General features: G+C 43.4%; 1 protein-coding gene across 1 annotated transcript; it reads right to left on the bottom strand.

Moving 5' to 3' along the window:
• Positions 1 to 3573: 3573 nt before the first annotated feature.
• ST3GAL1 (ST3 beta-galactoside alpha-2,3-sialyltransferase 1) lies at positions 3574 to 82054 on the bottom strand. Its single transcript, XM_032133886.1, has 7 exons — positions 81907 to 82054; positions 29329 to 30125; positions 18903 to 19099; positions 15526 to 15705; positions 10832 to 10877; positions 8487 to 8606; positions 3574 to 7028 (listed from the first exon to the last, which is right to left on the bottom strand). Exons 2-7 carry the CDS (start codon positions 29695 to 29697, stop codon positions 6855 to 6857), a joined length of 1086 nt encoding a protein of 361 aa, XP_031989777.1. The 5' UTR covers positions 29698 to 30125; positions 81907 to 82054; the 3' UTR covers positions 3574 to 6854.
• Positions 82055 to 144179: the final 62125 nt, after the last annotated feature.

Genomic DNA, 144179 nt, shown 5'->3' on the forward strand with positions numbered 1-144179 from the left:
CATTAATCTGCGTGCATGCTGATGTTTTCCATTCCTTTGCTTATTATAGGAAATAAAAATATTGTTCCAGCTTCATTTGTGTGCATCTGCTGGATCTCTCTGCTGTGCTGTAAAGCCGCGTTGCAAAACCTGCAACTGGTGACAAGCAGTGACATTCCCTTGGCTCACAGGAAGCCATCACAGAGAGGTGGAATGGCACCAACCTTCAAGGAAGAAAGCAAATACCATGCCCATAGCTACATAAAAGAGTGACTTCTCATTGTTCCTGGCTGTTGGTCTAAAATGTTATTCCAGCCCCTACAAGTAACAAGAACTGAAGAGCCGCCAGTGTCCCAGGTGCATTCCTCCTGAAGCAGCTTGTATTTTTTTCAGCTGGTTTCCTGTCTTTACTGCTAATAGTGAGTATTAATCTCACCTGATTCAAGTGGGATATCTGTGGGATGGATGAGTAATTAGAAGCATCCAGCAACTGAGGTAGTTTGGTGTAGATTTCACCTAGATTTATTTCCAGCATTGTTGGCAATATGTGCTATCAGACTTCAGGAGATCCCCTGGAATCCACGGGATTCTTTAAGTATCTGGTTTATTCTAATCTGCCTGGAATGGAGCTGGTTTTATCCCTAGCACCCATATAGTGCTGTGTTTTGGATTGGTGGCTGTGGCAAGTGAATGAGTGGCTGTGTGGGTGCTTGGCTGCTGGCCAGGTTAAAATCACACTATGTGTGCCCTAAAACATCACCAGCTTAATTCACTCCTGGCCCACCTACTTCTATGGACCAGACAAATAGATAAAACTCTACTTCTCTTCAAAAGGTTTTCTAGAAGACACATTTGCTTTATTTTTATGCATCCTGTTTTCACTTTTAAATCTGTTCATTTCTATGTCCTTACTTACCCATTCAAATCAAACCCTGAAATGACAGAGCCTATCAGCTGGCAGAATTTCTCCCTGCAGCCAACTCTTTGGTGACCCCAGTGAAGGACCATCAGTCATTGGTCTCTCCCATGACTCTTTCCTGTGACTCCATCACAGCAGACAGGAGCTCTCTGCCTCATCAGCCTCTTGGGGAGCTTGCTCACACTTACCCACCATCTGATATCTGAATCCTTCAACATTTAAAGGAGAAAGAGGAGTTAAAATAGTGATGGGACAAAGGGAACAGTTTTAAATTAAAAGACCAGCGATTTAGATTAGATGCCATTAAGAAATTCTTTACTGTGAGGGTGGTGAGGCCGTAGCACAGGTTGCCCAGAGAAGTTGTGGATGCCCCGTCCCTGGAAGCATTCAAGGCCAGGCTGGATGGGGCTCTGAGCAACCTGGTCTACTGGAAGGTGTCCCTGCCAACAGCAGGGTTGGAACTGGATGATCTCCCTTCCAACCCAACCATTCTATGATTCCATGATTGATTCTATGAAATAACTCTTTCCACTATTTTCTACCGTTTGAAACCCACTCTGGTATCTGCACAGGCTGAACACGGAAGTGGCCGCAAACTGGACACGCTTCAAAGCAGAGCTCAGGTATGGCCAGTCCGTTCACACCCCCAGCCCCAGACAGGGTTTGAGCTGGAGGAGCAATGTGCAGCTCCCCCAGATGGTGGCACGTCTTTGGGGCCAGCTCCAGGAAAGCAAGGAGTGGAACACAAAAATCCACATGGGGAGAAAGGGCCATAGAGGGCTCCTTGATGTAACACTTGATTTGGGGCATCCTTGGAGGAACACCAAGGTGCTGCAGGATGCAGTGTTTGTGGCACAGGATGCTTCCTCACTGATTTGGCCTCTGGGTGGACAGGGAGACCAGCTGGTAGTTTCTGTGTAACTCCAGAGTCTCTGACTATGTGGAAACAGTAACTCTTGTGGAAAATGTCCTGTCTTAGTAGGAGTGTTAATGTCACAGGGACAGACAAACTCCCACATGGATATATTTATATTCTGCCAGCCAAATGTTACCTTAGAAACTACAAACTAAGGAGTAGAGCAACATGGTGAATTTCCTACAGAATATTTAACTGAAAACACAGAGCTTTCCCTCTGCATAAAAGTACCTGACCATGAAGAACTTTTTACTGTGTGAACCCTATTTTATTTTATATTGCCTGAAGACAATAAATGTAATGAGATTGACTCCCTCAAATTCTATAGGAAAGACAAGGGAAAACAGATTTTTAAGGGTGGCAAGGGACTCCTTTGCCTTTTCATTCACTGGGTTTAATTGCTATTCTGACTGTGAGCCGTCAAAGGAACCCATACCATGAACTGAAGCCATGCAATTCCCCTGTGGGTACTTCCTTTCTTCATTTGATGGAATAAGCAAAGTCCTTTGTCCAAGTCCTGTGGTCAGTCCATCTGTCTGCATGTTGCTGTTATTGTTGCTGCATGTCTTACTAGTCTCAAGTGGTTTCCAGATTGTAATATTATGCAAATTACTTTCCTGACAAAATCATTTCAGACCTGAAAGCTGCATTGCATTGCACCTCTTGTGAGTGGACATGAAGCAAAATAATTTCCAAGAAAGCTGTTCCTTGGTGTTAGTTTGCTTTGCTGAAGAAAAAAGAGGAGCAAATGCTTTGCATGTCCTCTGTGAGACATGTAGCTCCTCAGACCCATGTACCTCTATTTCCCACTCATTTTTGACAAGCGTGATTCTGGCTGGGCTGTATCCATTAATGGTGGTTAATATCTCACTGATGCAGCACATCTAGAGCCTGGGTTGAAAAGCAAAGTGTGAAGTAGCTTCTGAGAACTGATCTTCTGAACCTGATCCTCTGAAGGTCACACTGGACAGCAGCTCTTACTGTGACCATCTGACCTCTGCCTGCATCTGAACAGGAGCTCCCTGAGCTGACCTCTGACAACTCCTTAAGCTCCTACCACCAAGCCACCAGGATGGTTGCATTTGAAAGGGCAGCTTGCATCACTGCCCGACCATCTACCCTACTCAGTCCCTTAAACAATGAAAGGAAAGAGCACATAAGGAAACTGAGCAGTAGATGAGGTCCATGAGAAATAGCCAAGACAGGTTGTCCACATACAAAGCCAGGGTGATGCAGATGTGGGTGTGACCTGCTAAAGTGATACCTGAGCAAAGGGATCCATCTCCTGGATGGGGTTCTTCTAATGGACAGCTAAGTCATCCATGACTGAAGTGTTTGTGTGATCATAGCAGGCCCTTAAAACAGGGACCTAGGGTATATCCTCAGATCTCAGCCAGGTCAGATAAGTTGAATCTTTTCTCAAGTCACTGATTTATAAGTCTGCCTTAATTTCCCTTTTATATCTCCTAAACAGAGCACAGATCCATCAGGAGACCACAGCCATATTAAGTTCAATTTCTTTTCTCTAGAGAGGCCTAGAGGTGCCAGCTGAGCAGTGTGATGCCCATGACCACAAGCAGCCTGAAACATGGCAATGTCACTCATAGGACTGCAGAATCATAAGGGTTGGAAAAGACATCTAAGATCACTGATTGGATAGGTGTGAGGAAGTGGAATAAGCCTCTTTACACTGTTATGTGACAGAGGAGGTTCTAGGAGCTAATGAAAGTACTGTGGAAAAAAGAAGTGTACACAGAAATGCTTTGATTACAATAAAAATTTTATTTTGATTCATATCATACTGAAAAATTAAATAAATAAAAGGTCAATGAATGATTGTGTCAGACTCCCCTCCATTAGAGAAAAAACCCATAATTGATTGTGTAGTCAGAGAAAAATACAAAGAAAATCTGGTCATGGGAGGGAAAAAGTGCTCAAGAGATTTGGCTTTGGTAAAAAACATAAAAAGCACTCAAGGAGTGCTTCAGAGATTTTGCAGTGGTGGTAAATACAGTCCAAGAGTTTGAAGCCTTGACAAGTTGTTAAATGTTTTCCTTGGTTCTTTTAAACCAAATAAACCCAAAAAGTTTCTAGCAGGAAAAGAGTCTTCAATAATGGCAGTGGGAATTAATTCTTCCCTCAGCATCACTTGTTGGTATCTCCTGATTCTGAAGGCAATTGAAAGAGCAGCAAAGTTGTGGGGAACTGAGACAAGGATCTAACACAAGTCAGCTGACTATAAGGACTCTAGAAAAAGTTTCCCTGGAATAGAAATGTGATGGCACAGACTATTCCTCATCCTACATCTGGAGAGATCCACTCTCTTCTCTCCTTACACTCTGAAAAATGGACATCAGTGGTTCACAGTTACTGCTTGCTGTTGGCAACAAAATTAAATGGGAATTGCAGCTTGTTCCATGATGAAGACACTAAATATATCTGCATGTATGAGCCATGAGGTTTTATATGTGCTGTCAGAGGCAAAATGTTCAGGGGAAAATGGAATTTTTATTAGAAAAGCAAAAGGAAACTTTCAGAACAACACAGACTAGAATATATCTGGCTTCTTTTTCTACTATTTTTGATTCCAAACTGACCCCTGTGATAAAAAAAAAATCATTAAGGGGATAAACCACCATGAGTTTTCTTCCAAGTCTTTCTAAAAATGACTGAAAGAGCAGACAATGTTTCTGAATTACTAATATTTGTCCATGAGAAAAAAGAAAAAATTAAGTACTTGAAGCTCCAAAATCCAGCCACACTGTGGAGTTATCACTGGCATTTTCCAAGTAGTCTTTTGCCTCTTAAACTTGCTTTGTTTGTATTACTGCAGCACCTCACCAGAAGCATATTGATTAACAGCAATTTAAACAAGCAGGAATGCTTAAACCAAACGAGCAAACATGGTTCAGGTAGTAATGCTTCATTCTTTTGCAAAGGACATGGAGCAGACAGTAAGCCCATCAAATCTGCTGTGCCTGTGACATGCAGGTGAGTTCTGCTGGCCACCATGCTGGGAAATGGCTTCTTGACATGAGGATCATGAACAGGTCTCATCTTGAGAGAAATCATGATGAGATTTGAAAATCCTGCCCTTTCCATATTGCTGAACTGAAAGGTCACACCAGGTGAGGGAGCTTGATGCCCCACACAGACATTTGGCATCCTTGGCTCTTTACGTGCCGCGAGTTCAGTAGTACTCACGTGGGTAAAGCAGTTCATGTTGGTGAGCGGTGCTGTGGCCCAAAATTCCAGCTGACCATGACATTGTGCCATGTATTGCTGCCTTGGAGGGCACTTCACTGGCACCAGCTGGTGCAGAAAGACAAGGGGATAAACCCTGCATGAAGCACATCAGTACTGAAGGGCTTTCACCAACCTCAAATACTCATCTGCTTGGCCATTCTGCCACAACTGGTGCATAGAGAGGAGACGTTTAGATGATTTGGCATAAACTCCAACCAATGTGATACATTAAAAATTAAATATGCCATTTTTCCCAAGCCTGATCAAAACTCCCTTGAAGTCTGTGGCAAGAACTCCTCTGGCTTCCCCAAGGCTGAAAGTGGGTCAATAATCCATGAGTACTGTTTTCATGATATCAGGAAAAAAAGACCACTGTTTTCCATTGTTCCCTGCCTTACTTGGATTTGTACTTTATCTGTCCTTGAGGCTTTAATGTGTTGATTCCAGCAAAAATCTGTGGATATAAAATCTCCAGTGTAACTTCCCTCCTCTCACTGCCTAGAGGTACTGACATCCATATACTCATTCCTCCAGAGATGCACATGATTTTGAAGTCTGTCTTATGCTCTAAGATCAGCTTGTGCAGATTGTGTCTTTGTAGGTGCTGCTACAAAACAAAGATTGTTAATGTATTACTAGTTGATATCCCAACCCATGATTTCTTTTCCATTTCAAATAGAGACCTTGTAAAGAGATACCACATTTTAATTGTTTAAAAACTTAAGAAGAAAATTTTCTTGGGACTTTTGAATATTTTCCCTTAAAAAAGGTAAAAGCTACCTTTAAAAATTGTCTTGTTTGCATTTGTTCAAATGCAATATAGGAGTTGTTATTATAGGTTTCTACTACAAAAGCATACCAGACAGAGGCTAAACTTTGGTTAATTTTCCCTCCTTTTATAAAAAAGTTTAATTTAGGGTTTGTCACCTTAAAAACAAAAATCACATCTGTTGCACAATTATAAAAGGCACATGTAAATGACTTGAAAAAAGTCCACTTTCCAATCTTAAACTGATTAAACAAAAAAAAAAATCCAGAGTATTTTCCACCAAAAGAGAACCAAAATTACATATAACCAAACGAGATAGACAAGTGGCTAAAAAGGCCATTTTTTCCCCTGGAGTTTTCAGTATTATTTTCTCCATCATTATGGCTGTGTAGGAAGCAATATTAAATAATACATGAGACGATTTCATATTTTCTAGACACTATCAATGCAAAATGAGGCAATGGTTGAAACAGTTACTACTCCAGGCAACTTCATCATGTTTTTCCTTAATACAGCATGAAAACAGAAGTAATAGAGAATAGAGAAGAGACGGTTCAAAAAGAAGATCAACAGCAGAAGTGAATTCATTTCTTTGAGGTAATCCTTAGTATGATGTTCACAGCTGCCTTAGTGGGTCTTAAGTCCCAAAAGTCTTTTTCACTCTTCTTCAAGGATTTCCTGCCTTGCTCGCAGAGAGAACGGACACACAGACAGCGGTTCCTGTGCCCAGGTTTCCCCTAATTGCAACAGGCAGATCTTTCATCAGTAATTCAAGAATCAAGGTGTAGAGCTTAAGTAGAGATTAGTTCATTCCCACAACTGATTGATAGCTCCCAGCTATCCATAGACAGGAAATCATGTGCAGTTGGAAGCCGGTCTTTGGCCTCATTCCCTGCAGTGTGAGATGCTCCAAATCCACCGCAGATCCACGCATTCAAACCTGGCTGGTGCCTAGATCATCTTCACTGAGCTTTGTTCTGCTGCATGCTGGAAATTGCAGCCCCCACTTGTTCCCATGGCCAGGGTCATCTGCCCTTGAAAAACTTTATTTTTTCAATGGAGGCAAGAGTCAAAGTTATATTGAACTCAAAATCCCCATCATGGACTCCTGTCTTGCGGAAAGCCCCACCTGAAGTGTTGTTTTCCCAGTAATGGTGCCAGTGTCCTTTGCTGTCTGCTCCAAAGCCGTACACATCCACCTAGGATGCAAGGGAGAACTACTGTTATTGGCTGGAAAGCAATTACTCTTCATCTGAAGTGCTGAAGAAACTTTACTCTCAGTGTATTTACAGGCAGCAGCACCTGAGGTCCTCAGTGGTGTCCCAAGCTCTTCTGGTGCATGACATGACCACAGAGAAACAGCCCAAGGCCTGTCCAAAGAACGTGACATCCTAAGCTATGCCAAGACACCACCAGACCTGAACTCAGAGGGAAAAGGAGATTTCTATCCATTAATTCTGGTTTATTTACAATATGAAAATGCATTCCTATCCCTTAAGCATGATTGACCTCAACAGATCAGTGGCTTGGGATGGGAATTGCCTCTTTAGCTGATGTGGGCCACAAAGAGTGAAAAAAATTTGGTTTGGTCCTGGTCTTCCAAATAATGTCCCATGTTTACCACACTTACATCCTTGATTATATGATATTTGCAGTCACTTCAGAGACAGATGGATTTTATGTTCTTTGCACATGTATACACCTACAGCCTCTCCTCTCCCAAAGGCTCGTTTGTTGATGGCTGTGTCTGTGTCCTCTAATGGTGAAAGTCCAAACATCACAGCTGATTTATTTAAACTGTGAGTGGTGATATGTCTGGCTGTATTTGAATGGGTCATAGCTAAAAAACAAGCTCCCTAAACCACTCACACCCAGGCCCACTCAAATATGAGCTGTTTTTAAGTTGATTTTGGTAATGTCAGAGCCCTGGTTTTTGCCTGCTTACCATAAAACAGGCTCCACCCAATCTGCTGTGACTATGATAAGAGTTTCTTCCAGTATCTTTAGGAGTATTTGCACCACCTCTCCAAGCAACACAGGCCTGGGTGACCAAAACTCTTTCATCAGCAGATGTGTGTCCAGGACAGGGATTTTGCCAGCAAAGTGAGATTTATCCCCCATGCTGACAAGCTCAGGTTTGCAGGACTTTGTAGAATTAACCTGGCCTTAGAGCTAACCTCTAACTAGATGAGTCTCCAGTCACCTTGGAGCACCTCACATCACTCAAATTGGGGAATTTCCCCAAGTAACTGCTGGAACAAAGGCATTTATTATAACCTACTGTAAAAACCCAGAAGCCTGAGTTTGAAAATACAGCGAGGCAAAACCTAATTGAAACTTTCACTAACAAGATGGGCAAAGATGCCATTCATGTTTAGATGTGTTTTGATACCAGTTGGAATCTCTGTTTATGTTTAATTATATTCTCCCAGAGTGCCTCGTAAACCCTACGACTTGATGACATTAAAAAAATCCGTCACTGTCAGTTGAGTGTGTCTGCATGTTTCTGAAGAGTCTGCATATGTTTGAAGAGGCAAATGGCAGAGAAGGTGGAGAGGGGGAAATAGACTGAGTGAGTGGCCAGGGGTTGTTCCTGGCTCTTCAGTGTGAAATGCCCTGATTTTTTATCCATATATCCAAACACAGACAGACTTTACCTCATCGCACACATGGAGAGCAAACATCAAAGACAGAAGGCCTGTGGAGGGGTATCTGCCATGATGCTCGAGCCAGTTTTCATAGATGTATTTCATAAAAGATGGATTATAAACCAGGATCTAGGCAAAATTGGAGAGAAAAACTCATTAGTAAAATACCCTGGGAAAAAACAATGGTAGCGCATAATTCCTAAAGGACACTGGGGTAGGGGAGTGGGTAAGAAAGGAATAATAGTTATTCCTTGAGGGCAAGTGAAAGGGAAAAATAAGTCTCATATTAAGTGCATTCAGGAATATTCCCCATGTGCAGTTACACATGAATAGCCCTTCCTTGGTCTTGATATTCCTCCTGCTTACAGTAATGTGAATCCTGGAGATTCCTACTGAAACCAATGGGTATGAAACAGCACAAGTGAGATGGAAATCAGGCATTAGCCATTCAACTCTCCCTTCAGCACCCTGCAGGTGAGCTCTGGGGAGTTGGAGTCCTGAAAAAGGCAAGCATGAGATGCCATGACACGTTCCATAGAACCATAGATTAATTTAGGTTGGAAAAGACCCCTAAGATCATCAGTCCAGCTGTAATTTGAGTGGGAACATAGGAGCAATTCCCTCTTCCACACAATACACCAGCCATGTCTTGGTATCTCTGTAAGTACAGATCTAAGGAAACCAAGGGCCAAATGTAAACTATCAGGAAGCCTATCAGGTCATGTAAGCTTCTTTTATCCTGTTTCCTAAACATGCTATTTTTCTATGCTGTATACTTTTTTCTTACAAGACATAAAATGCATTTTTTTATCTCACAGAGGTCATCTCACAGAGACAGAGCACTTAAGAACTGAGAGTACAGTAAATCCAAGGACTGGTGGAGGCCCTTGCTTTCAACCCCCTCCCCTGAACGAGGCAGAGGCTTTTCCCTCCATACTGTGTTTGTAATTAGAGTGCTGGCATTTCAGTGCTACTGGTTAGCTGCCAGGCTTTTCCTTTTACAAAGTCAGAGGTTAATTGCTGATATTGCATCTGTGTGTAATCTCTTCTTGCAGGGTGTTTTCAATTGCACAGTGTGGGAAGAAATACAGGCTTCTCCTCTCGTGCTCAGGAAGCTGCTACAAATCACCACATCCTGGGCTGCTGCCACTCAGCTGTGATGCGAGTTTAACCACCTGCCCTGGTGCTTCTCACAGGGGTTTTGCAGAGGTTGTCATGTACCTCACAACAGGTAAGAATGAGCTTAGGGATTATTTAATGCACCCTAGAGGTCCATGGCTTGAAGCAAAGAAAAATAAAGTGATACTAGTTCAGGGTCTCACCTGAAGCCTTTGGCAAAACCTGGCCTCTTGAATGAAAGATGTGTGCTTTAATTTGTAATTTTAATGTTCTGGAGCTAATGTCATACTTTAACAGCCCTTGATACACCAGATGCCTGTACTTTTTAAATCCGTCTTTCCAAAGACTGAGAGAATGAGACCTTTATTTTTCTGGAAGTTCCATGGAAGAGGTTCTTCCTCTCCCACACAGCCTGCCTCAGTTATATCCTCAAACCATGCAGCTACAACAACAGAAGTCTTTGTACAGTGGCTAAAGTTCCAACATTCGAATTAACATCTTTCCCTGTGGGAAATCCTGCCTCCAGCCTGTCCCTGTGCAAAGCAGGGAGTGTTCCCTGGTCTGTGCTCTCATGCAAACTGTGCTTGAACATTGCCTGTGAGACCTGTAACATACCTAGAGCAAAACCTTCCTGCACTTGGCCTGAGCTCAGCCTCCAAGCTTGTTTAATTGGGTACAGGTAATTATTGCAGCTGTGGGTCAAGAGCCTACCACGAGGAATTCTCCACTGACTTGGAAACAGCTTTATTTGTTCAGAGTTCACTTAGCTCCTTATTACAAGGAACTGACTGGGGAGTGAGAAACATCCTTGGTGTTCAAATATTAAAATTATTTTTAAAAACCTCTAAAGTCTCTCCTCAGTGTCATTACATACAAATGACTGCAACAGGTGGGAAGAGAGTAATTGCTGTGGAGGACAATGCTGCACTTTTAATGTCCCTGAGCAGCACCAGAGGAAGTGATACAACCTTCAGAACAGTGTTCATGCAATGGCATAGCCCAAAGAGCAATTTCTTTCCAACCACAATTATTTAGTAGTTGATCTATGGCCTAAACGGCACACAGGAGCCAAATTTTTAGCTTAGCTGAGCCTTGTAAAGCGTCTGTATTTTGGTTTTTTTATGAATATATTTTTATGAATGTCAAAGGCTTGCTTGGATTCTTGCTGTCTCCCAGAGAAGCAAAAGGCCTACAAATAAATAAGCAGAACAAATCCACAAACCAGCATTTCTCACCTTTTCTTTTTTGACTTTGATTTTCCGTGGAACTGGAACATATGTGCTGTTAAAGAAAAAAGAAAGACAGCACCATGATAAATAAAACTCCAAATGTAATTCCAAAGAAAGAATATTCTTCACGAACAGTAATAAATTCAAATTATTTGAAAGTAGTAAATTCAAGAAATTGTTGTAAAATGAGGCTGCAATTAAGTAACACAGCAGGAAAAGAACTGAGCTGTCACTGAAGCAATTTTACAGGAAACCACTACATTCTTAAATATTCAAGTTAATTATTGGCAGTAGGACACCAAAGATTTAGTTGAGAACACACTGTAGAGTCAATACTATGTGGAGCTCGAGACTTGTAATTCTTGGATCATTACAGTTGCAGTCTTTGCTCTTTGATGATGGGAAAGATTTTCCATTTAATTTCTTGGCAGAAAAAACCTTCTCCCACCAGGGGGAGACTTTTCCTCTCCTAATACTCGGCGTTACCTCATGATTTTCAGAGTTGGTGGCAGCAGAGTTCACCAGTTCTACGGTTATATGAAAGTCAGGCATTCCCAAGTACACAGCCCCTCATCAGAAAGCTATTTCCCTCCTCCCCAGGGCGATGCTGAAGGCTTCCTGCAGTTTCCAGCATAAATTTTCCAAGTTACACCTTATGACTGGGTTGAAATCACGAGTCTTGTCTTGCAAATGAAAAAAACTTTTATTCCCCATATCTCATGCACAGGGTGTGCTGGCATTGCACAGCTTATCACGAGTGCAGTAAGAAGAAAATCTTCCTGAATTTGTTTCACATGAAAAAATTCTGGTGAGCTGGCCTTGTAATTGGAGTATATCCCAAAATACATCCTGCATACTTCTTAGATGGGTTGTGATAAATCACCAAAGCCTTCCATTAGTTCAGTCTCAGTGTTTTCACTTGGGTTTTGGTAATGACAAGGTTCCTGTCATTAAGGTTTTATTTTCTTTGAACCTTGGAACATCATCACTTTTAAAACTTAGTCTAAATCTTCCCAAACTAGTGGCCACTTGGCAATGTTCTCCTGACCTGCAATCCCGGCTCTGGGATGGAGGCAGTGAGAGAGGTGATGGGAGGTTCCAACCCTTCTAAGAGGTGATGCTATTGGGGAAAGGGCCACTCATGCAGGCTTCTCAATCTGATCTCAGCAAATATGCCCTTGCAGCTGTAGCCCATGCCTGACCTTGACCAGCAAATCAGTAAACAGTCTTGGTGATCCCATATCCTTTTCATGCTTATGAAGACAAAAAGGGCTTCTTTGCTGGTAGAATCTCCTCAATATAATAAATAAACAGTCAATCTTTTCCCACAAGGTGATGTGGAGGAAACAAGAGGGCTGTATTTCATGGATAGATACAGTAGAAGACCAAAGAGATGGGCATGCAGTGTTCGAGACAATACTGGTGGACATCTCTGGTCTAACCAGGAGACTGCTGTAGCTCTTGTCAGATGTTATATTAGTAATTTTAACCAAGGGCTATTTCATTCTTTCAGAAGAAATACCCAAGCCCTGCTGTCACATGGCTGCAGAATTTCATAAAATCACACAGAAGATATTGGCACACTGATTAAGACCTCTGCTCTTATGATCATGTAAAACCTGGGCTGCAGGGCAGCCAGGGAGTGAGAGACCCTGGAAGTTGGAAGTACCACACAGGAGTGGGACAGAGTGATATCTGTGATGAAGGTAACACATTGCCTGGGAAACATCTTCCATGAGCCACTGTGCAGCACTCTACTGAACTCTGTCATTGGCCACCTTGTACAAGACATTTACTGAAACCTCGACCTAGAATGTGCAACATTTTAAGGAATACAGTAATTATCTTTGCCAAACTAAGTGGAGTTTTTTTCAGCATGCAGATTCCTGAAAGACTTGCAAGTGAAGGCAACCAGGGTAAATATATGGCTGATGAGGGCCTGAAAGTTTCCTATCCTAGAAAAGGCATTTCTTATTCTTTTCTGGAACAATGCTTAGTTTTAGAGAGACATTTTCAGATGGAAATACATCAGTTAAATGGGACTGAGAATGTCTGAGAGATTCAATCAGCTATCAATTGAAGCGAATATTAAGGCAATCTGCAGTTTGGCTTTTGTTTTGAAATGTAAAAATTGCAAGAATTATGATAATACTAAGAGGAGAATATGTTTAACTCACAGGTTTTGTGTTTTAGGAAATTCTTTCATTTGGATGAAATACAGAAAATTAAACACTGTGTAAAGGTCTAACCAATGCAGGATGCTTATCTTTTTTAGCTATGAGTACACTCGGGTTCTTGTTAGCCTAAACTCAGCTGACACTATGCAGCCTGTGCACACAGAACAATGACCAAGCAGACTGGGGTAAGGAGATAAGTACTTCTTCTTTCTAAAATACTGACTTTCAAATGTGTTTTATTTTTATTTCATGCCTTTTTCTCTTTAAAATTGTGCACTCAACAATTTCCTTATACGCATTATCTGACACTGTGTGTTTAATGCATGCTCATAGGTTAATTCTACAAGGCTAAAATTATGCTACATACATTGCTATGATTTATATGCTTATGATTTTCTGCTTTTATTATTCCAGCTTATTAATTATGCAATTTCCCTGCTTTGAGTCTGGCAAAAATCTTAAAATAGTGGTATTTCTTTCATATGGTTAAATACTCACATGCTAATTTATACCAGATGCTTACCAAGCCCATGTATACAATCTAATTATAAATATATAATATATTCTGTAATTTATTAAGCAAAGATGTTTTCCCTTTCATGTGCTGTGACTGCATTGTGGTCAACCAGCCTTCCTAATAGGCTAAGAGATCACCTGAAATCAGAGCAGACCTCAGAGTTCAGTAAGTACCAAGAGCTTTCTCCTGGGGCAGGAACAGGCAGTGGACCTGCCTGCAAAAGGTGTGTCCATGTAAACTATAGAACACTAGAATCATTTCGTTTGGAAAGACCTACAAAATCATTGAGTTCAACAGTTAACCCCGCACTGCCAAGTCATCACTAAACCATGTCCCTGAGTGCCACACCTACACATCTTTTAATTCCCTTCAGGAATGGTGACTTCCACCACTCCCATGGACAGCCTGTTCCAGTGCTTGACAACTCTTTTGGTGAAAAAAATGTCTTTAACGTTCAGTCTAAACTCCCCTGGTGAAACTTGAGGCCATTTCCTCTTTTCCTGTTGCTTGTTACTTGAGAGAAGAGACCAACCTCCACCTGGCTACAGCCTCCCTTCTGGGAGTTGTAGAGATCAATAAGGTCCCCCCTGAGCCTCCTTTTCTCCAGGCTGAACATCCTCAGCTGCTCCTCATCAGACATGTGCTCCAGACCCTTCCACAGATCCACAGCTTTTATCTGGACATGCTCCTGCACCTCAATGACTTTCCTGTAGTGATTGGTACAGTTTTCTGAGTGTGCTGATTTTTCCCAGTTATGAGTGTGTCTTGAAGATGGTTTTTTTTAAGACAATTTATGACTGTGTGTATTAAATGCTGGTGATGAAAAAGGTAAAAGGAAGCTAACAGAGATTTGTTACAAGTTAAGGGAATCTTAATAAGAAAATGAAAGAATCTAAAATGCATCTACAAAGAGAGAAAAGAAAATGAAGAGAAAATAAAACTTTATTTGCTTTTCCATCAAAGAGTTCCAGTTAAAATCGCAAAGTAGGTCTTATGCCCAGTCAACACACTCAAGACACGCTTTTCCAAGTTTAAACCTTCTGAGACCTTGAAACTGGGAAAAAAGTTCAAATGTCTTGAAATATTTCTCCCTGGAATAAATCAATCTGATCTGCTCTTGCTGTCTATGTGTAGCAGAGTGTCACCAGGCAATCCCACAAGGCTGTGGTTTTACACCCAGCAGACAACCTCACACACAGTACAAATGTCACATATTTCATTCTCTGGATTAGGAAAAGCCAGCTTACAGGAAGGAAGAGAATCTGCTTGCAGGCTTCCAGAAGAAACATGCATTTTGATCACATTTCTAATTCTGGTGCTGCCATAAATCAACCAGGAGACAACCTTTACTTCTGACAGCACTCAAAAAAGAACTGGAGAATAAATTCCAGTGTGTCACATTATTGCCAAGTAGAACTCTTGAATTTAAGGCTAAGACATGCAGGTGACACACAAAACATTGTTTCCTCTGCACAGTTCTCAATCATGTTCCACCGGGAAAGACAGACAAAACTCCTGACGAACCTGTCCAGGGGTGCCCGTCCTGTGGATGGGGCACTAAGTGCTGTGGTCTGCATCTGCTCTCTCTGCCTCAGGTGAGCAACCTGCACACCCCTCTCTGCCTCCTTGTCCTCTTCTGCAAGTGTACTGACTCACAATGAACCAGAGAGGAGAACAGATGAGCAGAAGCCCAAAATGAGGCACTGAACCCCAAAGCTCAGGAGACTTTAGATCAAACTGGTCAACTCCACCAACAAAAACTCGCCTTCTCATTTCTCTCAGAAATGGGGAGGTAAGGGACTGGATCTTGATCTTTCCCTCAACAACCACATCATAACATTAAGTTTTTCCTAGAAATCAAGTGTCAGGGCTGAACTCTGACTTGAGAGGGTCTGTAAAGCATGCCTAGGCCTTATCAGAAGCAGGGATTTACTCCACACAGGCCATTATGTCCTACAGCAACATGAAGTATGGAACTCCCACCCCTTGTCCCTGCCCTTACTCACAAATTGATGGTGCCTGTGGTGAGAGCGGTGACAACCCAGCGCAGGTCCAGGGTTTTGAAGGGGATCAGGATCATGCTCACATTTGCTGCCAGCTCTTTGTAGCTCTCAGGATAAACAAAGTGGTGAGTGGTCTTGCTCCCAACATCTGATTCGTAGCCAGTAGTGGGGGCACGGTTCATTCTGCAGCCCAAAAGCAAGAATTGAGACAGGAGAGGAATTAGGTAAATACAAACACATGGGAACCATCACTAAGTCATTTGCTTGAGGTACAGGAACATGCTCCCATACCTAAGGGAGTGCTCTATGCAGGGTCTTCAGACAGACCTGACAGGGTATAGGGGTCCTCAGGCAAGCTGGAATGATCATAACCCATTCAGTTAAACAGTAAAAGAAAGCTCAGCTTCAGTGTGGAGCTCCTTGGACTGAATAGGAGTGTCCACCAAGCAGATGTATCTCTGAGCACATCCCTGCATTCCCTTTACAGCCAGCAGACAGCTGACCAAAAGAGTGGTGAGTCCATGAGGACACATCTCACTTCATCCTAAAGCTGCATCCCCCAGCTGATGAGAAAAACATTGCCCTGAGGTACATCAGCTAGACTTCTTGCAGTTCCATTTCCCCCTATCTATACAGGTGTATTTGAATGTCTAGGGTCAAGGTAATAAACCACGTTATGTGTGACGAGAAGCAGCAAATCTTCCTTACGGTTCTCCCATGAAAAGACATCACAGCCACAGCGACAAATACAGGACCTGCTGCTGACCCTTCATTTACTCAAACCTTACTTTTACTTTGTAGTATGTCCTCCAAAGTCTGTAGATACTCAGGGTCTCTCTGCACACACAAGGGGGGCTTTAGGTAACCCTGGAGTCAGCACACGAAAATCTGCCCAGGGCCACCAGGGCTCAGTCAAGACATGTTGGCCAAACAGGGCTACCCTACCTTATGCTGGATGTATCACAGAGTCACAGAATCACAGAATATTCAGAGCTGGAAGGGACACACAAAGATTACAGAGCCCAACTCTTAAATGAACGGCCCATACAGGGAACAGAGAGGGGATTTCTGAACTCAGGTCTGCGGAAATGCCTCTATGCCTGTGCTCACTTCTGAAAGCCAATCTGGGAGCTCATCAGCAATTCTCTCCCTGACACTTTAGCTCCTCAATGGCAGAGATTTACATATTTCTGTGGTACAGCACAGTGCACATTAGAGACCCCCAAAGCAACTTGCATGAATCCATGGTGCTGTGCAATACCATGGAGAAACCTCCCAGTTGTCTCTGAGCAAAATGTTTTTTTCTGCAATGATATTAGCTCAGCTCCTGGCAGAAGCGCAGGGAGGACAAGGAAGGATGTAGCTGACGAGGTAATGAGGAGCATCACACATTGCCAGACAACATGCTGCCCTGGTTGCTGATAACAGGAAAGGCAAAATCTGTTTCTCGAGTCTACGCCAGGCTGTGTTATTGCAGTTCTTCCCCAGGTGAACTACTTAAGTTTCTTCTAAGTCCCGTCAAGGGAGTTATTAGCATAGTCAGAATATCCTGCCAGCCTGTGTGGATTTGTTATTGAGTTCCCGGTTATTGGCTTCCCTGCCAGCGACCCACACCATACTGTGCAGAAATACTGGAAAAGCACGGGACTCTCTGTGTTTTATCTTGAGATTAGTCAGTCAAAGATATAAAACACGGGGGTTTCTTTCCATCAAGACAAAGACAAGGGTGACATCTTGGTTATCTTACAACCTACCCTCAGGTCTATGCACCTTTCCTACCACCCAAGGTGGGGCTGCTGTTGCCATATGGCAGAAGGTAGCATTCACACCCAGTCTCAGCAGGAAGGATGGAGCAGGAACTTCCTTCTGTCATGAAAGTAGATAGTTACACAAATAAAAATGGGCTGGGACATGTTGTTTGGAAGGAAAGGTGAGCCCTCAGGCTCCCTGGCTCTCCCCTGCACTTGGCTGTACTGACAGAACATGTGGAAGTGAATTTCAAGTCACCAGAGATTTTGTGTTTAATGCACAGAGGGGTCACCTTCTCTGCACAAATTCCCACAGTGAATCCTAAAACCTTGTGCAATCCTTTCAGATCTGGCTTAAGATTGCTGAAATATAAATCAGAGACTGGAAGATTCACCAAGCCACCAAGAGTTCTGCCCTTGCCAGGGATGGATGGCTATGGGATGGGCAAGGCCTCAGAGCAGAAACATGAACCTGAATGAGTTACTCTTTAGTTACTACTACCAGCTTTTGAGTCTCACTGCATGAGTCCGGAAACGTAGCCCAGGCAATATAAGGAAGTCCACACAGGAACGGGGCTGTCTCCCCAGGGAGGGACACAGAGTTAAGCATAAATGCATCACAGCTTTCCACATTTGCAGCTGCCCTACATTTACAACCTGTAGGAATAATGTTGAGGGCTCTCCCCTTCATGAATCTGAAGGCCAGGCTGGCTGCCTCTGCCTTTGGGGAGAGACTTTTGGCAGGAAGCAAGACATGGAACTGCAGGCAGCAACTCCTGATATGATTTGTGAAGATTTAGATGTCACCTGAAGACTCTATGCCATGTTCAAGCCACATCAGAAGCCAAGGTGGCTTAACAGTTCAGTGTTGATCTTCTGCTGATTTATTCTTGACTTCAGTGCACGCTTCCCACCAAAGGTTTTGTTGCTTCTGAGAGCATAATCCCACATGTGGCATTTTCCATAGCAAGCCCTCCCTTCCTGCCCTTTATTGCTCCCCAAATTGTACTGCGCTGGCAGCTGTGGTGTGAAAGGCAGATGACATGCTGGAGACTAACTTAGTCCAGATATTTTGGCTGCTCTCTGAGTGATGAGCTCTGCTTACCTAGTTCCTGCTTGCCTTTCAGTGGGACAAAGTAGCCAATCTTGTTGCCTCAAAAGGGAGAAGCAATGAGATCCCTTACAAATTACCAGCAGCCAAACAGGGGATTCCTGTCCACAGAAAAGTGGCTTTGGCTTCCCCACCTCACCACTGCTTAAGAATGAACCAGTGCAAGAAAATCAAATCTAATACAGTCAATTAAATGTCTAAAAGATCGCTTGTGAGCACTGGCTGCAGAAATAACTTTTAGTCATAAGTGCAAATCTTTTTTATCCTATATTTTTTAACACAGGCAATTATAGATTGTGCAGAACAAGCTACGGTATCAATACCTATTAATGTTTTTTTTTCAAGCTAAAACATGAGGTCCTATCTCCAATACACACAGTTTATGTCCCTGGAACTTAGACTTGATTTAAGTACCAGATTTCACCAGATAAACCATTAAACTTGTTTACTCACTTGTCCCCTGCAAACACCAGTGAATTTTAGACACAAAGGCATCTGGAGCTGAGGTGGTTTTTACTCACCTGAGCACAAAGTCATGGGAGTCAATATCCTGGCCGTACTGAGACTGCCGGAGGTTCCCAGAGTTGCCCACGACAGCGCAGCGCCTGCAGGTGTAGGATCCCCGCTCCTGCAGCGGGTCCCCGTCCCCGGGGATGACCCCAAACAGCTCTGTGAGAGTGGCGTTCAAACTCTTTGGAGTTTTCTCTCCTTGCAGTTTCTGTTAGGGCGAGAAATCATTCCAGGTTACCAACACAGGCAGCTTTTCTCTGAGCTAGAGGTGGCTTCAAATGTCTCATCAAAGCACATTCCTGAATCTACCTACAGATACTGCCTTCTGCAGTAACAGGCTTTGAGTTGGGAGACAAAGCGTGAAAAAAATCAGGTGGAAAACCCCTTACCTTTTTAAACTTGGCTTCCTTTTTCTCCTCCTTCTCCTCAGATTCACACACTTCCTCAGTCTCTATCTAGCCATGATAGAACAGATCAAACATTTTCCCCAAGGCTGGCCTTAGCAGAATAAATGATTCTCTGGTGTCTATAAGCTTAAACCCACTCTGGGTCAGGTATCTTCTGCTAGGTCATGCGTAAAATTTCTTTTAACTCTCCAAAAAAGGACAGAAAAGTCTCAAGGAAGTTGATGAAAGACAGAAGTGACTGATATCCCTTCCACAAATTTTGGCATATGCCAGGAGTGGGAGAGCGAACTGGGAAGTGAACTGTGGAGAAACCAGCTGCTCATGCTATAAGAAACTCTAGTAGAATTAGCCCTGAGGGCTGGAGACAAAAAATCATCTAAAAAAAAATCTCCAGGATGAAGAAATCCACCCGGACCTTGGTCATTGTGCCTGTTGCCATGGAGGGAAACTGTTCTGTAGCAGCTCTGTGGTGCATGGTGGAAACAATGGCTGGATTGGGAAGGTACAGGCAAGGTGCAGGGCAGGTGATGGTCAGACACTCCCTTTCTGGGGATCAGCTCTCTGAGGTTTCCTGAAGAGGCTGGGAGTGCTGGCAGGCTCACAAACAGCATTGCCCACCCTCCTGGTGCCACTTGCTTCCAAGCTCACAAAGGGAGAACGGCTCCAGCATGAAATGGACCAAAAAGGCTCTGGCTTGCTCTGCCAGCCCAGGGCATGGAAAGACAGGGAGGGAGAGAAGAGAAACACCTTTTCCCACGACTCTCAGGAATGGCCTTGGGTAATTTGGCTTTAGTTTCCCATGAGTTTCCCTTGACAGCACCAGGAACTGTTGTCCTGCTATCTCCCTCTCTCACACAAACACAAACAGGTGCAGCACTGTAATTTTTTTTTAAATTCTGTGCTGCCTTTTCACAGGACCTTATTTGCACTGAAATGAGCAACAGGTCTCTGGAGCTCAGAGCTACAGGATGACATTGAGGCCAAGAACTTGAAACAAAGAAGACAAAGCAACGTTGCATACACAGGCTTAATCTTACTACTGGACTGCACAAGGTGATTAAGATGCAAGGTAATTAGGATGAACAGACAAGCACTGTAATTATGACCATGTGTCTCACTATTCAGTGCAAGGCTCAATTATATAAATAAAAAAGGTAATTTCTAAATTTGTGTGTGATGCAACAAACACATAACCACATATCTAAACTCTTGTGTGTTCTTTATGAATCCAATTTAACCTGTTCTTACTCTGAATATGAGAAAAACAATGTTAGAAAACCTGCAGCCCTCAAAATAATTAGAGACTTCATAGATGTTACAGTGTAGTACAGGTGTATAATGTTGTAAAATACAACTTTTTGAAAAAAGAACTTATTTTGAGTTATTTGAACACATATTTACATACACCCAGGTACATTTACTCTCTGTAAAGATGAGCTGACTCTTAACCGTCCTTAAGAAATGAAAAGGAAAGCCACCAAAATCTTATTCTTGAACTGATTTTGCCTGAGAAAATTCAGAAGAGGAAGGAAATATTCAGAAAATTTTAAGTACCTGGGTGCCCTTTTTAGGTTAAATTTTCTTTTCATCCAGAATGATAGCATCAGAAAAGGACCTGGAGTATTGATGCATTTTTGCTGCATTAAAATGGTAAGAAACATCCTGGATAGGCTCCTCCATCCTGTTATGTTTCTGTCTAGAGTAATTCTACTGCAACCAAATTGAAACATGGGCACCAACCTGGAAGTTGGACACCATTGTCCTACAATCCCTCTGTTGCACACAACTTCCATGGGAAAGACCATTACTAATGTTAGAAATTCTCTCAGTGATCTCAAATAGGGTGATGATCTTATTGCACTGTGTGATGAACACCCATACAATGAGACATCTGTTCTTAACTCATTTTAAGTGCTCTGTTTTAATTTCCCAGTGATTATCTGATTGAACTATACTTTTCAGGCCTAATCTTCTATCAACACTGGCTGGTCTTTGATGTTTCAGCAAAACAGAGAAGATGAGGCAACAAAGCTGGTTAACTCCAAGGCATATTCAGCTTGTAAAAGTTCAGACTTAACATGCAGCCAGTTCTGTATTGCACAATGTTTGCTTGGCTTGACAAAAGACCATTTTAATAGCATTACAATTACAAGCCGATTATAGTTCACTTTCCCACACCAAATTTTTGTCCTATTTTTTTGAGTATTGTTGTCTTTTTCTTTTTTTCTCCTTACCAAGCTCCCACCCATCTGGCCTTTCCCCTAAATCAACAGAAGTACTGAGTGAAAGTCTGTCCATGCTGTGCAAGGCAGAGCCGTAGCAGTGCCATGTGGCTCTCCTAGAAGAGCATCCTCCCTCCAAGTGCTGTGTTGGAACCCTGAGTTCTGAGAATTTCAGCCTTTCAGTGCTGACAGTGATCGCCAGAAGCACACTGCATTTGACCTGAAGCCTTGGGAAAGGCTCCTAAATTGTGTGATAACACTGAGGTTGTTGCTGTGTAATTAAAGTTATATCACTGGGTGGAATATGCAGAGATGTAGAAAAATTAGGCTTATGGGATATATGTAACAACATGGAGGATTTTGGGTGTGGATTTGTTCTTCTTTTCCCCTTCCTTCATCACAAATCTGGGTGTTCTGGTATTGGGTCAAAAAACCTGCAGTGCATCTCATGAATAGTTAGTTATTGGATTATAAGTAAAAATAAATTACTTGGCATTCCATAATTGGGTAAATTGGACCTTAAAAGGCCTTGGAAGTTAGAACTCATGTCCATTTTCCACCTTGTTAACTGAGGCACATCCCGTGCAGCTGTGCTATAGATAAGAAAATATTAAATATCTAAGTCCAAACAACAACCTAGCATCCTCTGCTTTTTAATTCGAACTCTGAGTAAAAGAACTCAAGAAACAGAGGCAAAGAAGAAAAGAAACGAAAACAAGAGAAAATCAACAGTGCTGTAGATGTGTGACACGGATACGTGTATGGATACAGCTGCTAGAAGTGGCCTTAAATACACTGAAATACTTGACCCCTGTGTCCTGAGTGAAGTGGCTGCTTTTCTCAGAAGTCTGTGCAAGTAATATATGCGTCTAAAGAAGCAGTTTAACTCTTTGCCTAAGACCATAAAGCATCTTAACACACCTTGTGTGGGTTATAATCTTATATCATTTATATAAAATATCACTGGATTACTAAACAGTCCAGCTTCCCTCCATAAAATATTTGTGCGTCACTTGAGAGTCAACTCTTCACCTTAGGTTGTTAAAAACTGTACTTGGGAGTTCAGATTGAGAAGTTTCCTGAATCATCTCCCAGCCTTAGAAGCTCCTCATTTCACATACAGAAGTTAACTAGCTGGTTTTGCATCTTCTTATTTTAAAAAAGCAAGCAAAAAAAAAAAGAACCCTCAAAGTTTATGCACTCTCTTTCTTTACCCATGAATGGCTCTCCAAGGAAGAGCCCGTTGTTCCCTCTCTCATCACTGTGCACACCCCCTCTAAGGATGACATGGGATTTGCTGCTTTTATAAACTTCTCAGAAGGCTTCACTGGGCTCTCCAGTGCCGTCACATTGACAGCATTACCAAGCAGCAATACCCAAAACCTGGCTAAGGGGTTGCAAAGGAAGAGGGTGAATTCAGCCAAGGCTGCTCAGAAATAATGGCTTGGAGCTGTGAAGACACAGCAACAGTTATGGAATCACAGAATGGTTTGGGTTGGAAGGGACCTTAAAGATCATCCAGTTCTGATCCCGTGCCATGGGCATTGACACCTTCCACTAGACCAGGTTGCTCCAAACCCCATCCAACCTGGCCTTGAAAACTACCAAGGATGGGGCATCCACTTCTCCGGGCAACCTTTCCCTCAAAGGAAAGAATTTATAACTAATAATACTTAATCTCCAACGTACCAACTTCCAGGTTAAAGCCATTCCCCCTTGTCCTATCAGTACCTGGCCTTGTGAAAAGTCCCTCTCCAGCTCTCTTGTAGCCCCTTTAGATATTGAAAAGATGGAATAAAATCTACCCAGAGCCTTCTTTTCTTCTGGTTCAATAACCCCAATTCTCTCACTTTGTCTTTACAAGAAAGGTGTTCCAGCTCTCTATCTTCCTGGGCTCCTCTGGATTTGTTCCAAGAGACCCACATCCTTCTTATCTTGGGGTCTCAAAGAAGTCAGGAGAACCTCAAAGGAAAGCCCTCCTGCTGCCTGTGCATCTTGCACTCACAGCCAAGTTCGGCAGCATATTAAACGCAATTGCAAAATCCCAAATTATTAGCAGGTAGAATAGATTAGCCTTCAATCACTGGCATGATGGAGTTGCAGACAGAACATGAGATGAGGCAGAACCCTTGTGGTGGACAGACAGGTACAGCTGTGGGTCTGGCAGCAGCCAGCACCAACAAGGCAACCCTGCCAACACACAGCCAGGCAGCCTGGGGGAAGTTGGGGTAGCAACACTAGTGTTTGTGGCTTTTCTAATTAATTTTTTACCTGTTTTCAAAAGATAAAGAGGAAATACAGCCCCATGAGAATCTCTTTTGCACAGCTACTAATTGCCCCACTGCAGCAGTTTGGAAGCATTAACACTCATGCAACACCTTCCAGCTACAAGATTAATCCTAGCAACAGTCTGGTGGGGCAAATCCAGGTAATCTCCATTATACAGACTCAAGGAGAACTGAAAAGGAAACCATCAACTTTAAAAATGCCTCTTTGGTCTGGAAAATATGGCTTTATTCTAGTTACATTTAATGTCTTTTAATTACTATGCATCTAAGAGTTGAAGGGGAAAAATACAGGGGCTTTCAAGAGTTTGGGCTTTGTTTACTGATTTATGTCATTGAAAAATTTACATTCTCAAATATAAATATTAGTTTTATATGTGCATATATATTGTAAATAACACACAATAATATGCTGAGTTGTACAATTTCTGACTTCCATGGCTGGTATGGGTCACCTCTACACTGCACTGCACCACTACTACTACTGATCCTAGTGCTGAGAGAGACACGTGAGCTTGGACCACCTTCTCATCCATCTGTCCTCACCATAGGAGGAGCAGCTCCAGCCCAGCTGGACCTATGTGGGGGTTGCCAGTGAGGGTAAGAGGTAGCCCAGGGTCAGGTTCTTCCAGTATGTCCAAATCTGGCCTAAATGTCACACTTGCAACCAAGCAGCTCAACTGTAGGTGGGACTGGGCATGTGGCAGGCACTGGGACCAGAGCCTGGGACCAGAGCCTGGGTTTGGTACCACCTTCTGCAGTGATCTGGTAGCAACATGCTGCCTTCAAAGTACTGAGGCCTCTCTGCTGCTTTCAAAGTGTCCCCGTCAGTGTCCCAGTTTTGAAGGAAACTTCTTGTGATCAAAGTATTTGGACACATTTTCCTCAGAGAGCATTCAAAATGCATGACTCAGGTGCCAAGCAGCTCTGCTGCTGCCTTAAAGATCAGTGCAGCTGCCCCAACTTCCCCAGCACACGTGTTGGGTGGGATGCCCTTTTATTCACTGACTGGATAGCAAATTTTTAATTTTTATTACATTTTTCCTACAAATATAATGAGTTTAAACTAGTATTTTCTTTTAGATATGCTAGTAACATGGCCCCAAGATCTGAGCTTTCTTCCAAAGAAAAGGCAAAACTCTCAAACATCATAAGACTAGAGATAAAAATTCTTATAACATGATAGTTTATGAAAAATGATCTACAGAGAAGATTGCCAGGAAACTCTGGGTCTAAATTTACTTATCACAACTTCAATCCATCAACCTCAACGTTTGGATTTAGAACAGCAGGTTCTGATCTCGTATTTTTAATACTTTCTGACCACCAAGAACAATGCATCCACCCCTGAGAACTACAAATAAATGCTGTGCTTTGTTACGGCATGTAATTCTTGCCAAGTTTCCTTATATATGGGTTACTAAATTTAGTGAAAACATCCACAGCAGTTGTGTCATGGTAAAACAATGGAAAACTTGCAGGTGAACCAGCTCAGGGAGGTGGGAAAGAAAATATAAACAGAAAGGAATGTATCATGTAACACCAGGTGCCACCTTGCAAAAACACTCTCACAGTCCCTGAGCATAAGATGAGGGAAGGCAGAGGAGAAAGAGAGAGGGAGGAGGTGAGAGACAGGAAGGGTGAGAGGGAGAAAAGGGAGGGAGGGAGGGAGGGAGGGAGGGAGGAATTTCTAACAAAATGTTCACGGCCTGAACTGTTATTAATGCCCAGATCCTCCCTGAGAGTAGAGGATTCCAATTCAACTTTAAGTCACAAAAAGCACAGAGCAGCTGCAGGAGTGTACACAGGAGAAGAATTTGGGCCATTCTTTGCTACCCAACTAAAATAATGAAGGGAGAGTTTATCAGCTGTGTATATTTAAGCAAATGAACGGCAAGGAGCTGTCCTGACGACATCCCCATTGTTTCCATGAGCAAAGAAACAGCCAGGTACATTTTCAGGTGCCTTCTCTGGAGCAGCCCTGCCCCATGCAGCGAGATGAGCCACTGCAGGGATGGTGACACTGACCTTCTCTCCCCTGCTCCATCCCACCTGCACAGCTGGTAGCACTAAATCCAGTATACACAAACAGTTTTATTCAGAGCAGGCAGGAATATTTCCCTCCAAAAGGTCACATCCTACCACACTGAAAATGTTCAAACTGTATATTCTCCAAATAAACCATAAAGCAGCCTGGCAGCCATATGAAGAGCTGTAGGCAAGTGAAACCACCCCATTCTTCCGTCCCAAATGTCACTTTGTCTCCAATTAGTCTCTGAAATTGACTAATGACAATTGGTCATTAGTCTCTGAAATCAGTCCTCACTGTCCTAGTATTAGAGAGACACTAATGCTGCAGGACTGTTTGGATGAATAGCACTTATTCACATCTACAGCGACAGGGTTAAGGGGGAGGGAGGGCAGACTGAGTTTGGCAGCCAGGCAAGGGCTCTGCCTGTGTTTAGCGCAAGCACATCACACGGGTCTCCCCATGACAGGTAAGTCACAGCTGTGCAATAAAAGAGCTCCAGTGCATCTCAGAGTTTCAGTTACAGCTCAATGAAACTACCACGCTGCTGGAAATCAGCTCCTGAGAGTGAACACACAGTCATTCCTCCCCTGAAAAGAAGTTTGAGCAATCTCCGGTTTCCTCATGCCTCATTTTTATGTACAAATATAACAAAATGTCACAAATTACTGAGTTGGCAAGGCATGCAAGAGTGAAACATGGCCATGAGCAATGTTTTCTTAAAGACTGGCTAAAATCTCAGAATTGCTTTGAAGATGAGCCTAAAAGTGAACAGTGAAAAGGGAGTTGCCCTCAGGATGCAACTGGGAATTATTTACTGAAGAAATGATACTGTCTTGGAAAAGCTTACCCAAAGCAACATGTACATAAGCAATTAGTTGCAATGAGGAGGTGAGGCCATGTCATGCCCAGGGTTCACCCAAAACTCCTCTTTCAGGGCACTTTCGCTATCTACTATGCATTAGGGCAAAGACTTTCAGTAAGTAAAACTTCCTATACACAATGCAGTTATGGGGGACATCAAAATATTTCACATATCCTGGTTGAATATTGAAAAAGTCTAGGAATCTTAGAAGATTTATTTTTACCATCTGAAAAAAAATTGCTTTGATTTTGTATTCTGAAATGGTGTATTCCCTTTGAACTTGATCTGAATAAAATTAAAAAAAAAGAATGAAAACACTAAAACATGGTTAGACAGCCCTGAAAATTAATGAACAGCTTTTGTTTGGGATGGGGAGAGGAAACTTTTGACTGTTCTGAAAGTCTATTTTTTTTCATTTTGCTGAAAAAGAAACAAACATCCTCCAAAAGAATCCGTTTCAGGTTGCGCTGAATTTTTAATGCACTGGTGAGGCCACACCTTGGGTGCTGTGTCCAGTTCTGGGCCCCTCACTTCAAGAAGGACACTGAGGAGCTGTAGCAAGTCCACAGAAGGCAACAAAGCTGGTGAAAGGTCTGGAGCACAAGTCCTGTGAGGAGACTGAGGCTGAGGGAGCTGGGGATGTTTAGCTTGGAGAAAAAGAGGCTCAGGAGTGACCTTGTCACTCTCTACAACCACGTGAAAGGAGGCTGTGGCCAGGTGGGGGTCAGCCTCTTTTCCCAGGCAGCTGGCAACAGGACAAGAAGACACAGTCTAAAACTATGGTTGGGGAGGTTTAAGTTGGACATTAGAAGGAATTTCTTCACAGAAAGGGTGATTAGACTTTGGACTGGGCTGCCCAGGGAGGTGGTGGAGTGACCATCCCTAGAGGTGTTTAAGGAAAGACTGAATGTGGCACTCGGTGCCATGGTCTGGTTGACAAAGCAGTGTTCAATCATAGGTTGCACTCAATGATCTCAGAGGTCTTTTCTAGCCGAATCGATTTTGTAAATTGAGGAAACACTGCTTCTTTTTTTCTGTTTCACTACAAGAAGGAGCATCACATATTCAGACTTCTGTACTGAGCCCCAAGCTTTTTCTTCTTATTAGTTTGGGGTTTTTTTTCCCTAAGAGAGAATGCATTCCAACCTCATGCTTAAATCAGTGAGTTCTGAGTGCAGAATGAAGTGTGGCTTTGCTCATGCTGTCCATGAGTAACCTCATCCTCTCATTATTGAGCTCAGTCTGTCCCCTCCTCTGAAAACTGCCAGTTGTTAGATCAGCCCAGTTCCCTGGCGAAACCTCAAGCCAGGGCAAGGGCAAGGACCTGAGCTTGCCATCTTCCCTTCTCAAGGCTCCAGCAAAGCCCAGCTAAGAAGCACAGGTACCAATAGGAAAAGTGTTGGGAAGCTGCAAGAAAAACCACAAGCAATGAGAAATCAAAGTCATGGCCAAAGGGCAGGTGAAAGGATACAGCACCTGGAGTACATATGACTCATTACAAAAAGGAGAGTCTCATCATAAAACAATTATATCATTTACACAACAGTTACAGATGTCAGAGTTAAGTGGCTTTTATTTTTCACCACTAAATGCAACAGTGGAGTGAGAATTGATGAATCCTATACAGCCTCATTCCCACAGTACCTGACAACCCCTCCAAAACCCAAACGTCTCCACTACAATAGTGGGTGCCTGTTGGAGAGGCCCCCTCAGGGTGCCAGAGAAGGCCTGAAAGCCCAGAATTCAACAACAAGGGTTTGCTCTCTGCAAGACACCAAGTTGCAGACTGCTGGTGTGTTCAAAGAAAGGCACAGGGGACTATTTTTCCAGAAGAGGGGCAAAACAAGTGCAATGAAACTGTGATTTCACTGTGATCGCTGCAGTGGAATCTGCACTTTAGCACCTTGGCTACACAGCCATGAGTAAATCAAACAACTGATGACTTGTTTCAAGAGAACATTAAAGGGGCTTTTGTTAGGCTAAACAAAAAGATGCATCTTTTTCCCTTCTGTGCTGTATAAACAAGGCTTCTGCTCACTTTCGTGATGCTTGGATCAGGAGTCAAGGGGCAGCTGGACCACCCTGCTCAAGGATACACTTGGGGTTGCTCCTTCCCAGTGGCCCATAGCCACCTCTGTGCTTTCCAGATCTGTTTTACAACATCAGCCACAACAGAGAATGTTCTCATACACATGGAATTAATAATTTTCCATTTAATCCTGCTAATTATTTACATTTCTTACAGTAGGGAGAGCCCCAGGAGAATTACAGACATCACAATTAGTTTGATTTTCTACCTCAATGGATGCAAAAAGCCCATCTGAAGCAGAAACAGACGGGTTATGAAGCCTGGTCTTTGTAAGAGATGGGAGAAAATGACAGTATTGACATTTGCAAATTCCAAAGCTACCACCCAACTCTGTCAGGGATTTCTCTAGCTTGGAGCAAGTGAAAGTGCACTCCACGCCCCTCTGAGCTAAACAGCAGCACTAACACCCACTTCCTTCCACCTCTGCCTTGTCATCTGAGACAGACAGAAGACATCTCTTTCCATGTGCTCAGCATCACTCAAAGCCTGACACCGCCACCGTCACCCAAACTCTGGGATGTATCCACACCCCCCACTCACCAGCCACCACCTGTAGCTGTCTTCTGGGATCAAGGCATTTTGTGAGGTCAGGAAAGGTTGCATAGTTGAGTTAAATCTCTGATCGAACCAGAGGGAACGTCCCAGCTCTGAAATACACGTGCGACAGCTGCAAGGTCTCCTGGGGTACTTGAAGAGTTTTTGGACGTGCTCTGAAAACTGCACGGCGAGATGTCTGGGGTCCCAGGTGCTCGTGGTCACCTGGTGTGTGTAGTTCAGCACAAACGACGTCACCGTGATGAGCAAAAAGGCGAAGGTGAACATTTTCACATTCCTCCTCCTTACCACAACCATCTTTCCCCCTCGGGTTCTGCCACCACCGCTGGCCAAGAACAATGTAGAGTCCAACATAAGGCAAAAAGGAAAGGCTGCAGCAGGTGTCTGCCAGTCACCACCCCGGGCTTAGGCTGTACAGATTGACTCCACTACCTCCAGCCGTAAGGGAGAAGCTGCATCTTCCCCAAATGGGCTTAAAAAAGGACATTTCCTTTCACCTTCTCACAGTGTTTCAAATTTCCTTCCACCTCTCTGTTTCATGTTGCTAACCTCTCCTGATGAGGATTTACTGAAGACAGACCCTTGTCTTTCTGCATACAGAAATTAAAATTCAGGTTTTGTGTGTGAGACCAAGCCATACATTAAAACAAGCAAATTGTAGAAAGAATTGTATTATTTTCCTTGGAATTTAGTTATTGAAGGACTGGATCATCTGGGTGTGTACATTCCATCAGAGAGACGTGCTCTGATGCCCATTTAAGTCATGGAGAGAAGTTTGCAACCTAGAGACACACAGACAAAAAAAAGAAAGAAAAATTTTTATTAACTTTAGGGTTTTTTCTTTTGTATTCCTCCCAACCTAATTTCTCTGCTTTTCTCTCCCCATCCCAGAACTTCTGATCAGCTCAGAGCCCTCAACACAGCAGCTCTGGCTTCAAGCTCTGCTGCAGTATTTTCGTACTGAGGAGTTTGAGGGTGAAGTTTCAGAAAGGGCAGAGCATCGACCTGTGGACATTGAGTTTCTTTGTATTGAATCAGCCTCCTCACTCTGCTCTGGCCTTATTTGAATTACAGTCTGTAGCTATTTGAATGACAATGACTCACCTCCCTCCTTCAGCCTGACCTTGATAGCCACAAGATAGGAAGCAAAGTATTCATAACTCAGAGCAGCTGAACAAAAAGCAGCAGGCAAAGGAGGGAGGAGCAGGATAGGGAGGAAGATGAATCAGTTCTTTTCTCTTTCTTCCCCCCACCAGCTTAATTTCTTAAGGATCGGGATTAGACTTGTGATTAGAGAAAGCCAAGCAAAAAGAGCTCATATATCCTGGGACAAACAGGGGAAATCAAAGTATTTGAAACAAAGGCCTTTGTTTCACATGGAAAATTGCTCTTTTTTCTGTCAAGGAAAGGTAGGTGATAGCAGCTTTATCCCAGCCTAGGCAGAGAGACAGGGAGCTGCTTTGGAGGTACAGAGAGACCCAGAGCTGCTCTCCCTTCCCCTCCTGGTGTCCCCTGCCTGGCAGCAGTGATTTAAACAAGTTTTTAAAAGTCATAAAATGAATCCCTTCATCCCACAGTGTTTTGTGGGAAAGCCATTGTGGGACAGCCATTGTTTTGTGGGAAGAAAAACACGTTGTTTATAAAACTTCAGATGTTTACCAAAAGCCCCAAAAGTGACATTGCTTAAATAACACTCTGTTTTGTTTTGTTTTGTTTTTTTTTTAAAGGTAGGGAAAAAATTCAGAGAAGTGACTGTGTCAGAATACGTGCAATTTATGAACAAGTGAAAGTCCGGGGAGAGAAGTGTCATTTACTGCTCAGCTGCAGGCTTCAGGCCAGCAAAAAACCAGCAAAATTGCAACTGTTGCATTAAATCCCATCATTTTAACGCATTCTGTGCATGACATTGATGTGGGATCCTCCTCATTGCATCACTCAAATGTGACGTTTATCCAGACAGGAGGGGAGAGCAGCTGCAGCACCCCCAGCTTTGCTGCTGGCTCTTCTCCTGGGGATCTGCAAGGAGCTGCACCAGGCCAAACCGCTTTTCCAAGGGGTTTGACATGGCACCTTGGAAACAACTTGGATTTTAGAGGTGGTGTGCAAATATTTGCAGAGTCCCATAAAGCCAAATCCAAAGACAGGAGCCTCAGACCTCGGTTTTAAGCCTTTGCCCCAGCTTTCTCCTCCTCAGCACGTGACGGGCAGCATGTGCCCTTCAATTAGCTGCTGTTTGCCAAATGCCTCGAGATTTATTTTAAGTCTGGCCCCTCCACATGCATTTATAGGAGCTCAAGGGCTGACAAGTGGGTCAGGCTGGATAACAAAGGGCTTTATTAATCCCATCTGCTTGGGCTCCTTGCACCGGTAAATCAGGGAACCATCCTGCATTCACTTTAATGTTACAGAGGGAAGTTTTTACATTAACCAGAAATCTTCCAAAGTATCCCCGGGTAAAATTCAGGAATCCCAGCCTTGGAGAGGTGATGGGGATGCTGACACTGTGTCTTGGAGAGTTAGAATGGGAGCTCAGGAGAACAGCCCCTATGCACAGCCCCATCCATGCCAGCTGCTCTCTGAGACGCAGAACGGCCCCAAACACATTTACTTTTCTAGCCTGGATGTAGTTGTGAGTCTAAACAAAAACACAGCCTCTAACAACCCCAAAAACATGCTGAATCCCAGAAGCAAATTGATTTTCCATTTATGGAGTGTATAATTCAAGAGCTGTGATGCTGGCAGGTCAACCCCCCACTGCTGTCAGTACTGGGCCAAGTCAGTATTTGTAAACACAGCTCCTGCTCTTCTGTTATACTTTTAAGAGGAGGAGGGAGGGGGATTATCCAGCCTTTCTTGGAAAAGCCTATAGAATGGAGTATTGTTGATAAAACAGTTCTGGCTTCCAAAACAAGCACACATTTCACCAGATGTATTTATTTATTGTAACTCAGATGAGGCTAAATTTATATTTATAACTCAGGGATGAAAAAACCCAAACCTGAACCAGTGTTTCCACAGTGGGCTACAATGTCTTCAAATTCCTAATCATCCTGTCTTTTTCAGCACGTGATGGGAAGGTGAGAAACCGGAGCTCCCAAAGCCCTTTTCCCATGTGGATATAAACACTGTATGCTCTATTTTTATTCTTACTACTTACAGTTTCCTATGAATGTTCATGCTTCCTATGAATAATTATGATGGAAATATATATACAAATATATAGCTGACAGAAATGCTCCAGGGACTATGTATTTGATTTAGGGCCCGAGGAAAAGGAAGACTGAAATGAATGTAAAATCTTTCTTCAAGTTCAAGTGTGACTTGGACCAGGACCCTTTTTTTTTCCTTTCTTAAACCATGTGGAAGACACAACCCAGATATCACTACTTTTACTCTTCACAGCATCTTGCACCACATCTCAGACTGCTCCTGTGCCTCCCTGTGATCGCACGAGATTCATAATTCTTTGCAAAAGTGTTTCCATAGGATTCACCAAGGTGCTGGGTAGTGGAAGGTCAGTGGTGTGGGAAACCATGCAGGGATGCCAACCCCAGCTGTTGGGAATGTTCCACTTCTGGATCCTACTAGTGATAGTTAAATTAAGCCATTACAAGTAAGCAGCATGATACCAGCCACGGTCTTTATCACCATCCCTCGGCATGACCTTGGCATTAGCACATCCATGAACAGGCTATTTTGGCCTCAGACGCAGAAACAATTTTTGGGGACTTAAGGTAGGGAGATTTAGTGCCCAGCCCTCTCCCCAGCTACAGAGAGATAAGCAGAGCTTAATACTGCATGCCTGTGGGCAGAGATCCCAGCTCAGCCCATGCAAGCAGCAGGTTAAGCTACCTTAAGTGATTGGGTGCTTAAGGTCTTATTTTTGGTCTGGATTTTGCCTGCTACCTTCCCACTCCCCCCCTGTCAATGGATGTCATTGTCCCCACGTAAGGCACCTTTGTACACCCTGGGACAGCTTATTTATGCTGATAATACCCAGTGATGTGCAGTGCAGGGAAGATCCAAAAGGTCATGTCCCAGGAAGACCAGAGAAGGCAGGTTCAGAAGAAAGAACAGGTTCCTCCAAACCCTGTCCTGAGAATAGAAGTGGGTCCAGTGTGATTAAATGGTCATAAATGAGAGTCGAGTTTAATCTTCTGCCTACATTTTACATTGTAAAAGATACCAGGATCAATCAATTGTGGTTGTTTGCCTTCATTTTCTTCTCACGTTTTAGAAAAAAGGAATAAAAAGAGCTTTTTTTTTTCTTTTTTTTTCTCCACTGAGGTAAATTTTATGTGCATTGTAAACTCACAATCTGAAGTATGTCCCTGGTCCCTTGCCAATGTGGTGATTAACAAAGATAAAAACACATCGGTTCAATGGACTAATATAAAGCAATTCTTAACACCTTCAGGAAATATTTTTTTACAAATCCACTTACAAACACAATGTATTCTCACTGCACTTGTCAGGTTCTGTGACAAAAGCTCATCTGCACACCCACAAAGGAGCACAGAAAGAATAGCAGAACCTAAATAATGCTCTGCTCCAGCTGCTCCCAGGCCCATCCCAGGAGACATCAACCCATCAAAGTCTTCACCAAAAGAGCCCGGGGCACAAAGGCAGGTGGGAACCTGAAACAAGGACTCAGAAGAAGGGACACCCTGCCTGCATCCCTCCCAGGACTGGCCCTGCACAGCATCACCCTCAGGCATGAAATTCACCCAGGTGAGTCAACTCTGCCTTTGGGACTGAGATGTCTTGCTGTCTGAGGGCATGGGACAGCTTATGGGGTGCAGGGGAAGGGCATTTGGGCATTACACAAGATCTGTGTGGTCAGCCACACAATATTGGCAGAATGGTAATTTTTTGATTTCTTTTAATAGATGCCTTAGACAAAATGCATGAAGAAAATAATAACGAAAAAATACTTAGAAAAAAATCACCATACCACTCTTCATTCCTCCACATTGTAAATGTCCCAGTACATTGGTGTTTGGCCCCTTTTTGATGCCTACTTTCCTAGCAAAGAAGTGCTTTGTACCAGCACCACATTGAGGAGATCTTTGTTAGCTCGCGTTAGATGCTGATGGTTCAGGATCCAGCTTTCCTGGTCTGTAACTCACATTAAAACCCTGGTGTGAAATGCACTCTCTAGTTTGAAGTTGCCAGCATTTTCCAGACACAGAATGTCAGGCAGAAGAGCACAAAAGCAACAGGGAACAGCAGCATCCCAGTACTGAGACACTGCCAGAGTTCCGCTCAGGGCTTGAACAGCTCAAAGGTCCCAAAATACTTTAGACTCAAAACTCACATATCAACCTCCCCTGTCGAAATGTGGAAAAGGACAGTGTGATCTGCTGCAGCTCTCTCATGACTGATGGTGGCCATCATACAACCCTTCGATATCCCATGGTGTTTTACAGCTGGAAACTCTACACTTCAAGGAGTTAAGTTCAAGATTTGCTGCAATTTTGACTTCAAGAGACTGTGCTGTGCTAGAAAGGCCTCATCAGCAGAACTGCAAGTGCCCATTTTCAGAAGCACAGCTCAGATTCCTGCCCTGCAAAACCTACAGAGGTGAAGTAGTTTCTCAGCTTAGCCACTGACAGCTACATTGTTATAAATTTGGCAGCACCAACAGTATGTCCCTAAGCATCATTTCTGCCATTTGAGGACTTTTTTCCTGTCCACACTTCTTGTGAGTAACTACTCAAGCAACCCTTGGTCTCAAAGCCCTGGCCTGGGACAAGGCAGGAGGTTAAATCTTGCCTTACTGTACCCACAAGAGCCCAGAGCAGTCTTGAAAGACGTCGTTCTAAGGCAACAAAAAGCATGTCCCTGGAAAAACACACATAAATTCATGCCCCAGGTCTGTACTAGGCCTGGAGAGGAACAATGGAGGGAATTGTTTCACTCCAAACCACAGGCTTGTCTGCCCTACCCTGGCTCATCACCGGCTGCCTCCCACTGACTGGAGCTGGCTGACATTTAGAAAGAAATAATTCATTGTTCTGACACCTCACCAGAGACCTCTGAGCTTTTGCTACGTGAGACAGTGTGAATTACAGGACAGCCTGGCAGACAGCCAGAGCTGAGCACAGGGCATGAGCATGAATCTTAACCAGATGATGCTGGGACCCCCTGCGAGACCTCTGGTCCGTGGCCTTCAGCTCCAGCAGATCAGTCTCACCAAGCACTGAAGGCCGCATGGAGACACGAGGGGGTGTTGTCTGTGCCCCAGCACAGCCTCTGCCACTTCAGCCTGTTCGATGCTCTGGCAGGTAAAGGTGAGCCCTGCCCTTCTTGGGCACCAAAAATCACTACAGGACACAATTTTGGAAAAGCACAAGCTGCCACGTCCCTTTCCATTTTCCCATCCATCCAGCCATTCATCCCTTAATTACATTATGGATTCCATATAATTCCTCATCCCTGGAAGTGTTCAAGTCCAGTTTGACTGGGGTCCTGAGCAGCCTGGTCTAGTGGAAGGTGTCCCTGCCCACAGAAGAGGGGTGTTGAAACTAGAGGATATCTAAGGTCCCTCTCAACCCAAACAATTCTCTGATTAATTAAAATCAGATTGTGTTTTGTCTCTCAGAGCTCACTGGCTCCTCTCTCCTGTCCGTTGTTACATCCTCACAGAGATGGCATGGGTCCTGCATGCACACAGCCACAGAAAGGCAGACCCAAGTCTCACCTGCCATTTAATCAGGGAGAAAATGATCTGTAACTCTTCTGCCCCATCCCTGACCATGCTGAGAGGCAGAAGTCTGTTTGATTGCCACTGTCAATTGGGGTCACAGCATTGAAATCAGGCAAGGTAGTTGGTATCGTGCTCTCAGATTTATTAAAATGTTCACTCCAAGCAACTCAAACTAATCATATCAGCACTGCCTGGAAAACAAAAGCAGGAACATTTGAGGAACATTTAAGCCATGAGAAAAAGTAGCTTCAAAAAACATTTGAATGCAGCAGCTCCTCTGTGTTTCTTGAATGTGAAGTCAGCTATTGGGCGGTGTTTCATCCATCACAGTGAACAGAAGAAAAACTGGAGATGGTTTATGGAGCGTAGCCTGCACAGCATTTTAGGTGCCAGCGATCTGAAAAAAAATCTTTACCCACTTGTGCCTTTATCAGTGAGCAGTCTGGCAGCAGGCTGGGGCTGGCCAGGTCGATAGGGAATCTCCCTGGTACTCCGACACAGCCTGCCCTGCCAACATGCGTAACAGGGCTGCGTGGTCAGGGTAAGCAAGCACCTTTTTGTGCAAGATGTGTATGAGATCAATAGAAATTTGGGTGGGGAATTTTCATTCTGTTGCTTCAGAATAAATATTTATCTTGGCAGCCTTTATCAGGCTTGTTGCTGAGCAGTCTGGAAATGAAAATTCCCTTGTGGTGTTTGAAGAAAAGGCTGGAGGATCTGGCTTGGAAAAGGTCACGAGTCTGCCCTTATCTTTGGGTGCTGAGAACTGCCATCCCTGCCACCTCCCACCATGGTGAAGACATTTTTTCCTCCACCACATCCTCCTCCCTTGCATACCAAGTGTTCACTCCTGCAAAGGCTGGAGAAATCGCAGTGTTAATACCCAGGATTAATTGTGCTGCCCTCCATGGGCTACAGTCTGTACTTGTGTCTTCGGGCCAAGTGGGAAATTTGAATGGGACTGCAAATGCCATGAAAGATTGGCTCCAAAATCTCCTTCATGAGCTTCAACAAGGGCAACCCCAGGTATCAATACAGGCAAGAGGATGAAGAACAGGTCTGAGGAGAAGGACCTGTCCTATGAAGAACAGTCTGAGAGAGCTGGGTTTGTTCAGCCTGGAAAAGAGAAGGTTGTGGGGAGACCTCAGAGCAGTTTCCCAGTGCTTAAAGGGGGCTTTTAAGAAAGGTAGGGTGAGATTCTTTAGCAGAGCCTGTAGTGACAAGACAAGGCAAAATGGTTTTAAACCAAAAGATGGTAGATTTATACCAGATACAAGGTAGAAATTTTTTACAGCGAGAGTGGTGGAACGCTAGGACAGGTTCCCCAGAGAGGTGGTAGATGCCTACCCCTGAAAGTGTTGGAGGCCAGGTTGGATGGGATTCTAAGCAAAATGATCTAGCTGAAGATGTTCCTGCCTATGGCAGAGGGACCCCATAAGGGTCCTTTCCAACCCAAACTCCAATTCTATGATTCTATGATTCTGTAATTCTGTGATTCTATCATTCTAAGAATAAAAAATGCTGATGATCCATTCTATTGTCCCAATAAAATTTCTTATTTGATAAATGTCGTGTTCCCTACCACCATCTCTTTACACAGCACCTGACTTCCAGCCTTGAGAGAGGCGTGAAACTGCGTTTGGGGTGAATAGAAAGGGTGGGGGGAGCCCAGCTCTCTCCACTGGTGGCACCAGCTGTGCAAGGATGACATTCACCTGGGTATCACGTTTCATTCGGAAACACATGAGTGTCTGGGACTGTGGAGATAAACTCATGATCAATTTATTTCCACTGGGAACTATAATGTGAGTAAGTCACTGTTTATATAATGGCCCTTTGTTACTGCAGCCAGGCTCGGTATCATGCCAGGCTCAGTGAAAAAAACCACACTGGTAATGCTCCTCAGCTTGCCAGTGAGAGCTTGGTCTTAAGTTTTCCAGGCCATTATGGTGCCAAGGAAGCACTCAGCATCATCTTTATACCAGGAAACAACCATGAGATAAACTGGGAGAGGCCAGAGAAAAGGGTGATGAATTCAAACTCAACGAGCAGCTCCACTGCTGACCTGTTTATGGTCCATTCCTTTGGCTCAACCCTCAGCTCAAATATTTTCAGGACAAAATAGGAGCACTGGAATGGCAGAACTGTCCAGCCAAGTCGTGAACAGTAGCATTTATGGCCAAGAGGCTGGAGTCTGGCAGATCAACCAGGGGTGTGCTGAAAAACAACAGTGGAAAAATAAGCTCCTGGTCAGAATGTCTTCCACAGCCCCTGTCTTGCTAGAAAGTGATTTTGGAGGAATCCTACCTCTTTGCACACACTCCATTAACCAGACAATGGCACCTCTGCCTCCCTGGTGGTGCTTCATTTTCTTTTATATATTCCAAATCCCCTTTCCCACATATACATTGATGTTTTAAATAGCAGATATATTGTTACAAGTTCTTAAAAAATACTCTTTTCCTTCCTTATTCTGTAGTTTGCAATGCTATACAGACACATAGGTTTAACCTGTTGGATGAGAGCTTTTCTGTCATGGGCCAATATCCACCATGGGTTGGGATGGGACTTTTTTGGGCTGCACGCCCAGAGTCCAAAGCTGGGACAATGAAAATAATAATTTAGGATTTTCTGTGGTGAAAATCCTAAACTAAAATTCACTCACTCACTAAAATTTCTTCACTCTGTCTCTGTGAATTGCTCTACTTCAAAGAGTTCTTTAAAACTATCAAAGCAGACAACTGGACACATAAAAATTGCTGTTTGATTCCTGTTGACAAACTTTGATGGCAATGTACTTGGTGGACAGACTGCCCCTGTACTTTCACATCCTTCCCATGCCATTATGAGATTTGTAAGCTGTGATCAAAGCTCTGCTACTCTTTGCTTGGAAAAGAAGAGTTATCAAAGGGATTTCCAGGACACCTATATGCGTTTGCACCTAGAAGAATTTTTAAGTGGTTCATGATAGGACAAGTGTAGAATTGGAGCTGGTAACTCAAGCACAATTTATTTTTATTTCTGTCTTGTTTCAGATCAGTTTGTCAAAAATGAATCTATTTTTCATCTTGATTTTTTGTATTAAGACATTTTCAAAAAGTATCTTTGACATTTTGAATGAAGAAATCTAGTTTCATTTTGAAAAAGCTTTTTCTAGAAGAGGTGTAACTTTTGGTAATTAAAGAAAAGCAAAACATGTAGAAATTCAAAATAAAAAAAAACCCAACACCTCCCGCTTCCCCTAAAATAAAAAGCATCCCTATAAGAAAAAGGAAAAATACTGTCACCTCTTCTTTTTGGTTTTAGCTTCATGTTGGGACGACTATGGATTGTTTTTAAAGTCTTGCTAATTCACCAGAGACAGTAAGAAAGCTACTTTCATGTAATTCAAATACACAGTGACAAATTAACGATGGCAGCAGCAGTAGTAGAAACAGATGCAAACTAAAACTACTGAAAAGCAAATTCCTGTACCTGCATTTGTTTTAATTTTATAGGATAACAGGTGAGGATACAGGATTATTTCAGACTGTAGAATACTCTGAACTAAAGGTGTGTAGTGGGTTGACCTTGGCTGGATACCAGATGCCCATGCTGGGCATGGGGGCAGCTTCTGGCAGCTTCTCACAAAAGCCAATCCTGTCGCCCCAACCCTGTCCCCACTACCAAAACCTGGCCATACAAACCCAGAACAAGGTGGAACCCAACCACACGTGTTTTGCTGTACTCTCTGTGAATATCCAGCTCAACAATATTCACCTATTCCTTGGTTAAAGCTGGAACTTGTATTTATATGTGGCCATAAATACAGTTGTTCGTGATTTCAAAGAATGTGTTGTGAGGAACATTAATTTCTGATATTAAGAAAGTGATTAATGCACTGCAGGGGATCTCATGGCATTACAATTCTTAATGCCAAGGAAGATTAGATGGCAGTGATGATAATACTGATGATATTGTCAATAATCCTGAAACTCTAGGAAAACCTAGGAAAAATGTTTCCATGCCCATGTGAGCATCTCTGACTCTCTTTGCTGGGGTTCCTGCCCTGAAGCAATACCAAGCAGTTGCTGGCACTGTGAGGCTGTTAACGGAGCTCAGCTGATGGGATCCTCATTAAACCAACAGCGTTTCTCTCACAATCGATGGCACCACCTGACACAGCACTGCATTAAACATTTATTCATCAGGCAGAGCGAATTCACTCTGAGGAAGATTTAATGACACCACAGGGATTTCCTCATTCATTAACTTGGGATTTACATTTAGTCTTTATGGTGCTACAAAGGTGTAAAACTACCCACAGTTAAATTCAGAGGTGTTTTAGCATCTGTGCATAGTCTGGACCTGGCAGCCACTGCAAACCTTGCAAGTACAAAACAATACTTCCAAGTTTTCCATCTACTGTGCACACTACTCTGTTTGGCAGCCATAGAAAGTTTACAAGAAGTCTATAAATAATACAATAAAATATATTAGAGATATAAGTAACACATTTGAAAAATTAATATACTGTGTTGCAAGTCAGAATTAAAAAGCCATTAGGCAACCACTTTAATTGATTGATCATTTATGTCCCTAATAGGTGTACTTGGCCTATTTGGATCCAACTGCACTGTGTGCTCTTGCTATCAGCCTAGGCATCACCCAGCTTCTGTGTGGATGGTGACATTCCCATTCCAGCTTTTGTCCTACATTGACAACAGAGGTGACAGTCAAGAAGGAAATGAGTGATTCAGGCTTCCTTTTATCCAGAGGACTGATAGCTCTCAGGTTGTCTCTGATACCTGATGGATACAAGCAGCTGCCCAGAGCGGGGCACATGAATACAGCCCTTCAGTGCACCACTGGTGGAAGCTTTGCTCTGGACTACATGGGAGCCTGGGTACAGAAAAAACACAGGGTTTCAGTGACGAAGAAATGCTGTCTACTTGTCTGGACTTTAGAAGTGTTTTTAGAGAAACAAAGATTTGCATACATCAAAGTGGCACACAAAAATCTTCCCATAATCCTGAATATGAAAATATGTCAAGAGCTGCATGCAAAATGGATTTGCATACATCAGAGCTGCACATAAAGCACTCAGCTGGGCATCCTGAAATGCATTAAAAATGGTAATATTGAGTTTTGTGGATGCTGATAATAGAATGCTGGAGAAACACACACAGACATGCATACAACTATGGCATCTTCTCCACTTGTCTTACTTAGATGGCTAAAACCTGAACAGGGAGGCTGCTAAGGTAGCCAGCAATCCCTGAATGTTTAAGGACTTCCTGATTCAAAGAGAAATTCAAAGTATCACTTAGCCATACAGAAGTAATTAGCAGAGGAAGATTCAATTAATTTAGTACTTAAATTTTCAATTTTAAAATGGTATCATTGATGTTGTAAAAGCAGAAATTTTAGCACAAGAAAGTGGTGATCAATTCAATACTGTTTTGGTCTCGACCTCTGCAGTGCTGCCAGCATCCTACCTAGAAATCAAGCTGTAGCAGGCCAGATGCCAGAAACATCAGCCTGAATTTACCCTTTTGCCTATGACGAGTGGCAGAGGGAGATCTCTGTCCTTTGGGCTCCTGATTATTGAATTAGAATGGGGAAGCCCCAGCTGCTTACTTTTCCCCAATAAAAATTCCCAGCGTTTTCCCAGCTAGTGACACTTTAGGAAATCAAGAACTTTTTCTTGCACATCAACAATAGATAAACACCAGTCCTACACGGGCTGATTTGGTGCCGGTCAGAATCCTCAGCTTCAGCCTTGGTGTTACTGTCCTGAAGTGACCATAACTGTAAGAGCACTTTGTCAGCACAAAACCCACAGCAGGGCAACATCTAAAGCTGAATTCTGTCCCTGGGTTCAAGATAGCACCTCCCATTCAAGCACTGAGAACAGGATCCCAGACTCACTGCAATATCCTTTCCCCACCTAAGACATCCCTCCATTTTCAGTGGGACAGGGAAGCTTTCCTTTGGGATTACAAGGTTTTGTGCATATGACTATTGCAATGAATGTGGGATCCTGCTCTCACTCCCATGAAAAATTTCATGGTAACTTTTAAAATGGAGTTTATGAAAATGTCACCACTTGCTCTAGAAATAAAGCTCCTGGCAAGCTGTAATGGGCACACTGTTAAAAACTAACAGTCCCCAGAGACCACAGACAGCAGAGCCCCGGGGTTTTGTGCTTTCTCTTAAATGAGCCACCAATTTGTGTCCAAAAGTTTGCATTAAAAGTGGCAGCTACAAGATTTTTATTTGTGTTTTGCCTTTATTAAGGAAAGAAAAAAGAAACCTTTAATTAAAATCTCTCAAAGATTTGCAGGGAAATGTATACCAAGAGCCTGGGAAATGGGCTGTTCTGCTTGGCTTGGTTTTAAACAGGATAATATGAGTTTTTAATCTTTTTATACTATGCGTCTCTTGCTCAAAAATAAAAAGTGAATACTGAAAAATAATGACTGCATCCAAAGGGAAGTCATTATAAACAGAACTCAGACATTCCCAGAGGAGAACTGACCTATGACTTCTTATGGAGGAGATACATTGGCTGAAGGGCACCATTGTTTTTAATTTCCTCTAAAATGAGATGTGAGTTTCCAGCCCCAGAAGTGTCACACTCAGCTACAGGGGGATGATCCAGTACTTGGTAATTGCTGCTGCTGGGGAGTTTCCATCCTTAGGAAAAGAGAATGGATACCAGAGGTTCCTGTCCCTCAGTGGATTGCTAGATCTTTGTTTGAAAGATGAAGTTTCCAAGTTTCCAGTTCCCAGCATCACTGCTGCCAAGATGTTTCCAAACTTGCAGCTGATGGAAATTGTTCTCATTTTGCAGCCTCCTGTATTTCTTGCTTGTGAATTTCATTGCCCCTGCTCTGGTTTATGTGCATGGCAGATTTGGTGCATCTTTCATTTCCTCAGTGAGGAAAGTGTGAGAGGTGCACAGCAATGAGGCTCAGAGTGACAGCACACAGCAGACAGAGGTAATGTGATCTTTCCTGAGTTTTACAAATATCTGGAGTCATTTCTGTTCATGGAGCTACCAGTCGGAAAGTGGCCAAGGAGGAGACTGCTCACCCCTCAGAGCCACTCAGCGAGGTGCAGTTCCTGACTGACATCCAAAACTGAGACAGTTTGGCTTCAATCCTGCACATTTGTTCATAGACTCGTGGGAGGCTCAGCTGGGTGAGGTGCTGAGAAGTTTCCTCCCATGCAGAGGCAGTACCAACCAGTCCCGCATAACTAATAGATGACTTTTTAACTCCTTCTCTGCAAACAACCAGTCAAGGAAGTTTTCTTGCCTCTCTTGAGCAATTTGTTATCAGTACAAGATCATAAAACAACAGCAAAAAATGTGCTTCCCCAAACTCCTATTTGATTAAGAGTCTTAAAGGACTGAAGGAAGAAACTGAAACAAGCCCAGCCTTCAGACGAAACACTGTGCTGCAATCCCCTCAGTCCTGAATAAACACCAAACTCTTTGGGGTCACCTCAGAGCATTCCCCTGCAAAGCCTACGAGCTGAAGCTGCACCCTGGCTTGCACAGCAGTGCAGGGGCAAGAATCACAGAATCACTCACGTTGGAAAACACCTCTGAAATCACCAAGCCCAACTGTTAACCCAGCACTTCCAAGCTGTCACTAAATCATGTCCCCAAGTGCCACATCCACATGTTTGAACCCTTTCAGGGATGGTGATTTCATTACTTCTCTGGGCAGCCTGCTGCAATGCTTGACCGCCTTTGTGGTGAAGAAAATTTTCTTAATATCCAGTCTAAACATGTCTCTAAACATGCCCTGGCACAATTTGAGGCTGCTCCTTCTCATTCTATCCCATGTTACTTGGGCAAAGAGACTGACCCCCACCAGGTTACCACCTCCTTTCAGGGAGTTGTAGAGAAAGTCTCCCCTCAGCCTCCTTTTCTCCACACTAAATGAACCCAAAAGGAAAAGTCCCCCTGATTTTAGATACAGGCAGCCTGGGAAATAGGCCCAGCCTGTGATCCCATCTGTTATTTACAGGACATGACTTTATGCTGGGAAAGATAGGGAAAGTCCTGGGATGCCATTGTCCAGGCAGTCACAGGGGGAGAAGCAGGTAGAGTGGGCAGACTGCACAAAGACATCTGCACAGAGCCCACAGGGACAGCAGGGGCCACACTGCACGTCAAAGACACTGATTTTACTCTCAAGCGCCTACCAAAATGGTTAAAGTGTGTTTCCATAGCTTCCCTTCCATTCCTTCAGCCTCACCTTTTTACTCCAAGGTAATGGAAGAAACAGGAGAAGGTACAAGGAAAGAGGATTTGCCTGGATTAGCAAGGAGCAGGAAGGGCCTGGGAGCAGGTTTACTGACCTGCTGACAGGGCTTACTGTTGGAATTAACCCTTATATGGGTCATGCTGCTGCGTGCAAGGAGGGTGGGAGGCACACAGGGATGTCCAAACTTCTGCTGGTCTGAACCAAACCAAGCTGCCACTGAGATAAAACACCTCTTCTAGAGCAAAGGACAAAAAATAAGAGAGAGTGCCCCTCTTCCTCCCCATAGCTTTTATTAGAATCACGGAATGGTTTGGGTTCAAAAGGACCTTTAAAGGTCATCTAGTCCTACCCCCCTGCAATGAGCAGGGACATTTTCAACAAGATCACTTTCCTCAGAGCCCCATCCAACCTGACCTTGAAAGTTTCCAGGGATGGGGCACCTACAACCTCTCTTGACAACCTGTGCCAGTGTTTCACCACCCTCCTCATAAAAATTTCTTCCTTAAGTCTAGTCTGAATCTAAACACTATTAATTTAAAACCATTACCCCTTGTCCCATTCCTACAGGTCTTTGGGTGTTTTTGGTGCCATCTCCAACTCAAAAAAGTAGGGCAGGGTCTGCAATAGCATCCATGGGGTGAAACATGATTTACAGCTCAACTTGTTCAGCACAGGCAGAATAGAAACAGGATTTGCTTTCAGAAACAACTTTACAAAACCCATGGAGGTGAGCTGCGCATTTGGTGGCCAGGCTCCCCAGCACTGTCATAGCAGAGAGAGCAAATGAAGTTTTTGCAGCCCTACCAGTGCTACTGGGCAGGAATAAAGCACCTTTATGCCCAGATGCCTGTCAGCAACATCCCTCCCGTGCAGGTGAGGTTCCTGTGGGTGATATCTGCCCCAAGCCCAGACAATACAGCTCTGTGAGAGCACACGTTCTCTTGTCTCCAGGCTATCTAGTCCTGATGTGTAAAGCCTTTGGCTTGCCAGGTGTTGCACGTTAATTCAAGTTGGCCAGACATCTTTGAACGAGTGTAGAAATACCAAGCTAATTGAGAAATTAAAATAGAGCTGTCTTCCTGATGAGCAAGCAAAGAAAGAAAATCCCTAATAGTCCTAGACAAAAAAAAAAAAAGGAAAAAAAAGAAGCCAGACTTTAAGTGACAAAATCCAGGTGTCATTTGTGGCTGTGCAATGACAAACAAGTAACAGCCAAAGCACTTACTGCTTCCATTTGTGGTAGTGCACATGAGATGTTTGAGGTATGAGTTTCCAGAGAGGCTGAGCATCCACCCCTCACTGTTTTCCACAACTTTTGCCACTCAGTGCTCCCAGGAAGGCAGAGCAGAATCCTTCAGGATTGGTTTGCTGTTCCTCAAACTGAATCACACAGTTCACCCTTGTTTTCAGCAACATACAGCTTTGCTCTGACAGCATCTCTCGCCACATCCATGCACACACACCACACCCCTCCCAGCTGACACAGGACTTTGTTACTGTTTTTGAAGCTCTTTGGGAAGGTGTCACAGAAATGGACTGATCGCCTCTGTTTGCATTTCCTGACCCACTGAGGCTTGTTTGCTGTGGAAGGAGAGCCCCTTGAAGGGGAAGGTGGCACAAAATAAGTGGGTTATTCACCCTCCCATGACAAGTGTACATGACACTTGTCCAAATACCACCATGCACAAGACATGCTGTTGCCAGCACTGCTTCACAGATGTGCAAGGGGTGAGTGAGCCTTCATGCAACCATTTCATTCTCACCATTAGAGAGCCATCCCTGGCTCCCAACTCTGCTCCTGACTCCACCTCTTCCCTTTCCCGCAGTCGCTCAGCATTTTGACAGTAAATCATCAGGAACGGGAAGCTGGTGCAGTAGCAGACACATTACTTTGCCCTCTTCACACCCCTTCACACCTCCAACCTGCAGCTTTTTCAGGGCTATGTTGCAGCCTCCAAACACTTGTTAGGCAACCATCCCTGGCAGGGGTAAAAATTAGTCTAAGATGGAGTTGGCTGGTGTTCCCATCACTCTTTGCCAAGTCTGATGCCTCCCTCAGCAGATTTCCTGGCATAGTTGGACTGAAGGAGAAGCACAAGCTGTGCAAGGGCTACTGGTAAGGACCATTGAGTTTGCAAATGCATGGATAGCTATATTAGCACTAAGCAGGTAATGGGAGATTCAAGCCATAAAAATATGTTTCAAGGCTTCTTTGGTCCAGTTCACAGCCTTGTGCACGTGACTGTGGCAGCTGGAGCGGAGTTTCATGTACGATCATCATGTGGGAAGTGGGCACTGCTGGCAGTGCAAACCTGCAGGCACAGCAGTCACTCTTCAATCACAGCAGTGGGACTTTGGGGATCCACCCAAGACCCTGAGTGCCCCCAGCCCCAGCTGCACTGGGACACTGAGCCCTCTTGCCACTTCCAAAGGCTCTTATTTTGCAGTGGTTGCAATGGCTCCTGCTGTAGATCTTTCCCATTCCCACATGCCTCTGCTGACACCAGCAGAGCTGCTAATTTGAATTACTGTCCCCTGCCCCCCCCACAATAATCTCCATCTATACAAACTCCAGAGTTAAGGGGTCGCAGGACGCTTTTTATAACTTTACCACCAAATCAGTTTTCAAGAGCCTTTTCTTCCACTGTTGTGGACAAGATTAGCCTCTGCAATTTGATTGTGCTGCTATGGCAGTAATGAGAAAAAAGTAATTTCTTTCTCTTAAAAAAATTAAAAAATCAATAATTGGCATTCCTGTGTAAAGTCTCTGACATTAATTATAAATAAATGTTAGAACTACTAAAATAAGAAAGTGAATTTATGGCAGCAGGCTGCATGCTGCTGCTGAAACCTGTGCAGCTGCCATGATACAGATGCAAAATATAAAGTCTTGAGGACTGCAGTTTGTATTTTATTGCCTTGGAAAATAAATGTGTAAATAGCAATAAAATGCACAATTATTTAGCACAAAGCCAAAAGACTCTGCAGCATTTATAGGCTGATGGATGGCTTGCCTGCCCGCTCTAATTTTCCATAAAACAAGGAAGACAAGGATGGAGGAAAATAAACAATGGCTCCTGTCACTGTGATTAGCTGCGAGGCGCCAGGTGAGAGCAGCTGGTCTCTGGAGAGGGTAACACTGAGCTGCTTCAGCTGCGTTTTGCTTCAGGAATTGAGCCCAGATTGCAGCGCTGCTTGGCACAGGCAGCTGAGCAGGGAGGCAGCGTGGCTGTTCCCAGGGCCTGGATGTGCCCCATCCCTGATGCCTGCGGCAGAAGAGCAGAGCAGACACTTAGGGAGGGGTGAGGGCTTAGTGCCTACGGTGGAAGGAGGGGGTTTGAGGCAGCCCTGCCACAGACTGGTTTCTGGACAAGAAAAAAGACATCTGGCCTTGATAATCTTAGAAGTCTTTTCCAACCTTAATGCCTCCGCGATTCCATGAAAATCTTGCTGGTGCAGAAGTCAGTGGTCAGGTGTTAGGGGCATACCCATGACATGATGAGAGGCAGGAAGAGCCTTAAAAAAAAACTGGGGGAAAAAAAGCAGAAGTCCTTCAATGTCGTCTGTTAAAAACCAAGGAGCAGGGGGAAGCATTTGAAACACTTTATGGGATAAAGCAAGCTGTAGACAGAGAGCTACCAGCTGGCTCCCTGGCTGTGATTCCATGACCTGTGGCGATGCCTGCAAAGGAGCTGCAGGGCTCCATGCTGGGCCTGGAAGGAGGAGCTGGTTTGCCTGGCACCAGTCACCACAGTTATCTGCTGCCTCCACCTGCATCTAGAAGACACCATGCTATGTCACCCACCCTATTCAAGAGCATTTTTGAGTGTGCCACAGGTACATATTATCAACTCCTTAGTTAGTTTTTTTCTAGCTTTGTATGTCCCTGTAGGCATACATGCCCAAATTTCACGTACTGCCTTTCTCTGGGTCAGAGAAGCCACATGCAGCTATTCACATTTGCACAACCCCTTCCAGGTCACTGAGGTTGCAAAGACATTTAATCTGGTGCTTAGTGTGATATTAGCAGCAGGTTGCAGAGAGAAGTACTCCTGCAGAGGGTAATGTAAGTATCTTTGTGATGATGGAGCAGGCGAATGAAGGTGTTTAAGCTCTTGGGTCACTCCCCCACAAGCAACCAGGATAAGAGCCAGGATGTGCAGTTCCAGGCCATCTCTGAGACACATGCCTCGGTCTCACCCTTCAACTCACACTTACAATTTTGGAGTTAAATTCTTCCCCTGAGTGAGCAAAGAGCAGGGACTCACTCCCGCCACTGGGAATGTGGGGAGCCTCACTGTGCTGGGTTGACCCTGGTTGGATCCCAGGTGCCCACCAAAGCCACTCTGCCACTCCCCTCCTAAGCTGGACAGGGAAGAAAAAACTATAAGAAAAACTACAAGAAAAACTTGTGGGTTGAGATAAGAACAATGAGAGATCACTCACCAGTTACCATCACAGGCGAAACAGGCTCACCTTGGGAATGAGAGTAGCACAATGAGAAATTAAACCAAATCTTAAAACCATTCCCCCCACTCCTCCCTTCTTCTGAGGCTCAACTTCACTCCTGATTTCTTCCCCTACTACCCCCTCAGCAGTGCAGGGAGATGGGGAATGTGGGCTGTGGTCAGTTCATCACACTTTGCCTCTGCTGCTCCTTCCTCCTCAGGGAGCCAGTTCTCCACAGACTTCTCCACCATGAGTCCTTCCCATGGGCTGCAGCGCGTGAACTGCCCCAGAGTGGGTCCCTTCCACAAGGTGCAATCCTCCAGGACCCAGTGACCTCAGTGTGTGCAGAGATGTTGCTCTCATACACTCCCTTCTCTTTCCCCTGGCTGCTGCTGAGAAGCAACTTTTTCCCCTTGTTAAACACATTATCGCAGAGGCACTACCAGCGCTGCAGATGGACTTGGTCCAGTTGGATCTTGGAGCCAGTTGGCATTGGTTCATCCTGGATGGGGGGAAGCTTCCAGAAGCTTCTCACAGAAGCCAGCCCTGTAGTCCCCTCGCTGCCAAAAGCCAGCCATGCAAACCCAACAGACTTGCACTCTCCTTTACTGGGCTCCCAGTTTAGACACTGAAATTCAGCGCCTAAGGAGAGAGTGCGAATGAGCCGGAGCACAGGGGAAGGAGATACGTCAGCTGATGACAGAGATTTTTTTCACTGCTGGACTTGTCAGTGTATTTTGAGCCTGCTCCAACTCCAGCAAAGCCAGCTGAGTCTTTCAAATGATTTCCACCAGCTGTTTTATCCAAAGTCCCTTTTTAAAAACAATTAAGGATGAATTATAGTATTGCTTCTATTTATAACAGTGGACATTACATGCAGGACAGCTCCTATATTCAATGGAATCAGGACAAAAAAGGCCCAAAATAACAGAATAGAGACAAATGTTTTCTATCCACATTCACTTCAATGAGAACTCCAGAAGCAGGTCCTGCAAGAAGGATATTACTCTTGCTAGAGGGAGTGTCCCGTGAAGGACTCTGGATGTGGCTTGTCAGACCTAGTTCAGATCATAAAGCCAACAGAAAAGCTTCAAGTAACATGTTCAACAAATGGAACATCTTTTATCAGTTACCAAGCTGCAATGTAGAATCAAAAGAATGCTAAAGACAGAGTTCTGTCTTTCCTCAAACATTTCCCTTTGCAAGAATAAAAAAATAATCAGTAATCATGAGTATGACTGTCTACTTGGATTTGAAAGCAGATAATGAATAGTACATCTGTCTTTCACTTATTAATGTAACTAAGCTTATTGCATAATATCTGCTTATTTTTGGAAAGCAGCCCTTTCTACCTGTCGCAGCAGCACATTACTGAGCTGGCAAGAAGCACAAGCTTTTGAGTGAATAAAAGAATTTCTTCAGTTTGAACTCACTTGCCAAATATTTTATCCTGAAAGACTGGGCCACCCATTACATGACTTTTTGAAGGAGAAAGTTCCCTTGACTTAAAGGATAGTCAGCAGTCCCCTTGCTACAGTCCCCTTGACCAGCTTTGCCATAGCTTCCATTTCATTTGGCCATGTGTGATGCCACAAATGATTACAAGGAAAATGCTGGTAGACAAGACTCCTTTGCCAGATCACACACTCTCAAGAGTGCTGAGAAGACACATCTCCTCACACCTATATTTGCTCAGGACAAAACCTGTTGCTCCAAACCTGGGGTTAGACACTCAGAAAATGGGCAATGATGGCTTTCATCCCATGCCCCTGATGTTTGTGCTCCATGGAGCTGAAGGACTGGTCCTGAACCCTGCAGAGGATGAACACTCCAGAATACCCTGGCTGGTGTTGAGCCCTAGGAGATCTCATCCCTGCCCCACAAACAGATCTGCAACAGCTAATGTTCTGATGGCTTCTCTGCACTGCTCTGTGCTGGCTCTCAACAACTGGATAGGCTGGAGGTATAGCCTGAATAGTCAGTCCTACTGTGGCCGTCACCCAGTGTTTATATTCCTCAATTCAAGTCTCATAAAAAGCCCAACTGTTGGTCTTAGAAAGATAAATCAGCATTTCAGAATTTACTCTTGCTTCCATGCGGTGCTATCAATCACATCCAATATATATTTTATAGTGCTTCTCTTTTCCTCAACCTCATCATTGCAGGAAACACAATGCTGGGGGAGAGAACACCAGCCTGTATCTGAATACAGGCAATCACCAGGTTTGAGAGTCCTGGGTGTTGTGTTGGATCTGTATCTGTGTCTCTGAATGGTGTTCTCAGGGGTTTATGAAGACAACAAAGCTTTGGTATGCCTTAGCCCTCCTGTGCTCATAAAGCTGATAGGAAGGAGAAGACCAAAGGCATTAACCTTTCTGACTCTGCTTAGTCTAATTCTGTCCTACCAAGGGAAAGTCAACACTGCACGAATACATTAGCAAAACAAATAAGGCACTAGTTGGCACTTTAAATGGCTCCTAATGTCCCTCCACAGCAGTGTAACTGTGCTGTCATCACGGCAAGCCAGGCACCAGATCCCTTTATTTTTAATTGCACTGAAGAGATACTGGTCTCAGGGAAGGCCTTGCCCAAAGGCAAGACTGAGAACAGCCCCCTTCCCAGGCAAGTGCTGCTCCGAGGTGTCATTTTCCCTTGTACTGAAAAATGGTTCTAGTTCAAAAATTCATGGCATGGGTTCAAATGTCTCCCAGAAGCTCTTTCAAGCACAGCCACAAATATGGTTTCACTCTTCAAATGCTCCACTGGCAGCAAAATCAAAGCTTTGCCACTGCTCAGCCATTCCAGTTTGGAAACAAATTTTTTTAGCCAAAATTTCTTCAGTCAATGGAATTCCCACTAGCCATCAATCACAGCAGCCTGCTCAGATGAAGGTGATACCCTGAATTTGTCTACAGAAAAGTAACCCCTTGATTTTGTTGCTCTTGTGGCTTTTCCTCAAAGGTAAATTTCTCCACATGAATCATTACATAGAACCCTTCTGTCTTCCGGCTTGCTATTGAACCATCCAGGAGACAGCATTTAAATGTAAGAAGGTAAAACAACAGTATTGACTGTCCTTTGTCTGGGTTTATTTAATTCTCTAAAGCAAACAGTTTGTGTGAATTGCATTCCTGGTAATAAAATCGCCTTGCACATTTGCTTATAGAGGGTCACCAGGGAGAGCAAATGCACCTGTACTCAGCAATAAATGTTTGATTCTGTGTTGCACAGCAATTATTCAAAATGAGAGAGACTATTGGATCCAAGACTGCTGCCCTTTAGGACTCAGCCTGTCAAGTTGCATAGCTCTGTACTTTTTATCCAAGTGGATTTCATCTCCACAGCCTTATTACTGGGTTATATTCCAGTCTTTCAGTCCACGTTGCACCAAGATTGAAAAACATTTGAGTACCAGACTGCCTTTTCTTTCGTATAAAGGGCCTTGCTTTTTTATTATTATCATTTTTTATCAATATCCCATAGCATATGAAAGGAGCAAAATTTAAAATGCATGGGTGTTTTATTCTGAGAAGACAGAGATTTCAATTTAATCATCCCTAAAATCGCTTCATCCCTAGCTTTAAAAATGCCATAGCTTTAGTCATCAAGAGGAAGTTATGATGCTGGTATATATTTATTTTCCCTTTTTTTTTTTTACTTACTTTGGAAATTTATCAGGAATGTGGTATTTTTCTGTCTTCTTAAATAAAACAAGGAGCCACTAATATATTTCACAAATACATCCTTCTATAGATACTTTCTTCACATTTATTCCTTATCTAGCCTTGCACTTGATGTACTTTTACATATTGCTCATCAAAGAGAAATGTAGCAAAATTCCATAGAGCTTTAAGTGCACGCAGAGATGTGAACCAACTTCCCCTTAAAGTAAGATTTAATCAACGCAGTGCCACCCCAACCCTGACCAGATGATCAGTCACCATGGCTTTGAGTAATATCTTGGGATGTCTGAGCTCACACACAATTACAGACCACTCAATCACCAAATTTAATCAAGATAATAATTAGGCACTGCATCCTGTTTAATGCACGAGGATGTGAGCCTTCCAGCTCCTGCTGCCAGATCGGAACTGAACACAGGAATGGAGGTAAAGAATCAGCAAAGTCAACAAACTATATCCATAATGATAGAAGAAAAGCTAAACTCAGCTTGCCAAATCCTTAAGAAATCCAGTTTTTTGTGCCAGTCGAAAACCCGAGCCTACACAATTCTTTCAACAATCTATTTCTTCAGAAGACTGACCTATTATTTTGGATTTGACCAGGCTTGAGAGATAAAGCTCAGGGTCCTGGCACAGTAGGTATTCAACTGATGCTTAGTAAGCACTTTCTGCTCAGATAAACCCTGCTCTGCAGAAGGGATGAGGGGGGAAAGGAAAAGCTCAATTAAGTGACTTTTTGAAGGTCAAAAAGAAGAATATAAATCTGTCAGTCATCGCAGGCACTGTACTACACTGCCTCTTGCATCAGCTTTGTAGGTCCAAGAAAACAGTTACAAGACTCTACAGTTAATACATTTTTTGAAGCACCTCATATTTACTGTAAGCTAAGCAAAGTCACTTTCTGGGATAGATTCTATTAAGAAGATTTTTTCCTATTTTCCTCCAACTTCAAAGTGCCACGTGAGCCTCCTTGTTAGAGCCTAGTGACATGCACACGTCACTGAGCAGGAGGAACAGCAGCAGCAGCAATGCATCTGTAAACATTAAAAAGCCCAGAAACATGAAGGCTTGCAAGAAATAATAGAGGGGTGTAGAAAATTGACTAGATGACCCAGTAGGCCACTTTTATTACTAAATTCTACAAACCTTTTGGGTTAAAAATAGGATGAAAAGTGTATTTCTTTTTTTCCTTTTAAGCCAGTGGGGATATTGGCTAACATTTTAAATTCAAAGAGTGAGTAACTTCTCACAAGGGCCAGCAGGAAGCCAACTCCAGAGAGTGATGGGGAAGTAAAATCCTTTCTTTACATACGTGAGACTTTAAAGAAAATAAAGAAAAAGTAGAACTGAATGATGGTTACATTTTAGTCTTCAGAGCTGCTGTTAGCTGCAATAAATCCTTTTTGTAAAATTGGTGTCTTGAGCTGCAAATTCTTATCAAGAGTGTTATTATCAGCCATTGTGGGACTCTGAACAAGAATTCTCACTGTATTTTAATGGCTGCTGGCCATATCCATCAAAAAGGGGACTCTAACAGACATACAGTTATCATTGTTCAAATTTTAGTGGATATATGGCATTCCCATTCATTATTCAGGTGAAATTCAGATGCAGTTTCAGTCAAAGCTGTCTCTTCATAAATGTTATTAGCTATAAATGCGCCTTTAATAAAATATTACACTCTGCAAAAATACAGCATTTTACTGATAATCAAAGGAAAATGAATGAAGGAACTAAAATCCACAGCAATACAGTCTGAATTCCCTATTCAGTCAAAAACTTCTTTGATTTTAATGGTCAGTTTCTCAAAACCAGCACAGGAATGCAGGATCAGGCCCACTGGGCACACACAGGACACAGAAAACACCTTCTCCAAACTCTTGTGGATTCCATGCAGACTGCTGCCTGGTTATTTAAGTCAAAATGGGTCTATCTGTGGTCAGTCTGACCACAGCTCAATAATAATGCCTGCAAATCCAATATACATGGTCCTCTGGACAACTTTACATTCATTATCCAAGTGTTTGGACCGCACACCTTGGAAAACCCACTGTAAATGAGTGTTGTACATGGTTCAATGCCTTTAACACACTGCTTTTCTCATGGGTGCTCATATTTTTTTATTAACTTGTGTGCTGAGGTATCTTAAGTTAGGCACTCAGAATTGAAACATCCTAAATCTAATCAGGTTGCACTCACTGGCCCCAGACTGCTTCCTACTCAAGCCAGGAAGCAGCTATTTATTTTCTCTAAATTAATACCAGCTCAGCAAGACACTTAAGCACACATCTAACTTTGTAATGACACAGTCGTTTTCCACTTGCTTAAATAGTGCAGATGCAAATGCTCTGCTAAATCACTTTTATAAAAATCCAATAGCAGTCAGTGATAAATACTGTGACTGTGATCCAGGAGGCTGGAACACATTGCTGGGTTCTGAAACACGGTGTCCTCACTCAAGCCATGGGAATGTCTCCACTTCCCTGCATCCCACTGTTCCCCAGGGCCCACAGCCATGCACGCTCCTCCTCTCTCTGGGAATGAGATGTATTTCTATATAGAAGGTATCTATTTTGCAAGATGTATCTTGGGTTTCCCTGCCCTGCTCTTCTAACTGTGCATTTGAGATGAAAATACTGTCAGCAGCAAGGCTGGATGTCTGAAGCAGGAGGAACAGGAGCAGAGGTGGTTTATTTGCCAGAGCAGAAGGCTTTTCTTCTGCAGGAACTTTGCATGAAATTGGATTTATTTCTACCAGGATGAAAGAACAAAACTACACTTCAGTGGAGTTGAGAACCTGCCCCCACTAAGTATAGATAGAACATGCTAAACCTGGTCAGCTCAGATGGACTCTGCTCTGGGGAAGAGTCAGAGAGGCAACAACAAGAGGATACCTGAATGCAAACTCCTGCATCAAACCCCTTCTTGTCAGTAGCCCTCTTCCCACCCTGGCACCTAAACTCAGCAGAGACTTTGTCTTAAAAAGAAAACAAAGTAGTAGTAATGTTCCCACAGGTACCTGGTGTGATGTCCCTGAACGCTGCATCATTACAGAGTATTTGCCCTACACCTCATGGCTGCACAAAACAGGCACCCAAAAATCACTCATTTCTCTGCCTGTGCTTCCTTGGAGTTCCCACACTGTATGTGTTGTGCCCAACACACATGGACAAGATGGGCTTGGGCAGAAAAGTCAGCCACAAGCATCAGTTTTGTCAAAAGGAAGACTGAAGTACATCCTCCCTTCCCACCACTGAGGGCTCTGCTCAGGCTTACACCTGAAGGATTAATAATCTGTGCCCAGAAAGAAGACAGCCAGCACTGCTTGTTGTTTCTTTGGGGAAAAGGAAGAGCTTGGGAGGTACTTAGGGTGAAGGTTCAAATTGAAGGATCTGGAGTACAAAAAAGGCATTCTCCCTGTAGCCTAAGGCCTTCAAACAGGTGTGACTTCATGCACAGGAGGAAGATCTGGCCTTGACCGATGTACAATACATAAATGACTCTTAATGGCTCAAGGAAAAAGACCAAAACAACCTCCTAACATCAGCCAGTTCAACAGTTTTAGGGGAAGGACCATCAGCATCAAGAAAGGAAGACATGCCCATGGAGAGACGCTGCAGGGCAGAGTTTCATCAGAGTAAATCTGGATTACTCCAAACATTTTTGATGCACACTCATCCCAAAGAAGCACACCAGTTTTTCTATACATCAATGATGATTTTTCTTCCTACACTTTGGTAACTTTTAGATATCCACTGCTTGATCCTGAGGGTTCAACTTTATAAAGGAGTTGCAGTGGGAAGCTGTTATCCCTCCAGCCTGGGTGGAATCTGTTGTTTTAAAAGGTCGTCATAAAATGATATCTCACCCAGGCTGCAAAAAACAGCATTTTAATCTTGAAACTCTTTCTGTTATGCAGAGTTATTTCTATGGAGCCAGAGGGAAGAATCACCTTCTTCACTGCTGCTCCTCACCTAGAGTTAAAACACTTTCCAAATCATACATCTATAAGCAAGGTAATTTCTCAGTGCCTCTGCTAGATTTAAAAATGAAAATAAAAGCATTATTAGGGGGTAAGGGTCAGGCATATACCCAGCCAACTATCTGGCAATGACTCCACCTGGAACAAAGAGATTCCAAAATAAATTTTTTAATGAGAAGGATGGCGAAAAGCCAAGCAGAAGTTGCAGAGGACACCTCATTAAAGAAATTGATAAGCCCAAGTCAGGTCAATCTGTTTAAGTAACTCAATGGCTTCAGTCAGATTGGAATAGATCTGTTTAATTTGCCTTCAGAAAAGAAGCAGCACAGTGGCAGTGGAGGAGGAGACCTCACAGGGAGCCATAAGTGTTCCGTTAAAGTTGGTAATTGTGCAGAAAGTTGCATCTGTGGTTTACTCACTTGGAAGAGAGACATCTCACACGAAATGAGCTGAAGGAGTTGTAGGCAGCAAGAGCAGCCACACTCAGCAGAGCATGACAGGACCGTGGGACCTCCCTTGCTCAGCCACAGCCTGCACAGGGCCCACAAAAAGAGACAAACAGGCAAACACAAACCACTAAATTTAAGGCATGAGCCAGAACCTGGCTTATTTTTACACCTTTGCAGCACTGAGAGAGCTTCAGCAGGATAGAGGAGCTGATTTTCTGCTGGAACAAAGAGCTCAAAATATGGTTCTCATTTTGAAACTCGAGGTCAGGGGCCCCAAAAGGGAAAATGAATTCTTGCAGTTCACAAGGACAGTGCTGTGAACCAAGCAGCACTGCCTGGTCTGTCAGTCAGGATGTCTGCCCTGCTTCTGCTCGCGTGCTGACCGCAGAGTTATCACTTCAGGATTTCCGTGATGCTGAGAGCAGCACAGCCATCAGTGTGCCAGTGCATCCTGGCTGGAAACTGCCACAGCCAAACAGCATCTCACTAACGAATGCTGCTGCCACAGCACTGCACCAGCTGCAATTAGAAAACTGCTGCTAAGTTCAGGGACCTCATTTGCAGGTATCTGGGTGACCTCACTGGCATGACTTTGGCGCTTATTTCATCACTGAGCAGAAAAATAATGTCTTTAAGTAATTGCATGGTTTCGTAATAGGTAAATAAGATCTTTGCCTCAAAAAAATAAAATGAAAATAAACCCAGCATTGCTTTTATCGGCCAGATCTCAGCACCAATACCATGGGAAGTTTTGTCATGCTTGGACTTAATCTGCCTTTTAGAGATGATGTATAAGAAATTACCATAATGATTAAGAGGCAAACACAGAGCAAATGGAGTCCCTATCACCCAGTCTGCAAGCAAACATTAAGCTTTATAATGTATGACTGTACACAGTAATGAATAAGTACATCTCTCAGAGGCTTTTGTTCCTTACAGCCATATTCTGAGGGGTTTGGTGCAGCCTCAAATATTAAATACCCTTCAGTCAGCCCTCAGGAGCCATGAGGCTTTGAAGTCTATGAATAGGCCTTCTGGTCTCAGCACTGGGAATCACACCTCAGTGCTTATCCTGGTAATAGCAAAGTTAGAAAAAAAAACTAAAACATGAAGGGAGAGATTCCCACATTGCTACCCAACCTGAAAAGGAGGCGTTTTGGTGAAACACCATTGAGATGACCATGACAACATCATTAATCTTATCAACACAGCAATAACACACAAGACTAAGACCTGCAGCATCAAAGTGAAACCCATTTATCTGGAACTGAGCAGATTATATTTTTGCCTGGAAAAAGATGTTACATCCCAATTGAAGGTTCTCCTGATTTTCCAAAAGGGGACATGTTAGGCACATACTTCAGCAGGGGTGAGGGGACCCCAGGGGCCCCAGCCACTTTGTGCTGCACCAACATCCCCTGCACTACTCATGACAAACAATCACAGAGTGGTTTGGGGTGGAAGGAACCTTAAAGATCACCCAGTTCCATCCCCCCTGCTGTGAGCAGGGACACTTTCCACTAGACCAGGCTGTTCTAAGCCTCATCCAGCCTGGACCTGAACACACACCAAGGCGCAAAAAGGCCCCTCTGGCAGCCCACCACACACACAAATGGTTCCCCTTTGGGAGGAAAAGAGGTAAATGCAGGAGCTACACAGGTTGGAGTGATGAAGATTTTAACCAGGATTTTGGATGGGTGATTACTACAGACCATTAAGCCATTCTCCTCTGGCTGGATTTATTGTTGACTCAACAAAGAAACATGCAGGGGGCTGGGTACCTGCCAGGGCTGTGCAAAGCAGCTGAGTCAAATTTATTTAAAAAAGGAAAAGCTACTGTAAAATCAGAAGGAAGCCACAGACACTTGTTTTCTCTTGCACCTGCGAGACCAAAGCTAACTTGCCTCATTTCTAATGGGAAAACTGCAAGAAGCAGAAGCCAGAAGCTTGCGAGAAACACATGCCCTCCTTGCTACCATGAATACTGTCAGCGGATGTTTAAAAATCCCATCTCCATCACACACTTCATTTCCCTAAGTTGAGCACTTCCCCTAGCAACCTGCAGTTCTTTTTCTAGGGGATATGACTGACAAAGCAATGAGAAGGGGAAAAAAGCAAACCTGACAAATGCCCACGTCCCCAGGGCAGGCAGCTCCAAGCAGGTGGACACTGCAGGAATCACTTGTGTCTTAGGAGTGGTGAGGGATGGATGATCTGGATCTGCAGAGCTTAGGTTAGTCAAATGACTTTTGCAGGCTTTGTGCCAGAATGAAGCAGAATAAAACAAAGTTAATCCTCTGAAAGAATGCCCCATACAGCAGGGGAACAGCCAGATGCTTCCTGTGCATGATATTTCAGGGTAGCATAAGATACAGATCAGGACGGAGGTTCAGCAAGGTCATCAGCAGCATCAGAGGGTGAAAAAAGGTCAAAAATATTGGAATACAACAAAGCAAAAGCAGAACTACAGGGTAAGTGCTTTGTGCTGGGAAGTTGTGACTCCCTGAGGTCTGGCACAGAGAAAGGGCAGTCAGAGCACTGGAGACCCACCCTGGAGCAAAGCTGTGCGTGGGCGGATGGTAATTTGGGGGTTTATGCAAAGTCAAATTTTCATAAATGGTTCAGCAGAAACCTTGCAAATAAGGAAAGCACCACTGCAAAGCAGACTTAGCATTCCCCAACCTGAAATACAACTTTGGATTTAAAAACTTCTAGAGCTAAAAATAAATAAACAAATAGATAGATAAATAGATCAAAATAATCAACCTGCTAAAATGGCATACAGTAGAGGTTTCTTTGCTTGTTTGATTTTCTGGAAGCATCTGAAAGTCTGAGGACCATCCATAAAAGTCATGTTAGACCTCTAAAGAACTACCCACGACTTAGTTTTGTTTCTTTTTAACACAGTTCCTCAAGTATCCAAAATTAGGTAATTAAAAAAATAGTGCCTCTAGCAGACATCTGGGATTTCTGTGGTCAGATTTTCCAGCTATATCATGTGCTATTTAGCAACATCTTTCCTTGTCTTCAAGTATTTTGATGTCTCAGGGGATTTTAGATCACATCATAACTAAGGCTATAGCTGCCCAGCTAGTCACAAATAATCAGAATATTATGAGCTGAGCACACAGAGAAACAGAGAGCAGAGTGTTGAGAGCCAGAGGTGTGATGCAGAATTACAATACAAAATCTTCTGAAAATGAATCATGTTTTCACATCTCTCAGCTGCATTTGCAAAGCAGTGCTCCTTGTATTTCTCTATGAATGACCAACATTTTTGGCTTTATCCTTTTACATATTCAGCTGTTAACAGAGAACAGAAATGACACTTCTCTATTAAACAAATTTCACTTCTGCATCCCCTCATCCCTTCTTGAGAAAAGCCAACAAAAGCACATTTTTGCAATGATAGTGAACATGTAAGAGCAATGGGCTATCAAATTAAAGACAAATGTGTTATAATATCAACACTGACTTGCATGCACAGCAGAGCTATCCTGCTGCAAAAAGAGCTAATGAATCCTCTGCTACAAATCATCAGAAAAGTGTATCTGAGCAGTGTGAACGAAGGGAAATTGCCACCGAAATTGCAACTGTTCAGATGGTTGTACAGGAGAAATTCCATCCTCAGGTATCACCAGCAGTTAGTGCTCCAAAAGACCACCAGAAAGTTATGAAAGGCTCTTTAGGGTAGGAAAAGCCCATGGAGGCAGCAATACAGCCCTAAGCACAAGAGGCAGCATCTGGCATATCAGAAACCTTGCTCTCCTGGTTTACTCAAAACTGTAGCGCTGTGGAAAGTTTCCGGGTCAACTAGACTTTGACAAAGCATCACTGCTCCACTGGAACTTGAATGCTGCTATTCTTTGAGAGAAAAACCCTAACATTTGCCCTGTGCAGAGGGCTCACAACATCCTTTCAATCAGGGAACAAGGCAAAGTATTAAATACTTGAGGAAGATGTTTCCTCATGTGGAAAACATTTTGCAAAAGGGCTCACTCACTGCACTGTGGGCACTTGGGATCAGGTCAGTCTGGACCTCTCATCCATGACAATGTGCAGGGGGTGTAGGCAGCAAGAAGGCACCAACCAGTTTTCAGCTGAGCTATGGATCTTAGCATGATTGATTATTTGGGTTTTGACTCTGTTTTATGTATTAAGGTTTTATGGAAAAGAGCCTGGGTCCTGGGTTCTTCAGGACACACCTCAGTCAGGCCAGTGATTTTTTTTTTTCCTTCCTACAGAAAGAGAAGCAAACCCTGTTCATTTTGGGCCATAAGGAAGCTTCTCCATCTCTTCCACATTCGTCTAAAAGGGACAACACCAGTGTGCTGGATATTTTTATACAGATAACATACACAAACATACATATACATACATATATACATATATACATTTTTCGTTGGTCTGGGTTTGTTTTTAATGACATAAAAGAAGCAAGGCAGCACAGTTCTCACTGACTTTCATTAAGGTGCAGACAACTCAGTGTCACTTGGTCTCTGAAAGTCCCCCATCAGGTTACTTGATGGACACTACTTTGGTGCTTCAGTTCTCCACAGAAGAAGATAACCAGACCCAGCATTAGCTCCCTGGGTTAGACAGCCCAGCCTCTGCCCTCTGGCTCTTGCATCCCCAGCTAAGAGGTTAATAGGATCTCACTCACAGTCGTGCTGGGGCAGGACCCATCCGATCTCACGTCACACCTCAATGCCTGAGCAAGTCATCAAGTCATCTTTAAATGTCAGCAGGGAGAAGTCCCACCTCCAGAGCCTATTTTTTTAATGCCTCCTCTAAATGAAACAAATTATATATTAAAGTATCTATTTCTCACTGTGACCCATGAAGGGACAGATTACCAGCTCTGACAGCAGCACATGCTTTGCAGATGCTTGCGCTCTGACAAATGCACCCCACAATGATCTCCTGCACTCTAAGGAAGTTTTAGCACAGGAAAACTCTCCTTGTTCCAGAAGGAACATGAACTACTGCTTTCACCTTGTACCATGCCTGTCCTCCATGCACTCACTGCCTTTCATTTCATAAGGAGAGGAGTTTTCTCCTGATAGAGAGAAACTGGAGTATTCTTAAAAGAAAATGAAGATCCCTCAGAGACTCCTTTCTGCAAGGTTTTTACATTATTGATTCTGCCAGTGGCTCTGTCAGCCAGCAGCAAGGAGAGGGGGCAGATGGAGTGGCAGTCTTGTCCATGAGAGCCACACAGGTACTAGCCCTGGAATGAGATGGTGAAACCAAGCCCTACCCTCAGCGATGGAAGGCAGGGCTTGTCACCAAACATGAGCATGGTTTTCCTTCACGTCTTAGTCATCTCACATGTTTTTGCTCTCCACTGTGCTTCCTAAGGAAATAAGTCCCAGAAGCCAGGTGTTTTTCCTAGCTGTTTGTTTTCTTGGCTCCTCTGATCACTGGCTCCAGTTGACAGCTTTCTCTTGTCCCTTTCTGTCCTCACTGCTGACCCAGGACACCCAGGAGGACAGTGCTCTGAGCTGCCTTGCCTGAAACGCCACAGAAATGAAGAATAAAGACATGTCTGAGGACAAAATGTACTGAAGCTGCAATGTTCAGGAAGCCCTGGAAACCTAAAACCACCTGCCCTGGCATGGGTGCAATTGCCACAATCCAACCCTTCCCTGTACTGGGACCAGAGGAGACAGAGTAAAAGTGACAGGCTTCATCCTGCCAGAGAAGGAAAGAGGAGTTCTGTGGTGGCTCCCTCCACTCTCCATCACTGCATATCATGTGCAGTAGGTGAATAACATCTCTGAGTTGTCACCAGAGTCACCACAGTCTGTACGGTACCTCAGGTTATGGAGCTGCCTGGGCAGCAGAAATTCCTCCCGCCACCAAGGTTTTCTGGTTAGAAGGTTGACACCTTTGCAGCCACTTTGGGCCTGGCAGCTCTCCAAACTCCCATCCCATGGGGCACTGCTGTGCACCTGGGCCGATTCACTCCTGCACCAATGCATCCTTCTGTGCTCAAGGGTCATTGTGGCTGGATCTCACCTCTGCTTTCATGGCGCGCAGGCAGCAGCATCCAGCTTGGATACCCTCTCCAACAATGTCCCACATCTTTGCTGCACTGATGGCAAATCCTGCTGAGGGACATCTACTCTCAACACCTTGCCAGTCACATACTATCATTTGTAACCATGTCTGCTACCTACCAAGAGCTATTAATCACAGAATGGCTTGGGGTGGAAGGGACCTTAGAGATCTTCTTGTTCCAACTCGCTGCCATGGGCAGGGACACCTTCCACTAGCCCTGGTTACTCAGAACCCCATCCAACCTGGCCTTGAACTCTTCCAGGGATGTGACATGCACAGCTTCTCCGGGCATCCTGTTCCAGTGTCTCACCACCCTCACAGTAAATGAGCCACTCATTCTTCTCATCCAGTATAATAAAGGCTAGAAGGTTGCAGCTTGCAAATCCTAAACCATTTAGTTACAATTCCATCTAAACCTGCCTCTGTTTTTCTTTCCTGTACAGTAGAAGGCAGGACAAGTGCTCCATTTCTCTTGCTGCAGACTGGGACATCACAGTGTAGACCTTGTTGATTTTTATTATTCCCACATGCAGCAAAGTTCCCCTTCCCATTGTTACCCTCTGACACATGTCACTTCAGGGGTAAAAAGGAAGGAGACAAAGGTAATGACGCAAAACACAAGAGGTTTAACCTGAAGTTTATTCCTCTTTGGCTGTCTGAGGCTGTTTGAAGCACGAATCCAGTTCTGCTGCTTAAAATAGGAATTACCCAAGTGTCTCACCTCTTGCTGAGAGAGACACCACTGTCTTGGTCATCACGTGCCAGTGTGCAGGGCACACCACTTGTCCCTGCTTACAGCAAGAGCCTGACTCCTGCAATTTATTCCTGGCTCTGCTGTGGATTGCACAGCTTTGGGGAAATTGCAATAAAAACTGGAAAACTTGACAATTTTAAACTGATGCTTACATTCTCAACAGCCTCTTCCTGTACAGATTGTTTAAGCTCCAATACTGAAACTGAGATTTCAAACTTGTGCTTGTCAGTCATTGTCAGTCTCATTCACACACTCATTAGCAGCACTAAATTGGAGGAGAATCTGCTATGAAACTTAGTCATCTGGTACCATGAAAAAGTGCTGGCATGGCTGTTTGATGCTGTGATAGAGGCTGGTACTCCAAACCAGGAGAGAGCAGAGCTTTTCAAGTTCTGCTCATTATTGCTCTGCAACAACACAGGAAACAGTAAGGGCTTTAATCTCTAAATAATTTTTCATTCAGGGATTAGGAACAATCTAGAGAATATAGAAGTTGTTTTGTTTTGTTTTCTCCATAAAATGCTTCATTAAAGTACTGCTCATTTTATAACAAGCTTGGGGAGAAAAAAAAAAGGAAGTGATATGTTTTTACGCAAAACCAAAACTCTGCCACCTCTTTGCTCTTGTTGTGCTACAAACAGCTTGTTTGAGTTGCAGAAGACTTGGCTTTGCATAAGAATGCTTCACAGAACAAGTGGGAAAAAAGATTCTAAAACACAAGGGAAAAATTAAGAGGGAAAACACAAGATAAGCTGGCCAGATGAGCAGTTAAAGACGCCGACATCTTGATCTTGGCACATCAAATGGAATGCATCTACTTACATGCAGCCTGTGCCGTCCTCCTAAAAATACACTGCCTCCTTGGCGCACAGATATTTGATTTCAGATCAAAGTATTCTCCAAGTTTTTTGGTGCTTTTTTTTTTTGTTGTTTTGCTTTTTTCTTTCAGCCAGTTCCAGTGATTTCCTCCGGTAACCCTCACTGCTCCAAACACCCCCTGATACATTGGATACAGGGCAGCACTTCAGATACAAGTTTCAGGGCTGTACATCACCATGACTGATTGGACTTCAGCAAAAAGACTGTGTAATGAAAATTTCAGGAAGAGAGAGGATTAATTTTGGTGTGATACCACAAATTAGTCTTCATTTTAGAGTAATTAAGTCCAGCAGCTACAAGCCTGGCAACACAAACAGGGCTGCTGCAGGTACCCTACAGCAATGCAAGCTACAAGCTTTGTAACTAACACAGATTTGTGGTGAGACTCTTCTACCCAGTAATCCCCACTAGTGAGAGTATTACTGCAACTGGCTGCCCAGAGCAGTGGTGGATGCTCCACACCTGGAAATATTCAAGGTCAGCATAGACAGGGTTCTAAGCAACCTGATCTAGTGGGAGATGTCCCCGCACGTTGCAGGGGGGTGGGACTAGATGACTTCTAAAGGTCCTTTCCAATACAAATCATTTGGTGGTTCTATGATTCTTTTTCCCTGCCAGCCTATCCACAAGGTCAGAGGCAGAGTGTGATACTTGTAGGTCAGAGGAGCAGCAAATACAAGAAACACCTAGTGAAGTCACACTGCCCATCCACGCAAAATGCAGTGAAATCCTGGCCATGGCAAATCTGGTAAAAGCTGCAGGCAGAGGAAGGAACTCAATAGCCTGATTTGCTGTGGCTGGTTATTTTAAGCATAGTGGAAAATGCATTGATGATCCTGGTTTAATAATTAAGAGCATCAAACTAAAACTTCAGGCCAAATTATGTTCTCATTTTAGTTCATTTAGATTTGTGAAAATGAACTGAATTACTCAGGATCTTCATCGATGTAATAAACCCAGTTATTTTGGCACTGCAGTCCATGGGTACTCATTACAGAAGCTAAACCACAGCCCTGCTCCAGATGGCTTGTCTCTACAACATAGCATACATCCAGGGCACTCCAAAAACTAATCACCTACTGATCATATCCCTTCAATTAAAAATTACTCAATATTTCCAAGTGCTGGCATCCATTTTAGAAATAACAGAAAATTACAAATGCTTGGGCAGTAATATGCAGCTTTTCCTCCACTGCAGAAATGTCATCTAAGCAACATTAACCAGTTCAGCAAGGCAGTTGATTTTATATCTGGTATGTGGTGTATTCAAAAGTTTCTCCATCTTTACATCTGCTGTGGCAACAGACTCAGTGGGACCAGCTCAGAGCAGAGACAAACAGGGAAAAATATCTCTGTGTGGGGACACGGATGGAGAGAATTTTTAGAGCAATTTGATTCAATCAAATGGCACAAGCTCCAAAGAGAGGCCCAGTATCACTTTTTTTCAATTCAGAGGACCCAAGTTGACACAGAGGCCAGATCGAAGGAGGGGAAAGCTTTGCTGAGCAGTGTGGGATTAACCAGGAGAACTCATTCTCCCAGTAAATCCCACATTTGCTTACATGGCACATACTAGGTGAATATAAAAAAGTAGAGAGATGTGGACATGAGATGATGATGACGATTATTTTGTGAAAAACAGAAAAACGCATAAATCCTACTACAGAGTTTTCTGGGTTACTCATACAAACTTTAGACAAAAAGCCAGCTGGGATTTTATTCCAATGCAAACTCCTCAGAGCACAGCTCTCCAGCTGTATCAGATTGAACCAATGAAGCCTCATCTCCAGGAATACAGTCATTAGCTCCTCCAGTCTCTGCCCATAGACAGGCAGAGCTTACATCAGCCATGGCTAACAACTTGGGGTGACTAGCAATAAAACTAAATACACCTTTGAGGAAGTAGCAGACTTTCTTACTCATTGTAAGGAAAATTAAGAGTATTTTCCAGACAATGACTGTGCATGTCAGATTTGGTTCAATATATTTAATGTCATAACCATGCCTTCAGGTTGGAAAGGAAAAAGTGGCTCAGCTCCACAGCAGGAGCAGATGTTTGCATAACTGAACCAGTGTGAGCAAAATCTTCCTATACTGAGCCTTTCTGACAAGTGTCCCAGAGTTCAGTGTCTTTTCCTTGTGCTGGGTGAATTATGGGATGTGGGTATCCTACAGTCCATAAAGACAGGACCCTCCACAGTCATCTAATTACTGTAGTTTAAAGCTTGAAGCATCTCAAATTGACATGGCAAAGAGACTGTTATTGGGAAATCAGAGCTGATAACAGAATTCAAGTACAAAATTCTAAAAGGGAATAGGTGGGCCGTTGCATGAGGCTGTCCATCTGGCTCCCATTGTATGGCTGCATTTAGTGTGTTCAAACACTGTGCAAATGTGTCACTACACCAAAACTGTGCTTTGCAGCGATGACAAGTGTGATGTGTTCATTTGAGAATATGCACAGGTATATAATAGTACACCAGTTTCCTTTAGAGCAGCCCCATGAAAAGGTGTTTTCAACTTTCCTTTAAATCCCCATATAAACACAGCCTTAGAAATGAGCACATAGACAACTAAAATATGAACAAAGAATATTAATTTGGGGCTGTAAAGGAGTAGGCATGATGATTTAGAGGCAACCTCTTCTTTCCCACCTGGAAACCGTACATTTGCTTTTGGTAGCTGTCTCAGTGAACACCAACTGAACTGTGCTAATAAAAATCAATTTTCTTCTCAGCAGCTAATGCCATAGCCTTTACTCCAGAAAGCCCAGTACTTTCAGCTAACAGCTTCACACTGTTCTAGGTTGCAGACCTCTTCTTACAGATGCCACTCATGACCAGAGACTCAATGTACTAACTTATTTTTGCTTCACTGCTAGCAGCCAGAGTCACTGCAGGTCATTAAAGAGATTTGTCTGGCTGAACAGCTTCCAGAATTGCAATGAAGTAGTTATTTAATATCCTCAGATGAAAGGTGCTATGCAAATACTGAGCACTGTGTTGTACCAAAGAGGGTCCTCTGATTACCTCCTATAAGTCCAACAGAGGTAAATGGGTTCTAGCCTGAGGTTTTGCAGTATCACTTCCCTGCAAAGCAAGCTGTAGTCAACTTAGCTTGACAAATTTAAACAGTTAACCCACAGGAACTCAGGTCTCCTTTTCATATTTGCAGGTCAGCTGCCTTGAGACAATGTCTGAAGTACAAACAGGCTTTCAGAGCCAGATTCTGATTTCATTCAGTATGGTGTAAACAGGAATAATCCCTTTAGAGATTAGTAGGAGTGAGATCAGATTCAGGCTCTTGGAATTAAAAAGTACAAACCATGTGCTTGTGGGTTTATCCTAATTCTGCTAAGTACAAAGCAATTCTCCTTCATATCCTTCTCCCATTCTGTCTAAAGTACCCTGAGCTGAAAGAGAAGGAAACTGCTACTCTGAACACCCAACAGAAGATGTTTGGCATTGCAAAATACTTTTGCCTACAAAGTTCTTAAATAAGTCTTGTGCTTTAGAAAGAAAAAACCCAACCCAAAAAACCCTCCACAAACCAACACCAAAAAAAAGAGAAAACAGGCCACCCTCAAATTACACAAGCAGAGCAAATACACGTTTAAAGATCCCCCTTACCCCCAAACTATGAAATGAACTACAGTAACCATTTTTTACAAGAAATCAACACATTTAATCACTCCATTTTACAGCATCTGTCTCTGGTTCCGGGCATATATCAAAGGAAAGAAAAAGCAGAGCCTTCGACGGATGCCTGCAACATCCTCAGGAAGCATCTCAATGGAAATTGCATCATTGTTACAAATTAATGAAATGTCATCTGAAAGTTACTTGTGTCCTTTCCCTGCCACTGTGTCCTTTGATAGGTCAAGCAATGGAAATATAAGCATGCCAGTCAGCACCTGGTTTATTTTTAGGTAAACTCAGAAACCAAGTCACCACCTTAATGAAAGGTGCATCTCTGTTCAACTAAACCAAAAGGATTTAACTTTTGTCATCAGAATACCTGTGGGTGCATTCCTGCTAACACACTGGTTTGAATGTGCACCTAGAAAATCCCGGTGAAAGAGGCCAAGTGACAAATCTCCATCCTATTTAGATCAAGATACAAATCCCACAAGTGATGGGGAACTATGAAGTTACCCACTGAGAAGGATAGCATGAGCCTGCATAAACACCATTCCATTTGGTGTGCAGTGGTGTCTGATTTGGGGCAGTACGGGGCTGTTTTGGGTGGTTTTCATACTGGCATGGTGGAGAGGAGACTGGGAGTCCAAGAGAAGCTGGGAGGAGACACAGCCAGGACAGCTGACCCCAACTGACCCAAGGGATATTCCAGACCAGGTGACATCATGCTCAATACATAAAGTGAGGGGAAGAAGGAGGAATGGGGGACATTTGGGGTGATGGCATTTGTCTTCTCAAGTCACTGTTATGTGCGATGGAGCCCTGCTCTCCTGGAGGTGGCTGAACACCTGCCTGCCCATGGGAAGCAGGAAATTATTTCCTCATTTTGTTTGTGTGCATGGCTTTGCTTTCCCTATTAAACTGTCTTTATCTCAACCCATGAGTTTTCCAGTTTTTACCCTTCTGATTCTCCCCATGATCCAGCTGGTGGGGGAGTGAGCAAGTGGTGCTTGGTTGCTGGCTGGGGTTAAACCACAACAAGTGGTTTAGTCCCTCTGCCATGATGTTTACGTCACTTACACCTCCTAAAATAGCAGACTGGGCACGCTGAAGGACACCTTTAATGCAACATGCCAGTGCTGTGGCTTTGTTCAGCACCTCCTGAAAAAAAATCCAAACCAATTTTAACTCACCCAAGACAATCTCTGCAGGCCTACTGCATGCCTTAAAGATCACTCATCAGGTTTGAAATCTTTCACCATGTACTGCTGACAAGGATCCTTTGTTCTGTGGCCTTTGAGGAAGAATATCTTGTTAACATCTCACTTCCCAATAATTTTGAACAGGAAGTTGAAATTCAATAGGAGCTATAAGTGGACTGGCAATGGCCACCACATAAAAAAGAATTTCCTTGGGGAAGGGAAGTATAAGAAAGAAAATTTTATTTTTATTCACGTTAGCTGGACTCTTAGAGAGTGATGACTGATAGCTCTAAGGAAAGGGCTCTGCTATACAGATGGAAGAGTCCTGCTGGCTTTGGGTACGGGAACTACAACTGACAAGCTTGTTCATACAAATGCCATGTGTTTTACAGATTATGAGAAGCCGCAAGCTTTGTAAACCTCAGTAAGCAGATGTCAGCTTCAGCCATCAGTTCAAATACATGTGGTGAGCAATATTCCCATGCTCACTCAGAGGGATGCATGCTGCCCTCACTGACTTCTGAAATATTTTGGTCTTGCCTTCAATAGTCTCCAGGTAATGAGCAGATCAAGCCCTAATGAGCTCACTAGACATGACAAGTCTGTACTCAAGGTTACTGTGCATGACCCTATTCTCTCTTGAAGAAAGGGCAAACTGTTACGCAGCATCTGTTTCTGACAGAAGAGAGTATCCTAAACAAAACACAGGACTTGATCTGAGATGCAGAAACACCCTCATTTCCTTGGAAGTCAATATTGTTGGTGCCGGGTAAAACAATGCGGCCACTTACCTGCCCAGGAGTAGCCATCAGCTCACAAAGGAGTATGGCAGCTGGATGGGGAGATCTGAAAGATTGATTCTGACAGCTATAAATGCAAGAGGTTTTTAATATTCAGAAAAGTGTCAGTGCCCTAATAACAGAATTTCCAGCTCCAAGAACTACAGTTGCCAAATGAAGCCTGATCAGATACAAAAATAACAAAGGCAAATTTGGATGGGTTGCCTTGGTAGAGATGAGATTGAAAGAGATACTTTTCAAAACAAGTGAATCTCTCCCAGTTTTGCCCTTAACTTAACCCTTGGGCACCAGTGGCAGTGTGCCACATCTCACTGTTTAAGTGAGGAGAGGAGGGTGCCAGCAGCGCAGCAGGATGCACCAGTCCCAATGGCACCAAGTTTCTCCCTGCAGAAGACCTGCCTTGTAAAGCCAGCTGGTGTCTTCCCAGAGTGGGAAGGGTTACATGCCACCCTGCTAATCCCACCCTCAGGGTGTGCCCCTCGGCCAAGCAAGCCTGGAACTCCTAAAGGAAGTGCATCAAGTTGTCTTGGGGTCTTGTTCCAGCTCATTTGTTCCACGAGAAGGTCCTCACTGAAGATACACCCTGATATCTTCTGCATATCAGAGCCACTAAAGTCCCAAGCAAGGCAGTAAAGGTGTAAAAATTGTACTGACAGACAACAGCCAGACTTATTATTTTACAAATTCAGAGACATGCCAACAGTGTGGCTAGCGGCTCTAAGAACAGCCTCTGGGGAGAGTTACACGTTGATGAAAAGCCATTTTCGAAAATGGAGCTGTGCCTGGTGGATTCATTTCATAAATTACAGAGAACCTCTAAGTTTGCATGGGGTAAGATAAATCAGGGGAAAGACATTTTGAGCAACACTTCTTCAAAAATTCACACACACAAAATAAGAAAAGTTGGGTGTGTGAGTGTCTGACAGCTTGCCTGAGGAAGATCAAAGGACTGCTTCCTGCTGCACTAAGATATAACTCTTGGTCTGTCTTGTCCCCACAAGACAACTGTCCTTTTTCCAAAGTAATAACTTGAAAAAGGGGCAAATTTCTTAGGATTGTTTCTCAGTTAGTGTGACAACAGTCACCATAGACATGACTTGGGTATTTTAAGCCAAAGGGACAAATGGCTACTATCCCTGGAGTGTGGGAAGCTTTTCTCCAAGGAATAGCAGAGACAGTGGCTACACTGAGCACTTCTGCCTTAATCTGGTAGAAGTTTAGCTTTATATAGCTGGTGAAGGGGCTGGAATACAAGTCTTGTGAGGAGCAGTTGAAGGAGATGGGGGCATTTAACCTGGAGAAAAGGAGGCTAAGGGGAGACCTTCTCTCTCTACAACTACCTGAAAGGAGGTTGTAGCCAGGTGGAAGTTGGTCTCTTCTCTCAGGTAACAAGTGACAGGATGAGAGGAAATGGTTGCATCAGGGGAAGTTTAGATTGAATATTAGGACTTATTTTTCATTAAATGAGTTGTAAAGCATTGGAACTGGCTGCACAGGGGAGCAGTGGAGTCACCATCCCTGCAATTGTTCAAAAAGTGTGTGGATGTGGCATTTGAGGACATGGTTTAATGGTAAACGTGGTGGTAGGTTGATGGTTGGATGTGATGATCATAGAGATCTTTTCCAACTTTAATGATTCTATGATAGAATCTTCACCCAGAGCTTTTACAGGCAAAGGAAGAGTGTGTGTCCTCCTTCTAAGACAGCAGAAGCAGAGCTCAGCAAATGAGCCCCTCTCCTAAAGCAGCTGCAGGTCAGGTGGCAACAGAGGAAGAAACAAGCAGCCTCTTCTGGTGCTCTGTGAAACAGACATCCCCCTCCAAAGGAGCTGGATTAGTAATTCTAACATATTGATTCTTTTCCATACAGACCTCCATCTTTTTCCTCTATTAAAAACATTCCAAAATGAATTTCAATTACGTAGCAACATCCTCTGCCAATACTTAACTCAGCAGCAGCAGGAGACTTTTGCCTTGTGGAGAAGCAGCTTATCCTAAACTCCTTTGTTTCATTGCTGCTAGCAAAATGTTTTAGCCACTTCTGCAATTACTGCATCACCTTTTATTTTTCAATAACCTTGTATTTTTCAACAGCCAGTATCCATCTCCTGCTCCTTTGCTCTTTGGCCTCACAACCAGTTGCTTGAGGTAATTTCTGCTTGAAGAATTGGGTGTTTTACACAGCCGAGTTACAGAGCTTTTTGGAGAAACACAAATCAGGGTCTTACCTGGGCATTAACACCCAACTTTTGTCAGTGTAATTAACTGTCTGAATTGTGAGCGCTACATCAAATTGTTCCTGACAAATCTGGTGGCCTTCTAAAATAGGCTTATACAAGGGTCTTACAACACTACTGGATGAGGGAAGAGCCCTTGGCATCACCTACCTGAACTTGCTCACAGCATCTGACACACTGTCCCACACAACATCCTTGTCTTTGAACCGGAGAGACATGGATTTAACAGCGGGATGAAGGACAGCTGTGCTCCAGCATCCCCATAGTTCTATCACAAAGTTGTGAAGATGCTGCTATTTCACACATCCTGACAACCACAGCACAGGCTTTTTCTCTACAGCTCCAGGTCTGAACCAGTTTTTACTTTTGCATATCTATTTTTGCATACTTTTTAACAGAAAATCTGCTGTGACAGCCACAGTGAGTCAATGACACTATTTTCCTCTGTAAGGTCTTAGGATCCAGGCAAGCAAAAGCAGTGCATGAACAGCCACATGGATAAAGCACCAAATTGCACAATCCTTGTAGCACTATGATGATGACCTCATTGTAGTAAACAAAACAAATATAGATGATTTATATTGCATCAGCTGTGTTTTTACACATCTCTGATGACTGCACCACTCAATGGAGTGGCAGAGAGTGAATCCCTTCTCTAAAGCTCTTTTCTCCATAAGGTAGATTTCCTTTTACTTTCATAGTTCAAAAATCAAGCTGTTGGTCAGAAGGGCAACATTTACATCTTTACTGGAGTCTCCAAGCCCTTTACAGGCTGAACTAAACCTCCAGAAAACTGAAATACCGTTCTTCGCAGCTGGAAAGTCTGGAGCAGAGAGATGAGAAGGGGCAGGCCTTGTCTCTCCAAGCTCACTCCAAGTTCTCAGCCACAAATGTGTCCTCCCAACACCACATACCTGTCCTCAGATGCAAAGTTTAAGCGTCCCCAGCTCTCCTGCTCTCTTGGTTCACTCATCCTGGCACACAGAGAACAAAGCATGGGAAAGGAAGGGGGTTGGTGGGAGCTGCAGGAAGAGGCCGTTCTCTTCAAGCAAGGAGAATTTGAGGAAAAAGGACTGATGAGAAGAAGAACATGCAAAAGAGGGACTGTGCTGGTTTTGGCTGGGATAGTTTATTTTCTTCACAGTAGCTGGTATGAGGCTGTGTTTTAGATTTGTGCTGGGAAGTGTTGATAACATAGGGATGTTTTCATTATTGCTGAGCAGAGCTTACATAGAGCCAAGGCCTTTTCTGCTCCTCACCCCACCCCACCAGCAAGGAGGCTGGGGGTACACAAGGAACTGAAAGAGGACACAGCCAGGACAGCTGACCCCAACTGACCCAAGGTCATATCACACAGCATCATGATCAGCATACAATGGTGGGAGCAGAAGAAGAAAGGGAAGCACATTCAGAGTGATGGAATTTATCTTCCCAAGTTACCATTATGTGGGATGGAGCCCTGCTTTCCTGGGGATGGCTGAACACCTGTCTGCCCATGGGAAGTGAGGAATGAATTCCTTAGTTTGCTTTGCTGGCATGTATAGCTTGTGCTTTATATATTAAATGTCTCAACCCATGAGGTTTTTTTACTTTTACACTTCCAGTTCTCTCCCACAGTAGGGAAAGTGAGAGAGTGGCTGTGTGGGGCTTAGTTGCTGTCTGGGGGGTTTAAACCACAACAGGGAAAAAACCTGAAGAGCAGGACTGAAGGACATTTCAGTGTCTACTCAGGAAGGAGAGAAATGGAGATGAAACTAGAAAAAACTCCTGAAGCTCTGAAGAAGTTGTCAGTATCTCACACACACTTTGTATTTCCATGGGCACCTCACATCATCACACTGCAGACATCAGAATTACCTTGGTGAAGCTGACGCCTTTTGCCTGTAGAAGAGATCTTAAAGCAAAGCCATATCCTCTGACCCCACAGCTGTGTCCCCTGCCCAGATTTTCTCCATGAATCCACTGCAGAGTCTCCACTTACATCAGTAAGCCAAACCATAGGCATTTTTGGTAGCCCAAGGGAAAGGAGCCGCCCTTTACCAAATTTATAAAGCATCCCCACACTACCCGCCCAAATTGTTTTCCTCCTCTTAGCACCAGAAAAGACAACTTTGGTTTCTGTATTTTGTAAGAGCCAGTTTACATTTCAATATTGCCTTCCTAAGCAAGAGAAGTGTTTGCAAGGGTCTGTTTAACACCTAATATTTTACAAAGAGGATGCAGTTTTCCCTTTCATTTCTGTGTTGCCATCACAGCACAACCTCCAGAGCACAAGAGATAACCTCACCATAACATCACAACAGCAACACAATACAAGAAAGATAGAGAAATATAACAGTGTCCAAAGGAGAGCTATGAAGACAGTGAAGGGCCTTGAGGGAAGGCGTATGAGGAGCAGCTGAGGTCACTTGCTCTGTTCAGCCTGGAGGAGACTGAGGGGAGACCTCACTGCGGTTACAGCTTCCTCATGAGGAGAAGAGGAGGGGCAGGCACTGATCTATTCTCTCTGGTGACCATGACAGGACCTGAGGGAATGGCCTGAAGTTGAGGCAGAGGAGGTTTAGGTTGGATATCAGGAAAAGGTTCTTCAGCCAGGGGGTGGCTGGGCACTGGAACAGGCTCCTCAGGGAAATGGTCACAGCACCAAGCCTGACAGAGTTCAAGAAGCACTGGGACAATGCTCTCAGGCACAGGGTGGGATTCTTGGGACGTCCTGCACAGGGCCAGTCCAATGATCCTTGTGCATCCCTTCCAACAAAGGATATTCTATTACTCCATGATAACTTGCACAGTTCCAATGGCTGTGGCATTCTCAGCTGCTGTACATGCCTCTCTGTCCCGCCTGCAAATTTAGTATCTACGTGCTTGTGATCCCACCAGTGCCACTGCTTGGTCCCTGGAGATATTAGGTAGACCTCAGTATTAGAGTGTGAAGTTTGAAGCTGAACATTTGTTAACGGGATAGAGGGCAAGCAGTAGTTCATTTTCACTTCATAAGGTTGAATTTTTAAGCTACAATTAAGCCAGCTGCTTGAGAAGAGCAGCAGGTCTGTTTGCAACAGTCAGAGTGAAGCCACAGGAGATCTGATCATAAAGTCATTGCTTCTCAATAAAGGCAGATTTTAACTGAAGGGGAAAAGCAGAGGATATGGGAGCTGAAAAGAGAAGAGATCAAGAAGGAAGAGTTCTAATTCTTCTAATAAGCACTAGACCGAGGAGCAGGAGAGATCCCTTTTTTTTACTTGAAGAGAAAAACAGGGTAAATCTTCCAAAGAATAATAACTTTACTACAAAAACAGTTTCAAAGAGAACAGAAACAAAACCCCAAATTCAGGTATAATATCGGGATTGCCATCGGCTGACAAACGGCAACAATGCAGGTCACATCAAATTCAGAGGAATCATTCTGACATCTCTGAAGGCAAACTTGATTCTTTCAAAATGAGTAATTTTGACTACCTGAGAGTTTGAAATGGACATAGAATAAAGTAAATCTAAAAGCAACAATGCCTCACTTTATCAAAGCTGTAATTATTTTGACCTGCCATTGCTCAACTAAAGATTGCTTTGATTCAATGTAAGTGTGTATTTTTCTCAGTATTGTCACCAAAAAAAAAAAAATCAAAGTCAGATCATCTGCACAAACTGATTTAAGTCAAGTTCTAGTAAGAGAAAGCATTAGATGCAAAAGGCAATAGCATTTACAGCTGAAGTCTTGCACTAATGCAGGCTGCAAGTTCTGTAAAAGGCATCACCATATCTCATCAGGCTAAAAGAATTTAAGGTACAGTCATGGGTGTCGTTATCACACCCTGGCAGCTTTGGATGCACTCTAGAGCATCAGAAAAGAGACAAAAACTGTCAGGTCAGCTCTGAATCAAGTTGCAGGTAGCCCTACACAATGTTCTTTACACATGAGTTTGTAGAAGTCTCAGGGTGAAGTAACACAGGTCTCTGCTTCAAGACTAATCCCAAAACACTGTCTGTAGGATCAAACTACTATGTTTCAACCCAAATATTCAGGTGACATCTTCCAATCTGATCTGCGGTTTTGCATGCTAGGATGCAAGAAGATATCAAAATTTTTTTAAAAAGAATTCAAATCGGGTCACATGTACTGTACTTTGAATTTGAGCTGGGAGTGGGAATCTGATTCCTCCCTAAAAAAAATAGAGGTGATGCCTTATGCTTCCCTGGCAGGGTCATATTAACTGAGCTGGCAGATTTGATAGAATTAGATTTCTTTTTCAAGCTGGTACAGCACTGTGATGTGTCAGCACACAAAGTATTTTAGATAAGTAAGATTAAGTCATTGATGGAAGATCCAGCCTCTAGAAATAATATAGTGTCCTTTAAAAGGAACAACCTTTGTTTTGCACTGGTTTACCAAAGCTCTAAAAACAAAAATAAAAAAATCTAAAACTCCACTGATCCTGGGAAAATGTCAGTAGCAATTATTTAGTCCAGAGACATTTTAAAATTGCATCAGACTTAATATCTCAGTGTCACTGTGCCAGTTTTTACTCTGCAGAACAGTCCTCCAAAGGGGTGGAGAAGGAGTGATCCCCTGTAGGAGTTTTGGGGACACCAAGAGTATGTGTGGTCACTTCCATGCTAGCAGCAGCCCTGTGTCAGGCACCAGCAAGGTGGGAAATGTTGTGCTTGGACCCTGTGGGCTCTAACCAGTCACCCATTCCTCCTTGTCCTCCACTCAAATCCTTTGGGATGGAAAGCTACAGAGTGCTGTAGCCTGCACTACAGGGTGCTTCAGCCTGCACTGAAAATGTGCTGGGACAAAGGACTTCCAAAGAGATGGAAAAGTCACTACAAAAAACAAACAAACAAAAAAATCTGTTGAGATGATGTCCTCAGAGCAAGAAAGCCACACTTCAAACGTTAGTCACCAGGTGCAGGTTTCAACCACTTAAGTTGTGTCTCTTTTGCACTCCAGGATACCTTGCAATTGCCTGGCAGAAATAGCTGTGGGATTGGCCTAGAAAAACAGATGCGGCTTGATGACGTTAACACGTTTCCTGAAATAGTACAACTCCTCCCTGCTCAAAGGTTTTGTCATGTTGTACAGAGGGCACAAAACTTCCTCCCCCCAAGGAAGGATGTGCACATCAGTCCAGATGAAACAACTTAATCACAGGCAGTTCCAAGTGCAGCAAAGCCAGGAAAGAATTGCTTTCCGCCCTCCTCTCTCCCAGAATTGCATTTTAACAATTACTACAGTCTTTACAATTGATGACATTCCTAATCTTAACTCATGCTTCAGAGCAAGCTTCCACCAATACTATGGGGAGTTTCTTCTACAAAAAGAGCTCCCTGTCTGTCAAGACCCCCATTTTCCACATTCCACAGCTATTTCACAGCTTGAAGGGATTGTGCAGCCTTGCCTTAAAAGAGCTTTTGAAAGTCTTACAGGACATTTTACACAAAGTGACTTGAGCTTGCTACTTGCAGACCAGAGCATGGGACACTTGGCACCAGTGGGAAGAGGAAGCTGGGGTGAGTGGGAAAGGTGAACAAAAGGGTGACAGCAGTTCCTCTGTGGCTGCTGTTAATTAGTGCCAGGTCAGCCCAGAGCCCTTATCAGGGCAAGAGGGGTCACAAGAAGTGACAACTGTGAACAACTAACAGACATACACCCTAAATAGAGACCACTTATGTTGATAAGGTTATCTATTTCATAAGATAGATGTTTGTACCCAGACAACACACACAGCTCACATAGGGTCCATCCAGTTGCCAAACACATTTTAGGTGCCATTGAAGATACCCTGGACATCAAACCCACCCTCCTGAAGTCTCAAATACAACACCAGGTTGTTGGTGTCAGACAGTCATATCTTTCTGTACTGGCTCCAGAAGGCAAAGACAGATTGTCCAGGGCAGTTCAAACAGCACTAAAAGATTGTGGTTGAGAAGCCAAGTTCCCTGAAGCCTGGTAGGAGATTCCCAGCTCCTGGAGCAGATACTTGTTAGGTGATGAATCAGTCCTCAAACACCAAGCTAACCCAGAGAGGGTTGCAGACATGCTCTGGGTGGGCTGCAAAGGCATTTGTCCATCCCACCCGTGGCACCAGGCACACCATTCCTGCCAGGACTGGCAAGTGGATAGGAGCTGTCACATTCCTAGGCCAGCCATGGCCTCCACCGGTCTGTTGGCTGCTGCCACAGGCACTATGGCAAAAAGAGCAATATATTTACAACAGCATGTTGCCTGCAAGGCTCCACCTCTTGCACAGGAAATGTCTATATGGGTCAAAGAGCTTTCTCTGTTGTAAGCAATTCCTCTGAATTGTGAGTTGACAGGTAAGTCCAGAGTTTACTTTCAGCTTACATACCTCTGAGTTGGATTTTGGGTTTATCAATTTAGGCGGCATACCATGAACATAACAGACAGGCTTTGATGCAGTCAGGCAAGACTGTGGCAGAGAGGGGAAAAGTATGTCTGTCATACTTCACTTTAAATCCTGGAATTCACTCCCATGTTTTAATGGCCTACATCAGTAATCTCAGATCAGTTCAAAATGCATCTGCCTCTCTTCTCCTTGCAAGCTTGATTGAACACAGGCTGTTTAGCAAATATTTTATAGTAATATTTATATAAAAATATAAAAATTATTAGTGCAAAGCTAACTGGGCTTGCCCTGAGAGGTTCCACCAGAGTATCTTGGAAGAGGGGATGGTTATTAAAATTAATTCTTCCACTTAAGGAGTACTTGTAGGCAAAACCTTTATCCCCCACTTCATCAGTTCATCTATCTGCTGCTTCAGATGAGACACCAATAGTCCTATGCTGCCTTCTGCAAAGTACAGAGGATACAGAAGATATAGAAATTTAATTAAGTCTGGTATGAAAAAGAAAGAAGTTAAAGAAACTCCACATGTGGCATGTGACTGTGTTGAAACAGGACAAAAAATGCATCCTTTTCAGAGTTCCCTCAGCTAGAGCCATGAAAAGCTCCACCAGGTGGTGGGATTAACAGCACTTGAAATATGCTGTGGAGCTGAGTTTGCTCTCTCTCTTTTGCTTTTTAAAAGCATGTTTCTGCTTCACTACACTTTTGAAAATAGGTGTAAAAGATGTTCCAAATAAAAATTTATTTCTACTATCATTTAATGGCAGCATTTGCAATGCACTTGACATAAATGATGTTTTTATAACCTAGAAGATGGAACTGCCATCTGCATGACCTTAATTTCCTCTCAAGTTGCACCCAGTTTTACACAAACAAAAAAAGAAAATTGATAAGTACATACCAAGTATTTTATAAAATTATGTTTAGTTTGAAAAGTGACCTCCCTCAATTGAGAGGCCATCGCCATTAGCAGTATAATCAAGTTTGGAAGAAAAACTGCAAAGAAGGTTTCAAGTTCATTTCTGGCTGGGATGTGTGACAAATTCATACAAACAGGGCAACTCGATGTCTCCCCTGCAGAATCAGATTGTGCACCAAGTGAGCGAGCCAAAAGAATAACTCATGCAATATCTCTCTTCTTTTGCACTTTCAAAGACAATGATTTTACACCCTACTAAGCAGAAAGGTAAAATAAATGTGTATTAGCAGAACTGCACTTTAAAAACTTAGTGGTAACTTTAAAGCTGGTTTGGCAAAACCATAGACTGGGACTTTGTTGTGGTACAGGATTTAAACCTCCTGACACTGAAATGTTACCCTGCGGCAGCACCAAAACAGAGTAAATTAAGTGAGAAACTGGCAGAGGAACAGAGCACCAAGTGCACCACAGACCTGTATTGGAGGTTTGTTGTTTTGAGGATAATCAAGAAAACACATGCAATTAACTAATAAACACATCCACTCCTTTTATCCACACCCAATCATTCCCTCCTTTACCCCCAGCCACTGTCTGCACATGTGTTCAAGCAGATTAAAAACCATCAGGTTCCCAACTAAGCCCAGAAAGGACCTTAAGCACAGCCATGCCCTGCAGATAACCATCCCGCTTCTGCTGAAAGCAGGAAAGGGAGCCCAGGGCCAGCCACAACTTCTTCTAACATGAGAGCAGCTCTGTGGAGGCATTGCGAACAGTGGGCAGAGCACCACCGGCTCTGGATAGGGATGGAAGAATTGGGGAGGGGTGAACACACTGGCTTGTGGAAGGTGCTGGCCGGTGCAGGATGCTGTGCTTATAACAAGCCAAGTATTTCCACGCAGAGACTTCACAAAGAGCCACCCTTCCAGCTGAAGCTGTGTAAATACTATACAGGAGAGTTGTGCTGCTAATTGAGTACCTTCCGAAATGCCAAGAGGCAGGAAGACTCCAGTTAAAGGCAACTCTTCATTTCAACTTGTGTCACTGAAGAGAACCAAAGTAAATGAACTCCTGAGGACAAGATCAAAGTAGAATAAGAGACTTTTTTTTTTTATATCCTTGAATCTCCTGTCCCTTTTGTACACTGAAATTTAATTTCCTTTTCAAAGAGAGCCTTTGGAGCTTATGAAAATTGACCCAAAAGATTACAAGGGCTTTGTCACCCTTCCAATCTCTCTGAAAGATCCATAATTAGGGAGGTTTTTCCTTCAACATATGTGCCCAGCAGACAAATATATAATTCAGACTTACAATTACGTGAACGAGTTATTTCCATGTACTGGATACATACAAGCCCAACCGTTGTAAAGAGCTGAAAAATCTTGTGTGTCTCAAATGAGTAAATATACACATCAAGGCATATTTTTTGCTGTCTTGTTTTCGTTTGTGCCAGGACTACACACAATCACACGAAGGACCCGGGATGTACGTTTGCTACTGACATAAATATACCAAGTACAACAAAACAAACTGCTGACCTCGAAGGTTAGTTATGATTCATTAGAAATTAATTCTGCAAGGAGGAATGGGCGAGCGGACACCGAGAATAGCTAGTCTGCTTTTTGTCCTCTAACGGAGTAACACTGGCTTTACTCTTTCGCCACATAGCCTACCCAGGGGAGAAAGAAATAAAATAAAACAATGGGCGGGTCTCCGCCGGGCTGGTCCCTCCCGCTGCTCCCACCCGGCGGCGGCGCTGGGCAGGACCGGTCCTCCGTGGGGCAGCCGGAGGGGGGTTCCCGGCGCTGTCGCCCCCCGAGCATCGCCCGAAGGTACCCCTTGCTCCGGAGCCCACCCCGGCACCCGCCGTTTCCCCTCTGCCTCCCTCCAGCGGGGAAATCCCGGCTGGATAGGGCGCAGCCTCCCCGCTCCGGAGTGCCGGGGCGCCGAACCGGAGGATGCTGCGAGCTCCACCAGCGCCGGGGCCACCCCTGCTTCTAAATAACAGAAATAATTTTTTAAAAACCCCAACAACTCAACAGCCGAACGAGGAGTCAGGAGGCTGGGAGGCTCCCACCGCGCCTTCTGCGGCGGCGGGGAGCGGAGGATTCGCAGGTAAGCGGGGAGGAAGGAGGGCGGCAGGGAGAGAGCGAGGGGGGTCCCGTGGTACTCACGGCACCGGGGGCGGCCCAGCCCCATGGCCGGGGCGACGGACGGACGGATGGTCGCTGCTGCGGCTGCCGCCGCGCTGTCTGTGTGTCCGTCTGTCTGCCGGCGCTGCCCACCAAGCCGCTCCGGGCGCCCCGTCCCTCCCCTCACTCCCTCCCCGGCGCTTCCTGCCCGCTCATATAGCGCGCCCTCGGCCACGTGGACGGCGCGGGGCCCCGCCGGCTCCTCCTGGGGGCCGGGCCGGGAGGGGCGGACCCCCACCAACCTCTCCATCCCCTCCTTCTGTCCTCCCCCATCAGCCCCCTCCATCACCCCGCCATCACTCCCCCCATCTCACCCCCCCATCAACTCCTCAATCACTCCCCCCATCACTCCCCCCATCACTCCCCCCATCACTCCCCCCATCACTCCCCCCATCTCACCCCCCATTCCCCTCCCATCAGCCTCCCCAGGCCACCGAGCGGGGCTGCGCAGCGGAGAGGTGCGATGCGAACCCGGACTCACCCCTGAGCGCCGCCGGGGTGAAATCCAGCTCTCGTCGGGTCCTCCCTAGAGGGTCACCTCGCAGGAATGTCTGTGTTCCCCACAAGCCCCAAGCTGCCGTGTCTGAAATTGGGCTGCGTGGATCCCAAAGGTGATCGCAGCAGGGAAAGTGGAAAGAAATTCTGCGCTTCTCAGGGCAGAAAGTGGCATCGCTAATAAAAATAGCGCATAGTCGATGTTCACAGAGTCAGATCTGTTTAGGTTAGAAGGGACTTTAAATATCACGTAGTTCCAACTTCCCTGCCATGGACAGGGACACTTTCCTCTAGACTAGGTTGCTCAGAGTCCCATCCAACCTGGACTTGAACACTTCCAGGAATGGTGTATCCACAACTTCTCTGGGCAGCTTGTTCCAGTGTCTCACCCCCAGCCCAGGAAAGGATGTCTTCCAAATACCTAATTTAACCTACCCTTTTTTGTTTTAAAGCCATTCCCCCTTGTTCTATCACTACATACCCTTAGAAAAAAAAACCAAAACAAAATCCTTTCCAGCTTTCTTGCAGCCCCTGTAGGTACTGGAAGGTGCTATAAGGTCTCCCCAGTGACTTCTCTGGGCTGAACAATCCCCAATCAGTCTGTTTTTACAGAAGAGATACTTCAGCCCTCTTCTTTCTGTCCAGCATCAGACATTTTTAAAGTGACTATAAAAAGCTGTAGAATTAAAAAGAATGCAGCATCATTAAAGAATCCCCCAGACAGATACATTCAAGTGATAAAGTGTCTGCTAAAACTATTTGACAACATAATGCTGGCTTTTTTAGTGTCAGTGTGTAAAGACTGGGGCCATGACTGGAAGTGGGGGGACTACAGCACCTCCAGAGAAGCAAATGATCTCTGATCTTCTCTCCTCCACCCTTCCGTAGGCAGGCAAACATGCACAGTGAACATGCACAGCACATGTCAGAGGGGAGAATGCATTCCTGAGGGCTGAAAAACATGTTCCTTAACACTGGACAGCCGGTGCATAACTCCCTTCGTGAGGCAGATGAGTTTACAGGTGATTAATCTAGTTACCAAAACTGCCCACGTTGTTGGTTTATTAAATCCAGCACGAGGTACTTCCACTGGAGACTGTAATGTGCTATGTAGGAGCTGTAATTCATCAATCACCACTGAGCTTGTTTCCATAGAGTTCTATTAGTAAAAGCTTGAGTGTGAATTTGGACTGGTGTCACATCGTGTACCACGCTGTGCAGGCATTTGCATGCGGTGAGAGCACCTGGGACAGCCTGAGCTTTCTGCTTGGGGAGCACAAGCCCATACAAGCCCTTCAAGGGACTCACCCCATCGCTAAATCCTCCCTCTGGATACTGAAGAGCAGCATAGTGTTATACCCTTCATAAACAAGGTTCGGAAGGGATTTAATCTACAGTAATGAGCATAAAAAAAAAAAAAAAAGAAAAAGCACATTAGTCTTCTTTTACGAGGAATGTATCAGTACAAGGAATTACTGTGTGGTGGAAACAGTCTGTTAAATAGTTGTTCACTGCTTTTTCCCAGGAGCTGCTTGACACTTGCTGGAGGTGGGATGGAAAGCTCCAATTTGATCATCTGTTAGTGTCTCTGTCACCCTTTTGCCTTGATGCTCTCATACTTTAAGGCAAATTGGTTGAATTTGGTGCTTCATTTGCTTCACAGTAATAGTGAAGTGGGTCTGTTTACAAAAAACAATCTCTGGAGAACAGCTCACCAGTAATAGGGCTGTGCATCAGGTTTGGAGATTTCTCCCAAGCATTTCTGGGGTGAGGGAGGGAGTGGGAGAGTGATGAGAAAGAAGAGTCTGAGAGCTCTGCATTTCACCACCTGTTGTTCCACACCTGGTCTGTCCATGAGTTTAACAGAGAAAAAGAATGTGTCTAGTAAAACGGCTGGTTTATCATCATACAACACATAAAGTTTCTCTAGGTTGTATCAAGGAAAGCTCAACGCAGCAGTCAAGAATGTCCTAATTAATGATACTTAATCAAGTTGACAGTGGAACAGGTTGCCCAGAGAAGCTGTGGATGCCCTACCCCTGGAAGTGTTCAAGGCCAGGCTGGATGGGGCCTTGAGCAAACTGGTCTAGTGGAAGGTGTCCCTGCCCATGGCAGAGGGTTGAGATGAGATGATCTTCACAATCCCTTTCAACCCAAAATATTCTGTGATTCTATGACTGAAGAAAGGGAGTGAGAGATAATTGCTTTTTTTTTTTTTCATGTGCTTGCAGTCCTGTCTCTGCACCATTTCTCTGGAGCACACAAGAGGTAAGATATGGTGCATCCCTCCAGCCACACCAACCTTGCTTACAAGTTGCAAGGATGAGGTATGGAGGTGAGATCTGCAGTGGCTGGGTTTGCCCAGAAAGGCTTCTTTCTGTAAAGCAAGGCAGAAGAGGAATGTGTTTGCCTCAGAGATGCCTCAGGGAGGTGTGACGCAGTGATATGGGTGTAGCATGGAGAAGCGCAGAGCATGGAGAAGATCTGCAGGTCTCTGCCAGCACCTGGCTGAGCCAAGAGCAGAGAACTAGACCAAATCCTCCTGAAGCAGCAAGCGTGGAGCCTATTTCTCCTTGTTATATCAGTGTTACACTCATTTAATTCCTTCAGATGCTCTCAGCTTCCCTGATGCACCCCAGTGAGTGTGGAGGTAACAAGTGCTCTCTGATAATGCCATCGGAATTACAGCAGGGTCCGACCCAGCGTGTTGGAGCCAATCCCCCTTATGCTAGAGCATTTCACTAACAAGTGTCATTTAGACGGTTTTGGGAAAGAATCCAGGATTTGTTTCACAGACAGTATTTCCCCAACAGCTCAGTGAATATGGAATAGTTTGAACTAACCATGCAAATCTTGCTTGTCATCTTATGTAGAGAAACTATATCTATTCTAAACTCTGGGCCAGGGCTTTCAGCTGCTGATGGGGGATAGTTATGCAGACTTCAAAGGAGCTGTATCAGCTTTCACCAAGTGGGAATCCAGCCCTGTATTAATGTTTTAAAATTCAGAAACTGTGCCTAGGTAAAGCATTTTTCTCTATATTTTTAAGCAGCCAGATTTTTATTTTATAGCTGTTCCCTCAGTGGCAGGATTGTTTCTCAGTAGTCAATGTTTAAAGGCCCTTCAAGGCTGAAGGAATTAAAAATGAATAATTTAAAGCTGGTCTATGATGCATAATTTTTAACATATGTTTTACAGGCCATGTGGAACAGTTTTTGACTTGTCAGTAGATATTTTACAAACATGCTGTGCTGGAACCAAAACCTTTTTTATTTAAGAGTCAGATTTGAGCCCTCCTGTGCTTCAACACAGCAGCATACTGGAGTCTACAAGCCATAACAAGGAAACCATTTTCACCAGCACTGAGCAGAAAAGAGGAGAAGTGAAGCAATTGCACCACTAGTTCCTCTTACACACACTGTCTAACCAGATGTGGGCAGACCTATGGCTCTCCCATTTTAAGAAGGCTCATCCCAAGGCAGAGATAGAGGAGCTGTGATTTATTTACTCCAAGGCTGCAAAAAGAGATGGACCCAGGTGGTGTTGGAGAAGGAGGCATGAAACATGTTGTCTTTTGGTTATTTTTTTACGGATGGCTGGAGTATTCTTTTGCCAACCTCCTGTTAACTCCCTAAATCATGTGGTGCTAGGAACACCATCTGAGTAATTCTTGACATTTTTAATAGGCAAAGCTAATTGCTGGTGAATAACAGTGATTCACCTTTTATGGATTTCATTTCTTGTCCCTTCCTAACTCCTTGCAAGAAGAAAGGGAGCCCTGCAGATGCTCAAAGGCAGCCTGGGTTTCAACCTTATTGACTGGTTCCCACACTCTTCCTTTTTTTCCTGGATTGTCCAGCTTTTCATTTCTATTTTAAAGTTACTCCATATTTGCAGCTAAAAATAAATTGGTTTGGTTATTTCTAAAGCTCTTTGGACCCAAACCCATTTTCAAGTGTTTCACCAAGCCACAAAGTGAAGCAGTGCACTGGGAAAGTGCAGATTTGGGCTTGTGTTTGCCGCCCCCCTCATTAGCTCTCCCTTCAGTTCATAATCCATCATCTTTCAAACAAGCCAATTGCCATTGTGTCTAGAAGTTAAAATAGAAAATCAGCATTTGGCATGTATGCAGTTGCCAAGAAGCTATTTCTCCTTGCCTATGTAAATAAATTGTTGTTCAAAAATGGTTGGCTTGCTCTAAAATATGTGCTAAGTGCTACCACTGCACTGTGCTCCCAGTGGGAGGAAAGAGAAGAGGATCCAGGAGTGTGGCCAACTTGTGCTCCATCCCCAGCTTTCTCTGTTGAATGGGAGTGTTCTTTCAACATGCCAAAATGCCATTGGATACTTCCTGTCTCAGTGAACAGAGCTGGAGTCATTACTGACCTTGCTGGTTATGTCCTCAGGTCAGGACCAAGGTCCACACAAGTGGTTCAATTTAAAAATGATTTACTGGTAATCTATAGTATTAGCTAATAATTCACGTTTATTTTATACCATAGAGAACACACCTATTGGTCAGTATGACTAGATGTGAAAGAGATTAAATATTTCCAAACTTTATAGTTATGAAGCTAAGAAGTTTGACCACAGATGGACTCTACACAATTTATTTATTCTGACTGGCAGAAGAGACCGATGGTGCATGTATATCTGCACGTATGACAGATGATATATGTATACCTACCAGACTTCCACTTCACATTGTGTTCTGTATTCAAACGTGTAAGGGCCACTGCCCTTATTTTGTGTAACTTGGAACGGTAGCACATTATACACAGTGCTAATAAACTTGATAAGGCCATTTGGTGGCTGTGGACTTTGACATAACTGACATACTGTTTTATCAAATATGGCTTGGTCTTCTCTCTGGTTTTTTTTGCAAACAACACCCACACTTCTGACAGATGTCACAGGACTGTGATAGCCTTCCCTGATCCAAAGTCTTCTAAAAGCAAGTGGTAAGAGTGCAGGTTTAAAGCAGGCTTTTAGATCTCATCCTCAGCCTCCACACTTCACACAGCCAGGCTCTGGCACCAAGGTGCACTAAGAGCAAAGAGAAGAGAAACAGCAAAAGCAACAACACCCTTCCCTGCTTGCTCTTGGAATTCAAATGGTGAGGATTTTCAGGAGCTCAGTGGTACTGATACACAGGTAGTGTTCTCAGCATCTGCTTTGCAGGACCTGGCTGCAGGACCACATCAGATGCAGCTGTGACATCAGAGTAGGATTTCTTGCGAGGCCAAACTATTACACAGAGACATGTTTTTACCTGCTAGGACTCATAAGTGCTGTATAGGGGAGTGTTGGCTATGGGTGAAGGTTGTGATACGGTACAATCTGCTCTCAATAAATGTCTGTGAAAGTCAGAGAAACCTTTCAGTATTGCAACACATAAAAACACACAGTAAACACCAAAAGCTGGATTTACAGAAATATGCAGCAAATCTGGAGCTCCTGCAAACTCACATAAAAACCCCTCTGTGCTATGAAATACTTCTTCACTTTTGTACTCTTAGATAAATTCAAGTTTTGCTATAATGACAGTATAAAGCCTGAGAGGAATAATAAACACTAATGAAAAAAAAAAGCACTGCTGGGATATGAAAATAGAAAAAAACCCTGTAACACAGGTAGGGGTGGAATCACCATCCCTGAAAGTGTTCAAGAAACAAGTGAACGTGGCACTTAGTGATATGGCTTAGTGGGCAGGGTCAAAGGTTGGACTTGATCTTGGGGGTCTTTTCCAACCTTAAGGATTCTATGATTCTACCTCTGTCAGGATACAAGAAGATTAAAATTATATAAAAACAGTTGGCCTTAAGTATTTTACTGCAGAAGAAAGAAATGGCATAAGCACCTAAAATGAGGATAAAAGGTAAGTAACTACCTGGCAAAGAGAGACAGTCGTGTACTTTCTATGTGTTTCACATGTGTAGCATGTTCAATCTCTCCAACATAAATAACCCTTCTTGGAAGTTCAGACATCACCTACAGAACATCACAAAAGTAAAATTAACCTGATTTACCTTCGGCCATCTGGACCTCACAATGCCTTGAGTACCATCTATTCCCGAGCACAGACTTGAAAATATGTGCATTAAGAGTGACTGTGAAGTTATTAGCATCATGTAATTTTATTTCATTTCACTTGTCCCCCAGGACAGTCAGGAATAAACCAGAAGGTGAAATTAGACTTAGACCTAGAAAATAAATGTTGTTGATTAGGTTGAAATGTCTATTAGGCTTCTATTTGAGTTTCCAGCCCACAAGAAGAATGGCAAGCAAAGCCTGTTAAAAACACATTTTGACAAGAATGCATTTTTCTGTGGCTCCAACAAAATAAATATAGTAACGCAGCAGAACCTTTTTAAAAGTCAGGCTTATGTGCTTGTCTGATCAGCACCAGCTAACAGTTTCATCTCTCCTGAATGTCACAGAAGCACGCGAGCTGTGCCACTACGCAGTTCTCAAGATAAATTCTTTTCCTCAAAGGACATCACACACATACCAGGGGCTTTACATTCTGTATTAACTTAAGTACAAGAATAACACAAAATGGTAATTGCAGGTGGAAGTCATCCCCTGAGAAAATTGTGAATATAGCACTGAAGCACACCTGGCAGATGTTACTCACACAGCTTAATTTAGTATGGACAGGCATTTATCTTGAATGGTAGAAAAGCAATATAATAACCCAGGTAGGATAGAAAAGTTTGAGTGGTTTTGCTTTCTTGCCAGATATATAGGTTAAAATTATATTCCAGTCCCTTCCAGCTATGAGGATAGGCTGGCAAGGGATAAATGGCATGAGCAGAATCCCTGTAGGGAGGGATGGTGAGTGCCTGTGCAGGGATAATTCTGAAGATCTGCTGTTAACCCACAGCTTGGAGTTTCAGTGCAGGACAGACCAGCTGAGATGCTGCTAAAGAAAAAAACTAAATAAGTTTAGAAATCAATTCCCCCATTGTTGCCTAGAAAATACTTATGTCACATCTGTGTGCAAAAGCTAGCAGAATTCTTCTAAAGCAGCACTAAGTCAGCTGAAATTCTCTTTTAGATCTGATATTAACAAATCAGCATTTAGAGAAGATCTTGTCCTCAAAGATTGCTTTGGAGTACACTTCCCTGATGGCAGAAGAGCAAAGTTGTGTAAACTAAAGAATTGCTTTAATGATTAGAAATGAGATTTGGACAAAAGATTTCAAAGACTTGAAAATGGTCTTACTGTAAACCAGACAGGTGCTGCATTCAGAGCATAACCTACATCTAAGAAATTGGAAAAAAAAAAGTGATTTAGAAAACCAGAGAATGATTAATCTAAGCTTAATCCAGCGTGATTTCTTAGAGTAAATCTAGAAAGAAAAAAAACTATTTAACATCTGGAAATAAATACAAAGTGGGATAAAATGCAAATCTGTGCTCATCCGAGAGACAATAAACAAGATTACCTTGTAATTTTAGTGAGACAAGAAATGATTCTCAGGAAAAGACTAATATAATATAATATAATATAATATAATATATTGTGTTTACCTTGTCAGTTTGTTGAGACAAGAAATTATTCTCAGGAAAATATTAATATTGTGTTTACCTGGACTTTGGTTAAGCAGATAAAAGCTACTCATAGAATTAACTGTTGTCTTGGGTGCCAAGGGTAGAACCAGACTGGTACTGCAGGGTCCATGCGTGCTAAGCATGGTCTAATCTGCACCTGAGTTGAGGCAATCCCAAACACAAACACAGACTGGGGGATGAGCGAGTCGAGAGAAGCCCTGAGGAGAAGAACTTGGCAGTGCCCGTGGATGGGAAGCTGAACATGACCCATCAATGTGCTTTGGCAGCCCAGAAACCAAACGTGTCCTGGGCTGCATCCAAAGCCCTGTGGGCAGCAGGTGAGGGAGGGGATTCTTCCCCTCTTCTCTGCTCTGGTGAGACCCCACCTGCAGTGCTGCATCCAGCCCTGGAGTCCCCAGCATGAAAAGGATGTGGACGTGTTGGAATTCCAAATGAGGTCTTGAAGATGATCAGAGGATTGGAGCACCTCTCCTATGAATACAGGCTGAGAGAGTTGGGGTTGTTCAGCCCGGATAAGAAAAGTCACCAAGAAGAACTTATAGCACCTTTGGGGACCTAAAGGAGCTACAAGATAGGTGGAGAGGGACATTTTCCAAAGGCATGTAGTGATAGGACAAGGGGCAACAGCTTTGAAATGAGACAAAGTAGATCTAGATTGTGTCTTATAAAGGAATTGTTTCCTGTGACGGTGGTGAGGCGCTGGAATAGGTTGTCCAGGGAAGTTGTGGATACACCATTCCTGGAAGTGTTCAAGCCCAGGACTTGGTGACTTCGGCGGGGGAAGACATGCAGACAATCAATGTGATTGATAAAGCAAGCTTTGTTTATTGGCAATACAGAGGCACTTATATAGTATGAGTGTACATGCTTATCAGTTCTTGATTGGTTTAAACTTATGAAAGCGCATTCTTGTTTCTACATAATTGGGTTAGATAAAAGACTACATTTGGCAAGCTTCTACTATTTATGTTTTAACTTGAGAAATCAAAGTTCTCCCTCCCTTCTCATGGTCAGTACATCTTATCAGCACAGCACTGTACCTCCTTAAAACTCCTTTTTTGGTTCTCAGGCTTGTTTCTCACGCAGGCATTTTCTCATGCAGGCACTTTCTCACGCAGGCCTTTGCTTGTACAGCTCTTTTATTGATCTGTACCCTTCAGCTTTATCAATGATCCATGTCCCTGATCCTCTAACCATTCTTCAACGCCCAGGTTGGATGGGGATCTGAGCAACATGATCTAGTGAAAGGTGTCTCTGCTCATGGCAGGTGGGCTGGAATTAGATGATCTTTGTGGTCCCTACCAGCCCAAACCAAACTGTGGCTCAGGAAAGGCACAGACAGAGCCTCTCGTGCTTTATGCGCAAGTGGATTCAAAATAGCTTCCTAAGAATACATGGGAACATTTCCCAATCTCCTATGATCTCACTGGATGTACTGTTTTTTCCCGGTGTTGAGGTGCTCACCTTGACCACTGCAGCAGCCCAACTGACCAACAAGGCTGTGCCTGCAACCAGGGTGCAGAAACAGGCCCTGGGGCAAGGGGCATGTCCAGTGTAGTTCAAAGTGCTGCATAGCACACCTCCATGAGGCAGGGTGTGATGCCACCCAAGATAAAAGGTAAGCCCACCACTCAGGAAGAGAAGGTATCCAAATAAAGCACAGAATAATGGAATCATTAAGATTGGAAACTATCTCCAGATGCATGTAGGAGGGCTTACCTGGACTGAGAGATTAACTTCTGGAAAGCAGCCAGCACATTTGAAGGACCTGTCAAGATGTCCTTTAGGGCATGGTAACTGAAGTGAACCTCACCCTTAGAAATTTATAAAACAATCTGCCTTGGGATAAGAGCTCTTTACTTGCTTCCAGTGTATGAGGGGGAAGGTTGTGATGTTCATGATGACTTCAGGCTGCTGGCAGGATGAAGACATGAAATGGACAAATGAGATTTGCTGAGTCTTGTAAAATGAAAGCTGAGGTGGGATCCTGTTGCTGTCGATTGATAGGAAAGTAAATGTCAGGGAAGGGGGAATGTACAGCAGATGAAGTGAGTATCATGAGCAGGTGAATGTATTCAAGCTGTAAATTATAATAATGTTGGTAACCATCATGTCAAAATTCAAAAAGATGCAAGAAAGCCTCCAGGAAGAACAAATTCTCTGAAGTTTACATACGGGGCTTGATGCATTTCTGACAAATATATTATATGGTTTCCTGTTTGAGAAAGTAACCTGCCTTAATACATTAGACGTACACTTCCTTATATAAAGAAAGGTAGCTTCATGTTTCCATGAAACTGTTTCTTGTTTTACATCAAGGAAAATGTGAAAAGCAAGAAACAATGCATATAAAGACACGAGGACATAGCAAAGTGCATGCATCACCTCCCAGCTGCCCCTGTGATGCTCTAATTCTGCTTCACAAAGGAGTCAGAGGAATGGGCAGCAGTTCACGTGAGACTGTAGAACATGTTCTACTGAATCCTCTAAAATCTAAACTGAGCCAGCAATGCAGAGATCAGGGCAAATATTTCTCGTTATCTCAGAAACTAGGTGGTTATGGACACCACTATGACCTGGAAGGGGCTGAACAAACTCAACCCCTGTAACGCCCATTTGTCACTTGAAGTAAGTACAAGACTGAGGAACGTTTGAATCTGGGGGCAGCAGCTCAGATGACTTGTTCTATTTGGCTTGCAAAATTGTTCTTGTCTGTGCAGATGAAATCCCTGTGCTCACTGCCATGACTGTGCAGAATGCAGTTATTTTAAAAAAGGATTATCTCTTTTTTACAGACAAAAGAACCTATTGTATTTCTATGTATTTATTTATTTCCCCTGCAGAACAGAGGAGAAGGCTTTTAGGTATAGAAAATATGCAGGTTTTAAAACAAATTTAAGACAGGGACCAGCCAAAAGTTCCAGACAAGTAATATAGTCTGATTTATGGAGCAGCACAGTTTTATTCAGGTTAATAGGTTTATTCGTTTAATCCACATTAAGTGGAACTGGAGCATTGATGTTTCATAAAGACATTGGAGGCTCCCAGAGATCAAGAAGCCACCTCTTCTACTGTTGAGCAGTGGCTTTTTTCATTTATTGTACAAAACCCTTCACTTTGTGTTTTCTTTGCATGTATCTGGCTTCAGCCTACACCTGTTAATTCTTTTTTCTCTCTGCTGTTAACAATGCCCATTGGAAACAAAACTGTCTTCACATGAAGGTCCTCCTTGATATGTTAGCACTGTGATCTGCTTCTGACAAATTAAGTAGATTGAACTTTTTCACTCTCTCACATGGATATATCTGGCCAGATGTGCACTTCTACCCAACAGATGGCTGTACAGCATTAGTCACCATCCCTCTGGAGTCAGCTCAGACAAATGAGCTCTTTCACGGAGAAGTTCATCTCATCCCAAAGTGAATCTTTAAACCAGACTGGATAAATGTCCCTCACAGCTTTCCTATTTCTCTCTAGCAACAATCAAGGAGCTCTGTGCTGGATGCTTCTCACTGTTTCTCATGTCACTGCCTGCATTATAGACTTCTGCATTTAGGCAAGATGAATCTGACTTTTGGACTAAGGCATTTTCCCAGCTTTGAATCATTTCCTTGGCTTCCTCCTCTGCACATCACACTGATGAGGCTTTTCAGATCTCCAGCAGATGCATGGTGTTATTGCCTATGTATGAGACTCACTCTCAAGTGCTGGGGGTGCACACAGGGGTAGTTCACTGAAAATCTGGTTAGGGAGATAGAGCTGGATTTCAGTATTTATGCTGTCCACAGTTTGTGCTTGCTATTGATTGTACCTTTTTAATAAGTTGCATGTGGCACAGATGAGAAAATGCCTTAATAGTTATGGTCCCCTGGAAAAAGAACAGATTATGTAACTATTGATCTTAATACTTTTGTTCCATAACTCTTTTCCATTTTTCTGCATCACAAGTTTCAGCTCCTTCCATCCAGCTTGGTTTCCAACATTAGCCATTCAGCTGTATCTACTCGTACCAGGCTCAGCCACTAGCCCTGCCAGACGGCTTCCAGGTGTTTTATTGTTAAAATAAATTCTTACATCTGTCAAGTTATAAAGCAGAGACAAATGAATCCATTTTCGATGGCTTTTTTTTTTCTCTGTCACTTGAAGAAGACACGCTAAGAATTACATACTCTCTGCAACAAATGCCAAAAGATTTGTGTATCTCATTATGTTCCCTTTATTCATACAAAGTGTGCTAAGTGTTGGGGTGTTGACCACCAATCCATTGTGGCTTATTAGGTCTGAAGGAAAGAAGTGTAATGAAAATCCCTTCTCCTGCCCAGCATCTTATCCCTGTGTTAAGAATGGCTGGTTGGAATGTTCTCATGTGATAAATATGATTGATATATTTATATATTACCTACTTGCACAGTGGCAGGTAGGGTTGAGGAGGAACATCCAGTCTTTCTGGGTGGGAGAAAGAAGGAGTTTTCCCAAGGGAATCCTGCGGTTCCATGTGGGGGTTCTTCTACCACAATCTGCAGGAGCAGCTCAGGGGAGTCCTATCCCCATCTGTCCTTCTCTCCCCTTTGTTTTGCCCATTCTTTCTCCATTCCTGTCTCCTTCCCACCATCTCATTTACTAGCTCTGATTGTAGATACTTTCAGGAAAATGAACAGCACTTTTGGACAAGCATTCCCATTTTTACTTAGCTCTGTCTATGCCCCCACAGATGTTCAGGCCATGCCAGAGAACCAAGTTTCAGCCTACACTTGCTGATTCATCTGACATCAACCTCCTCTTTACCCATAAACTGGTCCAATGCAGATAATGAAAGCAAATTCATTATGGCATTTATTACTTTGTCTTCTCACTTGCTCTTACCATGTTCTTTTGGGACAGGAAGAATGAATTGCAGCAGAGAAGAAATTTCTCCAAAAATTTGATTTTTCTGGTTGAATTTTGCTGTACACTACTGCAGTCAGTGAGCTGAGATAGGCAGGTGAGATCACACCACTCACCTGCAGCTCCACATTGCTCTGGAAGTGATTTGTATCCATTTAGTTTTAGTTGGTAAGAATCAACTTCAGTTAAATCAATATAATGTGGGCTTGCATTGATTTGAGAAGGTTCACCCAATGTGTTGTGCTGTTTAAATAATCATTTTCAAAATCCTTGGAAGCTGTAGTTAAAAACCAGCACATAAGCCAGTTTGAGAAATTGAGTATTTTTAGTGGTGGATCATTGCAGGAGTAGTAAAGTCTAGGCACAAGTGAAAATCTTGTGGGATAAAAGTGTTAAAAACATGAAACAATTCAGTAAGAATTCAAACCATGTCTGGCATTTTGAAACTAATCTTTATTTAGCTAATGTAATCCTGCTTTAAAAAAAAAATGTAGTTTGTTCATTTCTTCACTTATTTTTCTGCTTTTTATATCAGAAAATTTTTATGATCATCTGTTCACAACATCACACAAACAACCCTGTGACAACTGGAATAATGTTTCCTTGAGGATAAGGGGAATTTGTGGTAAGAATCATTGTTTCATGAGGGAACAATCAAGCACTCATTGCCAGCATCTTTGTTGCTTAATTTCTTTGTGCCTGTACCTTGATTTGTTTCTCAAATTTAACAAAGAAGGGTATGAAGCAACAAAAAAATCTAAAATTACAATGTAACCATATGGAAATATTAAGTTAAAGAAGTCTAAGCACTTAAACCAACTGTTCAGGGTATTTTCCCGTTAATGTGCTTACATAAATCACATTAGTTTTTGTGAGAGTTATTTTTCAAATTTATAGACTTTTTCAGGTGGACCTTCATCTCTCAAGGTAGCATATGCAGAGACTGAGTGTGTTTCTGCAAATTAAAGTCTGTGGAATTCAAAGTTTAACTCTGACACTGGATTTGTGGATGTCATTCCATAAGCAAGTTATTAATGGTCTTTTGGAAATGGCTTTTACTTTTTAGTGCTTGGCTTTAGACAGCTGAATTGTCATTTCTGAATACCCAGCATTCAAATTACAGATGTAACAAGCATTATTTGTGTGGCAATTCTAGAACTGATCTGTGCTAAGGCTTCATCCCTAACAAAATCTGAAGGGGAGAAAAAACACTTCCACTATTTGAGCAAACAGTGCATAGAAGTGTTGCTGTTGCACTGAAATCCCCCATTTCTGGAAATAGCTTTTTTGGGGGTGTTGTGGTTTAACCCTGATAAGTCAGCTCATCCCCTCGTGTGGGATAGGGGAGAGAAGTGAAAGGGTAAAAGTGAGAAGATTTGTGGGTTGAGTTAAAAACAGTTTAGCAGGTAAAGCAAAAACTGTATGCCCAAGCAAAGGAATTCATTCCCCACTTCCCATGGGCAGGTGGTGTTCAGCCATCCCCAGGAAAGCAGGGATCCATCTTCCTACCTGGGAAGACAAACAACAACACTCTGAATGTACCTTATTCCGTCTTCTCCCCCAGATTTATACACTGAGTGTGACCCCAAATGGTCTGGAATATCCCTTGGGTCACTTGGGGGTCAGCCGTCCCAGCTGTGTACCCTCCCAACTCCTTGTTCCTCCCCAGCCTCCTCACAGGTGGGATGGGGTGAGGAGCAGAAAAGCCCTCAACTCTGTTTAAACTCTGCTCAGCAGTAATGAAAACATTGGCTTTCAGCACAAATCCAAAACCCAGCAGCCCCATATGAGCTGCCATAAAGAAAATTAACACTATCACAGGAAAAAAAAATACATGGGAATATCTAATGATTTAGAAAAATAATATCTCTAAATAATATTTCTAGCTTTTATGAATTATATTAATACAATGTTTATCTAGTACTACTTAAATATAATGTAAATTTATATTAGTTGTATTTTAATTTATATATACTATTTCTAATTTTGCTAGGAATATGTGCTGAATGTACCCTGAAGGTTCAGAAAGCAGAATGCAACCCAAAACTTTCCAAAATTTATTACAATATTGAATGCTATTTTAACATTGATTTTGAGATTTGGGGATGATCTAGTTCACCTGTTTTGAATTTTCCATCTTTGTGGAAATCGATGAGGATCTCTTGAGTGCATTTGGGAGCCATGTGGGCTGACAGGTAGCCCTGCAGGGAGCTCCCATGGAGCTGGCAGGGTTCTGTGCTTGCAGATCGCAGCATCTGGAAGGTCTAAGGAGAGGCTTCAGATGCTCAGTTAGAAGTCAAGAAACAGAAACCAGACAAAGCACAGGGTTCCAAGTACTTCACACATCCTGCAGCCCAAACAGATTGTGCCTTGGAGCTCTTGAACTCACCTTTAACCAACTTTTTTGCATGACTGCTTATGCAGGTATGGGAGTATTTTGGAGTCACAACTTGCCTTATAGTTCCTAGGTACAACTCCAACTTCACTGTATCCAATGAGAGACAGCGTCTGAAAAGTGAGTCTAAATATATTCATAAGGTGAAAGTTCATCAAAACAAGGCTAATGAATAAACAGCATAAACAAAGGAGGTGTGCTGCCAGGTAGACCTGCCTTTGGGACAGAAGATGGATTCTGATTCATATTTCACTCAGTGCTTAAGCATCTTTGAACATTGGTTTTAGCACTCCGTCTCACCCTGGTGAAACCTGGAAACTCTTCAGAAAAAGGACAACAGAGGTTCACCAGAAGGTTGAAGTACATGCCAAGAAGGTTTTATTCCAACTTTGATACTCACAATGACCCACATGAGCACTCAGCTCCTTGCAGCTGTGAGAGGGGGCCATTGGCTGCTGCCTCTCAGCAGCAGTGAGGGATAGAGACCACCTCTGGACCATGTTCCTCCAAGAGGAATAACTCCTTAGGTTACACATGTGAAGGCTTTTCTCTTGCCTGAGAGACATCAGCAAACAGCTTAACTGCTGAACAAGCTCAAGGTCTAACATCTGCCCTCTGAGGCAGAAACCAGGCCAATTTTTATGCCAAGAGGGTGTTATTCCTAGCTAGGACATGAGAGCAGTGGGATGAGAGGTTTTCCAGGACAAATCCGAGCCCCTCCTCTAACAGCTCCTTCTTGAGGGCAGTGGGGTGTTATCCATCACTTGATATCTTTACCCAAGACTGAGAGTTTAGGCTGGCTCTGTGCCCTTCTAAAGGGACGCATGCTCAGCCTGGAGCCACGTGCTGGACGTGGGAAGCACTGGTGAAGCACTGCTGTACATTATGCAGGAAATGTTCAGCAGAGATTACCACGAAGGCTCCTGCTGGCCTTACAGCCATTATTTAACCTCTTTTTGCCCTACATAAAGCCTTCTAGCAACAAAGCCTTCACTGACTCAGGATTCCTCTGACCTTAGTTTCTCAAGCATCATGGACTTTAAAAAGCCTTATAACTGCCTAGATCTGGGTTTAACTACTTTGCTTGCTAGCTGCAGTCTAGTTCCTACACCTTTAAAAAAGAGCATGTCCATTTGATTTCAGGATGTCATGGCTATGAAGTGTTTTGAATAACCAAATCCTCTCTTTGTTTCTTCTCTGACGTGAGTGCGTTGAACTGGCCAGTGCACACAAAAAACCACAGCTACCCAATTCACTGTGTTGGTGATGGGGGCTGGCGACTGTGCACGTCACACGGAGACAATGGGGACATACAGAGATAAAGGGAGAGGTATTGTGTGGTTGCACAGGATGTTTTTCAGCTTTGAGGTCCAGTCTTCTGGTTCCTGTTTATTTTGGGAAACAGTTTATTCTCCTTGTTTACCTAAGAGTCAAACAGAGCTGTAACTCCCAAACTGCAGGGTTGGAAGTATATGCTGAATGGGGCAGTTACCTGGATTACATTTCAGTGAGACAAAACCCACTTCTGTGTGCTAGAGAAAAGAGCAAATTCCTTTTCCATTTTAATGGCAGGTGACATCTGCACTGCCAACTGGTCTGCTCAATGAGCTTTTTAAAATAATCACCTCAGTGTAGCCCAGATCTCATTCCCCTCTCCTTTTCCTTTAGCTGCCATGGAGAGAGAAGGGCTGTGCTGTGCCAGAAGGGCAGTAGAATTACAGTGCACAGTAACCTCTGCCAGATTCCTTCAGCTTAAATGGCATTAAAATAAATTCTTTCATTGCAAGAAAAACAGAACAAGGAAGAATAAGAGGAAAGCCTGTGCAAGGGAGCACAGCATGTTAACCAGCTGGGTCTGTGCTGTCCTCTGCAAAGGGAAGCTTCATGGGAGACAGTTCTCTTTCAAATGAAAGCTCAGACACATCAGCGCCTGTCCCAGTGGGCTTGTTGTTGCATGATAGCTGTTCTTCTTTAGACTGGTTAAAACAATCTGCAAATTTATTCTAAAGCAGTTGCCTTGATGTTGCTGGAGAACTTGCTATGTTGAAGCCTCCTCTTTTTGCAGTCTTTAAGCTTTCTCATCCCTCTTCCATCTCCAGGAAAGACCTTTGAAACAGCTTGAGACACTCCTTCTTCACAATACCCATGGATGGGTATTGTGAAGCATTTTGTATTGAAGCATATTGTAACAGCATTTTGTCAGCCTCACAGGTCTCCTTGAAGAACTATCTCTGCAGCTCACAGCCCCCTCCTCTCTCTGCATCAGGTGTTGGAGACCACCTGAAGAGCTGCTGACTCAGTAGGAATTGGAAGAACATCCAAAGATATAACCCTCCATAGATGAAGAACAGAAATACATCCATAAATCTCAGTTGTGGTTTTTAAAGTTACTTAAGAAAGTGGGAGATTTAAGATCCAAAACTTCTTAGGCAAATAAATTCCCTTTATCCTCAAGTCTTCCCTTTTTTGCCTTTTCTTTTTTCTTTTTTCTTAATTTTGCCAAAATTTCTGCATCTACAGACACTTTTCAAAATCTACCTATAAATATGTTTCCAGCCTGGTAGCCCATATTGTTCTGACACTGATTAGTGCTCCAAGCAGCAGGTAAGTCACCTGCCAGGAAGACTGTGCAATCAGCCCCACTTCTCTTTCCCTGGGCACCACACAACTGCAGGCAGGGTTCTTGGGTAATGACAGGGTGCTTCTGCAAACAACCAGCTGTGAAGTGACACATTCCTGTCAGCAGAGAACTCTGCAGATGTTCTTTAATCTCTCAACAGAGCAAACATTTCTGTGCCACCCTAGCAGGGAAACCATCCTTGTTGTAGCACATATGAGCAACTTTGTTCTTTTCCAGAATATGCTACAGAACAACTTTGTGTGCCACGGGGAGCTGCACCAGGCAGACACACCTGCTGACTGAGACACCACTGGACACACAGATTTGTTCCTGAAGAAAAGGTTGAACAAGATAAAATCATCGTGGCAATGTAGAGGTAATCCGAGGCTCCAGGGAACACGAACAAGCTGCAGGGTAAATCCACTCACCATCAACAGCTGAGCGGGTAATTCACAGCGAAACACAGCTTTGATTAAGTGCACCCTTTTCCCAGCCACAGAGAAACTGTTAAAGCTCTTGGAAGTTCCCTAGTTGCTTCTAGTAATTACAAATTGGGCCCTTTATGCAGAAGACGGATGAAAGAGCTGTGCATCTGTGAAATGCCCTGAAGCCCTGGAAACAGAGGATGTCACAGCATTCAAGGTATTTCAGAGACTTTGAGGACCTTGTCACTGCATGAATTCCACCTACTTTTGAAGTCTTGCCTTTTGTAGTCAAGAGAATAACACAGAACTATCCTTATTTCCTGTCTCTAAAGGTATGAGCCCAGTAAAAGGAAAGCAGTATGCCAAGTGCATGAGCAACAATCCTCAGAGACATGAATTGTCTCACTGCTTTCTTCATAAAGATTAAAGGTCATCTGTGCTTGTCCCCTCCACACATAGAGCATGTAGAGACACAGAGACACCCAAAACCAAGCTCCACAGCTACTGCAGAGCCAATGTCTCTGTGTGATATCCACATTCCCCAATCATCCAGCCATTCCTACACATTGGCTTCCAGTCTGGTTGCACTCCAGAGCCAGCAAACTGCACTGCAAGAAGCAGCTCACACGTGGGTATGGATTTAGCCTAAGATAGTCAGAGAGCCCACATCACCATAGTAACTGCATGCTGTTGCATTAATTTCAGCAAATAAATGAAGCTTGTAAGTCAAGGGGTATTTACACAGAGCAGTGCAAGAGTACACAAAGAAACTGCAACAGTCCTGAATGAGGCAGCCAGTCTTTCCTGGCTTCTTTACCCTGCTTTTCAGGATGACTGATAGTCTGATTGGAATATTCCATTAATATGATTAGCCTGCCTTCAGTGTTTGATGTGATGTTTTCAGACATGGCTTAGGTGTACCTACACAGCATAACACTGAGCCATGTAGGACCAACCAGAAGTGTGAAAAAGCTTCTGGAGTAATGTGCACATTTTCAAAAACTGAGGTTGTTGTAGAAAAATTTAGCAGGTTTGAGTATTCCCCTTCTGACTGGTGATGTTTGTTTAGGAGCTTTTACATACTGATAATGATGGGATGATTTGTTCTTTATGAGGAAAACAAGAACTTACTTAAGGCAGGCTGGGATCCTCATTTTGTTGCCAAAAGCCCACCCACCATTCTTTACAAAATGAAATAAAACATATTCACCAGGGTCAAACACAGGTACAAAGCTCTGGTTCACCCAAGCTGGCTTAAAGGCAGCCTGGCTGGGAGGGGAGTGGTCAAGCATTACAGCTTGCTGGCCACTCCGACTGCCTAAACTCGTCTGTTTCTGCAGGGTGTTGACTTCCCCTTTAGTCACAAGTTTGCAGAAGTGTTATTAAAAAGGAGAATCTGACTAATCCAGGAACTCTGGAGTCAGAAGGAAGAAAAGCATTTTTATTGGGCCTGTCTGAGATTGAGCTCATTTTCCTGTGGCAGCCCTCACAGTGCTCTGCTGGGTGTTGGCAGCTGGAAAGGTGTTGGTAACACAGCAGTGTTTGACTCCTGCTGAGCAGGGCTGGCACAGCACCAGCACTGTCTCCCCAACATCCCTCCATCAAGGGGCTGGGAGCGGGCAAGATCCCGGGAAGGGACACAACCAGGCCAGCTGACCGAAATTAACCAAAGGGATATTCCACACCATATGACATCAGCTATGATATAAAAGTTAAGAAAAGGAGGACAAACAGGGTGCATTCATTATTTACAATATTTGCTGTCTGGAAAAACTACTGCACGTGCTGAAGTCTGGTTTCCTGGGAAGTGGCTGAACATCATTTGCTGGTGGGGAGAATACAATTATTTATTTCTCTTTGCCTCAGTGCATGTAAACTTTTGCTTTTGCTGTAGTAAATCTCAAGCTATAAGTTATTTTCCATCTTATTTTCCCTCAGCTGAGAAAGGAGAGTGATAGAGTGTCTTGATGGGCACCTGGTGTTCAGCCAAGGTCAGCCCACCACAACATAAGAAAGAATGAAGATGAATGGAAGTATTGGCATCAGTAATAAATATTCTGCAGATTGCAGAGGTTCCAGGGATGGGACATCCACAACTTCTCTGGGCAACCTGTTTCAGTGCCTTACCAGCCTCACAGGGAAGAATTTATTCATAGTATCTAATTTAACCTACTCTCCTTTAGTTTAAAGATATTGCTACTTGTCCTATCTCTATCTACCCATTGACAAAGTCCCTCTCCAGATCTCTTGTAGGCCTCCTTTAGTTACTGGTAGGTGTTTTAAGGTCCCCTGAGAGCCTTCTCATACCCAGGCTGAACAGCCCCAACTATCTCAGCCTCTATCCATAACAGAGGTGCACCAGCCCCTGATCTTCACCCTGCTCAGGGCTCGCTCCAAGAAGTCCATGTCCTTCGTATGCTGCGGACCCCAGAGCTGGATGCAGCACTGCAGGTGGGGTCTCACCAGAGCAGAGTAGAGGGAGCAAAATCCTCTCCCTTGTCCTGTTGCCCACACTCCTTCGGATGCAGACCAGGGCGCAGTTGGTTTCCTGGGCTGCCAGAGTACATTGCTAGGTCATATCAAGCTTTGCAACAATCAACACTCCCAAGCTCTTCTCCTCATGGCTGCTCTCAAACCATGCTTCTCCCAGCCTGTGTTTGTCCTGACTCATGTGCAGGACCTCATATTTTGCCTTGTTGGCCACCCTGTGTTGTCTTACCTTTTGTGTTTCAGTTTGTGCAGGAACACACCCAAGTCTCTCTTCCAGACCACCAAAGGGATTGTGTGTCTGATCCTGTTCACTGTCCTCCTGGAAATGCATCCATCCAGAAGTGGGGCAGGATACAGCTATCATGCTCACAGCTGCTCAAGAAGTTCCTCCAACCCTGATATTTTGGTAGTGACTTGGGAACATCATCTGAGTGTGGGTTCCAGGCTGGCAGCAGCCTTAATTCTCTGCTGACTGCAGAACTCCACTGGGATGATGTTCATAAAAAATGGGAGATGGTATGAGGACAACCCTCAACCAAGACATTCCTTTGAGTGTTGGTTGGAAGTTTTTTTCAGCTTACTGGAAATTTGAGCAGCAACCAAACAACTACAGGTTGGAGAATGCATTTTGGGGGGGCTTAGTTTGAATCACACCACAACCGGGCCAGGAGACACTTCAGAGACAGAGTCAGAGAAGCGGGTATTTGCTTCATTCGGCGCACCGGGTGTGTGGGGATCGTTCCTCCAAACACACACATACCTGGTGCTCTCTACAATACAGTATTAAGGGTTAAATTATGAATATTCATCACATTCGTTGGGACAGGTGTGGTTATACAAATTATTTCTTGGAAGTCATTAGCATATGGGCCACACATGCGCTGTGTGTCCTGGTGGTTGCGCTGAGGAAGACCTCTCCTCTTCCTCGGGGGTCTTTTCTGGTGAAGACCAGTAGTCATCCTCCCAGTGAACTTTTCACCTTTCTCCCTGGGCATGCGTAGTCCTTTGAGGAATGATTCAGCAGTCTCTGAGATGATCCTTGTCCCCTCTGTCTTGACAAGATTAGGGTGAATTTGGCTTCTCAGGCTTTGTAATTAACATCTTCTATCTGAACTAACATTTGCTGTCCCCCAATAGTTAACTTGTGCTTACATGAGTTAGTTATTGACTGTCCCTTCTTCAAGTTGCATACGGCGCAAAGGTAGTTTGGAAAATCCCTGACCTGTGATTCACATGGAGCAGATGAACTCTGCTGCCTGATTCAGCATCAAGGGTGTAATGATCATGTCCTCTTTTCCTGGGTTGCAGTGTATTCTATTACCATCCTCATGAGCTGTTGAAATCAGGTGGGCAGTGTTTCTTGCCTCCTCCCCCCCAGACTATCTTTCTGTTAATGGCCCATCATTGTCCTGCCGCCTGACTCACAGATAACTCCCTCCTGACCATCTTCTGTTAATGAGCCTCATCAACACTTGGCCTCATGACTCATCACCCCATTGTGAGATGCTCCACCCAGAGGGAGGAACCAAGCATCCCATCGTGGATATAATCTGAGATTCTGAACACCAGAGACAACATTTTGCACTGGATTTCCAGAGGACAGGAGCTACACAGCCACCGCTGGACCTGAGGAAGAGCAGGCCCTTTTTCTACACGATCACTGCTTCAGGAGGACTGCAGCCACCATTCTACCAGACTGCTACCACCACCCTGACTAACAGGGTGCCAGGTTGTATCCTAACTCTGTCAGTTTAACCCAGTGTTATCCGCCTTTATTTTTTTTTCCCCCCCTCCTTTTATTTCCCTATTAAATTGTTATTCTGACTTGGTGTCTCCCACTAGTTTGTTTTCAAACTAGTACAGTTTGTTTTCTTTTATTTTAAAAAATGTTATGTCCACCAGCTTGATTTCTTTTCCCTGCAAAGCTGTCCATTTTCCAATAAACCCTCCAGCAGCACAGGCAGTGATAATTCAGGTCACAGGTTTTGACAGAGAAACCACATTGTCAGCAAGTCGCTGCTAATGAAAATGGTTTTTTCTTCCTCCTTGTGCATTTCTTCTCATGTCCAGATCTCCACTGCTTGGAGTGGGAGTAAAAGATTTGTTGCAGCAGTATCTTAGGAACCCTGTAAATCTTTGCATAGGCTGCCCTTTTGCTGAACTTTTAAACCCACAAAATGGGGTGTGAATTCAGGACATGAGCAAGGTGGGCAGCAAAGTCACACCCCATGTTGGGAAGTCTGGAGGAGGCATCATGCAAAAGAGGGAATTTCTGAGGGCATCTCCAGGATCTCTGCAGGGCCCGAATGAGGATGTGGGATGGTGGGAGCAGCACAGGGCAAGTCCTGGTTTCCACACAGAAATACAGGGGTGTTTCAGCTGACCATCAGCTGGGGTGGCAGAGGGAAGGAGGACACTTTCTTCCTGTTGCTCCCACTTATACAGGGATAGGCAAACATGACAATGATTGTACAGCAAACCTGACATTTTTCAATCACATCACCATGTTCCACCTCAGAATCAGTGCCCCCAATGTCTGTTTCGTCAGAAAATTAAACCAAAAGAGCACAAATGAGAGTCAGAAGATATCTAGACAGCAGGTCCTGTCATGCATTGACTTCAGCTCCTGTGTGAGGATCCCGGGACCTCAGGGCTGAGCTGAGGCCGCAGACAGGTTCTTGGAGGCAGTCGATTGCTGCTGCCAATGTCATCTCTATAAATCAGCTATATCTCAATTGATTTCAGTGACATTCTGCTGGATTTATACCTGAGAGCAGACACTGACCTTAAGCACATGGTCTGAACAGGGCCATTCCCACTCAGCTGAAACCATTTGGAGGTTTTCCAATGCCATTTGATTGGCATTAAGACTCGATCCATAATGGGAGGGTATATAATAGCCTGAGAATAGAACCAAATAAATTTTATCTGGGTCAGATCCTCAGACAGGGATGCTGATGGATCATAAGCCAGCTCAGTGCAGGTTTTAACTAAAAATAAGGACATGGCTCTTTAAATGTTACTGTGAAAGGCCCATAGTTGATTACATAATAATAATATTTTAATTTGAGCTTGTTCCTCAACAGCACACATCTTCCTTGCTCATTAAAATAATAAGCTACTTTCTCTGGGAAAGATGATGCCCATACCTGTGTTTCAGGAAGAAGGTGACAAGAAAACAAGGATGACATGACAGTTCAGGAATGCTCAAAGACCTTCCTCACCTTAATGCATGCAGAGAACAATTTTGCACAGCTCCTTAGCTGGAGCAGTTCTCTCCCCTGGGCTCTTCAGTCTCTAATTTCTGTGACCCTGTGAATTTAGTGTACACACAATGTGTGACTGATGTTTCTACATGGAAAAAAACACATTAATTTTTCATTCTCACCAACCACAAAACTAGAAACCTGCTCCCAAGATTGTGTGAAAGCTCATCCCTGGGAAGACATTTGACTTTGGTGGGTGGATCTGGTCAAAGATCAGGTTCGAGAAGGCAGGAAGCGGGGACGCATCAAGCATTGACTAGAGTTGAGGGGTAACTACACATTCTCCCTTCAGAAGAAATGAGATTGGTGGGATGCAAATGCAGGAGATAGGAAGGGAAGAGGGACTATGGGATCCACAGATCAGACAGACTCATGACGGATGGAGCTGTTACTACAGCCTGGGGTTTACAGTTTTGCTTTCCCTTTCTTTCTTTCCTTGGCCTTTTCTGCTGAGCCAGTGATGTCAGGCTGACAGAGATGGAAACCATTTCCCACCTGTACCAAGAGGTGTCATGCCAGTGGCAATGGTTGCTGTTGGGGGAGATGGGCCCAGCAGTCAGGGGGAGGTGAGTCTGGCGCAGCTCCATGCCCCAGGTTCCTATGGCATCCTGGCTGAGCACACATTCCCTGCAGGCACACACACACATAAGGGCACACCTACACACCACATATTTACATATGTACATAAATCCTGGACTCACACGTTACAGACACACAGAGAGCACACGTGAACCCAGTAAGCACCAGGGCTGGCACTTGGAGGGGCGAGTCCCTGAGATCACAGCCCCAGTTCGGTTGCTATTGCAGACCAACTCACTCATAGAAAGCTGTCTGAGACTCCCCCTGGCCTCTCCAGCCTCCTTTGATCTTGACCTCAGAGGCCCACTGACCCCTTGCTCCCAGGCCATGTCACCTACTCACTGGCTGGTCCAGCTCCAGCTTCACTGGTGACCACAGTCTCACTCTCACACCTGCACTCACTCCTGTTGCTGCACCACCGACAATGGGGATCCCATGGCTCCTGGTCCCATTCCAGTTGCTGCACTCGGAGCTGTCCCCATATACAAGCAGAGAATCTCTCACACAGGGAAAGGGGGTTTAAATGAGGTTTAAAATGGTGTTTATTGAGAAGACAGGACAGATAGCACTCATGAGGCACAGAGTATGGCCAGGCAAGCAGAGTGTCCAGCAACCTGTTTACACTTGACCAGTCACTTTATCCCCTTATCCCTCTATCTTCCAAAGCTTGTTCCTCCCTAATCGTTGTTAATGCTTTCCTTTCCCGGCCTTTGGTTATCCCCCTCACCACCCCTTAACAATCCTTGCACAATCCGAAGTTGTTCTTCCCATGCATCCCCACGCAGAGACCCTCTTTGATCCATGGGGACACCAGAGAGCTGCTGCCCATAGTGGGGGTGCCACTCTACAGAGCCAAAACTCCTCTTGGACAGCCCTGGCAGGTGCTCCTGCCTCTGACTGGGGTATTGAGGCTCCCATGGGCCTCCTGTGTGTGTGGAGATGAGCTTTTTGTGATGTAACAAGGAGGGGATGGAAGAAGGCAAGAATAGAGTGTCCTAGCATGGTTGTTCTGCGTTGCTCATGGGTCACCATAATGGCAAATCCAAGATGAAGTACAAAGAACCAAAAATGAAAAAAAACCAACCAGACAAAAACAACAACAACAACAACAACAAAAATCATGCTCGCACACTTTTAAAATTTTTTCAGGAATCATAAGGGCTTTAGGGAAGGGTCTGACTGCTCCAATCCATTCAGCCTCCACACTCCTGTTTGGTCTCAGATGACAACAGCTGTCATCCTTCAGTGTTGCACAAATGTGCTTTCTCCCAACACTTGACAGTGTTGCTGCTGTGAGGTGAGGGGAGAAAATTAATCATGAATATGGGCGGAACAGGAAACCCAGGAGTAAAGAGGACACTGTGAGCAGAGCTGAGATTTGGGGTCTCCTGTATTGTTTAATTTAAAAATTAGAGCCTACAGCTATTCCCTTGTATGCTGCAGCAAGCCAAAGTTAACACTTGGGCTCACTAAGGCTCATTTTTCACACTAGCTTAGGGCAAATTTTCAGGATATCTAGATATTAAACTTGAGCTGAAAAAAAATGACTTTAAAAAGCTGTCTCTGAGTCTTCTTCACTTCATAAGAAGAGATTTGGCCACCAGTAAAATTCTGCTTCATTCCATCCATGTGGGATTTCTTTGCTGAGCTGTGAAACATGGGCATGATAACAAGGAGCGGAAAAAGGGATCAGCAGCCTGCCGGGTCACATCTGTTGGTTTTCACTCCACAACTGAACATCTACTGTCCTGCCAGCATCTTCTCCCTTAAAGTGGTACTAGAAAAATTGTGAAGACATGCTTACTGAATGTTAATGAAAATTAACTCTTTCAAGTAACTCCAATCTGTGCATAGGATGGATTTAGTAATGCAGTATAAGTGTTCAGCAATGTTATGCCTCATAATAAATGTAAATATTAGGATAATGTTCAGGATAAACAACATCAGCCTAATTGGGTTTTGCTGCTGATCGTTCCCATTGGAATATTGTCTCTTAGTTTCCAGATCCACCTCAGATAACACGAAAGGCCTGAAAATCCCGTGTCAGTCTGGAGTGCCCATGATTTCCAAACGTTCATGATAGAACTGGGAATACCACAATTCAAGATGAAGTTTCAAGGATTTGGGACTACTTGGGAACTGATGCTTGATTACAGACCTTAGAGTGGAGAGCCCTGGGACCTCCTATGGCTTCCAAACTCAAAGATACCATGCAAGATTAGAGTTTAACGGAAGATTTCTGCAATGGATACATTCCCATGAATATTTCAAATCAGCATTTTCTAACAAAACTCAGTCCTATGAACGCCATCATCTTTATTGTCTTCTGATTGCACTCAATTTAAAACACTAAGCCACATCATTTTAAAGTCTCTATTATGGTACGGAAAGACAAAAGTGATCAACAACTAGGGAAATTAGAAAATGTTCTAAGGGTATTGTGAATCGCCTAGGAACTGAAGTGTCTTCAGTGTCTAGTATGAGATCCACCAGACCTCTTTTAAATCTAGACCTATCAGGCAACCTTAGATTTCTATTCTGGGGCAACTTTTATTTCAATCCCCCTATAAACACTACATTAGACTGCTCGAAGCCTGTTTTCACAGTGGTGTTTTGTCATCATCTCATGACTGATGACAAGGCACAGATAGACCGAAATTTTCCCTCCCTCACGTTGGTACCTGTTCTCGGGCTTTATCTTCCTCTTCCATTCCTTTGATTTGCCTGGTTTATACATGTTTATAGTTTATGGAAAGCAGGAAATAAAAAGGGAAACCGGGCTGATTGTCAAAAGTTAAATACTGAGAGGAAAAAACACCAACCACTTATTAGAATACAGCTGTGACTTTTTTTGGGGTTTTTGCTTCTTTGAGGAAAAATCCCAGGGAGGCTTCTGCTCTGGTGTCTGGCTTCATGTAGGGCAAAGGATCCTTCTGAGCCAGGAGAAAGAGGCAACTACTGTGCCCTTTGACAAAGAACCTGATGGGCTGCCTTTTCTTGATGGCTGAACAACAGAGTAAATGGACACAGGGAAGCTATATAGATTTGCTGTCATATAAATGTAGTTTGCACAAAGTGATGAATTCAGCAAGCGTAGTAGTGTTTTACCTTGGCCTCAAGGGAGAAGGTGAAATGAGCATCAATACCTGCATTTAATGCCCAAAATGAGGAAGATGGACAGACTGTAGCCCTCCAGGGGAGCAAGGCTGGTATTGGAAGTTGTGCAGTGTGGTAGAACAAGGTAGCACAGGTCCAGAGTTCTGGTTTCCTGCTGTCCCACGTCCCCATGGAGGCTTATTCCATGATGCAGAGACCGCAGATAATTTCCGTACAACCAAGATTTTCAAGTGCTCTTTAAAAGAGTCCAGATGCCCCAAGTGCCCAGGAAGCATCCTTCTCTGAAAACAGTCATGTTCTTCTCTTCCCTTTTTGTTTCTAAGATACTCTGGGTGAAGCACAGCCCTCTGTGTTCCCTTCTTTAAGCCTTTTCTCAACCAAGTCTTTGGCAATATCTCACAACCATTAAAAACCTGCCCAACATCATCACCCTCCTCTGCCCAGTGTGTTATGTCCCACAGTACAGACCAAGAAAGTGTCTTATTCAAAGCTGTAAGGAAAAGCTGTAACACAGAGATGCAGAGCCAGAGGGTTGTCCTCACGATCTTCTTTCATCTGATGTGAAATATTTCGGAAGAACTGTATTAGGTTGTGTGATTACAGGCTCATCTATACACACACAGAGGCAGAAGGATAAGCCATGGAACCACAATTTGTCAGTCAGAGACACAAGACTCTGAATTGGGCTGGGGCTGTTCCAGAAGAGCCTCAGCTTCATGGGTGGGAGGGCACACCCTTCCCAGGGGAAACAGGAGCAGCTGCCTGCAGGTGGGAGAAGAATCACTGCCTGGGTATGGGACACATGATGTGGAGAAAGAGCAGCTGGGGATTCTGCAAGACCTGATATGGGATAGGCTGGGGGAGAAACCAAAGTCAGGGAAAGGGAAGAATATAATTGGTTTAGAGAGGAATGAGGGTGGGAAAATGTAGGGAAAAGGGGATGGAGTGGCCAGTCCCAAGTAAATAAGTTGCCAGTCGGTGTGATGGTATGCAGGACATTCTCCTGATCAATGAGACCAGGGGAAGAGATTTTTGGGGAGCTGTTAGCAAGAAGATGGGATGGCCCTATTTTACAAGAAGATCTTTCTTTTGGTAATTGCTTCACACCTTGTTCTAGCACAGCACAAGTGAGGTGCTATTCTCACCACAAAGCAGCATTAATGAGTGGTGTAGACAGGAATGCATCTTACTTTTCCATTCTACATTCCTTTTGTGTGTTTGTAGGGGCACTGCTAACAGAAAAACAGAATGAGGAGTTCACCCTCTGAATTCCTTAGACTCTATTGTGATTCTGTCACTAAAAGTCACATTGAGAGCAAAATCCAAAGGGAATAATTTGTATTAAAATCAGACAGATACAGAACCTAAAACAATTTGATCATATTCATATTGAATAAACTTAAATTCAGTTCTGAATTTGCTAGTTTAAGAGTTTACAAAATGCTTATTATGAAATACAAGTCCCCATAAACCAGCAAAACACATAAATCTGGTCTGTGCTAATTACTTGGAAGATGACAACTAGAGTTCTTACATACACACAAGGCTCGAGGTTATGACCCTGAGGAACTGAGAGGTATAGCCAAATGATGATCAGAATTTCCTGTTGGCCATAATTTCTTTGGCCTTGCTTTTAGTGTTTGGCTCCTGCCAGGACTAAAACCATGATTTCTGAACCTGGAAGGCTTCCAATCTCTTGCTTTCCAACAGACCGATGTCTTTGTGAGGTTCACAGCAAAGATCAGATGCAGTGAAAGGGAGCTTTGTTTGTTCAGGGTCACAGGGACATAGAGAAGACCCACTGGGCTGAGACCTTGCCTTGGATTACTGCAGGTTTCTTCTCAGATGCCAGATGTTTTCATGTACATCTGCATTTCACTAAATGCCTGGGCTCTGCACAGAAAGTCTTGCAATAAGGTTGTTGTTATGCAGCAAAGCCGCGCACACCAGTGTAAATTCCCTTCTCTGGGTAGTTTCTAAGTATTCACAATTGTTTTAAGAAGCCATCTTTTCTGTTGCCCAGATCTCAAGCATAGTTTCACATCAGACCTGCTCTTGGAGCAGCCTGATTTATACCACTCTGTTCTCATGCATGGTGAAGTGACTCCTTGAATTGAACAGTTCCAGACAAATTATAATGCAATGAAAAAGAAGTATATTTGAAGTCTGTAGGCAGTTTTATACCACTCAAAATATCACCCTTCTTCCTACAGTGATGTGTGCAAGTCCCATTGAAAGACAGCACTTCTCAGTTTATCTCTCTGGCATTTGCTTTCTGGGTTTCAAATCATGATCGTGTAGGAAAAGGTCTTCTGCTTCTGAGAAACAAAATTCAGTTATGAGCACATGTCTATCCTCACACTGGCAAGGATGGATTCTTCTGTATGCACACTAAGCTTCTCAAGGCAATTGAGGCCCTCAGCTCTCACTCGAGTGTGCAGGGAATGAAAATGGTTTGGCCTTTACTTGGAGTATTGTGGGATGAAGCCTCATTTCATGCTTGTATATGAAAAGGCCTTAGAGTATTTATTTTTGCATTAAGTTATTCTTTCCTCAAACAACTGGTAACGATATGCCTCCCTTAGGGTGGAAGTCTGTTGTGATGATATAATATACCTAATATTTCTCTGTAGCAGCTGGACTTCTCAAAATATCACATTGGATTGATAACCTTCAAAGAAGCATTGTACTGCTTCGTATTTTATCACAACAGTGAGAATTGTTTTACTATCTCCTACTTTTCCATCTCCTACAGGACATGCAAGGAGGTAGGTGGCACTTATATATCACCTGCACTGGTGGCTCAGGCAACTCTCCCACCAAATCTCATGTCATCACTGCCTTTGGTAATAACCTTGGGGCTCAGAAGGAGGAAAGCAGTAGTAGGCACGGGAAATAGAGATATCCATGCCATTGCTCAATGCATGCATGGCTTAAAAGCTGCAGGAATTTTGTAAATATTTCTCTCAGAAAAAAGAGCTGCTTTAATTTTGTGAGCTCTGAGTTCTTTCATGGTCATTACCCATTATAGAAAAATCAGTGCTCCTGAGTCAGTTTTTCAGAAGGGCTTGCCTTCCCTGGTAAGACTAATTGAAACTGATGGACATATGGGGTTGTGTATCTTCCTCTGGGGGTGGAAGACTGAGTTCTTCATTATCCCAAATCTTATCTATCATGGAATTTAATTAGAAAAAAAAAATCATACAGAAGCTGAAAAGGGTTTTTCCTAACCCCTCTGAAGTCAATGGATGAGTCAATGATAACCCTTACCAGTCTCAGTGATTGGATCATATGCACCCACTGTTCAAAGGTTACAGGCATTGCTGCTGATCTGGTTCTGAGAGGTCTCAAATCAGGGGCAGTGAAATAATTTTCTTAGTTTATGAACTTGGGATAGCAATGTGATTTCCATCTTGCAGACTTACAGTGTTCACACCCATGTTTTTAATCACTATGCAAATTCCCTGGTTCCTTCATTAGGTGCATGTGTCCCACAGAGCTCATGTGTAAGCATTTCAAAATATACAAAATGCCTCTAGTCCTAAATCCAATTTCATTACATCCTTAAAAGTTTATTTTTAGAGTTAGCAGGATGGACAAATTCCGCTCCTGACTAAGCAGTGCATGACCTTTAGCTTTCCTTTAAGTCAGGCTTTTCCATCTGTGTGATCTTTACAAAGCAAAATGTCGTTCAATTAAATCTAATCTTCTGCTTGCAACTCTGCCAGGGTTTCCTCCACTGCTGCTTTGGGACCAGCTGACTCTGTGTGGACCAGGTTCCTATGTGAAAAGGAAAAGGCACATGGAGTGAGGAGGGTGTTTCTCACTTATTATTTAAGCTGGTGTGCCACACTGTTCATACGTACCAACACTGGATCAGGACAGGGCTAAGTTACTCCGATGGCAGTGTAATTTTTCTAATATAAAATGCAAATTATATTGGATTCATGATTAAGATGGTGCTCCTCATGCTCCTTCCTATGGGAAGCAGGTGACTGTTGCCAACTCTCTCCATGTCTGCCAGCAATGGAGTTGCTTAAATCTCCACTCCTCTTCCCTGTTTCCTTCAAAGACCTTCGAGGTCTCTGAATTGTTGCTAAGCAAATGCATGCTTTGATACTAAAGTAATGAGCATTATGGAAGAAAAATACCAGTACGTGTACATAGTGCAGCTCCTATCTCTGTATATCTCCTCATGATTCAGTCTATCTCCAGCCATCATGTGTAGAAATTATGGCTTGTTTCAATATTAAAAGATTTCATGCTAGGTAGCAACAGAGCCCAGACCAAGTTTATGAGTCATTGTCTTCCTTCAAAGGATATAGATTAACAGTTTTAAAATAACACAGTGAATTTCTGATCAGCAGCTGAGTCTTGGTGCAAGAACCTGAACAGCTGTTTGACAGACCTTCATGCCAAAACTCCCCAAACCAAGTTTAATGTGTTTTATGCTCTCTTTTAATCAAAGTTCAGTGATCTGTTTCTTGCACTTGTATTGCTATATACAAAGAGACATACTGTGATGGATTTTAAAACCATGGTATACATCCAGATCACTAGAAACAAAGCCTGAACTAGCCTAGATGTAGTTCTCCCCAAGCACATTAAAGCACATCCCTCACATGTGACCACATCTATTTTGAAGAAGAAAATTGTGGTGCAGCCCCTTGTCTTAATTGCTATAGCAATTGTAGCAAAGCCTCTTGGAGACAGTTCTTTGAAGCTGCAAACCTCTGTCATTCTGTGAAAGGGAAGGTCCTGGATTGCTCCCCACACCCTAGTGGCATATCCTGTTCTGCAAAAGGAGGGTAGGAGTGCCTCTCTTTTATTCTAAGTAATCTCTGATGCGCAGTACAAATTCAATACAACAGCAGTAGATAAACTCTAGGACACATAGCAATCTGGTCTTCTCATTGTCTGCACCTTGAGAATGGCAGGTAGATAAAATAATCTTGTTAGTTTACTCCATCATTAACCTCAGACATCCGGGAGGGGCATTTCTGAGCTTCTTAGCCAATACCTAAACAAACTTCTGCCAGTTGTCTTGAGCAAAATTAGATAAAGCAACATCCTGAGCTCTGTTGAGTGAGGAGCCAGAATCTACTTTAAGGGGTTGTGATCAAGCTTCTTTCTTGATAATAAGATTAAAATGGTGTCTGGGAAATAGGTGACAGTGACATCACAGTGGAGCAGGAATACAGACATGCATTAAAGGACAGGAACAGTGACAAAGAGTCATTCTCTGTCAGCAGCCAACAGCTAGAGCCACATGTGGACAACAGCTTATTTAGGGAGCAACAGGTTGTTTCATTCAATAAAGTGATAATCTGCTTCATTCTCTCACCCTTGATGGATAAAGTCCCTGTCTGAAGGCAAAGTGGATTATTCTGTATGTGGAAATTGGATTATGGCTGAAGGAAATGGAGCACTCTGTTGTTTCAGCTCATTAGACAGAGGCTTTAGCTTTACCTTCCTGCAGATCTGCTTGGTCCAGGTGCTGGAGGCACACGCTGCGAGCAATGCTCACTGATGTGGTTCAGGGTGCAGGTCATAGCACCTGGAAATTCCTTTGCTGCTGTAGATGTGAACGAGGATCAGGATCTGACAACTGTCCAGAGAAAACCCCTCTCCTTGGGCTTGAGTAAACCCTCAGGATTTGTTTTTTTAACATTCGGGTTTACCTAAACAAGATCCATTTTATCTTCTTCTGGTCACCTCTTTCCACCAGATATTGGAGGTGGTTTAGGTTTTGTTTGAAGAAGACAGTTGATACAGCTGAACAATGTGACCACTGGATCTGGCTTGGGCCCTTGAGAGCCTTTATCATTGCTGATGCTCACACTCATTCATGACAGCAAGGCTCTCTTGTTACCACCTCAGGAACAGGTTTCTGAGATCTTCCTCAGAGGTCTCCTTTCTGGGCTGGAGGTGGATCCTGTCAGGACCTTTCTGTCTCATCTCCAGCTCACCTCCAAATGTACTGCAAAGCTGCGCTACGAGAAATGGCAGGAGAGTCTTGTATGGGAGCCTTGTACACTTCCTCCTTCCCTTTCCATTGGCGCTGCTGTGATTGAAGGTTGCCTTTCCAGCCCACTTCACGCTGAAGCGGCAGATGACATTTCAGTCATTTCAGTTATATATGGGAAGGAAATTCAAAATACGTGAAGGACCAAAGGAAAAGTAGCATTTGATACTAAAGGAGAATATGTGACTGCTGCCATATGTCTCTTCTAAAAATGAATGGGCAGCAAAGGAGACTAAGGGACCCCACACAGCTGAGCAATGAGAGACGACATGTCCTTCCTAATAAGTCAATAAGGTCTCACAGGTCTTATTTGGAGAGACTACTTCCTTAATATACCTTCTGCAAAGATGAAATTTCTGCTGATTCCCTTCCCTTCCCTTCCCTTCCCTTCCCTTCCCTTCCCTTCCCTTCCCTTCCCTTCCCTTCCCTTCCCTTCCCTTCCCTTCCCTTCCCTTCCCTTCCCTTCCCTTCCCTTCCCTTCCCTTCCCTTCCCTTCCCTTCCCTTCCCTTCCCTTCCCTTCCCTTCCCTTCCCTTCCCTTCCCTTCCCTTCCCTTCCCTTCCCTTCCCTTCCCTCTTTCACAGATGTACCCAGCAGCACAGGAAGCCAATGATTATTTTTCCCTTTCCAACATAAGTGAAACAAAAGATTCACTAGTGAAAGAGCACCACTGGCAGCCATAAATTAGATTTCTGGGAAGTCAAATTCTTGCTGTTTTATCAGTGGGCATGGCTCCTGTTGCACATGGGGCTTTTGGGGGAAAGAGGGCTGCAGGGAATGATGTCAAGGCAGTGAAATCCTTTTCCTAGGCTGGGTCACAGTGACTGATGGGCAGTTGGGGGATTATATCATGCGTTTATTTCCCAATGGCTTTTAAGGCTGTAACTCACCATAAAGATCCAGTTTTTGCCTGCCCTGTCATATATTCTTATAAAATATAAGTGATTTTCTAGTCTAAATTTGGCAAGTGCATGCTTTAGACATAAAAGAAGGTTACAAATAAGAAGTGATTTGGCAACAGATGATAATCAAAAACTCTGTGGAATCAGCTTTCAGGCAAACATTATTTGAATGTAACCTTACACCTCATTGCACTTTTTTTTTTTTTTTAACCAACCCTAAACTAAACCCTTGTTTGGGTAAAGGATTTCCTTGTCATCTGATTGTGTTCTGCTCATGTCTGATCCCCAGGAGGATTCCCTGCTGGTGTAATGATGATGGTGAGCCATAACATCCTTCACCTGGAAATTACCTGTGATTGCTACGGTTTTGTTCTGTGATAGCGGCTCTCTCTAACCCTTACAGAGTGAGCAGCCAGAGAATGACTTGTGTGCTCTTCACCCCACCTGGGGAGCCCAGTGACAGGTGAACATCACTGTTTGTTCTCCTGGGGTTCAGCACGTCTTTGGGCGGGGACGGGTGTGCTTGGACACACAAACTGTGCTTCCATTGACACAACACACAGAGGAGGCACTGAAGGCACTGCAAAGTTTTGTCAGCAGAACTTATTAACAAATAACCAAGCAGAAGAATTTATTGCACATAAATTATGAAACCAATTATAACTCCTCTGGGGCCTGGGTAATGAAATTCTCCTGTGTGTGCTTTCAAAGCACTATAAATCTGATGTATTCTTCAGTGTCCTCATCTAGAAAATGGGTCTAGTGGTGTGGGCTACAGCAAGCTGGATGCACTGGTTATTGTCACCCAACTGTGCTGAACTGGCAGCAAAACAAAGAATTCTATTTAGGATTGGTACACTTTTTAGTAGTTTGGGGGTTTTTATTAATTTTGTTTTGAGTTTTGCTGTGGCTGTTGTTGATTTGCTTTTGGTGGGGCAGAGAGATGTTTGTCTGTCTGTTTCATATTTTAAAATAAAACAATGCCACTTCCTGAATGACCTATTTTGAGATGTATCTAATTTAATTTCTATTGTCATTGCATGTTCCAGGATGCATGCAGACTCCTCTCCATGAGTAAACACTCCTCATAACTGTAGCTGTAGAGAGATGGCAGGACAGAATCTGCAATGTACTTAGGACTTTTCATCTTAAAGCACCTGAATCTAAACTGATTGTAAATTTAAATTTCAAAAAGTTCTATATGTCAATCCCTTTGCAGAAAAAAAATAGATAGGAATACTGAAGAGAATATGTATAATTATTATAATGATTACAAAACTAGATATATCTATACCACATGCACCTGGTAGCCTGAATAATTGTACAGATGGTGAGTGAAAAAAATGGCTGAGAAATTGTCAGTGTCTGCAAGTAGATTCAGCAAATAAGAGAGGAGGGTTGAAGAGCTAAACTTAGTTGCCAGGGTGTTTATGCAGGTAGGCATTTCTGCTTGGCTGTTTTAACTGACTTGGGGCAGTGAAAGCAGCAGCTCATTGTAGTCCCATTCTTCTTCCTGAAATTACCTCCTTCTTTGTGGCTTCACTATGTTGCCATCTTTCTTGATAGTAGCATTTGAGCCCAAAGGATATATTGCTCTGCAATATGTTTATGCATCCTACATCTGCTGTCCAGGCCTGAGATAAACCCTACAACTCCGGTCATGCTCTAGCTCAGCCTTGTTTGCAGGTGGAGTTTTGAGCACTGCTCTTTGCTACTTGCAGCTGTCATCCAAATTTTAACTGATTCCTCAACTAGACTGAAATGACAGGCTGACTTTTTTCTGTAGGATCTACTCTGTTGGGTGATATCTAAGGAGAGAAAGTCATCATGGTGGATTTCTGGACTACAATGATGCAGTGTGAAAGAGCATAATAGAGCTGAGGAATTACTTTTACTTTGAGGAAATGATGTGGCACTGGTTCTGTGCTTAGCTCATGTGTGTCTCAAGCTGCTACTGCAGTCTTGGGTGAAGGGAGTGAACTCAGAAAATGGAAAACACCAGGTTTTTCGATCACCTGAAAAAGAATTGGTATGGGAGACTCTGAACTAAGCAGTAAGCAGCTCTACTTTTTGGTACTGGGTAGTACCAACCAGATAATTGACAGTGGAGGATGTTTCTTCACTTCTGCTGTAGTGATGTGCTCTGCCCCAAGCCACAGAGCTGGGCAGCACAGGGAAGAGGATAGAGACACCTGAAAAGCTTTGGTCTCCAAACTGTAGGGTACCAGTCATGACATGGTTCCTGTACCTGGCAGCAAAGTTCCAAGGCAAGAGTAGGAAAAGGGCATAAAGCCAATAGGAAATGAAGGTGGGAGGTTGACATGCTTGAGTAATATGTGAGATTTGTTAGACAGAGAGAAGAAACAAGCTATGGGATGACAAATCTTTTGACAGGAGCATGGAAGGATTGGAGAAATGCTACCAGAGCCAGAGAGGGAGGTCTTTACTTCAACTTTCTGACCAGGACTACAAAGAAAGGGGAGGGGTAAGAAGATGACAAGGGTGTGCTCATAAGAAGAAAGAACAGAAATAACATCAGTCATAGGGAAGAGAAGGTCTTAATAAAACTCAAACTACTGAAGCTATCAAGGAATTCACCTCCTAACTGTGCTGAGTAAAATGATTGCAAGTCCTTAAACCATCTCTGACACAGAATAGCAATGGGTTCAATCAACTGTATTCATCCTGCTGCCACTGTGATGCCAGCTGGGTGTAAGAGCTAGAAGGAAACTAAGCCCCTAGAGGAAAAACTGTCTGTAAGTTCCTGCTGAGGGCAAAGGGGTCTTTAATTTCATTCTTTTCTTTCTTCCCAGATCCTTAGAAATATGAGGCTGAAACGTGTGTTCTCAAGCAGAGACTGCTTTGTTCCCAGGAGAGGAAGTGCCTCTCCTGTAGAACAAGAGAAGCATATATGATGATTTGGTCCACAAAATATCTGTTTACTGCTGATGGACTGCTGCTGGGGAGGACATATCTTTATATTAATTCAATCTGGGGAGATGTAAGGGTCCATACCGCTCTCCAATTACATCTTATTTCTATGGAAACATTTGCTGTTCTGAAAGTCTTTGTTTTCCTCTCTGATCCACTGTGCTCTGCTCCTTTCTCCATCTCCTTTTTACACAGCATTCTTTCATACTCTTTCCAATTAATTTCCCTACTTCTCTCCTGCTTCAGTTACTATCTTCTTTCAGTCTCCTCTCAATCTGCCCTTTTGTCTCTTGCCCTGGTTTGCTGTCCTCCTCCCTGTGTCCTCTCACTTTGATTTTCCATCACTCTTTATCAACTTTGCCTCTTCACAATCCCCATCACTGCTTCTTTCCTTGTTCATTGTTCCCAGCCTCCCCTGGTGCAGATCACTGTCTGCTGCTGCAGCTTCTCTGGTGGCTTGAAACGCAGCTGACCTCTCCACACAGGAACCAGAGATCGAGTTTGATGCAAGAGACATCTTAAGACTTAGAAGACTTGTGACAGCAGACACTTCAATTTCCTCTAGAGACTTGTCTCTCTGGGTCACTTAAGCTGCCACCAGAGGTATCCATTTAACTACTGCAGTTCTCCTTGTCTGATCTATAGCTTCAGATTTTTTAGCCTGTTCTCTCTTCCCCTGTGAGTTGTGGGTGGGAGCAACCTACTTCCTTCTACACCTGGATCATAGGGAGGAAAAGGAGACATCTAAAGGGAGTTTTAGTCTGCCTAGTTCTCAGTGAAGACATTCACCTGAAAGGGGCATACTGCAGAAGAAGACCTGGGAATGGAAAAGGGCCTTCCTGAGCAGCAGGTGTCCTGGAAAACAGATATTTTCACAGTGTGGCCTTATCTGAAGGGCATGCACAGGCAGGGAGCTCTGGGGAAAAGTCTCTGCAGGAGACCAAGTGGAACAACATTTACAGAAAGCCACTGAGGCAATGCATTTATTAGATTGGAGGAAAACTGAAGAAATTACAACTGCTTCATATCTCCCAGGCATCCCTTGTCCCTCTGCCTCTCCAGGTGAGCCTCATCTGCCTACTCAGCTACAATCACGGAATGGCTTGGGTTGGAAGGAACCTTAAAGATCAGCTCCTTCCAACCTCTTTGCCAAGGGCAGGGACACAGTCCACTACATCAGGTTGTTCAGAGCCCCATCCAATCTTGCCTTAAATGCTTTCAGGGATGCCCACTTCTCTGGGCAACATGATCCAGTGTCTCACCAGACTCACAGTAAAAAATTTGTTCCTAACATCTAATCTAAATCTCCCCTTTTTAAAACTGTTTTCCCTTGTCATATCTCTATCTGCCCATGTAAAGGGTTTCTCTTAATCTCTTTTATAAGTTCCTTTAGGTACTGGAATTCTACAAAAAAATCTTCCTTGATCCTTCTCTTATCCAGGCTGAATAACCCCAACTCTCTCAGCCTATCTTCACAGGAGAAGTGCTGCAGCCCTCCTCTGGACATGCTCTAGCAGGTTTATATCTGGTGCTGAGGACCTGTAAGAGCAGGTCCAGGGGCAGGTCTCACAGGAGCAGAGCACAGGGACAGAATCCCCTCCCTTGGCCTGCTCTCCACAGTGCTGTGGATGCTGCCCAGGATGTGGTTGGCTTTCTGGACTGCCAGTACACGTTGCCAGGTCATGTCCATCTTTTCATCCAAAAGGAACCCCAAAACCTCTCTATAGGACTGCTCTCAATGAGTTCTTCTCCCAGTCTGTACTCGTGTCTGGGACTGCCCCAACAAAGGTGCAGCACTTTGAACTTGGACTCACTGGACTTCATAAGGCTCTTGTGGGCCCACATCCCACGTTTGTCCAGGTCCCTCTGGATGGCATCCCATCCTTCTGTTGTGTCAACTGCCCTGCACAGCTTGGTGTCATCTGAAAACCTGCTGAAGGTGCACTCCATCTCCCTGTCACTGATGAAGTTATTGAAGAGCACTGGTCCCAAGACACAGCCTGAGGGACACGGCTCATCACCAGCCTCCACCTGGACATAGGAGCCATTCACCACAACCCTCTGGCTGCCTCCCTCCAGACAATTCCTTATCCACGTGTAATCCATGTCTCTCCATTTGGAGATAAGCATGTCATGCTGTGTCAAAGGCCTTACAGAACTCCAGGCAAATTACATCAGTCAGTTTTCCCTTGTTGCCTGTTGCAGTCACTCCATCATACAATGTCACTGGACTGGTCAGGCACAATTTGCCCCCTTAGTAAAGAGATTTAGATCTTTTTAGACCTTCAGATCTGTGGACCAAGGCACAGGATGTTCTCCCTAAGCCTCATTAGTCTTCAGCTTTCAACTCCTTCATAGCATAGATTGACCCTGAAAGCTCTTATCCTCAATTTTCAGTGCACCTCTGCAGATGAAAGAAAACGTGTAGTAGGGTCACTGGGGACACTCTGCTATTGGAAAGCAAGAGGAATCCTTGCTCTTCTCAAAGGTTGTGTCAAGACAGCAGGCAATTAAGCATAGTTATAAGTGAATTCCTTTTAGTCTTAATAAAAGTAGAGGAATTCCCTGCAGAAAACTCCTGAGTTCCTCTTACTGACAATATATGTGCCCAATATAAACCACACCAGACTCAGAAGACATAATTTATTGTGTAAAAGTTCGCAGCTAAAGAAAAAAGAATGTACTCTATTTATAACTGGGTCTGTGCTCTTTTCCCTCTCTCTCCCTTGACTCCATTTAACATTCCCAGAGGATATACTGAGACTAATGGGAAATGTTTGGGACTGGACTAAAATGACAGCTCTACCCCCAAAGATGCAGGACTTTAAACAAGATAAAGCAAAGGGTTGGTAGCCCAGACTACTCCAATATTGCTCTAACACATACACAGCACAATAAAATATGATATAAACTCATCTAATCTGTCAACACAGGATGAATAAGTACTGGAAAGTTGAAACTTGTTTCAATTTTTCTCACATTAAAAATGCCTTCAAAATTGGTAATATGTTAAACTGATGACCACTTGTGAAATATTTTATTGGAAAAGCAATGCCTTTTCTGCCAGGGAGGTTGTACTCTCACAACTCCTCCAGAACCAGCTCCAAAGAGGACTTTCCTAAGCAGAAACAGCCATGACAGGATTTATGGCTCTCCCTGAATTTTTGCTTCTGCCCATGCCTGGTGGCAGCTCTCCCCTTGCAAATCCCAGCAAGTAGTGAGAGGCTGCTCAACAACTTTCACTATGTTCAAGTCTTTTGTCCTGGAGCAAGCCTCATGTCATTTCTTGTGAGTGTGTGGTCCATCTGCAGCCTTAACCCAGCACACTGGACAGGACCCAGGCAGGGCAGCAAAAGGGGAATAGCCCCTCTTCCTCTGAGCTCCTCACTCTCCCATTATGCAGCTCCCCAACAGGGATGCTCTCGGTGATGCTCCATTTATTCCCATATTTTGGCATTTTTAATTCTGCCTCTTGTTGAATTTCTTCTTTATTTTAAGATCACTTAAAGGGTTTACTTCTAAAAGATGGGGTCAGTTCTACAAAAAGAAGGAAAAATTCCTGTACCTGAGAAGAAACAACCTCATGCACCAATGCATTTTGGAGAACACCATGGAAACCACGATGGAAATCAGTTGTGCACAACGGGGGTCCTGGTGGGCAAGAAGTTGAACATGAGCCAGCAACATGTGCTTGCAGCAGAGAGGAAAATGGTGTCCTGAGCCTCATCAGGCAGAGCGCTGCCAGCAGGATGAGGGAGGTGATCCTTCTTTTCTGGTCAGCACTGGTTGAGACACATCTGCAATGTTGTATCCAGTGCTGGGCTGCCAAATGCAAGAGAGACATGGGCATATTGGAGAGAGAGTCCAACAAAGAGCTGTGAAGATGATTAAGGCAATGCAGCTTTTAGATATGCTGAAAGGCTGAAAGAACTGGAGCTGTTTAGCCTGGAGAAGAGAAGGCTCAAAAGGATCTTATCAATGCAGATAAATACCTGAAGGGAGGGTGCAAATTAGACGGAGCCAGATTCTTTTCCATGATGCCCAGTGCTAGGACCAGAGACAATAGGCAAAGACTGAAACAGAGGAACAGAGGAGGTTCCCTCTGAACACCAGGAAACATTTCCTTACTGAAAGGAGTACTGACTGAATGCTGACACAGATTACCCAGGCAGATTGGGCATTTTCCCTCACTGGAGATATTCAAAAGTCATCTGGACATGGTCCTGAGGAACTGGCCCTAGATGGCTCTGCTTGAGCAAGGGGTTTGGGCTGGATGACCTCCTGCAACCTCAGCCCTTCTGTGTTTCTGTGATTTAGGCTGTAGAAATGCATATGCTGCTCTGTACTTTGACTAAAGTAAAAAAGCAAAAATAAAAAAAAAGATTATTTATGAATAGGTAGCAGCCAGAGATTCCCAGAGGCAGAGACCTTTTTCTCCACACCTTGCCTTCAAGGAACCCCTCTAGGTTTCAGGCATGATGGAGCAATTCAATTTTCATGTCCAGTCAGGCCTTGGCTCCTCTGGTGAGTCACAGACTTTGCAGCACCAGTTCTGTGGAGCAGCTGGCTCTGCTCAGCAACACTGGGCTGACAGTGGGGAGCTGCCTGCTGGAAATAGAAGCACGAAAATTGATTGCACATGTAGTGAAGGCAATAGCAAGTTCCTTCAACAGGAATCACAAATTTCTGAAGCAAAGCACCCTTGCAGCCTGTCCAAGATGTTGCTGCAAGGGCAAATCAAGCCTCACTCTATCCTACCTGATATGTCCCTTTTGGAGTGCCGGAAACAGCGGTGCTGGGTGCTGGTGGCAGCAGATGCAGCACAGCTGTGGTGGCAACAGGCACAGATTTGGGACCTTCACATCCGCCCAGAGTGGAGATCATGTGCTGTTCTTTCTCAAGGGGTTCTCTCTGCAGTAACCCAGGGCAGCTGGTTACAACAAAAGAGGGTTTTAGAGCTCAGTTTTCCAGGAAGGGATAACACAAAGTAAAAATGTCATGAAGACCACATGATGCGTGAAGAACAGCTTGTGGATTGGTAATGCTGTGAGAGAGCATATGAACATCTGCTCTGGACAAGTCAGGCCGTCCAGCAGATTTGCATTCAGCCCAGCTTCCTTCAAGAGGGGCTTCTCAGACCCCGGTCCCTGCCTTGTGGAGGAAACTGCCATAAATCACTTGAATTTCTAGGTTAATGCTCCAGCTGAAGCAGCAGAGCAGTGCAGGGTTCCCAGGAGTTACAGCCCAGAGTCAATCACTTGCATTGAGTCTTCCTGCTTTTCTTGGGAAATGCATTTCCCTGCTCCCTGAGGCAGCTGGGGTGAAGGAGAAGCCATGCAGGCTTCAGCATAGGCTCTCAGGTGAAACCTCGGTGTGAGTGTCCTCTGCCACCACCACACCACCCTCAGTGCTTGGACTGATGCTTGCTGTCCTCCCACCTGCTCAGCGGAGCTAGGCTGTGCCAGCATCCTCTTTTGCACAGCCCACCCCATTCCACATGGAGATTTTTGCTTTTTCATCACAGAAATGACATTTATCAGCAAAGCAACAAGCATTCATTCATTGTCCTGTTCAGGTAGCATAAACAATGTATTTGGCTGATACCTGACACTAGGAGGTGACCTTCTGAGCTAATTAAATTTTGTCTAAGTGTCAATTTGCACTGAATTTTCCACAATTATTAATCCATTATCACTTGGTAGGCTGATGGAACCTTTAAGAAATACTCCAAAAGAATGCATCCAACTTCTTTTTCCAAAGGGATTCATGAAAAAGATAGAAAAAATCCCAGCAGCTGTTTTCAGGTGCCAGGATTTAAAACAAATTCCTTTCTTTTAACTACTGTCTGAGATATTTGTGGAAAGTATTAGTAAGCCTGAGTGACCACAGACATTTGTGGTTTTGTGAAAACTGACTTTTGTTTCTGTAAAAAATGAAGAACCATTAAAAGAAGTATTTTAAACCCATGGCATGTTTTCAAAACCCACAGAGGTCTCCGGATAAAGGAAATGGTTTTTAAAATGCCATATTTCAACTGGAGGAGGGGGATTTCAAGAAGATACAAATTTGAATATTACTGGATTAGGAAGCTATGGAGAAATGATCTCCAGCTGGCATAAACACACAGCAGAGCCAGCTGAGACCTTTGGAGTTAATACAGCCACTGCTTGCCATGGGGGAGGCTCAGCTCTGCTTGGGATTTTCTGTAAGGTTGGAGGGAAGATTGGCCAGATCCTCGGTGAGAGCAGGGACAGATTCTTAGACCAGGTGGGTTGGGCTTCACTTGTGCCCTGCCAGTGCTGAGAAGTTGCTTCACACTCTGTGGGAGGCCAAAACCAACAGCTCTGCCTTCTTGGAGGTAGTTCTTTAGTCTCCTTGCAGAAAAAGCTGAGTCTTGCTCTTTTGCCTCAATTTGGAAGATTTAGGGTGGGGTTTTTTTATGCTGTTATTCAAAAGAAATTTTAAAAATCAAGAGATATGGGAATGGTATTTCTATTTTCTTCTCTCCCCTTCACTTACCTCTCCCTTATGCCTTGATTTACACTGCACCAACTAAGTGGCACATGTTGCTCTTCATGCACACTGTGCACAGTTTCTCTATCTTCACTATCTTCAGCAAGGCTGCATCTGCTACAGTGGAAGGTGAAATTTTACCCAGCAGTTTCCTGTCCCCCCACTTCTGAGAAGGGAAGTGCTTTCTCCTTTTTTTTTTTCTTCCATTTTCTTCTTTTTTCTTTCTTTTTTATTTTTTCCTCTTCTCTTTTCTTCTTTATTTTCAGCTTAGCGGTTTTGGGTTAAATTCTGTGGCCATGCTTACATCAGTGAGGTCAGGGTGTTCCACCAGCCTGACTACAACCTATGTCACATGCTACAAGCCAGCACGTATATGTATCTGTTTCCCTCTTGCTTACTCTCCTGAATTATAATGGCTCATAAAATTTTTGATTTCAGATTAAATGCCAGATTTAATCTAAAAAAGGTGATCTGTTATACAGGAGAACTTAAAATTGCTTCAAACCCTGGACTTCCTTAGCAATAGCAATGACAAGCATGAAGTTATCTTTAAGATATGGCTAAAATTGGATATTATTAATGTTTTAAAGAGAAGAAGAATATACATGAAAGGAAAAGGAAAACCACACATTAGAAAAATATTCCCGAGAATTCTGGGTTTTTTACTAGATGTCAGTTTTTAACTGGAGTGTAAGACTGATGGATAAAAGTGCATGGGCAGCAAAAATAGGGCAGTTTGTTGCACTATATCTGTCTAAGGAAACAATATGTTCAAGCTCCTTCTTATTGCCCTGCTTTGCCCAGAAATGTGTAGGTGCAACTCTTGACAGATGCTGCAAAACCCTGTTTAACCAGAGACCATTACTATCCTGAGTGTGATGGCAGTAAGTCATCCACAGCCAGCATGTAGCTCCCAAATATTGGCATCTTGGCCACATTTCACAAATATTTGCCATCTCCTGTGGTAAAGTCTCATTTATGCATCCTTTCCATGTGCTGGGCAGCAGGGTTTCAATGAAGGAATCCCCCTGGAGTTCAGTGGGGCTATTCATTTCTGTAGATGTTCGTTGCTTCCCTGCTTGCCCACACTAAATCAGGATCCAAATTTTTAAAGGATGCCTTAAAACACACTTCTAACCCCTCAATGACACCAGGATCTAAGTGCTTAATTTACTTTTTCAAAGAACATGAATGATGAAAAAGCATGACATGATTTTCAGGGTGAGAAATGGATGTTTTTCTAGAAGGAGGCAGCAATGGTAGACTTAAAAATGGAGCACTTTTAAGGATTAATCTGCACATTTTTATTCCAAATCTTCAAAGCTTCATTAGTAATTCTGGGTACACAACTTCTTGTGTCAGACACACTTGAGGGAGCACTGAGCATGGTGAATCCTTAAAACCCAGGTCCCTCCAAGGTGTCTCAAGACACCCATCCAAAAATACAGTCAATTTGGAGCACAAGTCACTTCACAGATCTTTTATTGCTTCTAAATAGCTGCTGTCATCCTGTACCAAATCATTACAGAAACTCCACACCTGCTATCCCAAATAACTATATTTGGGGTGGAGCTATTTGGTAGCAAGCAACACTGTACGCCCTACAAAACCCTTAAAGTGTAATAATGGAAGCACTGAATTATTTGTGAACTGTCATTTCTGATTTATATCAAATGACATATTCCCCTTCAGTCTTCCTAATTACCACTATTTTTTATTCCCTTTATTTTTTAACAATATCTGGGAGTATTTACTGAATGTCAAATGCCTTATTTCACATCATTTTCAGTTTGGGAGATTAGATCGTTGGTAGTTCTGGAGATGTTGCTTTGAATTATTTGGAAGGTATAAATCCATAACATTTAATGAATTTCAGGAATATTTTTTCATTAAAAAATGTATCACAGGGGTTCAGTGTGTGATTTCTTGAGTGACAGTAGGCATTTTTAATTAACTTTTGAGCCTGGCAAAGTGCTTTTTCTCCAGTGTGAATAAGTTGTCTGCCAAAGGGAGTTTTGTGATTCTCTGAAATGTAAGTTAGGCTGTCTAGCTTGTGTTTTGACTTATAAGGAAAAAAGGGTGGGGGACACACACACGAGTGCTGCCTTGTGAGAATCAAGCGCACATTAGTGCTCATTATGAAAATACTCTTTTTTTACTCAACTTCATTATTCCTAAAATACTAAACCAAATCTTAAATGAGCCATGACATGGTTCTATATAGTCCTATATGTCCTATATAGCATAGCATATCACACATTCTATAAGTTAAGATGATAGACTTTTCATTTTGAAAAGTATAAGCAATGAATCACCAACTCCAGCTTCTTTTTTGGTAGTGTTGTTTAAAAAACTTCTATTGGACATGGTCAAATGAATTTTTTTCCATTGAAAAACATGAGTTTTTTCAAGACAGTTTGATGTTTCACCAGGAAAAACTGTTTTACAGTCTCCCAGCAGTCAAAGAGGACATAAAATCTGTCATGAACATTTCAGCTAAGGGGAGTGCAGACAGACTAGGATTAAAGAAGGGACAGTGAATCTCCTTCCTTTGTCCCCTTCCAGCAGCAAGAGGAGGTGTGAGGAAGCAGCATTTTCACCCTCTGCCTGGTCTGGAGGGTTTTGGGGGGTTCATTTAATCAGTAAGTTCTGAGACTCACAGAACTGCCATTTCACCTCTCCTAGAATTTAAAAGTGGAGAAACACTATCACTTAAAGAGTGCTGAGGGTTTGTTGTTGCTGGCCTTTTTTTCTCCTTTTTTTTTTCTCCTGCCACTGGCTTGAAACAATCTGCAGCAATTGGGCATTACCAGTTGGACATCCCACCACACTCAGATCCCTGTGCCATCAGGCCAGATGGGGAGGGTATCAAGCTTACAACTGCCAAGCATCTGTTCTGGATACAAGGAAGAGGATCCAGCTTCCCTGTTTAATCCTGTAGAAGCTGCTGGCAAGAATCTAGATCCATCAGAAAACAGTTCACATGAGCTCTCAGAAAGAGGGGCTGTATATATGTCTCTTTGTACTGTTACCCGCAGCCCCTGGAAGATGTCAAAATCTTGTAGAGTAAGTATTTGCTGATCACTATCAGCAGTGTAATGAGGTGGATGACTCAGTGTTGCTCTAATTAATGCATGAAAAGACATTTTCTAAAATACATTTGGTATGTTTCCCCCTGGAGACAGGAGATACCTGCAACAAGCACATCCTCCCACGCTCTTCCTGAGCACTTGAACTTATTAGTGAATCCCCTACTGCTGCTCTTTTACTAGGGCAGGCACTGCTGTGACAACCGTCGTGGGAAATGTAGGGGAGGTAGAGCTCAGGAACTCTGGCAGCGGTTTTTAATTGTGTCTTGTGTCATGAATCAACCATGAGTCCTAATGGCATGTGATAAAGGTCTGCTATCTCACCTACTCTGTAAATAAAATGCTCCTGCGTGAAGGAGAGTGGTTAGGCCAGCCAAAAATGATAATATAATCCTCTACCTCTCTGGCATCACATGTAGAGAGCATGGGATGTCTTTGGGGTATCTTTGGAGTATCCTTCCTCCACAAAGTTGCCATCATGAAAGTTTCCTAATATTTTCACAGGGTTACTTGCACAAGCAAGTTCTTAGCTCAGTGGGGAAAAAAAAATAATCCTACCCAAACATGCTACAAAGAAGGAGATGACTTGAGTGAAATAAAAACCCAGCAGCGTCCTAGCAAAGCTTTTTGAAGCATTTACACATTAAGGCTAGACTCATGCCAGATTTTCTCACTGGAAGGATGGATAGGGTTTTCATAAAGTATTAGAACTCTACAGCTCCAACATCTATCAATATTTTTGGCCAGCAGGTTCAGAGTTTGTTAGTACAAGTCACATAGACACACTGAGAGCCTAATCAGAAAAAGAAAAAAGCATTGGTGACAGTTGGCTTTAAATAAAGATAGAGACCAGCAAAAAAGTGTTTAGCTGGAAATTGGGACTGAAAGGGAGGACTGGCATTACTCAGGGAGTGTGAGATAATTTCTCTGATCTTCCCATCACTCCCCAAAGTTTGTATGGCTATTGCTGGGATACTTTGGCAAGGGCTACTAGCATGGGACAGAACAGAGAAATCTGATCTGGGACTGTGTCCTACTAGCCAGGCAGAGGGAGGCCAGTGGGACCACCAAGCAGGCAGAGAAGAGCTCTCATCCTGATGAGGAGAAGACAGCACTGTGATATCTCTATTAATGTGGCTGTTTGCAACACCCCAATCAGCAATGACCCAGGAAACCACAAACTCTCCATTTATGGCTTTACTACTGATGAGTTAGAGGTGATTCTGCCCTCCCTAGTCTTTCCTTCTTCCTAAGTAGTGATTTTTTAAATTCTTTGCTGGGTTCATTTATCACCATCTCACTTTTTACAGCCTTTTTTTCATCTGTAGATTTGGCACCATTGAATGACACCATGTTCTGTGTGGTGGGTTGCTCTTGACTGTCTGTCAGGTGCCCACCCAATTCCTCTCTCAGTCCCTCTCTTCAGCAGGACAGGGTGAGAAAACAAGCCAAAAAACTCATTGGTCAAGATAAAGATAGTGTAATGAAAGAAAACAAAGGCCATGTATGGAAGCAAAAGACATTAGAAAAAAAATAAAACTAATCACTGTTTCCCATCAGCAGGTGATGTTCAGCTACTTTCTGGGACGTAGATTTTAATATGTGTAATGGTTGCTTTGGAACACAAATACCTTAATAACATACGCCCTGCCCTGCCCCTTTCTATCAGATTTTATTTTTGAACATGACATCCTATGGTATGGGACAGCCCTTTGGTCATCTTGGTCAGCTATCCTTGCTGTGTCCCTCCCAGGGTCTTGTTCACATCCAGCCTGTCAGTCTTTGAGGGAGGAATTAAAAGAAAGATTTGATACTCTGGGAACACTGCTCAGCAACAGCCAAAACACTGGTGTGTTAACAGCTCTGTGCCAGCTACAAACACAGAGCACAGCACTAGCAGGGCTATTATGGGGAGAGTTAACTCCAGCCCAGACAGACCCAGTACAGCCCCACAGAGAAGCCAGGTTGAGCAGGGGCTGCAGGTGCCTCCACACTGAGCTGGTCTGGGGAAATCAGTCTGTTCCTCAGATTTAACCCAGTGACCATCCCTGTCAGGGCTTTGAGAAGTACTGGTTCCCTACTGTGACATTAAAGACAGGGACTGGTGTGAACTCTGCCTTGGTTTGCGCAGGAATGTGCCCTCAAGGCTGCCTTGGACAATATTTCCTGGCTGTGTGGAAAACTTTAGTATCCTATAGAGAGTCTTCAGGAGTGCTCTTCGCCTTCAGTGTGTGACATATCACAGAGTATTTTTATGTGCATGGGCTGAAAGATAACAGCTACTGCACCTGGAGTGGAAACCTGCTTTTCGTGTCTCTCTGGGAGCAGATTCCTGTGTGATTTTCCCATGCATTTCCCCACACCTCTGTGAAAAAGTAGGCCTGAACTCACCCAGACTGGAGTCTCTTTAGGGAAAGTGACTGTCAGGTCTCAGGTCTTTGTCGAAACACCTAAACTATTGAGATTTGTTGCTTTTCATGTCCTTTATGGATAAAAAAGATGTAACTAGGTGCTGGGGAGATGCTGTTCTTCCCAGTGGTTTTTAAGTATTGCAGGATTAGATGAGTGGCATCCTGCTCCCCCTTATCTCAGACTCCAGACCATTGAGTAAAGGATGCTGAGGAGGACTTTTCTATATGGTAGAGATCTTTAGGTTCTCTTAAGACAGGCCTAGCAGCATGTGGAGGTATCTTTGTGGCTTCCTGGCCATGTTGGAGCAGATGAAATGCAGTAACTCACAGCTGATAAATTCTGCCAGACTGCCTGGGTCTGCCTATGCAGTTCAGTATTTTATCCACAATCCCACAGGTATTTCTCACAGTCCTTTGCCAGATCCTTGTGCTCCTTGACTTACCTCACACTTAGTACTCAGGAAGAAGAGCTGAGCAAATAACTGAGAAAACCTCTTTTAAGTCATCACACAACAAATCCAAGTTTTCTTGCTGATCTAGCAATATCTTCTGTTGTGTCAACAGAGGGCCAGCCAGGCCATTTCTGTGAGATATTTTTGGTCATTGACAAACACTTTGATCCAGCAGATTTATAGTTGTCTGGCAAAAGTCCTCAGCTGGTGTTCATCATGCTGATTTACACTGGCTGAATCCTTGCCTTGCTGTGTTTCCCAAATCAAGACCGATTTTTTTTGTGTGCAGTTCCTTTCTTGCTTTAGGAGAAAAAACCTCAAAAATATACCCCACATCCCACCCTATAAAATAGAAATGAGAACAGGATGCGCAAAATAAGTCTGCAAAAGGGAGACATTGTCTCTTGGAAGAAAATTGAAATTCTTCTAAGTGAGAACATTAAAGCCTATGGCACTGTCATGTAGCTGCACTTTTATAATGGACACAATATAATGAGTGCTGTTCATGAAAGCTGGTTATTATATCCTAGCTGGAGGTCATACTTTGGCATATATAGAGTCAGTAATTTGTATACAGTGGGAGTTCTGCTGCTCTTCTGGTTTTCTTAGGTTAAGTCTATATCATATTGTGTATCATATTCGAGCTCATACTGCTTCCTAAACTACCCCATTTTCCTCAATTCAGAGATGAGCATTTGAAACTCAGTTTCTGCCTAAGCCCTTAAGCTCTACTGATGTCAAAGCTCATTCCTTGATCAGTTTGTAGAGTGTTTTGAGTGTGTCTCTGGGAGGATTTGCTGAGCTTGGATGAAAGGAATGCCTCCCCTGGCCTCCCACTGGTTTCAGCCTTTTTGAACTTTTCTGCTCCTGCTCTGTGTGATGCTGGACATCAGGTTTTCCTTATGCACATGTTTTTCCATGTATTGGAGTTTAAGTAGAAGCTGTTATTGAGCTATTCAGTTCTTTCAGTGAGTGACAGGGTTTTGCCTGTCCTCACAAGGGTATTGGCACAGAGATTATAGGATGGCTGCGGGAAGGATGGTTTTTTGGCTGATAGTGCCTTCTGTGGTCCCATCCAGGAAATGATCAGTCTCTCTTTAGGGGCAAGGTACAAACCATTCATCTTGTTCCACCTCTTCTAGGGTACTTCTTAGAAGAGTCAGAGTCAGTCTCTGGGAGACGCTGCTTTTGAGTTTGTCATGCAGCAAGAATTCTATCTGGGGGAGTGATCATTGAAACAAAGCAACTTCTGCTCACAGGTCTGACTGTGCTCATCACTTTTGTTCATATTTGGGAGCTCAGTAAAACCTCCAGGGTTTTTGTTTGAAAACTTTACATTGCTGTCTGTTCAACTATGAGAGAAGGGAAAAAGCAGCTATGCCAGAAGTTTTATTGAAGTATAAAAAAATGAAATAAGCAATCTGAAAAGGCTAATAAAATGGTGCCCTGTGTCCCAAACTACAAGCAAGAAATGTTACATTAGAACAGATACCTAATCTAGCAGATAAAGCAGCTCATGTCCATACATAAAATTAATTAGGCACAAAATACTCTGTACAGGCAGGTAGTCCCCATTATCCCTGAGGTTTTATTCTTCTTAAGTAAACAGAACCAACATATTAAAAGTGTGGGTTTTTTTACAGTAAAGCATAATCTACACTGTTTTTCTCTCTATCACATTGCAGGCACCTTAGATTACTCATTAAAATTTCTGATGTGTTAAGGATGAGAGGATATCATGCACCTGTGTTCTCTCTAGTGTCTCCTGATTTGAAGCTTGGACTGGGAATTGAAAAATTTTCTGGCTCTGCCCATGAGTGTGGTGGGTCTGCTCCAGGAAAGCCTGCTGCCTGCTATCCTCACCAGTTGTCTCAGAGAACAAGAAGCTGCATATTTCCACACAGCAATAGAAATATTAGCACCTAAATTTGTAACATCTGTCTTCCTTCATATTATCACCATATATGGCAGATTAAGAGGAGGGTCTCAACTGTACCTCCCTGAATGAACCATTTTATCTTCAATTCATCAAAATTGTGCTGTAATTTCCTTTCCTTTATGTACCTGTTTTTTTCTTCAAGCACAGTCCCCATCTCTTCTACACAGAAATAGTCTATGTTTCCCGCGTCTCTCCTCCTCCCTTCTTCCCATCAGTGCTACTTCCTTCCCTTTCTAAGCCCCTAGGTTGGTCAAACAATATCTGCTGCATTCCCTATGGCTGAGGAGCTCATCTTAACGTGCCATGGACCATGTAACCCTCAAAATGAGAGCCAAACACATTTGTAGCTGCCCACTCCTTGACTATGGTTAAATATCCTGGGTAAGGAAGGGCATCCATGTGTTCCCCTGAAGCGGAGCAGGCAGCCTGAAATAACTTGCAGCTGAGTTTTTAGATGTAAATAACCTGCAGACTGCATGCAAATATAATAGCACCTCTGCATGTCAGAGTACTCTACACAGTTGTGTCTACAGATAGCTCCACCAGCACTAAGACAGGCTTAGCTACCAAAATCTCATTCTCAGCAATTTTCCTTGCTGATTAGTACATCCACCAGACCCATGGGAACAGGATCCTGGCAGTGCTTTAATGCTGCATTTTGCACTCAATATTTTGTTATCTGCTTCTGGGGAAGAACTGTGGGATATGGTTTGAACATTGCATTGCTTGTATCCAAAATATACATCACTTTAAAAGTAGTGGTTATTTCTGATATATTCTGGCATACCTTGGGAAAACCTTCAAAGAACATGGAAAGAAACAGTAAATAAGAGATTGCCCATCCAAAGGAGCCAAGACATGTAACAAAGATGGTTTCAATTTACCTTCAACCCAAAGGGTTTCAAGGCAGGGCAAATTTGTGCTGTCATTTCTTGCTTCCCATGGCATCAGAAGAGCAAGGGACAAGGACCTGGAAAGACAGGAAGATCAGTCTGGGGAGTGTTCATGCAGGGCAGCATGGCCAGCAAGTCCCTTTGCAAGAAGCTCTGATTGGTCTTCTAGAGCCCCAGCTCTTCCCAAGGTGCCCTAAGGGAACCTGGGCTAGAGAGGAAATAAGAGTCAATGCAACAAATGCAGCTTCGAAGTAGCCAAGCAGTGATGTCTACATGTGTCCAACAAACCTCCAGTGCACAGAGAAATAAAGTTCCCCAGCTTCTTTTCTGGTTTTTTTTTTTTTTTTTCTCTAAGGAGGTTGTTAATTAGAGATAGTGCAAATGAGCAATAAGTTCCTTCTTGGGATTCCTGTGTTCCAGACAAGCCTCACAATACAGAAACAATAAAAGAAAGTAATGCATTGCCTTGTGCAAAAATCTCCACATCCCTCTTTTCTTCAAGGCCAGGGACGGTTGTAAATTAGGCACAAAGGACTTTGTATTTCTGAGTGGTGTGGGTACCAGCTCCTAAAACAGCTTGAAGCCCTTGCAAGGCAGGCTGTTCCCAGCAGAGAGGAGCAGGAGCAGCAGGTCTCAGCTGTGCTGCATACAGGATGCTCAGTGCTCTGGGGCAGAGCAGATGGAAACAGTCCCAGCCTCTTTTTTATTTGCTTGCCTTTATTTCTGACTGTGTAGATAAATATTGAGGGACTGTGTTCACAGGGAAGTGTAAACACTGCCAAGCAGCTGAGGAGAGCCCTGCTCCAGGGCAGGATGAAGGAAGCAGTGATGTGACCGACCTGGGAAGGTGTCAGGGTGTGTGTTGTGCCAAGGCACGTTTATCACACTGTCCACCAGCCCCCAGGAGGGCACAGCACTAATAGCACTCTTGGGCTGTACTTCAGCTGGGTCATTTGACCATGGTTGCCAACATCGTAATGAATGGATGGAAGCACGAGGAGGCTGCTCTGCTGGCATACAGGTTGGTGGCCAGGCAGAGGGTTCCATTTTGATCCAAATCTGATGTCTGGAATTTTTTCATCCCTAATGTGCTGGGATGGCTGAATTGAAAACCCTTTTTTTCCAGGTGAAACATATTTCCATTCCAAAGAAGCAATGAAGGTAATGGGGCTAAAGGAGAATTCAGCTGATTTTGAGTGTCTTGTTTCCAAAAAATTTGAATCAATCTCTTTGGATTTTGACATAACATTTCATTCACTATGTTAGAATTTTTGTAAGAAAAGGAAGGACTGCATGGCTATGAGACTTTTTTTTTTCCACCTGCATCATCCCATGTAATAAAAGACATCACCTCTCTCTACAAGTCATGCTTGTCCATAAAAAGAAATAATTTTTGAATCAAAAAAAAAAGTGATTTCAGTACTGGTATGATTTGTGCTGCTTAGATCCAATTTCTGAATTTTGTATCTTTTATCTGAGACATTTTTATTTTCTATATTCTTGCATGACAAAATATCATCACATTATTTTCTTTCATTTTCTAGCTCCATGATGAGGCATGTTCCAGCACAAAAGTATTTTTGACTCAGCTCTTTTTAAAAACCCATCAATTATTTTAATTGTCCCAGTGCATCCTAAGGACATTTAATCAGCGGTAAACTGGAGACTGGCTGAGCAGTATATTTAGTAGTTATCCAGATTTCTAGAGTCCTGCAGTAAATGTTTAAAGTATCTGTATGTAGAAAATTGAAAAAAAAAAGGCAACTAACCATAAAGCAAAGGAGGAAGCAAGCCTGTAATTGCTGTAGTGATGTTAGAATACAGTGATCTCTGTTACTTGTGAGAATTGATTCAGGGCTAAAGCAATACAAGAAAAAATAAATTCTGTGTCTATCAAAGCTCATTATTGCAATAATAGGGTATTAATAATTTGTTTCCGCTGGAAGAAGCAGAAAGGAAATGTCAATAACATTTACCAGTATAAATACTCTCAGAATTGCTGCACATTTAATTACAGCTTTTTATTTAAAAGTCTCTTTTCTCTCTCAGCAAACAGTTTATTCAACAAGGAACAGAGTTCCTCTCTCATCAGAAACAACACAAGATATCTCATATCTGCCCTCATGGGAAGCATTTCAAATATTTGTGAGGTAAGAAATCATTCCAGGCTGATGTTTTAACTGGATTTTAAACTGCTAGACTTTGCTTCCTGCCTGTTTCAGTTTTCCCTTCCTTGCTGCCAAGCCCTGGTGCCATGCCATCTAGGCTAGCGTGGCCACTTGCCACTTCTCCTTCCACCCTCTGCAGCCTGGTAAAAGGACACCCCTGCTCCCAGGAGTGACCACAGTGGTGGCAAGGAAGCTTGGGCATGGGCATTGCTTCCGTAATGGACTAAAAGCTTTCTGAGCTCTGGATTGGAGTGCTTTGACAGGCAGGAGCAGCTCAGCAGCCTATCATTACAGTCAGCATGAAAGAAGGCAGGCAGCACAACCACAAACATACAGCTGAGGTTAATGGCAACATTGGCACAGAATTCACCACGAGGACTCCTTGAATGGCAGCTGCAGAGTCACCCCTGCACCACTTTCTTGGGGTTCCTTGCTCATTTAGCTTCTCCACAGTCTCTCTCTTTTAGTTCAGACACTTATGCCCAGGAAACACACTGGATTTCCTCTGAAACAGGATGCTGCTGGCTGGGTTTGTGTGAGCTGACAGGACCAACATGAGAGGGACCTGCAGTGCAGCTGGCACTCCGAAAAGCCCCCTAAACACCATATCTAATTGAATATGCTTGTCTGTAGATACACCTTGGGCTTAAACTCTAGAGGTGAAGCTGGGAGAGAACCCAGGGGAACACTGCAGAGCTACACTTTTGTACCGAAATATGGGCCTGTATGGGGTGAGATAACAATCTGCTAATTGAATGGTGTTAACATCAACTTTGAAATCACACCAGAAACCTCTTATAGCATGTTTGTAGCCATAGGCTGAGAATGATTCAGTTATTAGTGAAGATAATTAGGCCAACACTAGATTGCCATTGCTTCTCTTGAAGCTACAGAGGCTACGTTTTCCAGTCCATAGTATCCAGATTGCTATCTAGTTCTGCATGAGTTCCTCAGGATTTTGAGTTGTTAAGTGAGCCAGTTTTTTTCTCTTTGTTTCATTAAACAATATGACACAAACCGTGTGCAGAAAACTGCTTCATTTGCCAACCATTAATTTTTCAAGCATTAAAATAGCACCTGGTCAGCTTCTCTTGCAGCACACAGCTAGCCTTGTTAATGTTTCAACAGAAAATTTGCTTGGCTATGTAGAAAACTACACATGTATGTAGCTCTTTCTGACACCCATCCTATGACAGGCCATAAGAGGGATGTAGGCAATATCTATAAATCATGAAATGCCTACAGAAAGTGAACAGGAACCAACTTGTCCAGGTGGTTTTTGTTTAGCAAAAACTGGATTACATCAAGTAACACAAAGAAAGTAACTACTATTCACACAGCACATGGAGGGATTCCAATCTATAGGCTACTGCTACTGACATTATATTTGCACTGAATACAAAGTTCATCTGCTTTTTTCTTCTTCTGACCAAATAAAACAAAGAAAAATTCCTCCCCTCCTGGGAGTTTTTACATTGTCTCTTCAGTCAAATACTCACTGCTTTCTCTTTTTTTACTGGACTGTGTCCCCTGGGATACAAGTTTTCCAAATTTCCCAGAAAGCAAGTAACACCTCTGGTAAAATTGCCCAATTATCAGAAAGCAGAACCTGCTGTTTCAGGTATTTTCATCTAGTATATTTACCTTCCAAAGATCCATGTCCATTTAAAACATTTTTTAGACCTTTCATATTTACATTTTGACAGGAAGATTAGTCCACCTGAGGGGTTATGCAGCATGTGGGGAGGCCAGACTTTATCGTTATTAGCTGAATGTTGCTTTTGCATAGAACAGAGGGGCACTTCAATTTAATCAGTTTCCTGTTTGAATGACATAGAAACCTGAAACAGGGAGAAATTTCAAGCTGTGTTTTTAATGCACTTCAGTGCATTTTACAGTAAGTAAAACAGGGCAATCTCCTGGCCCCTGCAACATTATGACTGAGCTTGATTAGGACTGCCTAGCTGCTTTCTCATTGCAGCCAACCAAGAGCAATATAGAGCCATCCATACTATGCGTGCCTTGCAAAACCAAACAGCTGCATCCTGGTGTGAAGGAACCTGACTTGAATTGTTCGCTCATTGCTGTTCATGTTCGAGCTCCACTTACACCGTCTGCAAGTACAGGAAGTAAGGGATAGGCTTTGAGCCTCAGGAATGCACATGCTCAGGATACACACTGGAGTGTTTTGGAATGCTTTGAAGAACAAAGCATTCTGGGGTACAGCGGGTGGGTTTGGCAAACTGGCTCTGAGAACCTTCTAGCAGTTGGCGTAGCTGATCAGCAAGCCTGGTCCTGACTCTTAAAATTTTTTGTAGACACAGTATGTCTGCCATAAATCATGGGTTGATAACTTCTAGGATACTTTGGGAAAGTTTTATACTCTTTATGGGAGCTTTTCAGCACCTAAAGGGACTATGAGAGAGCTGGAGAGGGACTTTTAACAAGGACATTTAATGATAGAAAAAGGATGAAAGAGGGTAGGTTTGGATTAGAACTTAGGAAGAAATTTTTTACTTTGAGGGTGGTAAAGAACTGAAACAGGTTTATCAGAGCCTCATCTCTGGAAGTATTCAAGGTCTGGTTGGATGGGGCTTTTGTGCAGCCAGGTCTAGCAGAAGGTGTCCCTGCCCATGGCAGGAAGGTTGGAACTCAATGATCTTTGATCTCTTCCAACCCAAGCCATTCTATGATTCTGAGTTTATAATTTTAATGTCATCCAATCTTTGTGTGTGTGTGAGCTGTGTGGATAGATGAACATCCTGGGGCTTATCAAAGAAGAACTTTAGAAGTCCTTTTTTCTTCTGTGATCCCTCTCTGGCTTGAGCTGACAGGAATTTCTGAGGGCCAAGTAGACACAATATGCAGCTGACACAGTTCTCAGAATTCAGCCCTTACAGAAGTGTTATCCTAGCCACAGCTGAATGTAGAGAGGGAGTGAGTAAATCCTCACTGCAAGAGACGTGGTCTGACAGGCTCCATAAACCCTAGGATATCTCTGTGCAACCTGTAGGTTGTTGGAAACACCTGCTGATTCACTAAATGGAGAAAATGATGCTGGGATGCTTTATGCAATGGAAGTGCCTGTTGGAAGGGGGTTCACATTCAGTAGGAAGAGTCATACAGAGCCACTGACTCTGCAAAAGCCAGGTTTAAAATATCTATGTGCAGACGTCAGCTTCCTTTGATTTTTTCTTAGAATAGCAGTAATGACCTTGGCACAAAGCACTGCCTGGAGGCAAATGACCAGCTGGGATTAATGGCCCTTGACTTAATTTCTGCCCATCAGCACCTCCCAGCCAGTCATCAATCCTACTGAAATGCCCTGTGCATTGATTATTATTGATTCATTCATTGATTGTGTCCAGGGTCTGAAGTTAGAAGCTGAAGTACTGAAGGCACCCTGGAGACTCTTCTAATAAGATGAGTTTGCTTAATTCATAGACTACTTGAGGTGCTTTAGAAAGAAGCGTCATAAAAAAGGTAGAAAAGGCAAAGAGCACTCATAGGACAATGAAACCTAGATTCCTCGGGCTATTAGAGTTGATGGCATGTATCAAATTACTTGGAATAGGCTTGGTACATAAAGCAGGAACGTAGAGGAATTTATTACATGTGCCACTTCCCAAGGGACAGTGAGATTCCAGGCAAGAAAGCCCATCAGATAACCTGGGTGCAGGGCAAGGAAGGAATTTGTGGGGTCAGTGTCCCATCTCTCTTACTGAAGACATCACTGTTTTCTTTGCCTTCAGAAACAAAGACATCCTCATTTTCTGCACATTGCCTGGACGTGTTTAGTTCCTCTTCCCCTTGCACTTGTTGCTATCTGACCTTGTCTGTTCTTCAAGGAATTTCATCTGAATAATTAACATAGTACTCTTCAGGAAACCAGACTGATTGCTTTTAATACCTCCTTTATGACAGGATTTGCAAATGGCAAAAGAGAGGAGAAACAGTTTAAAAAACAATATGGTTTAATAACCTGACATCTCCACATTTTTTCTTCAAGTTGTTCTTCTGGGTTCCAGTGTAAAGGATAAATTAAAGGTAGCAGTATCATCTTTGGATGAATTATTTCACATCTTTTGATGTTCCAGTATATATCAAATGACAAGAATGTACATGAAAGAGAAAACTTGTGGTGGAAAGTGTTCCCAAATGTACATTGCTGAGGTGCTTCCAAAATGCTGAGGGCTGCTAAGCACTCCATGGTGATGCAAACACTATGGGACAAGTTGTCCTGCTTCTGAAGAATGTGGGTAGATTTTTCATAATAGAAAAGAAACAGAGTAATGTTGGCTAAGGAATTGCTTCTCTGTTCCTCACTTGCAAAGCACTTAAAAGAACTCAGTTACAATAATAAAAGCCCCTGACCTCCTTGATCAACAGGACGAAGAAGTTTTGAGCTCATAAATGCCAGAGGGTACTAGTGCCTGCTTATCTCGGCCCATTCATTGCTGACACTGTGACCCTGTTTAAATCTTATAGGGGTTTCTGTTTCACACACTTTGCCATTAGAATTGATTACTGTTCTCTACATACATATTTTAAATACTGTAGAGTGCACTGAGTCTTTGGATAGGAAAATCTCCCTACATGCTACTGTGAACGAGCAATAAAGGGCTCTCTTGGTGAGATTAACTGTCTCCAAAATATCAAACTGTGAACGATTTTTTCAGAAACTATCAAATTCACATAATCAGTTCCTTACAAAAATACCTTCTTGTGTGGGAGAATAAAAAACAGACTTGAGAAAGTTGTACTCTCTGCAAGTCTGAGGTCAGTTCTCAAGAACATTTTTCTTTTGAAACTATGGGTCTGCAGTAAATACTGTGATGCCTAAGAGGTATTGTATGTACCCATATGAATACATCCATCAGCGCTCATTAAGGTCATCCTTGGTCAATTGGAAGAAACAGGTATCACAATGTGATTTATGTGAATCTGTTTTATGCATCCACCTTAAGATGAGGTGGCACTTGAGATCCACTACTCTGTTTTCTTTTAACACTAATGGGAGCTTGGGCTGTGTAGGTCCCTCGTGTTTTTTTAAACATCCACCCTGAGGCAGACAGATCTCATATCTAATCTATGCCAAGTGTCACCACAGTCCAGTGATGAAATACACAGTCTAGTGAGTAGGAGATGAATCAACATAACAGGAGGGTAAAGGCAAGACTGGGTCCAGATTGTCTTCTAGAGTGGAACACTCCCAATTCAGTTTCTTATCCCTCCATTTTTTTGTAGAACACGGAATGTACAACTAGACTGCTGGTTTTGAACACAGGTTTTCAGTCTGGTGAGTGATCTACTGGATAAAGGAAGATGAACTCCACATCCTCCTGTACTTTAGAAAAAAGGTGCAGAGTGACTGCATAAGATTCTTGACAATGTTGGTCTCTGAGAGTCCCTCCCTGAAGCCCCAAGATAAACACCTTGATTTGGAGAGCTGTGACTCACATGACCATATCCTCCTGGAAAACTGAAGCAGCCTTACAAGATAGATGTTGTGGATCCCACTCTAAGATGTTGGATTTTTCCTGATTTGCCACGACAACCTAGGAGTCTAATGGAGTCATCTGAATTCCATGAGGTAGAATACACCTAAAAATGAAGTGCCATGATGGCAAGCTATGCAGAATATAGAGCTTCTGTGTTTTTAGCCTTGTTTGTTCATTTCTGGACACAGCAACAAAGCCTTGCTATTTCCTTGCTGTGAACATTTTGTCTCAGTGTGTTTGATAAGCCTATTTTCCAACATGGCATGGGATTGGCTCCATCTAGATAAACACCAAAAATGCAGGAGCTGGAAGTAATGCTGTAGTCTTAATACCTGTGCTCAAATATCAGTGAATGGAAACCATGTTTTGTGACCACCTGCTTTCTCCCCTTTGATTGAATCTACTGAATTTGTCTGGTTGGTTTTTCTGCTCCTGGGATCCTGTCCCAGTTAATAGTGATGGAATTTGGCCATGCTCTGGAATCTCCACGGTCTACTCTCTCTGCTCAGATATGCAGATAATTTGGTTTTTTCAGCCCTGCTTTCTTCCTTTTCATTTCATTTCTTCATTATCATTTTTTAGAACTGCTGAAAGGCTTTTAGAATTTTCACAGTCCTGTTCAAAGATAAGTGACAAAGGCAAGTGTTACTGATTGTGCCATCCCAAGCAGAGAGCTGCCACGTTTTACCCTCATTCTCAGTGTCTCTATATCCACAAAGCTATGAGATTCCCAAACGAAACAAACGTAATTGTTTGGAAGACAGAATGTATTGGCAGGTAAATCTTCATAATAATTGCCTCTAATTAGCACTACCAGCAGATGAGAAATCTTTTAGTCACAGCAGAGTGTCGCTTGAAAATGTGCATGTTCCTGTTTTGCCTTTGAAACCATCAAAGAAAAACCATATGTATTGGTTTGACTCTATTGCCATAATTTTTCATTAGAAACAGGGGGAAAAAATGAGTGGTGAAAGGCAGGAATGAATATGAAAAAATGAAAAATGACTTTGGCAAAATGAGTCCTACTTTGAATGGATCATTGCACTCCATTCTGCAGCCAGGTTCCTATTTCTAACAGGTGCTATCTCTCTCTCTTCCACTCACACCAAAATTTCTTCATGAACATTATGAAGAAGCTTAATTGTGAATTGCAATGAAAAGAAACGTTTGCATGTTTATTCAGATCCCTTATTTCCATCTGGAAATGTTAATTGGAATTCCAACATTAATTGGAACTTCCACATTAATTGGAATTTGCTGGAATATGTCCAGACTGAGTTGGTTTTCTTTGTCAGGGAGAACATGTTCCCTTTAGAGGGACTAGGAAGGGAAATTGATTCACTCTTATGCCAAAACATATGGAAAGATAAACAAAACAAGAAGAAACAGAGAAAGGGATTATCAAAGAGGACACAGAATAAGTCAACTTTCTCTCCTGTCCTCTGCCCCACATTTCCAAATGTTAAGTGCATATCTCCTGTTTGCTTACATGGGCACTAACTCAGATCTGAAAACACATCCAGGTCTGTCTTTACCCTGACCACAATCCAAGCTTTGTTTTGGCACTGTAGAATGAAAAAACT

The sequence above is a fragment of the Corvus moneduloides genome, chromosome 1 (assembly GCF_009650955.1).
Source record: "Corvus moneduloides isolate bCorMon1 chromosome 1, bCorMon1.pri, whole genome shotgun sequence".
NCBI classification, from domain to species: domain Eukaryota; kingdom Metazoa; phylum Chordata; class Aves; order Passeriformes; family Corvidae; genus Corvus; species Corvus moneduloides.

Bases quoted from the DNA above. Each gene is read 5' to 3' on its own strand.
- ST3GAL1 (XM_032133886.1), bottom strand. From the start codon at position 29,697: ATGTTGGACTCTACATTGTTCTTGGCCAGCGGTGGTGGCAGAACCCGA. The intron at 19,100-29,328 runs GTGAGTGGGGGG...TCGCCCTAACAG, and splicing joins ACAGCTACAGGTGGTGGCTG to AAACTGCAAGGAGAGAAAAC. The intron at 7,029-8,486 runs GTAAAGTCTGTC...CTTGCATCCTAG, and splicing joins CTCTCCATGTGTGCGATGAG to GTGGATGTGTACGGCTTTGG.